General features: G+C 42.6%; 3 protein-coding genes across 13 annotated transcripts; 2 read left to right on the top strand and 1 right to left on the bottom strand.

The window, feature by feature from the left end:
- The first annotated feature begins 214 nt into the window (after window positions 1–214).
- rgs12b (regulator of G protein signaling 12b) lies at window positions 215–53891 on the top strand. Of its 9 annotated transcripts, none has more exons than XM_047333873.1 (21): window positions 255–349; window positions 503–641; window positions 1521–2834; window positions 3524–3763; window positions 4337–5323; window positions 12712–12831; window positions 25140–25178; window positions 39262–39283; window positions 45613–45782; window positions 46204–46296; window positions 46432–46575; window positions 47682–47864; window positions 47979–48129; window positions 48447–48541; window positions 48718–48930; window positions 49648–49721; window positions 49837–49963; window positions 50053–50149; window positions 50304–50371; window positions 51352–51508; window positions 51872–53891. In XM_047333873.1, exons 3-21 carry the CDS (start codon window positions 1749–1751, stop codon window positions 52447–52449), a joined length of 4644 nt encoding a protein of 1547 aa, XP_047189829.1. In that variant the 5' UTR covers window positions 255–349; window positions 503–641; window positions 1521–1748; the 3' UTR covers window positions 52450–53891. The 9 variants fall into 9 exon arrangements, with proteins under 9 accessions (XP_047189828.1, XP_047189835.1, XP_047189833.1 ...); XM_047333871.1 differs by having other exon boundaries at window positions 50301–50371; XM_047333872.1 differs by lacking the exon at window positions 503–641 and having other exon boundaries at window positions 215–349; window positions 50301–50371.
- A 7082-nt stretch (window positions 53892–60973) lies between these two features.
- dok7b (docking protein 7b) lies at window positions 60974–80059 on the top strand. 2 transcript variants are annotated; one of them, XM_035637165.1, is made up of 13 exons: window positions 60974–61071; window positions 61189–61234; window positions 61878–61966; window positions 62159–62309; window positions 65722–65922; window positions 70190–70309; window positions 73391–73489; window positions 73900–74765; window positions 76872–76943; window positions 77094–77139; window positions 77765–77896; window positions 77999–78196; window positions 78780–80059. In XM_035637165.1, exons 1-13 carry the CDS (start codon window positions 61018–61020, stop codon window positions 78938–78940), a joined length of 2235 nt encoding a protein of 744 aa, XP_035493058.1. In that variant the 5' UTR covers window positions 60974–61017; the 3' UTR covers window positions 78941–80059. The 2 variants fall into 2 exon arrangements, with proteins under 2 accessions (XP_035493058.1, XP_035493057.1); XM_035637164.1 differs by having other exon boundaries at window positions 73388–73489.
- On the bottom strand, window positions 79885–87736 carry lrpap1 (low density lipoprotein receptor-related protein associated protein 1). Of its 2 annotated transcripts, none has more exons than XM_035637168.2 (8): window positions 87456–87736; window positions 86556–86694; window positions 85159–85289; window positions 83726–83846; window positions 83031–83186; window positions 82279–82361; window positions 81570–81746; window positions 79885–80819 (listed from the first exon to the last, which is right to left on the bottom strand). In XM_035637168.2, exons 1-8 carry the CDS (start codon window positions 87615–87617, stop codon window positions 80751–80753), a joined length of 1038 nt encoding a protein of 345 aa, XP_035493061.1. In that variant the 5' UTR covers window positions 87618–87736; the 3' UTR covers window positions 79885–80750. The 2 variants fall into 2 exon arrangements, with proteins under 2 accessions (XP_035493061.1, XP_035493060.1); XM_035637167.2 differs by having other exon boundaries at window positions 86556–86700; window positions 87456–87733.
- Window positions 87737–121896: the final 34160 nt, after the last annotated feature.

Genomic DNA, 121896 nt, shown 5'->3' with positions numbered 1-121896 from the left:
CCTTGTGTTGACCTTACTATTCACAGTAGGATTTGATACCACTATTCAGCAAAATGGATACACTTCTCTATCCAAGACACACAATTATGAAAGATAATTTGACCCATATGAAGTTAATGGCAACCCTACAATGATGTTGAATCATTTGAACTGTTTGAAGTCTCCCCCTCCGTTGCCCACTCTAAACACACGTCCCTCCCTCCCTCCCTCTCCTCCTCCTCTTAAGGCTACTTCGCCAGATGGTGCAGCCTTTTCTTTTGTTTACCCATCGTCCCTGAGTTTACCTAACTAACCTTAGCGACTAAACTATGGAAACTGCCCGAGCAGCATCACCGCCGGACGGCGATAAGTAAGTCTTTTGTTGTTGTTGTTTAAATCTCCTACTGACTGACCCGCTAGACCAAACTTAACTGTCGACATAAAATAAACCTGCATCCACCTTTTACTTAGCTGTCCCTACTTCACAACGCAGACCTTTATAGCCAGATGTTTTGCTTTTTAGCGGTTTCCCCGGTTCACGCTGCCAAAAGACGGGTATGTGCAGTCTGCTCCCAATAACACCTCCTGAAGTTTTATCCGTAAACTTGGACGGCCACTCTTGTGACGCTACGTTTTGACACCTGTGGAACGGGCAACTGCTGGTACTTTTATTTGTGATTTCTCAGTCTAACTTTCGTCAATGTATCCGCACAACTGTTCGCGGCTGACTGACAGCTCTGCACACCAATGACAGGATATGGAAAGTCTGTGTACACCGCCGTCTCCGTGGTTACAGACCGACATTCCAAAGATGTGGGGGAAACGGGGGGGCGGGACTATAACATAAGCATGGATGGGTGCATTCTGTACGGGGAGACACGGCAAGAAAAAAATAAAGTTTTCAAAACTCACGAACTAACAAGAAATAAGCATGAAGTTGTCTGTATGGAGTGACACGCGCATGGCCACTAATTTATTTCACCTGCGAACAATGTTCAACCAGCGCATACTTTGCTAGCATGCACCAGCTAACTGAGCTAACGCGATGGCTAATCTCAGCTAACGTCAACAGTTTCCTTCCATGTTCTCAATGAACGTCGGAGGCTCTTAACGAACGAGTCTTCGTTTGACACAAGCGCGAAGCGCAGGGCGTGATACTAAGCGATACGCTTGTTCAAATGTTATGAGCTCAAGTTAGCCCTGCTCGAAGTCACAGGTGCTGTGGGCTGTGTGTCTACGTTAACCTGCCAGGTGCAAAGACGCTCGGGTTAGGGAACACGTTTCTCATTGGACAGAGCTGCTCTGGCTCCACCTTGCACAGTCCCTTCCCATTCATGTGCTCTCTTAACTTATTAATACTGCACTTAATAATAGAATAATAACAGTTTCACCAACTTTGTGCATATAAACAGGCCAGACAGGAAATATATTTCATCCACTAATGCAATACAAGCATGATAGAAGTTCAGGTAGAGACAACAAGAGTGTGTGACAACAAGAAGCTGCCATGACTAACTTGGTGCTGTTCTATTGTGCTGCAGGTAACCTGCCTGTGCACTGGAGGAGCGAGTGACACCAGGATGGGAGGGCTAGCAAGACTGTGCCAGAACTGAGGCCAAACTCTCACTCACCTGCTGCATTTAGGACTGCTACTCATTTTTTCGTAGCAACTTGTCGGCAGAGCTGTTTGACAAAGGAGACAAGCTCTGGATATTCCCTGTGTCCCTGCGTGAGCACAGCCCGGACACACATCATGACTCACTGAATCAATGGACACGAAAAAGTTCCCTGGCACTATGTTCAGGCAAGCGGACGCATCATCCAAGAGACGCCCCTGTGCTGGAAGTGGACTGAACTTGCCCGAACCATCCCCAGCCCCCTCCTCCCTCCAGCAGGGCCGTATCCGCGCTGTGGAGGTGGCACGAGGGAGAACAGGGTATGGGTTTACACTGTCAGGCCAAAGCCCATGTGTCCTCAGCTGCATCCTGAAAGGGAGCCCTGCAGACTATGTGGGCCTACGTTCTGGAGACCACATCCTCTCTGTCAACGACATCAATGTGTCCAAGGCGTCACATGAAGATGTGGTCAAACTGATTGGACGCTGCTCTGGTGTTTTAAAATTAGTCATCGCTGAGGGAGAGCGGCACCGGCGACACCATCACCACCAACGCACTGCTGGAAGTCGCCATCACAGCAGCAATACAATGGCAGCATCTCACCTGGACTCGTGTTCGAGCGAGGATGAGTTGGATGGTTTCTATGACAATAGTGTTAACAACAACAATAACAGCAGGTCAGGCTGTGGAGCTCGAGGGGGTTGGTGCAAACCCAAGTTGGATTCTAAGCAGTTGGGCATAAACAGGGCTGAGAAGGTGGTGGCGGAGCTGCAGTCTGGAGGGATTTTTAATATGATCTTTGAGAACTCCAGCCAGTCGTCCAGTAGCTCGGACAAGGAGAGGCCTGGGGTTAGCTCATCATCAAAACCTCGTCCTCTGTCTCACCCAGAGTTCCCACCATACCGGAACTCCTCCCGTAGCCAGAGCAATCCCAACCTACTGTCTGAGGAGGAGATGGCCCAAGTCCTGAACGATGATTCAGTCTTCGTGGACTCAGACTTTCATCATCTCAACCTTCATCCACATGAAGACCAAGATGTGGATGTAGGGGATGGGGGCGACTTGGGCCTAGAGCCTGGCGAAGGCATCCTCAATGTGGGCATGATTGTTGGCTACCTGGGCTCCATTGAGCTGGCCTCCTCTGGGACGAGCTTAGAGAATGACAGCCTGCAAGCCATCAGGGGCAGCATGAGACGCCTCAGAGCGGAGCAAAAGATTCATTCACTGGTTCTTATGAAGGTGTGACTGAATGTTATAATAGCTTGTTAATAGCTTGTTAGCTCTGTTTTTCTTAAACTAAACTGCAATTTCCTTGTAAGGCTTTAAACTTAATCTCATTAGACCACAAATAGATCAAGATTTGATCATACAAGTTTAGCACATATGTAAGCCTTAAAAGGCTAGTAAGCGATTTTAAAGCAATACACGTTTTGTAAAAATCAGCAACTATTTCCTCACGGTCCGCTAGCTGTCAGTTCTGTGTGTCTGCCTCTGGTCTTTCGGCTCAGCCCTGGCTCTGTAAATCATAAACCAAAAAAATGGTGCGGACCACGCAACACTGTGTGTGCAGTTTGTAAACATCACTCCCCTTAAGAGACATGCTAGCGCATGATGCTACAACTCAGGGGTTTTGGCCTTCTGTTTACCGCATCGGTCTCACATACCTGTGGCTGCGGGTTCGTTGGACAGCCAGAGCAGTAAACAACAGAGAGAGAAGCCAGCTTTCTCCAAAGTCGTTTACTACCCCTTTAATACTTCCTAGGAAAGCAAATATTAGTTAACATCACACTAGTTCAGTATTGTAAACATTGTATCAACAAGGAAGCCTGTCCGTCATCATGTTATTCTTACTGATGTCAGGTAAGTGTGATTGCCTCATTATTTTCCCTGGTATCAGGCGGTAACATGCATTCATTATTCCCCTCTAGGTCATGCATGACAGTGTGCGTCTGTGCAGTGACAGAGGTCAGGTCCTGGCCACCTATCCTGCAGAAAAACTAGCCTTCAGTGCTTGCTGTCCTGACGACCGGCGATTCTTCGGACTGGTCACAATGCAGGCCACTGACGACCATGACTATCATCGCTTCAGCATCGGACGAGAAGAAGAGGGCGGTTTGAGGACTTCCTGTCACGTGTTCATTGTGGACCCAGACCTCTGTCACCACCAGGTAAGAAGAGAGACACAAGGAGGATTACAAATCACTCTTAAAAAGGAAATTACTCTGTACTTATTATTTTGTTAATACACACACATACATACTTTGACTATGTCATCGCAATATTATTAAGTGTTGGATGTTATTTTTCTACTGTTAATATTGTAATGAATTATTTAATTAATGTTTAATTAAGTGTCAAAAAGTTCTAATAAAAATAAAATATTTGACTGGTTTAAATTACCATCTATTTTTGATGTTGCAGGGTCCATCAGGGTGGCAGTAATGAAAAATAACAGTCTGACATTTAAAAAATGTTATAGTTTCAGTACAGATACCAGAGCCCAACTGTTGTTTTTAAAACCTCTTAACAGAGGCAGAGGTTTTAGACATATGTGTGTTTGTGTGTGTGTATATATATATATATATATATATATATATATATATATATATATATATATATATATAAAGAAGCTAATTTAATTTAATTTAATCTAGTGTCAGTTATGATAATAATCCAGAAATACTGTATGTCTTTGGTTATAATTTATGTAATTAGAAACATGGTGACTTCTGTTTCCTCAGGTCCATTTAACCGTAGCCAAGAGGTTTGGTTTTGAGTGTACCCCTGACCCAGACATAGGAGGCTGCCTTGAATTCCCACCCAGTTCTCAGCCTGTCCTCCAGTTTGTCTCCGTCCTCTACCGGGATATGGGGGACAACATTGAGGGAGTTCGTGCTCGGGCCTTCCATGATCCAGACAACGACGCCCAACAGAACCACAGCACCAGCAGCAACAGCGATAGTGGGATTGGCAACTTTTTACCAGAGGAGAAGAGCAACAGAGTGCTCTTAGTAGACCTTGGAGGTCCTCCCAATCACAACCACGTCTCTGGGCTACGCTACTGGGACAGTCCCCCTTCCTCCCAGCAGGCCTGGAGCCCCACCCTAGGAGCTGCAGCCTCTCACCCACCTCCTCCTCCTCCGCCAGCTCTGAGAAACGGCCACTACCGTCACGATCCACACCTGGCTGACCTTCCTCACCCGCTCCCCTTAGCTCATCCTGATGTCCCCAGCAGACACTCGCGAGGGGTCCACCCTCACCACTACCCACCAGCGAAGCGGGGAGGAGCTGTTGGGGGAGGAGAAAAGAGAGGGGCTGGAGGAGCAGTAGGGGTGGAGCCCCAGAGGTGGCTGCCAGTCCATGTGCTGAGAGACTGGCGTCAGCAGCACCACCACAGCCACTTCCAGGGCCTGAGCAGTGATCAGGAGTCCTATGCTGAATCCACTGACGGGTGGTCATCAGCCAACTGCAGCACCTTGCCCCCACCCATGAATAAGATCCCAGCCGACCGCTACCGGGCCCCGCTAGCCCCTGGAGACCACCTGCCACCACCTGGAGTGAGCCACCCTCCTCCTCCTTCACGTCCCCACTCCCACACCCACCGGCGGGCTGTTCAGAAAGATGAGTGGGCCAAGAAGCTGTTTGGTACTGGAGACAGGGAGCGGTCTGGAGCACACAGAACTGAAAGAGAGAAGAAACGAGGGAATGCAAAGGAAGGAGAGAAAAAGGTACGTTTCATAAAGTGTTAGACTAGGACCCTTGGTTTGATGTTCAGTTTCTATGCCTATCACTTATTTCACATATTTTTGTTCATATGCTTTACCCACTTAATTGCCATGCTTTCCATAATAGTGCCTTCAGTATTGTGTTACACTGTGACAGTGTGTGGGTTGTGGGGCTTTTGGAAGAGTTGTGTCAAAACTGACCATGAGATGAGAAGCCCGGGCAGCTGGTAGGAACCCCCCATCACACCCCTCCGCTGTGGAAATTTACTCTGACTAGTGTATGTCCACGACTACAGTTTATTTAGGCTATAAATCCATCTGTGATCGTCCCACCGCTCTCTTTTTCAAGGCCTGGAAACTTGACTCAACGTAACTCATTCAGCCCGCAAATTCAATTTCTCACTTCCGTGAGAATCTTTTCAGTGGTGTTGAAAAGTTGTAATGAACAAAGTTCAACCCACCAAATGTCCCTGTGCTATATTGAATAATGTGAGCGCTGCAGTTGGCTCCCTACCCAGATTGATAAGTTATTTATCCCCACTGCTCCAGTATCATAAGATCATGTATTATGCACTAACCAGGCATCTGCCTTCACCTGAAAACCACCTGTTTCCCACTATAATGAGAGTCAGTGGTGACAGCAGAGCAGCTTTTAGACTAGTTTTAGTAGTGAATGTACACTGTTTGTATAATATTTTAATCAATTTAATCATGTTTTATAAATTACTGTAGAGATTAAAAGGTTTACATCAGTCATGTGTGAATTAAAATTATCCAACTGTTCCGAATAAGATTAAGCTACAGTAAGATTAATAGGCGGCATTATTTGGTGAGAAAATATTTGCAGTGAGATATATGCAGTGATACATATGAAGTCCATTATTATTATTATTTGTCTCCAGACAAAAGGACAGAAGAGGTCTGAGGTCGGACATGAAGAGCTTTGGAGGCTGTCCTGGTTAGCCATGATTACTTGTAGTGAGGATAAAAATGCAGATTTTGCCATGACAAATGTAGCTGTAGCTTTTCTTTGTCAATTTTTCTATTCCATGTACCTAATACATAAGAATTACACTGATAATATGGCTCTCTTGTTACCCATAGTATGCAGTGTATCAGACTTGTTAGCATCTGTCACATGGTGGCACTGTTTCAACATCTAAACCATAAGCCTCTCTGTAAGCCACTTATGCACTTCCATTATCCATTGGGGGAAAAAAGATATACTATTTATGCACATTGTTTGGTACTCGACATTCATCTGTACACATGAAGTAGACATGACTGTGCTCTACTAATAGAGGAAACGTCATATATAGGAAGAAAACTATTATAATACAGAAACAAGAAGTTGAATTTGCCTCTTAAACATTCTGCCATAAAGCTCCTTTGCTATCTAATAGCAATTTAATAAATGTGCCAGAGTAAAGCATATAGACTTAAGTGCAGGTAATGTGTGGTATGTTATCTGTAAAGAAAACAAGCTGTTCATTATAAAATACTCACTGTTCGCTCAAAAAGATATTGTGGCATGTTTAAAGTCTTCATTCAGCACTTGGTATGTGGGTGCAGTTTAGTTTTTACATGAAATAAGTGGGGTTTTGTGTGTGTTTGTTTGGCTTTTTGTTGTAAACAGGAAAGATGCCTTGTTTTTGTGACAATGATTATGTGTGTGCGCGTGCATGTGTGTGTGGGAGAGGTGGACGAGATCAACAGCACAGATTGAAGTTGTGAGTTTTCCACGAAAATGTTCGTCTTTCAGATGTTTCTCTGAAAATGCTGTGGTGCAGCCACACCCAAAACCAGCCAGGGACCACAGTGTCACACTGTTGTCAATTCCCTCTTCAGTTGAAATCTCAGCTTCCTCATAAAACCTTTGTTTGCTTTAAGCTTCAGTGCCATCATAAATACGACTTTAAAAACCTGAATAGGTTAAACAGGGGACATGCAAAAGTGTTTGTGCCTACACATGTCATCGAGTGTTCAAATCTGTGTTATCTGACACACACACACACACACACACACACACACACACACACACACACACACACACACACACACACACACACACACACACACACACACACACACACACACACAGATGAAGGGGTGACTTAGTATCCTGGCAACACCACTGGTCATATCCTGATGAAATGCCGACCTGCTCCTAATGAGCCAGTCACATTCAACATGCGCCGCAGCTCAGCCTGTGGATCCTGGCTGTCAACATTAATTAATTACTCATTGGTTAACTGGGCTCCGTGGATATATGCTGCCACAGAATAAGGACATTTCCATATTGTGAGCAGAGAGAAAGAAGTAGAGTGTTACTCTAAAAGCAAAAGAGCAACTGTTGTTTTAGGGCTAATTGATGACTTGTGAGGGGAAATGCAAGACTGTCTTCTTTGGTTCACTTTACTACTCAGTGTGGTCACATCACCTTCAGGTGGCTTTAGACAATGTATCCTGATGACCCAGTGTCTAATTTTCTTGTGCGTATTTTAGTCAACAGTTTATGGCGTCATGTAGCAGCTGGTAAGTTTTCACTTCATTCATAAGTTATCTGGAATCTTCTGTTTATAAATTTATTTGAATATCAATGGGAGCACGCTGAGGAAGCACAATAATGAGACCACCTGAATGATAAAAGATTCCAATGTGCGAGCACAACATGCTACTTTCTCCGATACGCCTCTGCAAGTGTCATTGTTATCATGTCCATCTCCTGATGTGTGTCTCTGTGCCATGGTTTGTGTTGACTAAAGTAATATCTGGGGCTGCAGGTGAAAGTGGCAGGACTGTACATGCCTGTGTCCACCGTGTGGAATTTAACATTTAAGTGGAAAAAAAGGCACAGGCATGCATTTGTAACAGCAAAGCTTCAGTCAAAGCTTTTTGCACACATCTCTTCCTGTAGGACTGTCGGCATAGGTTTTTTCTTGCGCCTAATCGACATTTAGACGTTTAATCATCCAAAACACCTGAACCAGGCCACACACACGCACACACACACACAAACACACACACACTAGTCTTAGGTGTAATAGATAGTGGCATGCTGTACCTGAACGCGCTATTGAGCAAAACGTGTTTGAACTGGATCGTGGTTAAGATAATATGGTTTGCAAGCAAATAGCTTTTGATGCAAAACCTGTTTAGTTAAAATGATGTTACAACCCATCAATGCACTTCAGTCTTTATTAACCCATGATCTACGACTGTGGATGCTGCTTGCTTTGAGATTTATTTCACACAGTTCATAGTCCAGCAGCAGCGTAGACACTGTAAATATTCAATGTACTTATAACAAGGATTGCATTGAATATTGCTGTGTTAGGTAAAATAAGTGCTCGTTTATTACATTATTTATTTTATTGGTTGCATTTTTGTTGTGCAGACTTTTTTAGGTTAACTAATTGCTTGTTTGTTTGCCAGCATCTCATCTCATCATCTCATCTCATCTTCAACCGCTTATCCGTGGTCGGGTCGCGGGGGCAGCAGCTTCAGTAGGGGGCCCCAAACTTCCCTTTCCCGGGCCACATTAACCAGGTCTGACTGGGGGATCCCGAGGCGTTCCCAGGCCAGTGTGGAGATATAATCTCTCCACCTAGTCCTGGGTCTACCCCGAGGTCTCTTCCCAGCTGGACGTGCCTGGAACACCTCCCAGGGGAGGCGCCCAGGGGGCATCCTTACCAGATGCCCGAACCACCTTAACTGGCTCCTTTCTACGCAAAGGAGCAGCGGCTCTACTCCGAGCTCCTCACGGATGACTGAGCTTCTCACCCTATCTCTAAGGGAGACCCCAGCCACCTTTCTAAGGAAACCCATTTCGGCCGCTTGTACTCGCGATCTCGTTTTTTCGGTCACGACCCATCCTTCATGACCATAGGTGAGGGTAGGAACAAAGATTGACCGATAGATCGAGAGCTTTGCCTTCCGGCTCAGCTCCCTTTTTGTCACAACGGTGCGGCAAAGCGAGTGCAATACCGCCCCCGCTGCTCCAATTCTACGGCCAATCTCACGCTCCATTGTCCCCTCACTCGCAAACAAGACCCCGAGGTACTTAAACTCCTTTACTTGAGGTAAGGGCTCATTCCCTACCCAGAGTAGACAATCCACCGGTTTCCTGCTGAGAACCATGGCCTCAGATTTTGAGGTGCTGATTCTCATCCCAACCGCTCCACACTCGGCTGCGAACTGATCCAGTGAGTGCTGAAGATCACAGACCGATGGTGCCATCAGGACCACATCATCTGCAAAAAGCAGTGATGAGATCCCCAGGCCACCGAGCTGCAACCCCACCCCACCACGACTACGCCTCGATATCCTGTCCATGAATATCACAAACAGGATTGGTGACAAAGCGCACCCCTGGCGGAGACCAACCCCCACCGGGAACGAATCCGACTTACTGCCGAGAACCCGGACACAGCTATTGCTTTGAGTATACAGGGATTGGATGGCCCCAAGAAGTGACCCCCTCACCCCATACTCCCTCAGCACCTCCCACAGTATCTCCCGGGGGACCCGGTCATATTCCTTCTCCAAATCCACAAAGCACATGTAGACTGGATGGGCATACTCCCAGGCCCCCTCCAGGATCCTTGCAAGGGTAAAGAGCTGGTCCGTTGTTCCACGTCCAGGACGGAATCCACATTGTTCCTCTTCAATCTGAGGTTCGACTATTGGCCGAACCCTCCTTTCCAGCACCTTGGAGTAGACTTTACCCGGGAGGCTGAGAAGTGTGATACCCCTGTAATTGGCACACACTCTCTGGTCCCCCTTTTTGAACAGGGGAACCACCACCCCGGTCTGCCACTCGTTTGGCACTGTACCCGACGTCCACGCAATGTTGCAGAGACGTGTCAACCAAGACAGCCCCTCCACACCCAAAGCTTTCAACATTTCTGGGCGGATCTCATCAACCCCTGGGGCTTTGCCACTGTGAAGTTGTTTGACTACCACAGTGACCTCCGCCAGGGAAATTGACGATGATCCTCCATCAGCCTCCAGCTCTGCCTCTACCATAGAGGGCGTGTTAGTCGGATTCAGGAGTTCCTCAAAATGCTCCTTCCACCGCCCGATTACCTCCTCAGTTGAGGTCAACAGTGTCCCATCCTTACTGTACACAGCTTGGATGGTTCCCCGTTTCCCCCTCCTGAGATGTCGAATGGTTTTCCAGAAGCATCTTGGTGCCGACCTAAAGTCCTTCTCCATGACTTCTCCGAACTTCTCCCACATCCGCTGTTTTGCCTCTGACACGGCAGAGGCTGCAGCCCTTCGGGCCCGTCGGTACCTTGCAACTGCTTCCGGAGTCCTCTGGGATAACATATCCCTAAAGGACTCCTTCTTCAGTTGGACAGCTTCCCTGACCACCGGTGTCCACCACGGAGTTCGAGGGTTACCGCCCCTTGAGGCACCTAAGACCTTGAGACCACAGCTCACCGCCGCAGCTTCAGCAATGGAAGCTTTGAACATTTCCCACTCGGGTTCAATGCCCCCAACCTCCACAGGAATGCCAGAAAAGCTCCGCCGGAGGTGTGAGTTGAAAATCTCCTGGATGGGGGCCTCCTCCAGACGTTCCCAGTTCACCCGCACTACACGTTTGGGCTTACCAGGTCTATCCAGAGTCTTCCCCCACCCCCGGATCCAACTCACCACCAGATGATGATCAGTTGACAGCTCCGCCCCTCTCTTCACCCGAGTGTCCAAAACATGCGGCCTCAGATCAGATGAAACGATCACAAAATCGATCATCGACCTTTGGCCTAGGGTGCTCTGGTACCATGTACACTTATGAGCATCCTTATGTTCGAACATGGTGTTCATTATAGACAAGCCATGGCTAGCACAGAAGTCTAATAACAAACAACCACTTGGGTTCCGATCAGGGAGGCCGTTCTTCCCAATCACGCCTCTCCAGGTGTCTCCATCATTGCCCACGTGGGCGTTGAAGTCTCCCAGCAGAACAACGGAGTCCCCTACTGGGGTCCTTTGCAGGACTCCATTCAGGGTCTCCAAAAAGGCCGAATACTCTGAACTCCTGTTTGGTGCATATGCACAAACAACAGTCAGAGTTTTCCCCCCTACCACCCGAAGGCGTAGGGAGGCGACCCTTTTGTCCACCGGGGTAAACTCCAACACAGCGGCGCTCAGCCGGGGGTTTGTGAGTATCCCCACACCCGCCCGTCGCCTCTCCCCCTGGGCAACTCCAGAGAAAAAAAGAGTCCAACCCCTATCCAGGAGTACAGTTCCAGAACCGAAACTGTACGTAGAGGTAAGCCCCACGAGATCCAACTGGTAGCGCTCCACCTCCCGCACAAGCTCCGGCTCCTTCCCCCACAGAGATGTGACGTTCCACGTCCCCAGAGCCAGCTTCTGCAGCCCAGGTCCGGTTCGTCGAGGTCCCCGACCTCCACTGCCACCCGTGTGGCAGCACACCCGACACCAGCGGTTCTTCCTATGAGTGGTGGGCCCACAGGATGGAGAGGAGGTAGGTGCCACGTAGCTTTTTCGGGCTGTGCCCGGCCGGGCTCCGTGGCAAACCCGGCCACTAGGCGCTCGCCGACGAGCCCGCCGCCTGGGCCTAGCTCCAGACGGGGGCCCCGGGCTTCCTCCGGGCTGGGTCCCTTTTCCTCTTCCTCTGCTGTCCATGGTGTCTTTGTTGAACCATACTTAGTCTGGCCCCTCGCCTGAGACCACTCTGCCATGGGAAACCCTACCAGGAGCACTAGGCTCCAGACAACACAGCCCTCAGGTTCATAGGGACACACAAACCCCTCCACCACGGTAAGGTGATGGTTCCCCGAGAGGTTTGTCAGCAGGATTACGCAATAACTACTGAACAGTTTTCCACCAAACGTGGTGGAACGATGAGACTGGGCCAATAAAGAACCCATTAATTCTTGGCATGGATTTGGACAAATTCATTTTTTCAACATTAAAAGAGAAGGCATAGTGTGGACTTTTCCACTGACTTCCCAGGGAATAATTCATGGATCTTGAAATCAGGCATATTTACCCTATTTAACCCCGACATACTTTATTGTTGGGGTTTGGCCTTGGCTGAGGTGTGTGCTCCACTGTGTGCCCTTCTAGCTGTTTATTCAAACTCATTCACAGATACAAATACATAGATGGGAGTTTCAGTCAAAATGTCTTTTGCTCTCGGCCTCTGACTTTGCAATGCAGTGCCCAGAATGGGAGCTCAGCAGTAGCCGCTGAGGAAGGAGAGGCACACAGTATCCCCAGAAACGTTCTCATGTGCTCTAGGTTATTAGACCTGGCAACCAAATCAGCAGCCTGCTTGTCTGATTTGTGCCTACTGCCATTGTTGTACGTATATGTACATACAGCATGTGAACTGAACATGTGTGTCTTTCTCCCCTCAGGGTGGTCGGTTCCGCGGTCTGACAATGGGCTTCCCTCCTCTCCCACAGCGCTCCTCAGGCAGGCGCTCCTTTGGACGCTCCAAACGCCTCAGCCTGGCCCGCTCCCTAGACGACCTGGAGGTAGGAGTGTATGATACACACACACACACACACACACACACACACACACACTACTGTTACAGTAGTAACAGTAAATACATGTGCCGACAAGTGTTGCGGTGTTGAAGCTAAGTCTGACCTCTGTTATTGTCACATTTGATTTCTCCCTATAGCTGTAAGAAATGACCTGGTACCAAGTCATTTGAGAGGCATGAGGTTTCCCCTGACAATATGTCTATTTAGTTTGTCTTTACAACATAGTAGAATGAGAAAGTCTGCAGTGGTACTTGAGAGTACTTGCCACAGGAAAGATACAATGGTTTACTATCAAGGTCACCACTGTAAATCCTCTAGATCCCTTAGGCTTGCATAATGTTATATTAATCATAATTGTATTTAAATGTATGGTATTTCATTTCCAGAATCTATTTGTGTGTGTGTGTGTGTGTGTGTGTGTGTGTGTGTGTGTGTGTGTGTGTGTGTGTGTGGACCCGAACAGAGCCCTGCTGTTCATAGCAGTAGTTTTGGTTCAAAGATAGAGATCAGAAGAGAGCTAAATGTTTCCGCTGTTTAGTGGCTACTGAGGCAGCCTGGGAGCAGATAAAGAGATCCTACTGTCGCTTCAGTCGTGAGCTTCTTTTTAAATGTGCTGTTCTTTTTAAAACTTTTTCCCTTTGTTGGACAGCACAGTAGACAGTGACAGGAGAGAGACTGGGTATGACGTACTGCTAAAGTCCCTGGTTGGATTTGGTCCCCACACTGGTTTTAAGTAATGTAAAAGCTGTTTTTGTGTGGCTTTTATGAAAAAAAAGTGTAAACTATACAAAGGGGAATTCATTTGTAGATCTATCGGTGCCTTGTTGTTTGTTGTTGTTAAGCTTCACCTCAAACTGTAATTTTGTCATATTCATAATGTGATTATGAATGTGAATGTTACATTTTGCTGGGTGTACTGTGCTAACAATACAACACAATGCAACCCGTGCATTGTGTTGTAACTTTCAACCCATTATATTCATTTCTTTTATTCATGACATAGTTAACAGGTCATCAAGTGGTAACTTCAGCAGCCCCAGTGCATTTCTGCAGACATTTGAATTTTACACCATTATGCATGGTTCGTACAGGGGAAGATTCTGTCCCACTGCCAGACCATCCATTGGTTTCTCTCTTCTTTTCTCCGCATCAACCCTCCACCCTCCTCTCCCTCTATTCTACCTTTTTCTTCCGGCCGTTCGGCATTTTCTCTTGCTGAACATGCGGCGATGTCGACAAACAGAGAGGGCTTTGTGTTGTGAGAGGAGGTAGGACAGAGAGATGTGTGTGTGTGTGTGTGTGTGTGTGTGTGTGTGTGGTGATGGTGGTGGGGCAACAGGGTGTGTTAGCCTGCACTTCTAATGAGATCTGATGAGCAATAAACTGACATTGTCCTCATTAGTGAGGCCTCAACACAAAAGCAGCACAGACACACACACACATAGACACACATATACATGATGAGCTGTGCATATGCAAACACACGCACACACACACACAGATTGCAACCCCAAGTCAATAACACACTGATACACATAAGCTTGATTGCATGTACACACACGCACGCACACTCACACACGCAAGCACACACGCACGCGCACACACACACACACACACACACACACAGTTCTCCTTAAGGTGATGCTGTGGTATCTAAGCTTTTCCAGTAGCTTTCAGAGTTCATGATGCAGTTGAAGTGTCTGTGCATGCGCACAAGTATGCCAGTATGCATGAGTTGTGCACATGACTATATGTACATGTGTATGTGTGCCAGAGCTTGAGGCTTGCTGCTTGTCTTGTGATGGGTCCGATTGTAGAGCATAACCATTAAACAAAACACACTCACACACAAACAAACGCACAAACAGACAATGTCTTATGACAGCAGTAAGGGGAAGGAAGTCCGACCATACACATCTGCTCTCCTCCAGCTGTATGTGTCTGTATTACAGAGTTCTGATGAACTATCATTTCCCCAGTGTCGTGCACATGCAGGCTAAGGGAAAGCTATTTAGAAACTACCGTCAACAAGATAAAAAAAAAACAGGCTCACATTCTGCTAACTGAATTAACCATTTCAAAGAAAGCTGAAGAGTGGTCCTCAAAGGTTGACATCAACAGCAAGATGACTGTGGGAGCATTTGGTCCCACCTGTGTAAAGGTATTTATTAAAGTAAGAAAATGAAATGAAAACACACACACACACACACACACACACACACACACACACACACACACACACACACATAAATGATAATTCAAAGGTCAACAACACAAATATAAGAACCACACAATTGAAACAACAGGCTGACTGCAAGGTTGCTGGTTTGAGTTTTCTTTTTGAAACGTCAAAAAGTGACATGCCGTAATTGAGCCGCAGTGACTGGCGCCGCGCTGCTGGACAAACAGCTGTTCACCTGTTTCATCAAAGTTCGGTTCAGAACCATCAGATGAACATTTCTCCAGATATGACTGACAGACTGAGTAAGAAGGTGTCTCCAGCAGTGGACTGTAGCCTCAGTAGCCTATCTGCTTTGAGAAATTTACTTCGATGAAGACAAAACATATGTATGATAGTGGGAATGAAATGAAAATCCCAATACAAAGAATTATGGTCTTTAAAAATATGAAGAAAAATGACCTGATATATTGCAATATCCTCAGGAAATAATCCTAATCTTATACAAATTGCTACTTTTCCTCAAAATTCCTGCCGGTATGAAGTTCAATATTTATGTTTATTTGAATTAATTTTTTAATTTTTATTGTTTTTATGCAATGAAAAATTATATTTTCAAAAGAAGCTACTTTTCCACCTTTTTGTATGTGGGTGGGGGTCAGTGTCCATTCAACACATGTATAGGTTGTAAAGCTAAAGCCCACAATTATTTGTGAGAGCATAAAGTCCTTCATAGATCTAGCCTCATAAATTGCTGTCAAAGTTCACCAGATCTATGGATTTAACTTTGAAATGTAGAAAATATTAATCAATTTTTTTTTGGGCTACAGTGATTTTTCTTCCCTGATCAAAGGTCTACAGAAGCCTGTCATTTCAGAAGCCAAAGATCATTACATTTTGCTGTATTTTTTTGTTCCAACCATCCATTTCATGAAGGGGATATATCAAAATGATGGTCGCTTTTTGTTCTACCTTGGGTAGGGGTATCTGAAAAACTAAAGCCCTAGTACTGTAACTGCCCCCCCCCCCCTTTGAAATCAAAATTCCACCCCTGATTTATGGTATACGTCACACACCAACAACCAGACACAGAGTTAGTTAGTTTACCGGCATTTGGTTGTTGGCGAGAGTTAATAGAGGCAAAAGGATGCAGGACTGAGGATAAACCTCTTGTTGTTGCTATTGGACTAGTGGGGGCTAGGGATATTCTGTTACGACGAGCAGGAAAGCAGGACCCAAATGCAGAGGTGCACTTAACGTAGTCTTTATTAAAATAAAAAAGAAAACAGACTTACGATGTTTTCAAACGAAAAAACAAAATCCAACTAAAGGTGTCCTCGAAATGTAGCAAACCGATACACTGAAAAAACTAGAGCCAGGGGCAAAAGGACAAACTGTGGCAAAACAACAGACGCCGACCAGGGAACATAACAGGAGCAGACATCACAGGACAGACTGGGGAAAAACAACAGACGATCTGACACAGACAAAGGGAAGCACAGTGACTAAATACACACACGGTGGGCAGGGCAAATTGAACATAGGTGAGACACATTAGGAACAGGTGCAGACAATCACAGGGGCAGGAGACACAGGAAAATCAAAGTGAAACGAGCCAGGAAAACAGGAAAATAGGAAGTAAAAAAACTAATTAAAATTAAACAGGAAATACAAAACACATGACAGTGGCAGGAGACATGAAGAAAAACAAAGTGAACAGACCCGAGCCAGGGAAACAGGAAGTACAAAAACTAATTCAAAATAAAACAGGAAATACAAAACACAAGATCATGACAGAACCCCCCTATCAAGGAATTCCAGGGAACTGGACAGGGGTCTTGCTGGAGGGGTTCAGCAGGCATAGGAGCTCCGGGGGACGGCCCGGACCTGGCAGGCAGGCATAACAGTTCTGGGGGACGGCCCGGAGGCCTGGTAGGCAGGCATGACAGCTCTGGGGGATGGCCAGCAGGCCGGGCAGACAGGCATAGCAGTTCTGGGGGACCACCCATGAGGGACGCGTCGATCGGCCCACCAACTGGCGAAAAGGAGCAGAGTTCGGCTGGACCACCGACGAGCGGCGCGTCGATCGGCCCACCGACTGGCGAGAAGGAGCAGAGTTCGGCTGGACCACCGAGGAGCGGCGCGTCGATTCGGCCCACCGACTGGCGAGAAGGAGCAGAGTTCGGCTGGACCACCGACGAGCGGCGCGTCGATCGGCCCACCGACTGGCGAGAAAGAGCAGAGTTCGGCTGGACCAACGACGAGCGGCGCGTCGATCGGCCCACCGACTGGCGACGTTGAGCAGGCGTTGGTCGGACCACCGACGAGGGACGCGTTGATTGGCCCACCAACTGGCGAGGTGAAGCAGAGTTCGGTTGGCCCACCGACACGTCGTGGAGCTGGCGTTGGTCTGACCACCGAGAGTTCGACTGGACCATCGACGAGTGACTAGTCAATCGGCCCACCGGCTGGGGACGTGGAGCAGGCGACAGTCGGACCTCCGACGAGGGACGTGTTGATCGGCCCACCGACTGGAGACGTGGAGCAGGCGACGGTCAGACCACCGATGAGGGACTAGTCGATCGGCCCACCGGCTGGGGACATGGAGCAGGCGTTGGTCGGACCACCGACTGGAGACGTGGAGCAGGCGACGGTCACACCACCGACGGGGAACGTGTTGATAGCAGGCCCGATGCTAGCTGATGTGGAATACAGCTGAAGGCAAGCAAGCCTGCCGACGTGGAGACCAGCTGCACACTAGGAACCCGGTTGCTAGCTGACGGTGTGGTTGACTGGAGGCTACCAGCAGCAGAGGTCTCAAAACTCCCCAATTGAGGGAACCAGTCCACCAGCCACTGTGTTGACCGGATCAAATGCTGCATCAGAGTCCTTATCGTATCTTTTTCTTCAGTGCTTTTAGCACGCTCCAGATAATCCCAAAGTCCCTGGACTTGTCGCACCACAGACGGGGAACGTGGCGATCGGTCCTCCGACTGGCGACGTGGAGACCGGCCGTACACCCGGAACCATGATGCTAGCAAGCCTGATGCTAGCCACCTGGGGCGCCGGCCGGATGGCACTACGGGGGGGCCGGCTGGGAGTCCGGGGCATTCAAAAAGTCTTTCAGCCAGCCGGGTAAAAAGCCCTTTAACCAGGGCTTCAGGGAAACTTCCTTGCGTGCCCTGTACAGAGCCACCTCCTTCCTCTCCTTGTCATTGTCCCTCTTGTAGATCCCATGGATACACGTCAGTGTATAAATCAGCTCAGGGAGATCCAAATCAATTAAAGCACCTGCTGGGTCCATTGGGGTCAGATCGTTCTGTCACGACGAGCAGGAAAGCAGGACCCAAATGCAGAGGTGCACTTAACGTAGTCTTTATTAAAATAGAAAAAAAACAGACTTACAATGTTTTCAAACGAAAAAACTAAATCCAACTAAAGGTGTCCACGACATGTAGCAAACCGATAAACTGAAAAAACTAGAGCCAGAGGCAAAAGGACAAACTGTGGCAAAACAACAGACGCCGACCAGGGAACATTACAGGAGCAGACATCACAGGACAGACTGGGGAAAAACAACGGACGATCTGACACAGACAAAGGGAAGCACAGTGACTAAATACACACACGGTGGGCAGGGCAAATTGAACATAGGTGAGACACATTAGGAACAGGTGCAGACAATCACAGGGGCAGGAGACACAGGAAAATCAAAGTGAAACGAGCCAGGAAAACAGGAAGTACAAAAACTAATTCAAAATAAAACAGGAAATACAAAACACGGAATCATGACAGTGGCAGGAGACACGTGGAAAAACTAAGTGAACAGACACGAGCCAGGGAAACAGGAAGTACAAAAACTAATTCAAAATAAAACAGGAAATGTGCTGAGTACGGAGCCTTGAGGAACGCCTTGTGTGACTGTGGCTGTTACAAAGGTTCGATTAAATGGGATCTGTTGGTGAGGTAAGACTGGAGCCAGCTGAGTGAGAGTCTGGTAAGCAGGATGTCATGGCTCACTGTATCGAAGGCTGCACTCACGTCGAAGAGGATGAGGATGTTGAGGGAACCGGAATCAGCAGAGGTGAGGAGGTCATTGAGATCCTGAAAACTAGATTGGAGGAGTTTGAATAGTTTATTGACGTGGAGATGGGATTGGAGTTGAGTGGCGACAATGTGTATCAGAGTTTGAGAAAGGAAGGAGAGGTTAGAGATTGGGCAGTAGTTACTGAGGGAGGAGGGATCGAGACCTGATTTCTTTAAAATGGGGGTGACAGAGGCAGTTTTAAAAGCAGAGGGGACACTTCCATGGGACAGTAAGGAGTTGAAGAGGTTAGTGAGTTAGAGGCAGAGGACGGGGAGGCAGGACTTCAGCAGGTAGTTGATTTGAAAGAGCTGATGAGGTTCAGGAATGGTAACCAGGTCAAACTGGGAGAGGCGTCAGTGTGAAGGAGGGGTCGGGAGGTCAAGAGAGATGGGGAGAAGAGGGGCCGTTGTGGGTGCTGAAGTAGATGCAGGGGGGGGCGGATACAGGGGATAATGATTGGTTAATTATGTTGATTTTGTCACCAAAAAATGGAGGAATGAGTTGCAGAGATCCGGGGTAGAGGTAGGAAGGGTGTTGGTGCTGGGCTTTAGGAGGTTGGCCACTGTGGTGAAGATGGTTCTGGGGTTTTGGCAGGGGTCAGTGAAGATGTTGGAGTTTTAGTGAGTTGTTCGAGTATGCAGGTGGGGCAGTCCATATTTAAGTCACTGAGTAGCAGCAGACGTGGGGAGAGGGATGAAGCTAGTGTGTCAGTGAAATCAGAGCGGAAGGAGGGATTTGGTTTAAGTGGCCGGTAAAAGAGGACAACTGTCGTGGAGGTTAAGGCTTTGAAGGCGAGGAATTCAAAGGATGATACTGAGGGAAGGGTGAGTTCTGTGATCCGGAGATTCTGGTTGAATATGACAGCGAGGCCACCTCCACGGCGGGAGGGGCGGGGTTTGGAGATGAAGTTAAAACCAGGAGGGATGCTTGGTTGAGGGAGAAGAAGTAATGGGTTGTTGCCAGGTTTCAGTGAGCAGAAGGAAATCCAGAGTGTTGTTGAGGATTAGTTCATGTAGTGCGGGGGCTTTATTGTTGAGTGATTGGGTGTTTAGGAGCGTGAGCTTGGCAGAGTAAGAGGGTGGTGGGATCGGGGCAGGCTGGAGAGGTCTGTGGTTGTCCAGGTTAGTAGTGCAAGGGGGTGCTGGGGAGGGGTGGTGGTACAGTTGTGGGCGGGGGGGCAGTCAATGGATTAGTAGATGATTGGACATTAAGTAGCTCAGTTTTGGTGTGTGGTGAAGTGGAAGAAGTTTGTGGAGGGCGGAGAGCACTGGAGTCCAGTCTAGGTTTTGTATCCTGCCAGGCAGGTTGGAATGTATGAGGTCTACAGGCGGAAGCGCTCTCATGACACGACAGAGGTGTGACGGAGCATGCAGCTGAGCAGCTGGTTGGAATGAATTGTCCGTGCTGGGAATAAACAAATCTGCGGCGAGAGCCTCTGTGGATGTAGCGTGGTCGGCGTAGGAGTCCAAGGTGTTTGATGACTGAGATGCAAGATGGGATGGTGAAGTTGAAGAGGTCCAGCAGCTGCGGAGTTGAATATTTAAGCATGGTGCCGGGCGGAGGGACTGAGAGCTCAAAGTTAGCGGTTGGCCGTGGGCCTGGTGAACACAGGAGGATGGCTGTTGTAAATGCTAAGATTGTCCACAGGATGACAGGAGGAGATGAGCAACCACTGGAGATGAGGGGAAAACCATGCAGAGTAATCAGGTTAGCTGCTGTTGCAGCTAGCATGAGCCACCACTCGATGGCAGAACGAGGGCGACCTGCTAGCAGCTAGCCGAAGAGCAGCGGAGAGGCTGTCCATGGGTGAAGCCCTAGGTATCAGCCAGCCGATGCCCAGAGGTTGACACAGACGATTTGAGGGCAGCGGCAGCAGGCTACAGGGCAATAGCAGGCGGAGAAGCGGCGAACAGACAGCACCAGCGTCCTCTCCGACATGCACCACCACACACTGCGAGCACCATATTTTGGTTTAAAATGCATATTATATACTTATATCATGCATATAAGTGCATTGATCATTACGCCAACAAATTTGCATTCCATTGCACGCATATTACACATTCAAACGCTCAGCAAACAAACAGTATATGGGCTGAAAATGCAAGTGGTAGTTCAGTTTGATTAAGACACTGTTATTTTTTGTGTTATGTTAGTTTTCATCTGCGATGTCACAGCAAATCAGACTATGCCTCATATCTGTGTAAAACCATGTAACATTACTTCGTCAGTCGACATGGTTCATGGTTCTTTGGCTTCTGAGGAAGCTGGTTCTTTCTCTGTCAGCATGTCAACAAATGCATGTGCACGATCCAGGACTTTAAGTTACCACTGTGGTGAAATACACCTTCCACCTGTGCCAATGAGCACTTCTTACATTGTCCTTGATCTTGAAGTACATTGTCATTGATCTAAGATTTTTTTTTTTATTCTCTTTTTCATAGGATGTCAGAATGGGTCTATGCCTATTTTTGGTATGTTCATGCATGATTGTTCCAAAGCTAAATGATTTAGAGCCCTAATGTTTGTGTCTTACCCACAGACAAATACAGTCTGTTTCTCCATGGGGAATGGTGTGACGTCAAAACTGATCTCACACGCAAACACACATCATAGGCCACGACCCTAAGACATGCGCCTGACACTTTCCGCAATGCGTAAAAGTCAATTCACCCTGAAATAATTTTTTAAAGGTGAAACATTTTCTTTTTTCTTTTAAGATGCAGCGACCTCCTAACAAACATCCTGAAAATGTTTTTGCTGGTCCTCGCTTCATACACCGTCACTAACAGATCTTTTCCCAACATGATCCCAATCTAAGAGACAGGGAATGAAATCCACATTCCTTGTTGTGTGCAAAAATGCAGTCTAAAGTTCAGCGAAAGCTAATTTGTGGCCTCAGAAGTCTGCGTTGGTGAAATCAAGTGTTTTCCGGCCAAGCTCGAGCCCCGGCAGCCGCCGAGCCGAGTGAGCCCTGGCTGTCAATCAAATAGACCACGCCCCTAATTATGCAGAATTTCAAACAGTAATATAATAAAAATGGGCGAGTTATAAAAAAATTCACCCCCCCAGAGTTGTCACGAAGGGGGGGATTATCCATTGGGACCAAAACCGTTTTTTGAACCAGGCTGTAAACATTCTGCTGTAAAGCTGGGCATTTTAACATGGGGCTCTATGGGAATTTGCTCCTTTTTGCAGCCAGCATCTAGTGAACTGCAGTTTATAGCACTTCCGCATAGGCTTCATTTCTCAGCCTCAGAGTTGGCCCCTTGGCTTTAACCAGACTTCAGAATATCTCAGCCGTTGCTGATTCAATGTTGGCCATTCTTTTTTTTTCCCTTTCTCTTTTTGAAAATCTGTCTATCACAAAACTTTATGGAAATGCAATACGGAACTGTTAGCATGTCCATTGAATATATATATATCAGGGTTTGTGTTTGATCGTTAACATAACTTTAAGCCTAGTCTTTGATATATTAATTGTCAGTAAAACCTTAAAGACAAAAAAAATACTTAAGACCAATGGTTTACGTACACACATTTAGGAGTAAAATTCGCTGTATTTGTCACTGTGCCTCACTACAGGCGTGGCACAGTGACAAATACAGCGAATTTTACTCCTAAAAAGAGTCGGAAAACAAACAAAACTATAAATCCACTAATACTAACCACATATAACTGCTCGTAAATTAAATTTGCATTAATTATTAGAATTAAAATATAGTGGTGAAAACTACAACCATTATACATTATAAAAAATTGGAGGCATTTTTAAGATAGTGTAGTATAATTTTAGTAACATAAATCGTATTTTCATTTCTTTTCTACCACTTGTAACGTTGGCTGGGACGACCGACTGTTACCACTCCCAAACCGTGTGCAGCATCAGGGCCACGGCGCCGGCGACCATCCGAGTGCTGGCTAGCAACGGAAGGTAGCATTTAGCCTAGCTTCTGAGCCTAGCTCCTTAGCCTCAGCTAATAGGGCAGCTTCGTGGTAGGTGGGTGTGTTTCAGCGACTGGTCTGCATTCGGCTCACCCACTCTCCACCTCTTTGTCCATATTTGGATTAGCCGGGTAAGGAAGGAGTCGTGCCCTGCTAACATGGCGACGGATGAGCCGCTGCAGAACCGCTCACTTTGGGCTTCAAAACCGGCCTGCAGAAACCAATGGGTGACGTCACGGACGCTACGTCCATGTTTATATACAGTCTATGGTTACAGCCGGGGCGGCTGTGGCTCAGGACGTAGAGTCGTTCGTCCACCAAACCGAAGGTTGGCAATTTGATCCCAACTTCCGCCAGTCCACATGCCGTTGGGCAAGACACTTAACCCTAACTTGCCTCTGACGGCTCTTCCGACAGTGTATTAATGTGACATAAAAATTTGCTGTGAATAGCAGCGCTGTAAGAATGTTTCTGAATGGGTGAATGTGACTTTCCTGTAAAGCACTTTGATCGGTCTATATGACTACAAAAGCGCTATATAAATATAGTCCATTTACAAGACAAGGTACAAAACCACTGGATCCTCCCACAATACAACTCTGTAGAATCTTTCAAGTCTTTCCCTGTTTTTTCAATGCCCACATCTTTTTACTTCTTATGCACACTCCATGTGATGTAGGTTTTCTGTCATAAATTTGAGGTTTCAAGCTCAGATAACCAACAACACATTCCTGCTTTTCACAGGCTGAGGAGCTTTAATCTTGATGAGTAAACTGATCATATGTAAAATCGCCACAGTGCCCCCTTCAAAAAACATTAAAAGATATTCTCCTTCATATCCCTGTTAGACATGCTTTTCAGACACAGATCACACTAATGTTGAAAAGCACTGTAAACTATGGCACTAAGTAGAGCACATACCTCCACCAAGGCCCAACAGTGCACTTAAATTAAAGTTGAACCAAATTGACACACTCATGCCACAATCATGCCTTTTTTTCATGCCCCATGATGGACGCCATAATGTGAACAACACTGTGTGGGCCGATTTTGAATGCAGTTGCCTCCTGTCTCTGTATAATGCTCTTACTTTATAGATATTTTAACAGTGTAACGTGTTGGTGAGGTGGTGCTTCACCCACTGTTCTCACCCCTGAGCCAAGGGACAGGCAGACAGGAGGTGTTTGTGGTGTGGGGTTAGGGGAGGGGGGTAGTTGGGGTGAGTCAAGGCATGTTGAGGAATGCAGCTAATACCAAGCTCTGTTCTAATCATCATTAGAGGCATCAATCCTTGCTGTCACCTCGAGGTTGACAGGTTACTTTAATACTTGTGCACACTCTCATTCTGTCCTCTCGTCTGCTCCGTCGCCTCCCAGTCCTCCAGAATAGATCATAGGTTACCATTCAATGCATCCATTTCTTGCTGTTTTTCCTTTTTTTTGTTGCCCCCACCCCCCTGTGCTCATCATGAATGTCAGTTTACTCTCCGTTCCGGAGACATGCGTAGGGCATACTAAGCAGATGACCGAAGAGCACTGAGGGTAACACATTCAACTCTGCTCTGATTCTACGCGTGGGTGTGTGTTCTGTAATGGCAAGGGGTCTTCCTCTGCAGCCGTGCGTCTGCATTTGTCGTGAGTATGTGTGTGTGTGTGTGTGTGTGTTTGTGTGTGTGTGTGTGTGTGTGTGTCTGTGTGTGTACACATTCATCTCTCAGCCCACACTATTGTGGGTGGAATAGAAATTATACAAGGGTGGGTATATTAGCAGAGAAAGAGGATGGGTGGAGGGGAGCAGAGAGGCATGGGGAGGGAGACGATAGAGAGGGAGGAGTAGGAGTAGGGTAAGGGGGGGTGAGAGAGAGAGGGAGGGAGAGAGAGAGAGAGAGAATCTAGCGACAGCGTCATTCTGTAGTGGTTTGGACATTTGAAAGCCATCAAGCGCCGCTTCATCTCTTTGAGCGTGCACACACACACGCACACACACACACACACACACACACACACACATATGACAATGTGTACTGAGGAGAGCTATCATATGCATTGCTGAGGATTACTTGTCTCTTTCTTCATGGAGCAGCAAACTTTGAGCCAGGATTCTGAAACGACTGCTGATCCTGTGAGTAAACAAGCTGTGTGTGCACATAATGTGTGTGTCTGTTTGTGTGTGTGTTTCTTTTCATGGGATGCAGCCTGTATTTGATCCTGCAAATGAGTGTCATATGTACCATGCAGGCAATGTTGCAAAGTCGGTAATGTTGTAGAAGATGATATATTCTTGAATTCGTGCCAGGTTGAATTAATGAAACTCTAACTGGCATTAACAGCCAAACTAAAGCTTCAGCTTGTCACTGTTCTTTCTTTGGACCTTGGAATTCATAATAATAATCCAGTACCTATTCATTTAGGTGAAAATGAATTGAATAGGGGAAAACTTTAGTTGCCAGGCCTATCTCTGGAATGACAGATCATGTGACCTGTGCAGACCAATCATCAGGCTGTTCTTGGCTCCACTGAGGAGACGGATACCTGTTGATGCTCTGTTTTAGACTTGTTTGATCCATTAAACTGAAGAAACTTTCTTTAGTTTTTCATTCCATGGGTCCTGTATAGAATGTCTGTATGTGGAGTATATATATGTAGTAGTATGCGCAACGAGATTATGGTTTCCACAACATCGTATTTCTGTGTGTGTGTGTGTGTGTGTGTGTGTGTGTGTGTGTGTGTGTGTGTGGACGAGCAAGGTTTTTGTTACGGTGTGGTGGAAAGCGGCACAGGACACTATTTCACTAAACACAGCAGTGAGAAAAGAGCAGCCTGCAAGCCCTCTGACCTCAAACACACACACACACACACACACACACACACGGATAAGAAACTCTGTCATATTGCAAAAAAGTGAATAAGCGGACAATCAGATGCCCAAAGATAAGAACCTGCACACACATTTCTTTTTCTGTGCGTGTGTGTGTCTCTGTGTCTCTGTGTGTGTGTTCCTCGTGATATACCCTGGGAGCAACGTCTTGGGGAAGGGAAATCAGATGATGAGACAGGATCAACCCTGCTCGTGTACATGAAACACATCAGGAGACCAGGAGTCACATCAGACATCGTCCCAATTTCAAATGAACACAAGTGCTTCCTTTTACTTCATTAAGTGCCAGATGGGCACAGGTTACTACAACAGCACTATCAAACTGTGCCATGTGATGTAAGTCAGTCAGCCTGGCTATTAAATTGACTCACAGATGCAGAGTGTAGACAAATGCTCACCAGTTTGAGGCCGTAGTTCATAGGCGCTGTTCACTAAATATCTTGGTGGTCTCCTTGTGACTGCTGTTCCTCTTCGCCAGTGCAGTTTTCCTGTGTTTTTCGTGAGTCATCAGGATTTTCAAGATTTCTCAAAACAGGAAAAAAAACAATATAAAAAGGCAGCAACACATCTGCGTCATATTAATCTAAATTGCCCTACTGTGTCATCTTGAGGAAAAAGTCAAAGGTTATATATAGTTTCTTTTTAAGGAGACGTGACAAGAGACCAAATACTGTATTATTATTATCATTATAAACGTTTCTGACGCCTTACACATAATTAGCTGTTGGTGCTCTCAGTCGTTGTGGATAATTTTTATGCCTCACTGCAATAACAACAGCAGAGGGCAGTGTTGGTTTTTGTTGATTTCATTTTTTTTCTTTTTCAAGACAGGGAAAAAAGAAGGTATGATAAGCTCTTCTCTACAGGAAAAGAATATAGCTCTTTTGACAGAGATTGGAAGTGAGCGTCAATGTCATAAATAAGTCCAAAAGAATAATCATACACAGGGTTTGGGTGATGTGAAGTAAACATAAAACAAAAGTCGCCTTACAGCAAGATGGTCCTCATTTCAAATCCCAGTTCAACAAAGACCTCTCTGTGTGGAGTTTGCATGTTCTCCCTGTGTATGCGTGGGTTCTCTCCGGGTTCTTCGGCTTCCTCCCACAGACCAAATACATGCAGATTACGTTAATTGGAGACTCTAAATTGACCATAGGTGTAAGTGTGTTTTGGTCTCTGCATGTTGGCCCTTCTATACTTTGACGACCTGTCTAGGGTATAGCCGCCTCTCGCCCGATGTCAGCTTGGATTGGCTCCAGCCCTGTTGTGACCCTCAGAGGATAAGTGTTATAGATAATGGATGGATGGATGGATGTTTAGTCACGGATTCTAACCCTGTTCTCTCTGGTTGTATATGACTATGAATTTGTGAGCAGGAGTGTTTGATGACAGCATGCTGGATTTACATTTGTCAGGTATTTAATTTTACTGAATTTGCCAAAAACAGACAATCCTGCCATTGTATGACAGTGGCAGTGAATGCCAAATGTACTATATCCAGGGCCATAGCCATCATTTCAGAAATGAGGGGGACAGATTGGTCAGCAATAAGATGATTTGTATTTAATGATTTATTTAGAGATCCTCTATTTTTCGATTGCGCCTCTCTTTAGCAGCTATGGAACCAAACCAAACAACCAAAGTCACCTGACGATGGAGAAGGTCATCTTCTGCAGTGGGCAGCCAGAGTACAGCACCCAGGGTACAACCCCAGTTCTTTAAAATGATCAAAATCATAAATTAAATGATCAAAATCAAAAGATTCCGTGGCTGAGCTCTGGTTTGAGTTGACTTGGAATGATGCGCATGCATCAACCAATAATGAGCCAGATAATGAAACAAGACTAACAAAGTACAGTAAAACAAAATTCCCAGTAGCAGTTATGGCAAATCAATAGCACAAAAATGAAGTCTGCAAAGTCCCTGCTCTTTCTATTGCAATAATACAGTAGCAAAGCAGTAGTGAAATTCAGAGTACAAATAAGAGAGTGAGTCCTAGCATGAGGGGAGTATAGCAATATAACATAATAGCTAGTATTCATCTTTTTAACTGAGCAAAATTGACATTCATTTAATCATCATTTAGTTAAATGATGGTGACAGTTTGGAAGGTTTGAGCTTCGGCGTGGAAGGTTATGCTATTTTTTAATCATTAAACATTTTATCAATCATATATGCAGAAGTTGCCGGTCACTATTCGTCAAAACTATCATTTAAGTTTGCACTGCACATCTTTGCCGTCTCAATGAAGAGAGAGAAAAGAGCAGTGATCAGAGACTGAATGATTTGAGCACTGATAGTGATACTGTATCAAAGCAGTGAATCACAGGCACAAACGTTATTTTCTGTTTGTTTCACAGCGGTTATGTTCTATAAGCTGTGTTTCTTCTGCTGGAAGGTTTTATGACCACCAACAGTTCAGCTCATATCGCCGCTTGCCTCACAGCTTTCAGATGCAGCAGCAGCAGGATATCGTGCGTACCAGGCCCGCCCATTCATGGTGCGTTCAAGGCAACTTGGAAACTTGATCTTGTCCCCTGGTGGCTGTCCGGAGTATACTGTAGGTAAAAAACCATACCCCCTTCAAGTTAGTGGGTTTGACATGGACCAGAGTCTTTGTTCTGCGCTGAAACTTGACATAATGAAGCTCTAATGACTGACTGATTCACTCTGCTCACGTGAAGGGGAATGTGTGGATTAGGACAGATGTGAATTGGGCAGACCATGATAATTAAATGCTGAGTTATCTATATTTTCCATATATAACTTCTTACACCCTTAAAATCAAAAGGGCTTTGCTACCCCCGCTTGAGCTTTGGCGACCCCTAGTGGGGGTCGGGCCCCCCCGGTTGGTAACCACTGTCTTAGATCGTCGTGGTTGATAGGTCATGTGGTTAGTCACATATACGTGGAAAACTAACCATGCGTTAATCATGTAAATGTATAATTTTAGCTTAAAACAGTGCTACAGTACTATACTACTTTATTTGGAAGCACAAAAAATGATCAATACTAACCTTTAACTTTAACAAAACAAGTGTGTCTTTCTCCATGTGGCCCTGTTGTCTTACTGTTATCTGAAATCTACAGTCTGACACACAGACAAACACATGCACCCACCCACACACACACACACACACACACACACACACACACACAAAGCAATCAGAGTTTCCTGGCCAGACCACAGGAATTAGGCTAAAGAGAGGAGTGTGACATGAGAAATGTTTTGTTTTTGTTTTTTTGTTCTCTTCTTGTCTCCGGTGCTCTCCTCCTTTCTCCTCTCCTCTCCAATTTTACTCTGCACAGGTTACTCGTACACCACTACAGTTCTTTTCTTCTCATGGAAATTCTCTCACTCACAAACACATACAACAATTCTATGAAAATGTTTAAACTGACCTATAAAATATAATATTTATTAATAAACTCCCATAAACATGACATACCGCTAGCTGAGAGTGCATCTCCGATATCATTGACTAGGTTAAATATACCTGTGCACACACATTTGCACGCACGCACGCACACACATACACACACACACACACACACACACACACACAAACACTTAGTGTATAGGTTTACCTATGAGTGTATGATTGAGTCATCACAGTCAAAGACAGTGAGATAAAACAATCAGACTGTCGTGGTGTAAGAGAAGGTGTAACAGAATGTTAACCCTTTTTTTATTATTTATGCCGAAACAGGAAATTAAGGGGGTAGGTGTAGGCTCAAGCCAATATGCACAAATTAAATTGCAGACTCTTACATTTCTTAAATCACTAGAAAACATCGGTCACGGTTGAATCTGATCATACCCAAACCTGCCAAACTGTGATTTGAACAGGGAGGAGTAGGAGGAGGGAGGAGAGGCAGCTGTGCTGCAGCGTGATTGGCAGACCGATCTTTGTTCCCTCCCCGTCTCTGGAACTGCTGCCTGATGGGGGCGTGTCACTATGGAAACGGAGCTCGGTGTGTTGGCGTGTGTATGTGTCTGCGAGAGAATGGAACTTCCCTGTCAGTCTGTCAGCTCAGTGCGTGGAGTGTGGTGTGAGAGCAAGAAGCAGAGGTACATAATGTAGTCAGAGAGACACGGTATGTTACGAGTCAGGTTTACTTGTTGCACCTTGAGCAGATAGTTGAAGTCAACTCTTCAGAGTGTATGTATGTGTGGGTGAAATGGACGTGTTGAGGCTTGGCTCCATCCAGGTTAGCTCTCTTGATGAATTTCCTCATCCATCCCATAGATAGCTTCCAATGAAGCTCTGTCACCTTGTGACTTTTTGTGTGGTTCACATATGTAGATAGAGCACAGTCAGTGGGGTTCCCCCTCTGAGAGCGGAGAAGGATGAGCCTGAGGAAGAGGCTCTCCTTCAAGCGGGTCTGGAACTTCAATGCAGTGAGTAGCACACGAACACATGCAAGCACAACGCGAACACACACACACACACACACACACACACACACACACACACACACACACACACACACACATATACACACCTATAATGCTTTTAAAGGGGTCTTTCTGAAGAAAGTGCAGAGCTTAATGTAACAGAGACTTACTTGCATTTATATTTAGTCATCAAGTCACTTATGTATTCATTTATGTTGACATAAGCAAACTTATATACTGTAGGAGTCAAATATTCCTGCATTTATTGCTTTATAAGCCAAAGTAGTTTTTAATAATAAAACACAAGTCTGGCTGTCCGGCAGCCAATGTGTCACAAGTGGAAAATCTTCTCAGCCACAACAAAAATTTGGCTTTTCCTTGTTGGCAGGCATTCATTTTAAACCCTGGCTCTGTGTTCTCCTTCATACAGATAAAAACATAAGTCTGACAATTATGGAATCAGGAAAAAAGAGAAATGGAGAGTGAGACTTTCATTCAGTGCAAACTGAAGTGCATTCCAGTGTTGTTATCGTCACCATGTGTGAGAGGACAGATTGTGGGAAGAGATGACTATCATCCAGAGAAGTAGGCGGGGAGATTAAGGTCAATCCATTGCCTACTGACAGTATGAGAGGAAAAACAAAGGGATGAGAGGGGGTCAATAAGACAAGTGGAGATGAATGAAGACAAGAAGCAGTGGATGGGGGATCTTGGAAAACAAACCGCACAGAAGTAAAAATGAAAAAGTGATCCTGTCTGGTGTTCCTCAGAAAGAAGGGGCATAGTGGCGGCAGGCTGTGGAAGTGTGTATAAAGGTAAAGTGAGACAGGGGGAAAGAAAGGCTAACAAATGTTTGAGACGGCTCCAGGCTGTTTCTCTTCCCCTCAAAGCCAGATGTGTTTGGGGCCAAGGCTAAAAGAACGAGGAACAGAACCAGGGATTGAGAAAAATGGAGGCAAAGACAGAAAGAGTTTTATATCCCTGTGAGTCATATGGTGTGAAAATAATGTGTAGAGCAATGGAGAGGTGTGTTGAGTCAGTGTTCTCATTTCTTGCTATCCACTTAATTCTGCATGTCGGGTGGCAGCCATGGAGAGAGTGCTTGTGTTTAGGCAGAGGTATTCGATCCGATTGTGTTTACATCTCCTTCTCTCTGCTTGACGGCAGTGTGTTTAAGGCAATGAGCCAAGTACAAGACACATTTATCAGCCGCTCAGCCTCTGAGTCATATCTCCTGTGTGGCTCCATTGTAGGGAGACCGACACTATCTACATTCCTTACTTTCAAAGAGAGTAGATATTGATTCCCAAGTGCTTTATCCCAGAATTCCAGAGATGTTCAGAGGATTGCACTATGGAATAAGAAATACATTTTTAAAATGTCTGTGGGGATGTTAAGATAGGTCCATTCATAGTGAGTTAGCTGATCGCTGTATGTCAGTTACTATATATCTTTTAATCCTCCCTTAAAATCCATTCTTTCGTTTTTTTCAGGAAGTAATTACATTGTCGGTTTATACCTCATCTCAGGGTTGCATGAAAAACATCCTCACGCACGCTCACACCTGCAGAACCTCATTTGACTTGTGAACCCTGATCAGCTTACTCACTTCATCCTTTCCTCTCAGAGTTAAGCTACACTAAAGCAAAACATTTTCACAGTTGCCATCTTGGCAGGGTGACTGGTCTTCTCAATGGCAGCCACTATTCACCTCATATTCAAAAGTAAACACACAGGCACGCACGCGCTGAATCAGCTTCCTCCTCAGTCGAGAGTGTGTGTGTTTGTGTCTGAGAGTGTTTGTACGTGTGCAGTTGGGAAATTTCTGTGTTTTGGATTCTAAGTCACCTTTTAAGGACAGCATGTGTGTGTCAGTTGGTAAGTTATAGTTGTTGTCTCCTGTAGAAATGCCAGCATTTACAGGCGCACAAGCAGAAGATATGTTCAGTGTTCTTCCGTTCCCCAGTCATCTTTCACTTGCACACATATAAGAGTAGATATGTATTCTTGACCAAAGGTGACAGTTACAGCTCCAGTGATGGAGCCAGGAATAGGTTCCTGCGGTACAAATGTGTGTTGGGCGCGCGCGTGTGTTATCCTAGACAGTTTCTCCCATAGATAGACATTTTTTATTCACTATGTCAAGTGTTAGTGGCTCGTCTGTCTCATCCTCGCTATTTTCCAGGAATCATTGTACATCGAGATGAACGCACACACAAAACACCCACACGGTATCATCACAGCAGTGAGAATGAACGGCTGTAAATTAATCTGTGTAGCAGTTTGAGTTTGTACCTGATGTTCACCAGGCGTCATAACAAATGATGTAAGCCACCCCTCTCCCACTAGTCACAGCTAATAAAGCACTTGGGACCTGTGCACATAGTTACTAACCACTCCCTACATGCACACGCACACACACACACACACACACACACACACACACACACGACCAGCATAAACAAGCCAGGCCTGTGGCTTTAAGGTGGCATTTTATGTTCAGGGAGCTGAAAGGAGGGGGGTGTAGGTACTGATCAAGTTCTGAGCTTTAGACAAAAAAATCTGTTTTTTAAATTGGACATAATCCAACTGGTCGTTTCATCGCTACTCGTCAACATAGTCATAAAGCAATATGATGCTCCATCCACTCTGAAACCCCTATCAGTGAGCGGGTTTGAGAAATGGTCCTTTTAATTCAGATTGTTTATTGCCCTACTGTTGTGCAGCCATGTGATTCAGCCATCTTATCTTTTTGTTAAAGTGGGTGTCGGAATGATGTGTGCTGTATAAATGTCCACAACACTTCCACTGTTTCCCTGTTCTGAGCACAGCACTTCTCAGAACACCAAAATAATCTTCCTGACTGACTCTTAGATCTTCTTCAAGATACACCAGCATCACCAGACTGACTAACATTTAGACTGGACTACGGTATCAGTTGCAAAAAGGGAATCAAAATAAGATGTGCTATCTACCAATTAGTTTTGAAATTATGTATTTGTATATTGATTTGTGTGTTACCAGTAAGCAGTTATTTAAGTCATTGTCAATGCCAACAATAACAATAACAACAACAACAAAAAATTATCAACAATGCACTTGGTGTGAATGAACCTTTAGGATTACAAAGGTCAAGGTCAACAAAAATATACCATCTGAAAAAAAAAGCACCGCAGAGGCACTGGACACCTAGCACCTGCTGATACCTGTCACCCCTGTGACAACAGAGTCAAATTCAAAATCCAGCTCTTCCAGGACATAGGAACAACTGAACTGTACCAAACAACCCTACAGAACAGGTTCCAAGCCCTGCAAGAAGAGGACAAAACACCAATTTGAGGAGCGTTGGAACTGCCTGAAAAACATATGGAAGGAGACCTGTTCAAGTGATAGGGAGGAAGAAAACAAACCACAAGCCATGGTTGTCAACAGAAATGCTGAAAAGAATAGGAGAGGAGGGTAAAAAAACACACAAAAAACAACTGCAAAACACGAGCACAAACGGTGGCAGCCCATAGAGATTATGAAGCTGCAAACAAGGAGGTGAAAAAAAGTGCTAAACGCGACAAAAGGAAATTACATCGAAGATTTGGCAGAGCAAGCAGAGGTAGAGGAAGTAGAGGATCTCTACCTGACCACAAAGAAACTAGCAGGCATGTTTAGGCGGACAAACACACAGATCTGCAACAAGTAGGGGCAACTCTTAACCACCAAAGAAGAACAGCAGAGAAGATGGACGGAGCACTTCAGGGAACTGCTCAACAGACAGCTCCCTGACCAGACGGTAGAGATCCTAACAGCTGCTGACATGCTGGAGGTAAGCTGCGAACCACCAACAAGGACTTAAGTAAAGAAGGCAATAAAGGGATTGTGCCGTGGTAAGGCAGAAGGGCCAGACGAGATCCCTGCAGAGGCCTTACAAGCTGCTCTTGAAACCTCAACTACCATGCTACACCAGCTGATCAAACAGATATGGGAGGAAGAGATCATACCATCAGACTGGAAGGACGGTCTCATTGCAATAGTACCCAAGAAAGGAGACCTCAGGGAATGTAACAACTACAGAGGGATCATGCTGCTATCAACACCTGGCAAAGTGTTCAATCACATTATCTTGGAGAGGGTGCGGAAGGGGGCTGATGAAAGACTGGCTGGTTTCCGGAACGGAAGATCATACAGTGACCAAATTGCCACCCTGAGGATCATAGTCGAGCAGGGAAACCCCTGTCTATGTCAATTTCATTGACTTTGAAAAGGCATTTGACAGCATAGACCACGTGTTGCTGTGGAAGCTCATGGCTCACTATGGTATCCCTCCGAAATATATAAACATCATGAAGAACACATACCAGGGTATGCAATGCCAAGTGCTCCACCAGGGATCTGCACATGAAAAGATCGAAGTGCTCACTGGTGTGAGACAGGGCTGCCTTCTATCTCCATTCCTCTTCCTCCTATGTATCGTCTGGATCATGAAACAAACAATCAGCAATAAAAAGAATGGCATCCAGTGGAGTCTGACAGAACACCTAGACGATCTTGACTTCGCAGATGACATCGCACTGCTCTCACATACACACCAACAGATGCAAGACAGGACAACATGGCTGGAAACAACTGCAGCTGAGCTTGGCCAAAAACCAAAACCATGCAGATTAACAACAAAAGCATGACTTCAATAACACTCGAGGGCCACGCTCTCGAAGAGGTCAACAAATTGACCTACCTGGGAAGTGTAATAGCTGTGAACGGAGGGTCAGACGAGGACGTAAAGGCAAGATTTGGGAAAGCTAGACCAACATTCAACATCCTAACCAAGATCTGGAAAACAAAAAACATCTCTCTCAAGACCAAGCTCAAAATCTACAACTCCAACGTCAAATCCGTACTCCTGTACGGATCCGAAACATGGAAAAACACCACTACCATCATAAGCAAACTTCAGACATTCATGAACCACTGCCTAAGACGCATCCTGGGGATCTTCTGGCCAAACACAATCAACAACATCACCCTGTGGGAACGCACCAACCAGGAACCAATAGAAATACAGTTTAAAAGGAGAAAGTGGATCTGGATAGGTAACACACTGAGAAGAAACAACACAGCAATAACCAAACAGGCCCTGACATGGAACCCACAGGGCAAACAGGGGAGAGGTCGTCCCAAGAACACCTGGAGAAGAAGCACAGAGCAAGAGTTCAGGAAGGAAGGGCTGACGTGGCAACAGCTGGAGAAGATGGCCCAAGACAGGCGAGGGTGGAAGCGATTCATCAATGGCCTATGTTCCGAAAGGAATACAAAGGCCTAACTAACTAACTAACTTAGGGTTAGGGTGTGTTTCCAAATTTTATTTGCCTACAGCATTTGTTCGACAAGAAGTCAAGTAAAGTGTGACCCGCAAATTTAAGTAAGTTTTTGTGGAGGACAAAATGATCAATAAATAAGTTATGGTCATGTGGTAGGAATTATGTCATCATGACGTCACTATAAAATCAGAACATGAAATCATATAATCATATTAAAATGAATGTATTCATTGGATCTGGAAAATGAAGCCAATGTGGAAGTGCCTAAAACCTGTATTCTCTTGAATTACCAGCAGAGGGCGACTCCACTGGTTGTAAAGAGAAGTCAGTTTCTAAAGGAGTCTATGAGATAGTGATTAAACATCTCACTGGATTTATATCGTCAGTAAACATTTTTTTGAGGATTTTTTTGGTCTCTATCTCTATTTTCAACTCGTCTTCAATACAGCATGATGTTCATTTCATAAATTATTGTCTCATTTAGTATAAAATAGATGATAAAGCATGGTGTGGATACTTTGTGATTGAAAGCTTGTCCCATCCAATGGGTGCAGGTGGCAGGTGTAGGTGGACGCGCAATGTTAAAGCACTCAGTCCTCCAAATATGGTTACTTCTGTTCAAAGCGCTAAACTCGAGGCTTCAAAACAACAACAATTCACGTGACATCACTGTGTGTGGACACTTGGTAGTACTGCATTAACTTTAAATGTCTGAATTTTGCTGCAATAGCAATAGACCAATAAGTTGGCTTGGCTGGTGTAGTTCAACCAAGAAAAGTCCTATAAAATGCTCCGTTTGGTCACAAAATTCAAAAGAAGCCTTATCAAAAAGAAAGTATCTTTTAGTCTTTGCAGTTGTTACTTGTAGGACCAATCTTATTCTGCTCTCAAATCCGCTCCAAATCAGCAGGCCTTTGGACTGAAATGTAGAGAAGCTCTTCCTACTAATGGCAGCATCATATGTAACCTCTTTCTGAGACTGATTCAATTCCAAGCTAATTATGTGTTGACATGTTAATTGATGAAGAGAAACCATTAGCTACAGCTCTGTGTGACTTCACAAAATTCATACACACACACATTCTGAGGTTTTGCTCGGAAATGGGGATTTTTCTCTCTCCGACAAAAGCAAAGTTTTCCACACATGTGGAAACTATAATCACGAACATTAGTCATATACTGCTCTGTCACATTTTTGTTGTTGATCGTATCCACACATTCTCTGTGTGATGGGAACATAAAAGATCCATTTAAGTATGTGAATAATCAGCATGAGATGACAGTAACCGCTAACAATATTGGGCCTGTGACATTTGTAATACTGAGGTAGTGTTGAACTTACCAAAGTTTAAAAGCATGCAAGCTAAAAGTAGCACATATAGGGCCGATGAAGAATAGGGATCTTGTTACATACTGTGTGAGACATATTTTATGTTATGATTCTATATTATTAAGACTTATACATTTTCCATCTGCATGTTTCTCTGCGGATTCAGGTTTGGGGAGAGGAAAGGAGGTAAAGTTTGGAAAACCCCAACCATTCCCTGTGGTCTTTAAGGAATGACTAGGATCTGCCAGGAGAGGAGGGGGAATCACAACTGAGGGAAGGTTAAAGGAAAGTGGGATTGAATGACTCGAGGGAAGCATGGAAGTCGAGAAATCGGGGAAAGAGTGCGATGTCTTGGGAGGAGGAAAAGAACAAAACAAAAGGAGGGAGTTTGAAGATAAGTTAGAGGGAAGTTGAAAGGGAGCCCAGCCAAGTGTTTCTAGAAGTGATCTCTCACACACACACACACACACACACACACACACGTATGCCAAAGAATCGGCCTCTCTAACAGATGTTGACCATATGTGTACATACAGTACTGTAACTACACCCATATAAAATAGGGACAAACTATGCGCTGTTGAAAAGTGCGAGATGTGAGATGTGTGGGATTGTGATCAGTGTAAGGATCGGTTAACTCGTTTCCACTGGTGAGGTTTCTGCCTCCACCATTTTTCTCATGTCCTCTGTGGAGGTTCAACCACAATCAGCTGTTACAAAGTCACATCAAATCTATCTTCGCGAGTTGGTGCCAAACTCTCCAGCGACAGTCTGAAATAGCTAATCCCAGCGATTATGCCCGCTGTGCCATATGGCCCACAACAGACTGGCTCAACTGTTAAAATGGCCAAGACATGAATCGTGAATCAGACCAGCACATATGCTGTACTAAGGGGTCGACTAAATTAGATTTACACACTGTGAATCAAATCAGAATCAAAATATGACAGTGTCTGCGTATGCTCCATAGACTTTATGTAAAGATGGACGATATGACAGCTCCCCGAGAGTAAAGCCAAATCATCTTCCTCGCCATCTGGTGGCTGGCTGCGGTATAAGTCATAAGCCCCACCTCCTCAATGTTAGTGGATGGGACATGGACAAAAAAATTAAGTGAGTTTTTTTCAGACGTTTTCTGTAATTTTAGCTAGTTCCTATCACACTGATGCATGTTCAACTGTTCCTTTTTTCTAATAAATTTAGTTTAAATCAGTTATTTGATGCTGTAAAACGAGGTAAAACGTCATGATTGACTCCTGAGACTGACTGTTTGAGCTCGTATATTGTAAATTCCTGGATCTGCCCCTTTGTCCACGCCAAAATTTACTGGGTTCTTTTTTGGCCGATGTCGAGGTACAGTATGTCTGAGGCCGACAACATGTTACTGACACCACAATAAGAATGTGGTCGTTCATTGGTTCTCCACTTCAACAATGTGGCACAGTGTTTATTTGTATACAGATAGTTCTCTGCTATTTACTCTTTGCATACAACCTCTTAGGCAAAGTGTTTTGTCTTTAACCGTCACCTTCTTTCTCATCTCACTCCTGTCTCTCTCCCCTCACCCTTTCTCTCTCCTTTTGTCTTCTCTCCTTTGCTCTGTCTGAGTCATATTGTTTCAAGTATGTTCCAGAGTGAACTACATTACTGATGTCTGTGTTGAATGAATCTCATCCCAGGCCCACATGTCTGGGATAAAGATCACTCTGTGTGTGTGTGTGTGTGTGTGTGCGTGTCCGTGTGTGCGTGTGTGCGGGGAATAATAGGATTGGATCATGTTTTTATTTGTGTCTGCGTTTGTGTGCAATGAGTGAGGCAGTAAAATGGTTGAAGAGTTGGAACTGATAAACTATCTATTATTGGTAATTGTAAGATAAGCAAGCAAACATCACACTGAACTGTGATATTGGGGGTTGGGAGGCCCAAATGTTCCCCCTTTCACCTATTCACACACACACACACACACACACACACACACACACACACACGGAATCCCCACGCCTCTGAGAGGGTTTTCTTGTCGAGCAAGCGCAGCCGGTTCCAAGATGATTCCACCCACACACAAGACAATGAGCATATTAACCTCTCTGTGTCATGATGTGAAAGTGTGTGACAATGGGCCCGGCCCTGTGAGAAACACAGTCAGTTTGTGTCCATGTGGCCAAACGTGCATGCCTGGACAGCCGCCTTCCTGCCCTCGTGTGCTCTTCCAGCTTGTACCGTATTAATGTGTGTCATCTGGGTGATGAGTGAAGATCCTAATCCATGTCTCTCTGTGCTTTTTTACAGTCTGCTGCTGTCTCCGATGGAGGTGAGTAGATATGCCCTGTCAACATCTGACATCCTTATTATTCATAATTTGTGATCCTGCTCATGATCTTGAATATTTTCCGTTCTTTTTTACTGTACACATAGAAACTGACCACTATAAATTCACTCACAGTTCTTTAGTTGTTATGGTCAACTTTTAAGTATATATATACAAGGCAGCAATGTGGACCTGTTCCAGAATGTAGGGTCCGGGCCAAGCTCATAATGGACTTTTCATTCATATGCGCCGGCTTTCATTCAAGTCACATAAACAGCAGACGATCTGGTTTGACCTGTTCAACTTCTGCCTCACCTCTGCTCTGCTGCTGCTGACAGACTGCAGGCTCAAGACAGTCCAACGTCTGTAAACGTATTCCCTGCACATGAGCACTTGCAGTAGCAAGCCACGCAAAGGACATGCTGAAATTTTGCTTTTGCTCTACTTGATTGATTGATTGATTGTGTGTTTTTGACACAGACACTTGATTTCAAATTGTATTTGAAGTATTGTCTGAACTTGTGCAAAAGCAAAGGTGTATTTGTGTCCAAGAGTTGAAATCCTAGTTGCTCTCTCCCCTCCACACTCCGGGCACAGTGCTCGTCATCTCAGGTTTGAATTGTTGGAAGGAGTCCTCTCAATCACAAAGATTTTCACACTTTGATGATCTGTAAATATCTATATCAGGGTTTTGTGGTCTTAATCAGGGTGTCAAACCGTTCAGATACCATGTTTTTAAATGGATGGTTTCCATCACTGTGTTGTGTTGTGTCAGACCTCATCTGAAGTACACTGTGGTGTCTTTATTGCAATTAGCTTTTGTGAAGGACAACAAAAGCTCTCCGCTTTAGGAGGCTCCTAATCGTGCTGTCACGCCTCACAAATGCACGTGAAAGAGACAATTTGCTGTGGACGAGAGATAAAAGGGGGCTAGAAACAATATAGAAGGGTAGGTGGTGTCGGATCCATGGCTACAATCAGCTCTCATGTAGAAGTGTTTACAGCCACTGTTTATACCACATGTGTGAAGCAGAGAGCTGGCTCTCCTTCCACATTTGCTGTGTGCGCATGATAGCATAGAGGTGAATGAAAATGATTTACGTTTCCTCCCAGTTCTTCAAACTGTAAAGTAGGAGTATAGATGATTGTTGCCAGGATAAAGCAAGCAAAGTGTTAGCATCTCTTTTAATGTGTCGGTTTTTATTGACTCAATGTCTGACGAGCTGGGCAACATCCAAGTTTCTTATTTTTTCTTGGCACAAATGTTTTTCTCTTTACATCATTACATCACCTTTTTTATTGTTACATTATTGTGAGATAACGTAGGATAAGAGGATGGAAGTTGATCTGTAGAGCACATTGTGAGTAGAGACACTCATTAACTCAGTCAAAGAGAAATGATGACCAAACAGTTCTGTGAGAAAGTGGCAAAAAAAACTACCTGAAAAAGTGATAATGAGACACCCAAGTCAAACACAATGTGATGAGACATGTTCAAGATTTGAGCTCTCACAAAGGATAGACTCTAATTTGAGAAATTGAGGGGAAAGTGTAAGGTTCTCTGTAAATTTCCAAAGAATTTGTCACCAAACTCAACTACAGATTCAACAATTTAGTCCTGTTCAAATAGTTGTAGAGATTATTGATTATCTTGTGAGAAACTGAGTTTTGTGTTGACATTGTATACATTTCCTGTATAATATCAACTCCTTTCTTCCCTTGCCATGTTTGATTCAGATCAATTGACAAAAAAGCTAAGAAAATTTAAATTGAGTTTAGGCATATGTGGCTTTCAACAAACCACCGTCTGTGTTGTATGAGCCCTTTACCTGAATCACAATGCTGATATTATCTACTTGCTTTTGATTTGAACTCACTGAAAGGTTTTGTGTTTCGAGAAACAGCTAAACCTGAGTTTCGGTGTTCAGCTGTTTCATGTTTCCTATGTATAAGCAGTGACCTTTTATGACACCACACGCCACAATTTCATGTTTAATATATATAGCATTCCATAGACTTTTCAAAGACGCTTAATCAATGAAAATTAACTAAATTTATTCTCATCTATCATAAAAGTTAAGACAAGTCGTCAGACAGATATTCTTTCTTGTTCTTTGAATCTGTCAGTCTAGATGTGTTTGTGCTTGTAGCTGTACGAGGGCTGCGGGCCTCATTAGTCACACGTGTGCTGTGGCGTTTTTAGTTCCCTCCTCCATCGACAAATTATTTATGATCTCTAGACCTGTGTGTGCTTGTATCACTTACCTCCCAAGGTGTGTGTGTGTGTGTGTGTGTGTTGTGACCTGACTCTCTGTGGTCTCTCAGGTTGTCAATTGGGTTGGTCCCCACCAACAGCCTCTCTCTCTCACTCCCTTCTTCTTTTCTTACTCTCTGCCTACCTTCCTGTGATGCTGTCAGCTGTGAGTGTGTGCATATATGCCCTGTCTAGGACTGTGTGTTCAGTCTGGTGTGTGTGGTGTTGTGAGGGGCCCTGATAGGGTGATTATGGATGGAGGGGCTTGGATCCCCCTTAGAATTCGCTACCTGCCTCGCTGGCATCACACAGGCTCCTACCAGCTCCACCAAGGTGAGGTGAAAGCTAGTGCGTTAAATATTTTTTCTTAATTGAGAATTTTTTTTTGATTTTAGGCACAGAGGAGCAATAATCCTAGAATTTTGACTGCAAAAGGCTTTGATGCTGACTACCTGCTTAGTTTAAGTTCAGCCACTTAAATTTGTTGATTAGATGAGCTGAACCTGTCTGAATGTGTGAATGTAGTAGGCCAGATGACCTATTTAACAATGATGTTGCTAGTCTGAATGGTGTGATGATTAAGTACTTTGGTTATATTTTCCAATGCACTCTACCATCCCCATAACAAGATAAAATTGAAATGAGTTCCGTTTTTAAAAAGAAAGAATAGAGGATCAAGGCAGTGGCATTTCTAAAAAATTTTTTTTTAAAAAGGTAAGTACTTACTGTATTTGTATTTTTATGCTGTGTTATTATGGAAGTCTCACTTTTCTCACACTGTCACTAAAAATATCTCTCAAAATGTCAAAGTTGGCAAGATGTACCTTTTGAAAAAAACCCATGAAAATTGGTTTTGAATCTTAGAGGTTCAGTTTGTAGGATTCATTGGCATCTAATGGTGAGGCTGCAGATTTCAATCAACTTAATACCCCCTGTGGGAGCCTAGTTACACTGCAACATGTTCATGTTCATGCTTAGTCTAGAATGAGTGCAGTTTATATCGTATATAGTATCTTACGTCTAATAGTTAAGCATGTTACTTCACCTTAAGAGAAGTAGCTTATGGCTTTGATGTCCTGAAAACCAAAGTATCAATGTGCCTTTGATGTTCGTCAGCAATGTGTTGATGCTGACCAGTTAGTTCAGTTGAGATTCACAAGCCGACCGAGCGACACGGGTTACTGACCATAGTATACCAATCTGTACTTTGCTTTGGATACATCTGTAAGGTTTCACAAACTGTAGATTCAGTGTTTCATTCTACCCGTTACACCGGAGTACTGGGAAACTTTTTCCCACCAGATTGGTGTACACGAGTCCATTCGAGGAAACCAACGAGTCTCAGCTCACACACCCCCTCACACTCCTCTTCCAAGCGTGTGGGGGCATCTATAGTAACCTTCTGGTAATGTGAAAATATAACAGGCTCTCTCCGTAGCCAGTGTTTGGTTTGTCCATTCTGGGCTACTGTAGAAAAATGGCGGTGCAAAATGGCAGGCTTCGAAGAGGACCCGCTTCCAATGTACATAGAAAAGGTGCAGTGTACGGAAACAAAAATGAGAGGATTGTCAGTACAAACATGATTATATTATGTTTAATTTGTTCCAATAGATCCCCCTAAATCCTGCACACTTAACCATTTACCACATATCTACGACATTATATACTCAGTGACTAAATGGGTGACTTTAAACATATATGTAAGACATACACCCCAGTAAATGACAGTCTGACATTCACAAGACTAAAGCTACATCCAAATAACTGTTTTCATTTAAAAACACATCACCGTTGCTACGTTAACGTCTGCCATCCACACTGGTAGTTTGGATGAACGTAGACGTTTGGAAACAATGACGCAGTCAACAGCTTTCACCTCCCGATTCTTATGAGTCATGACTCAACTACTAGCGGTGAAGGTAAAACTGATACAGAGCTAAAGTGCTCGTCTGGATGGAGGACGTTTCTATTTTGGAAGGCCGTTTTAAAATGAAAACGTAGTAGTATGGATGTAGCCTAAGATGATCTATAGTGTGCATAATAATCATGACAGCCCAGGAAGTGACATTTAAAAGCTGGAACCTCGTCCAAGACCTCATTCAGGTGTCACCACATTTTGCTTCAAATGTTGCGCGTTGTGTGAAATCACCCTTTTCTCTCATGAATCAACCCCTTTTTTAGTCAGGAATGTTTTGCTAATGTGGGATCCAATTGCTAATAGTAAGATCTTGATGGAGAAAACAAGGTTTTCTACTGTTAATTCCAGTAATGGCATTAGCATAGATTGCGATTTGTATGTGAAATCCTGCTTCATTTAAAGAGAATACTATTTCATTTGATCCAAACTAGAATGGCTGTAAGCATTTTGGTTGTTTGGTTCTGTGGGCTTGTTCACGGTTGATTGAGACTGGAGAAGCAGTAACAAGGATGCTACATAACACAAAAACAAGGAATGATGTCTGAGGCTCTGTTCTTATCATTCGTAGCCGGATATGACTGTTATGATGTTGCTTTGTATTGTTCGTCTGTCTCTGATAGACAGGTGCTCTATTCAGGGTATGCATTGTGATAGAGTCTAACCCCCTGACGCGCTGAACAGGATAGGTGTAGGCAGAGAAGGCATGAATAAATGTTTCCTCCTCATTAACATTGGCAGATTACTATCAAAGGGGCAGTAAGTGATTCCAAAGCGATACATGTTTTGTAAAAATCAGCGAATATTTCCTAACCGTCTGTTAGCTGTCGCTTTTGTGTGTGCGCCGAAAAAAAATCTTGTACGCACCACACAACAGTTTGTAAAAATCACTCGTCGACACCTTAAGAAACAGGCAAGTGGATGGCACTGCAACTCTTTTGCCTACTGGTTAGTGCGTCGGACTCCCATACCCGGGGACCCGGGTTCGCGGCCCAGCCTGAGCAGTAAATTCACAACAGCAAAAAGAGAGAAATAAGCCTTCTCCAGAATCGCTTACTGCCCCTTTAATGCCTGAAGTAGGAGGAGCCGTTAACTGTTATAAACTGAAGTAGGGTGAGTGAGCCAAGCAGTTTGAAAAAGGTGATGAAAAATATTAAATGTGAAAACTGTCATTGATAACATTAAGCTGAAAAGTTTTTTTATGCTGGAGTTGTTCGTCAAAAGCGAAGTTTCCAAATTTGAAATCACACAGGCCTTTAGCTGTGTGATTGTGCTCTTTTAGCTCAGTTACAGGATGTTGCGTCGTTTCAGGCACCTGACCGGTGATGCCTTCCCTCTGGCTGTTCTTGTGTTTGTTTTATCTCAATTTAGAGGCCCAGATGTAGTTCATCTGGCCTGAAACCCTTTTACGCGGTTGCTGTCAGCTTTTTTGTGTGCTTCTGTCTTTTTGCCTGTCTGCTCACACTTCAGGAACTTTGTCATAGCTTAGCTTTTGTCTGTTAAAACAGGTGATTATTTTGTCTGTTTTTAAGTTTGTTTTTGTTTTTGTAATACTGATTTTGGCTTCAAGGCACCCCAGTCCAGAGAGGACTAAAAGCATTCATCGTACTTATATTGTTGTACTAATTGTAACACCGCTGACTATGGTAAAGAAGGTTTGGGTTCGATTCCAGGCCATCCCAGTGTGGGCCCTTAGCCAAGGTCCTTGATGCTACCTGCCTCGATAATTGTAAGTCGCTTTGGACAAAAGCATCAGCAAAATGAATGTAAATACATTAAAATGAAACAGGTCCTTGTACTGAACATCAGTTTGATTAGATTGTATGCAATTTTGCATATATTTAGTATATGGTGATATACAGAATATTTTATTATAGCCCAGGACTTAAATTGTGGCAATTTTGTAAATAAACGAGTTGAAGTATTTTCCAAGTCTTTTGCAGCCAGCTGCATAGATATACAAAATTATAAAGAAAATTTATTTACAAAAAAAAAGATTAAAAAAATATTTCAAAAGGATGATAAAACAGCAGAAACTCATAGCAGAGGTCAACCTTCTACTGTACTGCTGTTTGATGTCATGTGTTTATCTGCGTGTGTGTGTGTGTGTGTGTGTGTGTGTGGGTGTGTGGGTGTGTGGATGTGGGTGTGCTGTGTGAGCAGAGCTGAACAGCGTGGAGCTGCAGGGCTGCAGCAGCGACAACAGTCTGAATAGTAATGCCAGCCTGCCCAGTGTCCAGAGCCACCGGCGCCACACTGAGAGGAGAGTGGCGAGCTGGGCCGTCTGCTTCGAGAGACTGCTGCAGGATCCCGTGGGAGTCCGCTACTTTTCGGTACGATGACAGCACATGACTGGTCGCTGGCCAGCACGTGCTCACATAATCTGATTACACTTTTTATCTTGTAGCAGCTAAAAGTCGAATCAAGTCTCCCTCTGCGAGGTGTTTGTGATGAGATAAAACATGTGAGGAGTCTATCAAATATAAAGTGTGTGCCACACATCATACATAAGTTAGTGCACTGAACAGTATGCTGTAGTCATATCATTTGGTTGGTCATGTCAGGCTGAGCATTTGTTATTTGACTCATTTGTTTCTTTTACTCTGCTTCATGCAAATATTGTTTTCAAAATGTAAAACAAAATAAAATCTCAAAAATGTGTGGTAAGGTGTCACAACAGTTATAAGATTACCTCACTGTACTATTGTCATATTTTTCCTCATGTTTGCTGAACACTTAATTCTTGAAATGCAGGAGTTCCTAAAGAAAGAGTTCAGTGAGGAGAACATCCTGTTTTGGCAGGCATGTGAGTTCTTCAGCCACATCCCTGAGAACGACAAGAAGCAGGTAACAGACATGCAAGACATTGTTTGACCACAACATGCATATCTATTAACGCCCCTCTAGCAATAATGAGGTTTAGCCTGTGAGCTTTTTGGAAATCTCTTCTGCATTCTCCATGAACCTCGCACCTCTCTCCAGCTCTCTCAGCGTGCCAGGGAGATCTACAACAGCTTCCTGTCCAGTAAAGCGACAACACCGGTCAACATAGATAGTCAAGCTCAGCTCGCTGATGACATCCTCAATGCCCCCCGACCCGACATGTTCAAGGAGCAGCAACTGCAGGTAGTATTTACACAGAGACACTATGGCCTTATGTTTGTGTCTCTTTCCTGACCGAGCAACTTAAGATACGGAGTACAGAAAAATACATTTTTCAAGCACAAAATTACATTTTGAAGAGAAATAATAGGCAAGCAACTTAAACTCCAAACTCAAGGAAACCACTAATTACTTCTGCTCTGGAGTCGTTACTAAGATGACACTGACCTCTAACCTCCTTTGTGAGGTGGAAGTGATAAGACGCTCTCCCTGAAGGGCCAATTTGTTATAACCTATAAATCTGGAAAACAGACGCCTATTGAAACATGTACTAGTATGTCTTGGCCTGCTGTCTGGCATCGTGGATGTGAATGACTTCTTAGATGTGCATGTCGTGGAGGGGGGGTCTCGTTGAAAAGCTCAATTGATTCCAACAGCTGACCTCAGCTCAGATGTTCAAACTCTGATAAGAGTCACAAGGCTAGACAGATATCTGCACTGTCACCCTCTATATTTTTACACATCACACACACACAGGCACGCACACACACACACACACACACACACACACACACACGCACACACACATCAAAGCCTCATTTGAGCTTTTCCAAAATACCCCTGGACTTGAAGATCATGGGTCAGTGCTAAAACAGTTTGAATAAATTTTTCACCCACACACTCATTACCTAGTACAGTTTGGCTACAGGGCTTTTAAAATGATTAAACTCTATTAAATGATATCTAACATTGGCAATTTTCTCAGAAAGGGATGACTTGCAGTTTTCACTTACCTGAAACAAAAATACCACTAAAGCTATTAACTTCAAAATTTCTGCATAAGCAGTCAAATAGTTGGACTACACAGTCATGCAACAAAAGTTTTAAAACTCATCTACTTCTAGCTTAGCCTTAATATCCCCCATCATATACAGTATACATACACCCCATGTCACTTCTATACAATACATTTCAAAAGCTAGCCGTCAGAGTGTAATTCAGATGTTTATAACCCCGTGGCCTTGACCTTTAGCACGATCCTGTCCGTTTTGCAACGATGTGTCTACCCATTATATTTTTGTGTGCTTGTATACAATAAACGTATTCATTCTTTCTTTCCTTTTCCTTAGATCTTCAACCTGATGAAGTTTGACAGCTACACACGCTTCCTCAAGTCTTTGCTGTACCAGGAGTGCATGCTGGCTGAGGTGGAGGGTCGACCTCTGCCTGACCCTTACCACATCCCCAGCAGCCCCACCTCCAAACATAGCACCACCGGCTCTGACCGCTCCAACCTCTCCACACCCAAGAAGGTAACACAGCACACATGGCCGACTCTTTTTCATAACAATTTTTGTAAATTCATTTTGGGGTTGCGTGTGTGTCTACCTTCGCCTCTACCTTTCTTTATTTTTTGTGTGTTATAGGAGGACAAAAAGAGCAAATCTGGTCGATCTTTGAATGAGGACAGCAGAGATGACTCAGGAGACCGGAGGAAAGGCATGTTCTTCTCCTGGTCCCGCAACAGGAGCTTCGGCAAAGGCCCCAAGAAGCGAGAGCTGGCAGACTTCAACTACAGTCAGTATTCACAGTCTATGAGTTCTGTCTGTTGAAGTGTTTAAACAAAAAAGACTCCTTCTCGAAAAACAGTCGCAGAATTGTTGGCTGGTTCAATAGCACATATCACATGATTAATTATATACTGTATCTGTGGATTCCCCCACGAACCTAATCAATTGCAGTTTGTAGATTTTTCCTGGAATTCATTGTTGACAAAAAAAACAAGCTGACACTGTCAAGTTGAACGGCCACTTTCATGTCCGACACAGAGGTCTGGAATCATTCCTCTGTTTGTCTCTCCTCTTGATTCCACTAAGGAGTGCATTGTCTTTCAGATTTCTCCGGCAGTAATGGTCGCCGTGAGTCACAGGGTTCACTGTCATCAGGAGCCAGTCTGGAATTGGGGACGTCCGGGTCCGGGAGGAATGAGGTCAGCCTGGAAAGTGATTTAACCAGATAATCAGTTTAGACATAACAGTAAACATTCATGTCTTTATCTTCACCCTCTTCCACTCTGTAAATGAGTTCCTTTCAAAGTAACTCAGAATTTAAGAACTGAGAACTGACTCATCTCCATCTCCCTGTGTGTCTATTTTCTTCATCCAGGGTGAAGTTTCCCGTGGTGCAATATCGGTGTCAACAGAGCGTGGAGGGGGCAGCGCCCCCTTGAGGCAGTGTAACATAAGCTTGCCGGACGGCTCATGTTGCTCTGTGCCACTGAGGGCTGGAGTGTCCATCAGGGACTTGCTGCTGGGCCTCTGTGAGAAGCTCTGCATCAACTTGGCAGCTATAGACCTCTTCCTGGTCGGAGGGGAGAAGGTATCGTAAACTATAACGACGTTCGCCAAAAACTCACCTCCACCAAGACAAAGGCGCAATCTCGGCATGTTAAAGAAAGTTTAAAAGAATTGCCTGTGGATCAGGATCTGCTCCAAAATAAATGGGTCATGGGTTTACTTGGGTCATGCCCCACCTCTCCACAAAATGTAATGGAAATTGTTTTTGTAATCCTGCAAATGGCAATGAAGACATAATTTCCTTGGTGGAGGTTATAAACTATAGTTAGCTATCCAAAAACCAAATGATTTTACTTGCTTCAAAAAAATGTATTCATTTAAAGCTTCATTAATGTTTATTTTTTATGAGCAATAGGCCGAATGACATTGAGATGTGAATTATCACATTTCGTTCTATGTTGTGATTTATAGTCTTTCAGGTCATTGTTTTGGTTTGATGGTCCGCATCTTAACTGTTTTCATTCTCCCTCACCATTTAAACAAACTGTATTTTACTAACACGTCAGCCATGTCAGATTTATACTTCAAACAAGATTAATGCAGCTTTAATAAATGATGATTGCAGCTACAGCATTTCATATAAGTTGGGGACCGAGAGTAGTAGTTGTTGCTGTTTTCTATTTGCCAGTTCCATTGAACTCGACGGGAGTGTGCGACCATGATACTGGATGGTGGTGATTTCAAAATTTAAGTTGTGTGACAAGTGGACATCTTTTTTTACTTTTTCTGTTTCTTTCAGCCACTTGTTTTGGACCAAGACTGTATGACATTGTGCTCTCGGGACCTCCGACTAGAAAAACGCACTCTCTTCAGGTATAGTCACATACAGTTCTGTATTGTTGTAAAATATCAAAAGAAGCTTTCAGTGGCCACCACACAACCACATAAATCTACAGAAAATCTGTCATTCTGTTTATTACGTTCCCAGACTTGACTTAGTCCCTATTAATCGGTCTGTGGGCCTAAAAGCTAAACCCACCAAGCCAGTGACTGAAGTCCTCAGGCCTGTGGTCGCAAAATACGGCCTGCACCTCGCTGACTTGGTGGCACGCATTGTAAGTCACTCCTTATTCTGCCTGTAGATAGACAGAAAGAAACAAACAGTTACTGTAATGACTTCAAACTATCATCTTATTTTATACAGAGTGGGGAGTCTGAACCTTTAGATCTAGGTCTTCCTATTTCCAACCTGGACGGGCTGCGAGTGGTGTTAGACATAGCAGAAAACACTTCTGGAAAAGGTAAGGAACATACAACGCTTGTTGATTTGGAAATGTTGGCTGGTGTCCCTAATTGACAACATAATGACAATAGTCACTCTGTTTTTGTTGCTGTGTTGTTTAGTTTCCTCTTTGCATCAGAATCTCTAAATCTGCTCTGTCTTCCATTCAGCAGACAAACAGAAGGCAGTTCCGCCTAAGAGTCACATCCCGGCCTCCACAAGCAGAAACCAATCAACAACAGTACGATCTCCTCCAACCTTTTTATTTCTTTTTTTTCTTGCTCTGGAATGTTCCATAATCCACCCAATGTCTTCACTTCTATGTTGACGATGTCACGCTACTAAGTGTCTCTCTTGCTGTCTTTAGTCACCCGTGTCTGTTTGCACCGTGTTACAAGTGTGTGCAGGTGTACAATGTGTGTCTCCGTCAGTGATCGGCTATATGTGAATGTATGTGCTCTGTCGCTGTGGGGCTGAGAGCCTTGTCACACTCACAAAGTTCCTAATGTTCCATTACTGTGGTCTGCCTGTGGCCGAATGCATAATCAACCTTGCTCTCTGGTTTGCTGGTTCTCTTTCTTCCGTTACAAACCCACTGGCCGGGCGACACGAACATGGCGTCGCAGAGCATTTGCCGGGTCTCACAAGCTCTGAAAACTCCCTGTGGGGATGAAGTTGGTGGTGGCAGCTTCTTGTTGTTATTTGGGTTTTATCTGTTTAATGACCATCTGAAATTGTCATTTATTGATTTCATGGTTGATTCTAGGAAGAATCTTTTTTTTAAACAGGCTTTATTTCCCACTTCAGGGGCTGTAGTGTGGCTTTTAGTGGTAGATAGTTGGTCCCTCTGTTGCTGTGGTGTGACGTGGTGATACATGTTGGTGATACTTAGTACACAGTGTCTGACATCTGAAACATCCCACTATATATATTACCAATATATCATATATATATAGAACAGTTTTCAATGAATGAATGTCATTGATTATTAATCATGCTAGTTAATAATTTCACCATCCCATTTAATTGCCCCGATTAAAACACCCTCTATTAATGCAAATTGTGCTCATTTGCCAATCAAATTGGCAAATGACAATTTGTCACTGTACTTGCCATCAGTAGTATAAGTCCCCATGTATTGACATTACTTGTGCCCATACTTGCACCACCATGACTCATCAAGGCTTTAATGCCCCGCTCCGCTCTCCTTGTGGCCCCCAGGGGGAGGATAGGCCATCAGCCCACCCCCGTGGGGAAAACGGCAAGGCTGGGCACAGCCCTGACCCAAGAGGCCTGGCTTTACCCAACCACTCTGTCTCTCTGCATAAGGCTCCGGAGAAAAGAAAGCAGAAAAAGATAAATATAGACGAAGCTGAAGGTAAAGACTGAGCGACCTCTCTCTCTCTCTCTCTCTCTCTCTCTCTCTCTTTCTCTCTCTCTCTCTCTCTGTTGCTGTGTTGCTATGATCACACTAACCCTTCTGCCTGTCTGCAGTATTGCAGAAGCAGCACAGAATGCTTTCAAAGCTAGCTAGCTACATGTAGCACAGTCACCTCTGCTCACACTGAATGTAGCCTTGACTCGTCTAACTGATTAACAAACACCCCCTGGTGTATGTTTTCTGAATGACAATGAATGTGTTTTACTGGTTTTCAACATGCTATTTTGGGTGATTATTTATTTGTGTGCGTGTGAATGTGCGCGTGCGTGTGTGTGCGTGTGTGTTTGTGCGGGCCTGCAGAGTTCTTCGACCTCATATCCAAAGCTCAGAGCAACCGAGCAGACGACCAGCGAGGCCTGCTAAACAAAAGTGACCTGCAGCTTCCAGACTTTCTGCGCCTGTCGCCAGTGGCAACCAACCCGGCTGCGCCTCCTCCCGATGACATTGAGCCCAGTTGCTCCACCCCTAATTCCTGTAACCCCAACAACGGCAGCTTCCCCAGCAGCAGTCGCCGGGGCAATAAGACAAACAGCAATGACAGGGGAGGAGGAGGTGGCATCCATTTGCTCAGCGCGAGCCATCAGTCCCAGAGCTTGGACTCTGCACTGGGCACTGAGAGTGGAGGGGCGAGGAAATCCAGACCACTTCCTCCATTTCCTGGCACCATCTCCCCCATCCACTCCTCATCTAGCAGGGGAGAGTCGGTCCAGATGCTGGAGGAGGACACATTGTCTGATCTGACTCTCGTGGGAGAGGGGGACATTAACAGCCCAAGCCTCAACTACATCACTCCCTCAGCCTTCCCCTGCAAACCCCAACCCCGACCCCAACAACAAGCACAGGCCGGTCGGCCTAGCTCAGGTACTTTTCCTGTGTGAAACTTTTGAACTTTCACCTCTTCCTTCCCTTGAGTGCAAGGGGGACTGGAGAACCACTCAAGTCAGTCTACGTTCATTGTTGGTCTATGGCTGATTGGCCCAGAATGCCTCAGATCTCCTCCCTTACCTCATTCACTTAGTGCTAAAATATCTCTCAATTTAATACTGACTTTCTACAGTTGAAAGTTAATTTCAGAAATGTTTAATCTCAGAGTTAAGTGTAAATATACAGTAACCATGTAAAAATACAATACATACAATAGAAATGAGTGTCCATATAGTTAACAGATGGACAGTCAGTTAATATAGTGATTTCAGGCATCTACTTTAAGTCAACAACAGCCTGAAGATAAAATAGAGCAGGCACATTGAGAGAAGAAAGATGGATGCATTAGCGCTGGACACAAGTTGGCCCTGTGATTTCCCTGCGTGGTGTGTTTGTGTGAACTCGTGAGACTTGCTGTGGATTTTTCTTCAGAGACGTGAGCTCAAGGATGAGCTCGGGACGAATTGATGAATTGATGAGGACCAGTGCCAAACTCCCTCCTACACACACACACACACACACACACACACACACACACATCCCCTCCAGTGTACACAGTCTAACAATGCACTTTAGCAATTACAATAATGAAACTTTAAAAATCTTCACGTTTTCCTAAAATCAAATAAAAAATATATTTTTAATCCTCCAAAAGGTCTGTTTCATGCGACAGGTGGTTGAGCTGCCATATGTTCAGAAGCTCATTGACAATGTGTGCTTACAGTCATTCGCTGTCACAACATCCAAAGTGTTAAGGAAGCTTCAGTTCTGCACTTACAAGTGGACCACGTGTTATTTTCAACTTATTCCATGCTCTTCAGCACACTGACCCCATAAATACAAGCATATGCCACCACCATGAACACAGTCATTTGAATCAGCTGTTGTTTGTCGTCTCAAGCACAGTACCTTCTGTGTTTCCACTCACATCAAGCATCTCTCGTGTCACCCATGAAAACAAAGAACTGTGACCAAATGATCTAGAAACGTCTATGCTGACTATATGAGCAGTCTTCTCATTTTCATCTCCACTTTGTGTCAACGCAGGATGTTTTCTCTCTCTCTCTCTCTCTCTCTCTCTCTCTCTCTCTCCACATTCCAGCAATTCAACCGTGTTTTAGCTGTTCTTCCCAGCAGGGTTCAACCATGTCAAACCGTTTCACTTTTTGAAGGTTTTACTGATACCTTATCTCGAGAAAACATTAATTTATCCCTTGTCCCAAAAGTATTAACTTGTATATAGTCTTTTTAGTGAAACCAACGTATTGTTGTAGCCATGGTTAAAATGTAATGCAGCCAATGCCGTTGCTTCAGTTGTGTCACAGTAGAAATCAATTCTCTGCTCAGTTGACTGTACTGTCTGTAAATAGATCAAATAAATGTTTTAGAGGTTGAACTTGCTCTATAGAGCCTCATGAGAGCAGACTCTTTTCATAGACCTTCACTATTATCTGATGTATTCCTTCTCTACACTTTCTTTATTTGTAATGCATGTGTTCCTCTGGAGTCTCAGTTTGTCAACAACAAGACTGCAGTATTTATTTGCATCATCATATCCTGATGGTTGATGTAAAACATAATGCCATCACGGAAATAACCAGTGGTGGATGAATCAAGCACATTTACTCAAGCACTGTGTGAGACTGTCATGTGTTACTGTTACATGTGAGCCGCAGAGTAAAGCCTTCGATTCTTCAAAGTATGATCTGGTAGTGATCTCTGAAAAAAAACTAAAGGTCATTTAACAACGCTCATCACTGTTCTGAAGTCATTTTCAGAATCCTGAAACGTCTGCATGATAAAAAAATTTCACCCCTTTCATAAATTACAGACCAAACTAGAGTGGCAGCCAGAAAGGATATTTTTTCTTGTCCTTTTATTCTATATGAACCAAAATAACTTTGACTGTTATACATTTTTCTCCAATTTTTGAAATGTTTTGCAATTTTTATATATATATATATAAAACCCTATGCAACCGAGGGAATGGTCTTAGAGTTGAGGATTTTGCATCAACAATGAGTACTTTTACATGGTTGTTTTGCTACTTTCACTTAAGTAATTGATCTGACTACTTCTTCCACCACTGGGAAATATTTTATTTGTATAGCGCCATATCACAACATACATTGTCTCAAGGCACTTTACATAGTGAGGTCAATATTACAATATTACAGGGAAAACCCAACAAATCCCACAATGAGCAAAGCACTTGGCGACGGTGGAGAGAAAAAACTCCCTTTTAACAGGAAGAAATCTCTGACAGAACCAGACTCAGTTGTGGGCGGTCATCTGTCTCGACCGGTTGGGGTGAGGAGAGAAATGGGTAAGAAAGGAGAAGTGGGCAGAAAGAGGGAGAGAGAAGAGACAGCAGGAGAGAAGAGAGAGAGAGGACAATTGTACATGTTTAATCTCTACCAGACAGATACTTATAATTAAGTATAAATAAAAAAATAATAATGACGGGTTTGGGTCCTGCAGCTCTGGGGTCAGAGATACATTAGGAGAGATAGAAAACACAAACAGGGTTAGTGACATGTAATGTAAACATCGGGGATTTATATTTTTCCCAGTTTTGACCCAGTTTTCTAATAATTCTGACCAGCAGCCAGCCCAAGTTGAAATGCTTTCCAGTACCAGCAAGAAGACTGTGATGGATTCTTCTGGTTTTCACCTTTGCCCACTTCACTCCATCTGTGCAACCTCTTTCCTATTTATCTTACTTGATATTCCTCTCCTCCCTCTGTTGCCTCTTCTCTCTGTGTGTGAGAGTTTGTGTTTGTGTTTCAGTCTGCAAGACAAGGCTTTTGTTTCAGGGTAGAAAGGCATTTTGGGGGAAAGGGCTATTAGTTATGCATGGGTACCCCTCTGCTCAATGCTCAAGCTTTGTCATTGTGGCTCTCTCTCTCTCTCTCTCACACACACACACACGCTCACACCCAGGGATATACTAATTTCCACTTCATACTGACATCCAAACTGACCAACAACAATGTGCGTATGTGCGTGTGTGTATATGTGCGTGTGTGTATATGTGCGTGTCACATGATGATCTTATTCTGTCACAGTTTTCTTAGGAAAAATTCTCTACTGTTTGGTGTGTTTGTTTCCTCTTGGACTGACATGTGATAACAGCAGCAACTGACCATCTTTAACCAGTCCATATGATGAACTACAACATATCTGTACAAACAAAGAGAGAGAGAGAGTTCAATAGAGCTCTATTTATTTGGTTCAACATAAGCTTATAAAATCTTCCTGAAGTCATGACTTCAATATAAAATAAGTAAACCGATTTCTGGGTGTGACTCTTGTTTTCACGATCCAGTGAGTTTGACTGATGTTTGCTGTGCTTGCATGGAAAAACCATGCTCACAGAAGTTGTTCCACACATACAGTTTCGGCTCTGTGCTTCAGATCACTGGCTCTTGGTCGCACCATTGCCCGTTTCCACCGGCCAACAAAATAATTGCCTCCGAGTGCAATGGCACAAAGCTTGTCATCTCACATGGCTCCATCTACTGGCGATAAGAGAAAGTAAAAAAAATGGCAGAGAGGGAGGGAAACAAATCATCTTGCAGCTGAGCTTGGACAAACTGCACTTCAGTGGTTTTTATCCTGAGATCAAAAGCAACATGTGGGTGGCTGTGGCTCAGGACATAGAGGCGTTCATCCACTAACCCGAAGGTTGGCGGTTCAATCCCAGATTCTGCCAGTCCTTGGGCAAGACACTTAACCCCAACTTGCCTCTGATGGCTGGATGTATGAATGTGTAGGAATGTGACAGAAAAATGCATGATAAATAGCAGCACTGAATGGGTGAATGTGACTTTCCTGTGAAGCACTCTGAGTGGTCTATATGACTAGAAAAGCGTTATATAAAATACAGTTCATTTACATAAGTTCTATAGTAACTGATGTGGGTGCTGATCTTTTTCATGCACTCATATTTGCTTTAGTTCAGAACACAAAAATAATGAAATAAGTGGAAATGCCTTTGAATGTGTGTAGAGTCCACATGAAAAACAACCAGGGGTGTTAGAGAGCAGTGAGTTTACCAGATCTCTGTAGCCTGAAGGTAATGGTGTGAAGCTACTGTAGCTGTCATGAGAGCAAGACATTTCTCTCTCCCACCTTCAGGTAACTGTCAGTGGTCGAGTTGCATTGTGGGTAATATATAATTGCAGGATTATGCAGGTTATGTAAAAGAAGAAGGAGTTGAGTAAAACAAATACATGTTTGTTTTTTTTTGTATCAGTTATGGTCCTTTTTTAGACATAATTTACAGTTTGCCTCCAACTTTTTAAAGATGTTTTTAATGACAATCCTGAACAACACTTTTCTACTGTTAAATAAGTCTCCAGCACTAACATTTTCATAGTTTACGCCATTTTATTTCATTTTACTTAAATGGGACATCCCAGTGCAATACTGAATCTAACTGTATCCACTGTACAACCACAGTAACAGTACATTGCTGTTCATTTAAACAAGTTCCATGCCAGTAAGCTAGGTTGTACTTGAGCCCAGTCAGTGACTTGACCAGAGCTCTGACTGAGTCGTCCTGCTAACTGAAGTGAAACGCAGCCGAACAGTGATCCCCTGCTTCCTGAACCAGAAGTGTTCACGCTGTGTAAAACGCACCAAACTCTCAAAATTCTTCAGTTTGACATTACTCTTCAACTTGCTGGGTCTGATATTGGTATCCTAAGATTAAGCTTATTGAAAGATGCACTATTCTCCTATTATCATTTTGGAGGTAAAATAGTTGCATAATGTTGATTAATGTACAGCTGATGGGAATGTCATTGGTTTTACAGGGTTTTAGTCATACCTTGACTTGATGGGGAAGATTTATGAAGCTATAAAAAAGAAAATTAAATGAGGCAGTAGCACATCCAACAACAGGATTGAAGTCAAAGTCACATATTTATTCAAAAAATAGAGCTTTAGTAGAACTGTGAGAGCAATCACAGATGAAGAGACGTCCCCTTTTATATAAGCTAGTAGATGGCAGCAGTCTGTATCAAGATGGGAATACAGTCTCTCTTCTCTTCCTTGCTCTCTCTCACTCTCTCTCTCTCTCACATGCACACAGGCACACACACACACACACACACACACACACACACACACACACACACATTGAATGCCATCTAACCCTCTTTCCCATGATGTCATAGCCAAGTGCCATGGGGTACAGACTGCTGCCATCTACTGTTTTGATGCTAAGGTTAAGGTTAAAGTTAGGTTAAGACTCCTGTAAATGAACTTACTATGTCAATGTAAGGTCCTCTGAAGTCATGGAGGTTGTGGGTTGGAACAGTTGGCCAAACGATGCGCTTGGATTTCCTTCTCAGTTTTTCACACACAAAAACAATCCAATGAATGAAGATATCTTCTAGTTTTTGTTCACGGCCTGTGCGTTTCTCACTGCACCACAGATTTTTAAAAAGAAATGCAGAACTTTTTGCTTTGTTGTGTTTTTGTGAGTGCTCTTGCATGAGAATTGTTTGCAGTGCTGGTTTTGTCTCCTCCACTTGTCTCTTTGGTCGTCTGTTTTTTTTTAATCAGCCTCTTCTTCCTCAGGTAAAGACAAAGACAGATGGAGAGGGACGGAAAGAGAAGGAGGAGGTATTAAAATGCCCAGCAGAAGAACAACATCTTCTAAGCCCATCAGTACTTCTCTTTTTCCTCCTCTTCCTCCTCCTCCTGCCCCTCTTCGCTCACGTCGTAAATCCAAATCACCTTCGTCCCGCTCCAACCATGCAACCCCAAAACGAGCTTTGGATTTGGATAAAATTGGGTCTGATTGGTTCCTTTCTAATCCGGAAGACACCAGGCAACACCGCAGAGGGTCCCGAGACCTCCGGGGCTCCCAGGGCTCAGAGCTGGACAGGAAGTGGGAGGGTGTGGCCTTGGAGCTTCGTCACCATGGCAGCAGGATGAGGTCGGCAGTGTACCAGACATCAGAACTGCCCTCCATGGTCAAAGCCAAGGGACAGTTGGAGCATAGTGAGGGCAAAGGCAAGACAGACCGGAGTAAATTGAAAGCAACGTTTGTTTGAGGAGGAGGAGAAGTCATGTCTGGAATTCTGGTGTGGTCTCCGTGACGATGACCACGCTCATGGTCCCTGCAGCAGCTGAAACACTGTCTAGATTCAAAGTTGGGGCGAAGGGCCCCGTCAACAGTCAACAACTGTGCAGCTGCTCTCAGGCCTCCTGCTGACGGCTGACGTTGGCAGGCTGAGAGATTAATAACGGCCATGTCCCAATTCCATAGTACAGGCTCACTAGTATGTTCTCTGCAGTGGTGGAAGTGCGCTATCACCAATACCGTCCAACTTCACTGCACTGCACTCACTTAATACTTCTACTCCACTACATTTCACAGGGAAATACTTTTTATTCCATACACTATATGGATCTGACAGCTAACAGTTATACATTGTCCTCTTTAATAGTAATGCTCTGCTTACAGTATAAAAAGAAAAAAAATTGCATGGTGGCCAGATGGGATTTTCACTTGTATAGAGAGTCATTTTTAAATTGTGGTTGTGCTGCCCATACGTGGTGTAGGATCTGAGTAGTGCTTCCACCACCCGCAGTGTGTTCATATTGGAAAAGGGATACACAGCATAGAATGCAAACTATTTGAACATCATTTCAATTATGTACAAAATACAATAAATACAAGTAAGGAGAAGCTGTTCAACTGCAAAACAAACAAGCAAAATCTTTGCTTTCTATTTGTGAAGTTAAATTGACAGTGGGTTTCCAAAGTTACAGTTGGATTTGTTTCTCAATGATTTTCATCATTAAGTAAAGTATAGTGATTTATTTTATGCTAACAGTATCTGCAACAGTTAGTAGATACTGTAGTACTTATCGTGAACAGCAAATATCTGGTGTATAACTGGGACACAGCGTCACACTCAATCCATGTGTAACACACCTTCAGTCATTTTAAGGGATAATCCCGCAATTTAGTATTGCACTTCCATAAAGATCAAGCTCCAAAAACCCTTCAAAGACCCTTCTTATGCTTCCAATTTACGTCATCCGGCTGTGTCCACAAACTGAACAGTATTAACTATGACAAGAAAAACTTGTTTAAAATAAAACATTACAAAGAAAAACTGTAGCAGTAAAGATAACTTTTTTTTCCATAAGCTATTACACATGTCTACCATCTGGATTACAATGAAACGTCAGGATAAGTGATGCAAAAAAGCTTGGTGAGATCAATAATTGTATTAGTGTTTTTGTAATAAGCGTTAATGAAATTCACCGGACTGATTTAGTGTATATTACACTGGACCTTGTTTCTGTGAGACCCCAATGACTTAGTGCTCAGTAAACTGCAGCACTGCTGCATCCCTAGCTCCCCCCCACCCCCAGGATCATCTCATTCAGTGGACATATGGACATGAAAAGTCATGCTCATACAATAAAAATCTTTTCTTGAAAAAGCAATTGTGCATAATCATTATGGCTGTTGTATTTTTTTAAAAAATTTTTTTGATTGACAGTGTTCTTGCACTGAATTTTCGCAGACAGAGCCGAGGCTCCGCGTTAAGGCAGCACGAATCCCTGTCTAACACCCAGCTCCACCGGCTAAGTGAAAGGTGCGCGAGTTATGCGCTTTTAATCGGATTAGCTCGGTTGTAAACTTTAAACACTTGATGCGGGATGACAACTGCACTAACCTGGCGCGCAGGAGCAGAGGTGATTCTAAAGTATGTTGGGGCCCTAGGCAAAAAAATCAAAGGGGGCCCCTCGAACCAGCGTTCATCACCATTATGTTATAAATAATCTATCTATTTAAAAACTATTCATTGTTTAATATTTACATTTCAGGGACAATGTAATTTAACATAGTTCCAATACAGATGATTAGACTTGTGTGCTGGAGTTTGCACTATGGCTTTACATTTACAGCATAATGAAGATTTCAGTTTCCTAAAACCACAGGCTAGTCCACAGACATGAAAAATACATTTTAATACACTCACCAAACATCAAAGTAAACAAAAGAAATAATGTGATGCTAGTGGAAGTTATGTCATTCAAGTGTCTATCCTCCACAGTTAAGGCTAGACTAGCAGCATTTAGTTGTGTGGTATCATATTTAATCATTATTATCTGTTCAATTTACCACCGTCTTGCTTTTTGCTCTCCTCTTCCTCTTTTTTCTTCTTTCTTTTTTTTCGCTTCCATAAGGGTAACCCCCCTTCATTTTTTTTTTAGTGGCATTCGTTGTCGTTGTCGTTAAGTTTGATTACACTGAATCATGCACATCACTTGCAACAGGAGTAAAGAAAAAAACTTGCAACGGGAGTCGGTAGAGTCAGGTGGGGCCCCGAGCAGTTGTCTGCTTTGCCTGCTGGCAAGCGGCCCTGTGCGCAGGAGGGAGGGGGGGGAGAGAGAGAGAGAGCATGGGCTGTAAAGGGCTATTTTGAAAAGTAACCCCCCTGCCCCCCCCCACACACACACACACCTGCTCGGAACCATGACAGAAGATGACGGATACAGTTGTCGCGGACGGACAAGTCAAGTTTAGAGATGGAAAGAAGGTTAATTCCCCAATTTTCCTTCTCGTTTGAAGATTCACATGACATCATCATACTTCCAGACTGACCAGAGGAACATCGTTTTGTGATTTGTTGTTTCTCTACTTCACTTCTCCACAGTGGAAGACTCGGTGGGTCGTGCTTCGGAAGCCCTCTCCGGTCGCAGGTAGATTATACGTGGCTAACCTTTCCTTGGACTCAGCTCTTATTGTTTCTAGTCACTTTGTAAACATTTTTCACAGCGGATTCATTCACCTGCATCATTCAGCGCTACGGTCATGCAATTTTCTGGCAGTGAAACTTATCCCAAATAGAAGGTTAATTATTTGAAAGCCTTCCAACCAAGAACATAAACCGTGACACTGACATTGTCAAAAAAGAGTTTCCTCCTTGCAAACTTGGCAGAGTGAGACAACAGCTGGTTTTATAATCTGAGTAGAGTTTCACTTGAGCTGCTGTGAGGACTTACTCTCAGTGTACATTAACATGTGACCTATGCTGTTGGCTGCTGCTCCGTCCTGACAATAGTGATGGGAATAATGCAAGATACTCTACTCTGTGTTTGTGTGTGTGCGCACGTGTGCATATTTGTGTCTGGACTTAAATCATTAGCTGTGCCAGTGGATCATTGTTTTAGGGTTTATTATGACAGCTGTGCCATGAACACAGGCAGGATTAGACATAGGAAGGATTATTAAAGAAAGTGACCCTTGTTATTTCACATTATCCTACTAATCACAAAATGGATTAGTATCCTGCCAAATCCTGTCTATTTTTACAGCTCGCTGCTCTGTGTCTGTGTATCTCAGACTGTCTGTCTCTGCAAGTGTACAAGGAGAAGAAGAAGGGGAAGGAGAAAGGCAGTGGCCACAAGGAGAGGCTCAATGTAACGCTGGAGGTACGTTCAGCTGCAGCGGACCAGATGCTCACTGCCTCTGATCTCAGGTTCAGGCACTGGTGGCAGGTGGCAGAAATTTAATGTGGGTCAAAACCCTAACCCACCTGACCTTAATCATGAGAGACATATCTATTCCTAATTCACGCTGACAAGATTTCGGCGTTTTTTGTAAAATAGAATCTGCTCCTTCAGGGGATCTGTGGTGTAGAGCCAGGGCCCGGCTATGACGGCGTGTCCTACACTCTCTCCATCCTCTGCCTGGCCCGCACGCTGGTCCTGGGCTTCAACAGCCGAGACGCCCTGCTGGCCTGGGATGCCCACGTCTGCTACAGTCTGGGAGAAGGTCAGTGCTTTGACCTTGCGAGGATGCTGCAGCGCTGAGGGGTTGTTCATGAATGTGATGTGCTGGTTCACGAAGCTGCAGTTGTACATCACACATCAAAAAAATTATAAATTTCATTTCATCAGGTTGTTCTGTGTCTTTTCACTATGTGTCATTAGAAGCTGTAACCAGAGAATTGCATAAAGCTGCTGATCGGAGTGCTTTTTTGGGATCAGCAGTACTAGCAACCTGTTCAGTGACAGCCATTTCATTCAAGGAATGATTGAATTAGATTGAATATTTAAAATATCAATCTAATCAATTTGTAAAAGTACATAAATTTTCTTTTTTCACCCTTGATTCCTTTGGCTTTGTCTATGGTTTGTAATAAGAGGCCTGTGATTAATTCAATTCAATTCAATTTTATTTGTATAGCGCCATATCACAACATACGTTGTCTCAAGGCACTTTACATAGTGAGGTCAATATTACAATATTACAGGGAAAACCCAACAAATCCCGCAATGAGCAAAGCACTTGGCGATGGTGGAGAGAAAAAACTTCCTTTTAACAGGAAGAAATCTCTGACAGAACCAGACTCAGTTGTGGGCGGTCATCTGTCTCGACTGGTTGGGGTGAGGAGAGAAATGGGGAAGAGAGGAGAAGTGGGCAGAAAGAGGGTGGGAGGAGAGACAGTAGGAGAGAAGAGAGAGAGAGGACAGTTGTCCAACCGCCGCTATAGTCTCTACCAGACTGATACTTATAATTAAAAAATACAATGAAGGTGTTGTTATTATTAGTGATGATGATAATAATAGTAATAAAAATAATAATAAAAAAACAATAATAATAATGACGGGTTTGGGTCCTGCAGCTCTGGGGTCAGAGATACACTAGGAGAGATAGAAAACACAAACAGGGTTAGTGACATGTACTGTAAACATATCGGGGGGGGGGGGGATTTGTATAACAGTTGCTTTAACCTCCACCAGACTGATACTTATAATTAGGGAAAACTGACACTTATAAATGCAATGATGTTATTATTATTATTATTATTATTATTAATAATAATAATAATAATAATAATAATAATAATAATAATAATAATGATGCGTTTGGATCCTGCAGCTCTGGGGTCAGAGATCTACTAGGAGAGAGAGAAAACAGAGTTAGTGACATGAAATGTAAATATATTGGGAGAGAGAGAGAGAGAAACAGAGGGAGAAGGAGAGAGAGATTAGAGTTTTTTAATTTCAAACCAGGCTGATCTGGTTTGTTTGTAACACTGAGCAGTAGTAAATGTGAATAGGCTATAGTGTTATACACTTCATCGGTTTCAAAACAAAGTGCAGTATAAAGGATAAGTCTTGAGAGAAGTCTTGGGTCATTCAGTCTGGGAAATATAGCCCCAGCCAGGGCACTTTTTAAGCGTTAGTCCTCCATACCTCAATACCAAACACATGTACATGGAGTAAAAAGTAATAAATTAGATGACATATCTTTCCAACAATGTTCAAGCTAACAGTCCATAAGTCTTTCCCATAGGATTTTGAGAGACTATGGTGGGTGGACTTAGGACCCAGTAGCGGGGTTCCGGTGGAATGTGAGAATTTTTTTGTACATTTCAAAGTTAAATCCGTCAATCGGTTGGACTTTCACCTGAATTTCACCTGAGGCTAGACATATAAGAACTTAACCCCGAACCAGTAAACTATTGTGTGCTGTAGTAGGAAATAAATCTAAAACACATAGATATGAATGATGATCACCAATATTAATATCCTTACAACTTATATATGTGTTGTATGGACACTGACCCCCACCCACATTTTATTACATAAAAGAGGAAAAAGTAGCTTCTTTTGAAAACATCATTATTTGTATTATTCTGTCTGTATTATTATTATGATTTTCCTTTTATTTCCCTTTTACTCCCCCCCTCTGCTCCACCCTTCCTCTTCTTGGTAGCTCCTCGGTCCATATTTCTCTTGCCGAGGCAGGCCGAGAAGGACCGATCCAATTGTAATCCCTCCGTGTACACTCAAAATCAGTTCACAGTTTACGCCCGCCGATGGCTTTTTTTTTTGCCTGCCGCCCGCCTCAGGACCCGCCTTGTCACCCTGTGTGGGGTGGACCTTCAGTCCGCAGCATTGCGTTCACAAGATTACCTTTAAAAAAAAATCAGGCCAGCGGGACAGGCCACCGGTGATCCCAATGGCCAGTCCGGGCCTGCCGCCCTTTATCAGGTAATCGGTTGTGATTGGGCCGGCAAGTTTTCTGCCGGAGGGAAATCAGTATTCTGGCCGAGCAAATGAAATGAGCTCCCAGAATTCATCTGGGTCCCAGGCTAGTTGAAGGATGGGACTTTCTTTAACATCGCCAGGCATTTATTGACATCTTCACCCACGGATCTTGATGAAAAAAAACTAACAAAGACGAAAAGGTTCACAAGTTGTAAATAACTAATTGGGATAAAAAAAAAACATGTTGGAGCTGCTCAAACATCCACAAGTTTGGAAGACCTGTTTAAAAAATTCACCTATTTTGCTGAACAGGAAATTTTCTCGCCTCCTCCCAAAAAGGATCACCTGCAGGATATTTCCGAGGCTCCATCTTATTCTGTCATATATCATGTTATCCACAAACAATCTATTCTTTGTTGCTGTAATTATCATCATTTTATCTCCTCTCAGAATTCACAAACTGCAGTCTGTTTCATATTAAGAGCTCAAGAGACCATTTCCAGGCTTAATAACAATAACTCTTTTAATTTACAGCACATTGGATATTTTATATGCGAGAGCAGCAATTATGGATCCAATATCCAAGTTTCAGCTTAACTATCGAAATGTGTTATAACTTTATGAGTCCCATTTTTATTGGATTATTATTATTACTATGTCAATTCTGTAATCCATTTCTCCATACCTCTTTATTACTAATTCATGTTTATCTTGCAACCATGTTGTCGCTTATTTCCCCCCCTGTAAATAACGATGATGATCTCCACTTGAAATGGGAACTTCTAAGGGCACATACTGGACATATATTTACATATACTACACATGGAACTTCACATATGTGTACATATGTGTACATAGATATGACTATGAAAGGGGGAGACAGCCCGGACAACACTGAATTACAACCATCTGCGCAAAGTGAGCAATCACAGATTGCAGCCAGCAGAGCTAAAAGAACAGTTTAATCATCTTTAGCACAGCTCGCACTAAGCACTGTGCATGTGTGTTCATGTGCTCCTGTGTGTGTGTGTGTGTGTGTGTGTGTGTGTGTGTGTGTGTGTGATATGCCCTGATGGTTTGTTTTCACGATGCACCTCATTTGTTGTGTGATTGATGTGCTTTATGATCAATGATACTTTAGTTTATTTTTTCTTTCCTCCCTCTCTCTCTTTCTGCCTCTCCATCAGTTCATAGGTTCAGTGTCAATGTCGAACCTGGTACCAAATTGGAAAGTGGCCCCGCCTCCCTCCACCTGTGCAACAACCTATTGGTCCTCACCAGAGGGCTCCCTCCTGTCGTCATTGGCCACTGGAAGCTGTCGGCGTTGCGTCGCTACGGTGCTGTGGCAAATGGCTTCGTGTTCGAGGGGGGGACTCGCTGTGGTTACTGTAAGTGACTGATGGACTTTATTTATCTTGCTGTGTGAAGTGACACAAACAGCCTGCGGCCATAGAGTGCAACAAATGAACACTAGCAGCTGAAAAATAACTGTTGGGCAACTCCATCAACTTAATGAACTGGTGGGATGCGTTTGTCAGCTGCAATTTCCAAGTTGAACCTCTGATTGAATTTGTTCTTATCTTACAGAAAGCTCAAATACTGTAAAGTTGTTTGTTTCATACGTCTTTCAAGATGGGATGTTGAATTGCTACAGACCAAAGAAAAGGATAATTTAGCTCTGTTGGTCTAACCAACTCAGAACTCATAAGTCGAGTACCTTTGTCCATAAGATTACAGGTTTGTTTTTTCGATTGCTAACATGCATTGGACAAAACTGAATGCAAAGCAGAATGTTTACAATAAAATTAAATAATAATAATTATTTCATCATACACTGACTATGTGAGGAGTTTTGACAGTGTGACTTCATTTTTGACCAATGCATGTTAGCAATCCAAAAAGTTTTTCTTATTGTAAGACACAAATAACACTGTTATGTGTGTTTTTTTAAGTCAGTGTGATGTGACTGATAACAGATGATTTTTGTCAGTGTTCTGGTTGAACAAGCTGATTTTGAGACATGTACGTAGGTCTGTTTGACAGATGACATATTAGGCCAGAATTATTGCGATAAACAATATTATTGTAATTTTTTTGCAACTGAATCATGTGAGCTTATATTAAAGGCCTATTGGTCGTTGTGTGTGTGAATGACTGCACTCTTCTACACAATTTGTGTTGCAGACAGTTTTCTCTTTTTATCAGCAGCGGGGGCAGTGCAATATGGGCAAAATATGAACTAAAGTACTGCATGTTAATTATCTTTACTTGAGGTGCTTGTGCTGATGAGCAGACTGACACAGTTGCACTCCCGCAGGACATCAGACTGTGCATTGCTCCACATCACTGTTGTCCTGTTTGTCCAGATTCGACGTGCGAACGGACTTGCAGCTAATAAACGACCCGTATTTACTGCACTTTGCTTGTCGTCGCCACAAGCAAACCACGGTGTATTTCACTCTGTTGGTCGGACGTTAGCATGCTAAGTGGCATCCTGGCAGATGAATAAGAACCTCCTGGCAGGTAGTCACGTCCTTACAGATAACCGATAAGCAGAACGGAAATTCAACTTTATCTCAGGGGCACCCGGTAACACTACTCCCTCCTCTCTGACTCTCTCACTGGCTCTCCTCGGGGGATGTAGCACAAAGATTCTTCAGCACTCGTTGTGTCTTGTCGTGTCGAAATAAAATCCCCCATAGTCGTGCGACATTTAATATTTTTTTGCAATATTTTTGCAAAATGAACTTAGAGGAAAGAAATGTTAGAAAGAAATGTTATCTAAAAGTGTTGACACAGTTTATGAGGAGAGGATTGAAGCAGTGTACCTAGCTGTCAACAAACACAATGGCGATTATCCAGGTCAATAGAAATTATCGAGTTCATTTTCTAGTATCGTACGATAAATCGATAACGTAATTATGGCGACGGGCCTACATGTACGAAGTGTTGTAGTGATGAGAGTGAGTTTTACTTTTAAACACTGGCGGAAGAAGTTTCCTTAATTGTAGTAAAAGTACCAGTAAAGCAATGTAAAAATATTACATTACAAGTAAAAGCCATGCTTGCAACTTTAAAGTACTAAAGTAAAAGTACTGGTTAGGTCCCTCTGACTGTTTTATCATTATATATTATGTGTAAACAGCCTGTTACTCTTGTGTAGCAGTTTTATACAGTATACAAGGGCACCACACACATCGGAGGGGTCGTGGGATGATTAAAGGCAGAGGAGAGAAGACATTTTTTTTCAGTTTTTTTGACATTTTCACTTTCATATTCAGTGAGAAATTAGATCTTTTTTAAAAGTATGAACCGTCTGTATGCCTGCCTACTGCTGTGTGTGTGTGTGTGTGTGTGTGTGTGTGTGTGTGCATGCTTGTGTGTGTGGTTGCCAGGGTTTAGGTATCCTGTGAATGTCCAGTTGATGTGGACATGAATGTGAAGTATGAGAGGCAGTTTATGTTTTGGGTTGGGGAGGTGTGTGTGAGTGTGTGTGTGTGTGCGTGCGTGTGTCTGTTTATGTCTGTGTCTATGTGTGTATGTGTCAGGCACGCGGATAAAAAGTGTTTAATAGTAGTACACTGTATGTAATAGGGGAATTGAATAACTAACCCACCCAAAGCAGCTTTAGCCATGATTTTAAGGTGCATGGGAAATATGCAAATATTTCAGTCTTCCTATATAGAACTACATTTTCGCTGAACATTTGTTTTAGAGATGTAGCAGAGTTAGGAGAAAGTTTATGAGTTCCTGTATGCACTTGTGTGTGTGCGCAAGCAGACTCATGGCTCCTACAGGAATAACCATGAGGTCTAGAGGCTCTGGTTTCAGTGTTCTAGTGAGCTACATCTATAAATACCAGCCTCCACTGTACTGTCCACTCAGCCAATCACAATGTGCCTGATGGCGAAACAGCCAGTCAGTCTTCTCCCTCACCTCATCTGCATTATCACCCAGCAGCCACAGGGGCGGTTCGAGCGAGGCCCTCTTGGCATTGCTGCAGAAACGGAGAGCGACAGAAAGAGAGATGTGAGGGTCAAATCGGCAAGTGACATTCCTTGCGTGAGTGCAAGGTAAAGTAAAGAGTGTTAGTTTACATTTTTACATGTTTATTTGAATTTGCTGAGCACATGTGCCACATGACACTTCTAAGCTGTATAAATAAATTTTATAATAAGCAGTAATTTGATGGAGAGTTTCACCCATAGCAGACTGTCTTTTGGTCATTAACAAACAAGAACCAACTTATTTTAATTGTTTGTCTAATCATACACATACACACTTAATTTTTCCCTGTGCTAGTAAGAAAAGCACCGGGTTGATAATAACTTTAGAAATGGCTGTTACCCATTGGCAGTGTCCTGTATTGCGCAAAAGGGCTGTATTGTCTCACTGGGACAACCAAACCCAACAGAGTCACTACTAATGTCAAGAAGAGATTCCGCTGATGAAATGCTATGATTCAAGGTTGTCCTGTCCTTTTCTGGTCAACAAAAAGCTATTGGACACTAACTCTGCCATATGATGCTTAAAATCCAAATTATTTTTCAGGCTGCAACCTGCAAGGAAACCTGTGTGCTTGACAGAGCGCAATGAGTTCTCTAATAACACAAATGTGCTTGAAAAGTACAAAATGGTGGAGCATGTGTATAGCCGACTGTCAGGCCATGACCGGTGCAGTATGTGCACATGCTTGGTACAGAATAACTATAATCATGGTACTTTAAACTTTAGAAAATACCCTCTCAGCTCCTTAACTTCCCTTGAGGCCATTTTGTTCGTGTTCCAGTGAGCCAGGCTGCTCGGTCCTCTAACGCTGCCATATGAAAACATCTCATCCTTGACTGGTGCAGCGCTCTCTGCTGTAGCTGCACTTTGAGAGTCAGTCATGCCTCAGAGTCGGACGATGCAGTTTCTGCCTGCAGAGTTATAGTGATAGTGATGCCGCTGGACTGTAATCGATGATGTTTGCTTGGACCCTGTAACACAAACACACACACACATACACACAGATGTGTTGCTTTATGATTACATACATTCAAAAAACTTTACTGACTGACACTAAGACTACTCGGATGTTATTATTAAGAAATATTTTCAACAATTTTTTGCTCCTCAGCGTTTTTTGCTGTTTTATTAGCAATTCAGTGCTATAAGAACAAAGATGATTTTACAAAAGCCCAGAGTAAGGCCTTACTTTGTGGCTTTCTTTTCAATATCGCCATTATGTGACATTTTGATGTGTCATGGTTTTCTTTTTTTCCTTGTCTTGTGTTTTCAAAGACTCTGTGTCAGCTTAATGGGAAAGAGTGTGTTGAATTGACAGACGTCTTATGTAACCTTAATGAGAAAAGACTGCTGCTGACTCAAAGAGCATCCTTGCCTTCACACAGCCTCCTGGGCCCAGCTGAATATTGTTTGTCCTTGATCAAAAATGTTCTTTTACTCTATTTTTTACAAGTTACTACAGATTTTTTTTCTTACCATCAGGCACACTACTCACTTCATTTCACTACTAATTACTGTATAACTGACTAATGCTGTTTATTTCTTGCCATTTCTTATTTACCTCAGCTTTAATCGTCATCCGATTGTCATTTTTTTAACCCTCCATCATATGCATGCTGTGTGTATCTCTCCCCATCCATTTCCCAGGGGCTGGTGTTTTCTTCTTGTCCTGTTCAGAAGGAGAGCAGATCAATTTCCTGTTTGATTGCATCGTCAGGGGCGTTACCCCCAGCAGGGCCCCACATGGCCTGCGACCTTCCCTTCCAGGTGGACCCACACACACACACACACACACACACACATACACACACAGATTGCGAACAGAATCAGTTACATCATGTTGGCGTGAGTTTGTGACTTCCATGATAAATGTTTACTACCTGTTTAGTGTGCATGTTAAGCATTTGTGTCAGCCTTAATGCTTACGGAAACAGCACATGCTTAAAGCCCCAAGAGTCATCATGTGGATTAAAGGGTCACGCCTTCCTGTGTGACTAGTGTGCTATTGTTACATCCTGCTAATTTCACAGACGTTTCTGAGACCACCAATATGGAGACAGATGGTTTGGTGACAGTTGGAAAGAGAAAACGTGTTCAGGGCACATACCAAGGATCTGACAACTCTATGTTACCTTCAAATAGATACTGGGAATGTGCATAAACTGTAAACACTCATCTGTTTTTTGGGCTCGCATATACATCAAATTGGTAAATGATAAAGATGGATGCCAGCATGGAGAAAAAAAAACAATCTACAACTTCCTCCAGCTTTTCATTTATTTATAGTCTGAATATACTGTAAGAAGAGACATTACCTTCACAATTTAACCATTAGCTGCTGCCATTCTTGAATTACCCATTTTTTCACAGTCAGGTAAGGTATAATTGTATCTGACTATTTTTGACCTGGACCTAATCAATCATATAGATTTGGGCTTTCCTGTCAAGTCTGTGTAGCATTATATTTTGTTGCTTGGGAGTTCTCTTCTGCACTCCTGTAATACAGTTGTATTCTTCAACCCACTGATGGTTCGCAGTGTGTGTGCAATTGTGGAACAGGACTAAATTTACCCAAGTCCTAAACTTAAATGTGCCCCGTGCCCAAAGAAACGTCATGTTTACATTCACTGTCACTCGGCAAAATACGTGTGCATCATGGAGATCTAAGAATAGTGTTGAATTTGGGAAAGCCTAGAGGGATTTTTTTTGTGTGAAATTCAGCACAAAGGTTCACTTGGACTCAAAGCTGGACTGTTTAGAGTTTGATGGTCTAAGGTCAAAGGTCATTGTGACCTCACAAACACATTTTTGGCCATAACCCAAGAATTTCTATGCCAATTATGATAAAATTTAATTATTACTTTTCTTCAAATTCCTTCAAAAGTATTTCCTATACGTTATATTAGTCAGGACAGACGTGAATGTTAACTTCACCTTGACTTTGGTGGGGGAAACCGCATAAAACCAGTTTATTTCAACTTTTGTGTTGTTCATGTCTGTTTACTAGCTTCTAGTCTTCTTCTTCACTCCCTGCCTTTGTTGGCACATTGCTCTGTTCCTTTGTTGGTGCATTACAGCCACCAGGAATATAGTGAAACAATTGGAATGTGATTGAACCTATGACACTATGATGATATTTTAAATTAACTCCTACTCGACAATCTTATTTTGAAAGTATGTTTATATGTTAACACAGTTCCAGAAAACGTGGTAAAAATATACACACTTTGTATGGTATTGATCTTATACATGTTGGTCTCAGTCTATAGTGCTGAACTGGACAGAGCAAAACATGGTTGAAATGTGGGTACTAGTGTATAGGTGACGAGAGTTGGGTCAGAATCAATGTGGTTGATGGAGAAAATAGACAGCAACAGGTTGAAAAATGAGCAGAGTTAAACTTCAGCCTCTCTGCCACATTTATTATACTGTTGGCCAACCTGCATCAATGTGCCCTGGGGTCCACTGTAACCCCACGACATTCAGTGTTGTGAAGCAGCTATAGTTACTGGAGACTAGAGACGTTAGCAAATGTTAGCTGACACCTCACACAGCATAGTGAAGAAACTTGGCATCTGTATGCTAGCGTTAGCTGCTGCAATCCAGCACAGAAATCCAAGGGTTAGGTTGTTGACACCTATACACACCAACACCCGGACCCACTGCGATGTGCGCACAGTGGCAAGTACACACCTTTGAAGCCATGCCTCCCCCTCACACTCACCCGCCTCTTTAGTATGTATATATAGCAAGGCATTAAATGTGCAATTGGCAGGATTTTAAACAAAATAGATTTTCCAACAGACAGTTAAGTGCTTATAACCTCTGTTGGGAGATGTAAAATTTACAAGCTGGTGTAACAGTCGTGGCAGACATTTTAAAGAAGAGGCTGGTGCATACAGTAGCTCGTATAACTTCTGCTTTGATATTTACATTTGTACTAAGATGTGAAACAGTTTCCAGGCCTGGATTTGTTAGTTGTGTATTTCTAAAATACATCCTTGCACACGGAAATATGTTTTCATTATTTTGAAACAATAATGATTAATATTATTCATTTTATTTAATTTTATTTAATTTAATTTTATTGTATTTATTCATTTTACAAAATTACAAAGGTAAATAATAATTCTTAATAATTCTCTCCAGCTCTTTATCTTTATACTATATCATCATAACTCAGTGGATTACTTTTTATTTACAAAGATAATTGTTATCGTGCTATATTTTGTTATGCTACATGTTTTATCATGGATATTTAGTTTATAGTTTGCTTGGTTGCTGTGTGGCTATTGGAGGCCCTGATTTTCTTTAATTCACTTTGTAACTTCTCCTCATTCTTTAACTACATACATCAGCATAGATTAGATTTATATTGTATTAGCACATTCCACGGGGCTCATCAGATGTGTTATATAAACTGTAAGATAAACAATATATTATCTCTAATGTGATTTTTAGTATTTGCTACTGTAATGGTAAAATATATTGAATTGTGTTCAATAAGGAAACATCCACCATTGTATTCATCCTCTGCGATTACAAATTACAAAACTGTATGAAATTCCTACCCAGGGGAGGGCGTCATGTGAAAATGCAATATGAAAGACCTTAAGTAGAGATCTTTAGTATCAAACTAACTTTATATAAAATGCAACAAGGTAGATAATTTGTTACTGTGATTCAGTAGAAAGTAGAAAATAGAGATCCATCACACAAGTGATTCAGGAAAACAATGGACAGGTGACATTGTGTTGTAATTTACCTTAAAAAACTCTGACGCTCTTATGATAACATTTTGCTCTTTTTGTGTTGGTGCGTGTACTGTGTTGTATGTTAACACAGCAGACCCAGCTTCAGCAGAGGAACGAATCAGCCAGGAGGCGTCAGAGCTGGAGAAAAGACTCAGCATGTTGTCTCACTGCAGCCTAGCGAGCAGTAGCACAGGTACTTCATTATTTAAACTTCACCTCAGGGTATACATGAGTAACTAACATGTAACGCATGAGCATTCACACAATCCATGCTGCCACATTTTTGGGCAGCATGGGATCAAAGTTTTTTTCATAATGATATGAGTATATTAGACAGAGAGAGTTTGGGGAAAAAGAAATTCTATCCTCACTGCATTGACGACCTGAACTGTAGCAGATGAAAGCAGTTGATTGAAAAATGATTTCACAGGGTCATAAAACTTTGCCCCAGAGCCAAATTAGTACATGTATTGCTAATTGAATGTATAATGCAGTTTAACTTTGCGGTTGGTGCAGGATTAATGTTTTTCAATGTATATGTGTGTGTCTTATAAATTCATAAATCACTTCCTCGGGATCTAATAACTTTCTCGACCCTTTCAGCTTACAGCTGCAGCACATCTGTTGCAGGGGACGACCACAGCAGCCTCTCAAGCTCCTCCTCCAGCCAATCAGACACAAGCTATGGAAGCAGACTTCCATTTTGGGTGGAGCCATTAGCCAGACTGCACCTCTCCAGCGAAACAGTGTCAAGCTCCTCCACCATGAAGGCTTTGGCCAGTTCAGATGATCGGCTTTATGCTGCTGTGATGGGAAGCTCTGGGACTCGTCCCTCCTCCGCTCAGCTCCATCCTCGTGGTCTCCATGACACTGGGCGGCAGAGCTCATTAGACAGTGGGATCGGGATAGCAACAGGGAGTCAGTCGTCTTACTCGGGGAGCTGCTCCTCGTGTACGGGGAGTCTGGACACGGCCAGCCAGGGAGGAGGGGAGGAGTTTGACTCTGTTCCTCCTGCTCCTCTTCCTTCTTCACCTTTGTCTGCAACTCCCCCCTCTCCCCCTCCTCCTCCTTCCCCTTTTCAGTCCACCCTTACCCCAGATCACAGTGCTGCTAACTCCTCCCGCTCCTCCTACTCTTGTGCCTCCAGATCCAGCTCTGGTGCATCTCATAGTCACAGTGAGGAGTACCAGATCCCCAACCTGCTCCGACTGCGGTACGATACCCCGAGGAGTCTCCTCCAGACCCTGTCCCCGAGGGAAACCTCAGCCCAGGGAGCCCCGCCTGAGTCAGGCAGGGACAGCAGGAGCAGTGGGGATAGTCATGGGTTGAGCAGCGGCACTGCAGAACCCAGGCCTCAGCGTCAGGCCTTGCTGCAGCACGCACACTCCTGGGGCAGTGAGAGGGCGCCCTCTGTAGACAGCGAGGAGAGGTCCACATCCAGATCCTTGCTGGTTTGTGAGGAAACACAGGTACTCACAGCCTCAAAATATTTCAGTATATATATATATATATAAACCAGTCAACCAACTGAGCAGTGAATATCTCATCAGACTGAGTACCACTAGATATTTAATGTCTTCTGATAACCGAATATGCCTGTTCAGAATCAGTTATAGATATTTTACACATCCACTATTAAAATGACCAGAGAAAATAAGCTTCTTAAATTTTTTTTTTAAATAACTCCACAGTCGATTCTCCCCTAGGAGATCTTGGCAAATTACATTGATATAGTACAATTAAAGACAGTGTAAACATCATCTCCTCTCTGATTATGATTTATGAATCAGATTTTATAACTGAAGCTACGTACGTCCTCTGACATCAAGTTTCCATGTTTGTTTCATTTATCACTTAATGGAAATCTCAAAGTGTTTGCAAATCATCACACTCATCACTTACTCCAGCTCTTGGGTTTGCTCCCACTGATGCTAATCTCTCTTTAATGTATCTGTTTGCATTTATTATAGCCACAGTGCTATATTTTTGTTGTTGTTGTATTATTGTGCTAGTAAGGGGAATCTTATGTAACTGTCCCTTCTGCTAAGAAGCCAGGATGAACTCCTCAGTAGGTTTGTATTTTGGATCTTGTGGGGTGAGGAAATGGCTGAAGTTATGATGTTGGCTCCTGTTGTCACAGACATTTTGCTGTATTTGAGTCGAGGGGCCTCAGTGATTCTCTGCTGCGAATTATATTAACCTGGGGCAAGACCCCTGTGTCTTTCTCTGGCCTGTTTTTTGCAATAATAGATGTAAGAGTTGCTCCTGGTGGTAAATGCCGATTAGAATTAGAATTCTGCAGGGTTTACTGATGTAAACACTGCTGTATTCAAGCAACACTAGCCTGGCCTCTTCACACTGGAACTTGCTATTCAGCCTTAAGACTCACTTCGGTGGCCACCTTTGTAATAGTGAGTTACCGGAGTTGATGCCTTGAAGGCTCGAGTAGAACTTAAAGACACTGCAAAATGCTGAGCAGGCGTTTCCACAAGAGTGGAAAAGCAAGCAAACATAACAATTTCCTATATATAACATACTGCTCTGTGATTTAAACTCAGGATCATCAGCATCACAAACCATACACCAGCTCACTCTGTACCAAAGTGTATTGTGGTGGCTGCCTCCTTAATCTGAGAGTGTGTAAATTCCTTCTCACAGTTAGGTGAACTCTGACAGAGCCACTCACTTCATCCCAGAACCACGGTACAGGGAAACAGAAGTTGTGGAGAAAAAATAAAAAGGTAAAGGTTGTTTTCTGTTTGATATTTTAGTCTGAATCCTCAAAAGTCCTAAGGGAAATTGTGCCACATTGTGACTAATTCATTTTCTGATGGGTTGTGAACGGCGCCTTTTCTGCGCTTGTAGCGAGCATCACCAGAGCAGGAGAGGAGGCAGCATGCCTTGTGATTTCTGACAGCTTGTGTAGGAGTGTGTGTGCGTGCGTGTTTTCACTATACCGCACGTGTAAGCTGGCGAAAGGAGGGAGAGAGAGCAAAAAGGGAGTGTGAAAGTTAATGACTAGTGATGAAACTGACGGAAACCATCAGAGAGGAGAATTCTGTAGTACAAAACACAAATGAGTTTCCTTTACTCATCACTCTGAGAGTGTCAGCAGTTCAGTGTGGAAAAAACTACACATCCTTCATGTTGGGTAATGAGAAGAAGCCTGGTTCCTCATTGTTGTATTATGTCCCTTGAAACAGACCCTATGACAGATGATACTCACCAGCCTGCTGTGTTGTTAGCCGTCGTGTTAAAGTGGTAAATTGGGAACGTTGTCAGAGATTCTTCATGTCTAAGCCAGCCACCTCTTAAGATGTCAGCTCCGTCCTCTTGGCTCTACATCACCCCTTTTCTCCACCTCACACCAGCCCTTCCTTCCTCTTCCTCACCAATCCCTCTCGTAAGAAAGCCGCTCTGCCCACAGCTGCTCAGACGTTCTCCCCCTCTCCCTGTCACATTTCTCACCAGTTTGAGAAGTTGTTGTTTCCTTGTTGCCGGAAACAATATTGACTGCTGCGGTGGAAAACAATTAGCCTTGCTTTGACGACACTCTCACTTGTCTCCCCACCTAGTGCGACCATGATATGGACAACTACATTACACCGGAGCAGTGGCGGTCCGTAAGGAGCAGATGCTCAACACAGGTGAGATTTTATCTGCCCGTTTTAGCACAGTTTTCCTTTAACAAATGAAAAGTTGAGCTCATGAGAAAGAAAGAAATAAGTTGACTGAATGAAAGGAATAAGCTGCATGAGAGGACTAGAGAAATCATTTTGTTGTCATTTATTTTCTAGATCGTCACCTCACCGCCATCAGTCCTCCGACCCGCAGATGCACAAGGTGTGTTTGTAAATGTAACATTGTGCTTGTGTCCTTGAATACTTCCATTTCATGCCACCTTCCACTCATCAACATTCCAGTGGGAAAGGCTGTGCTTTGACACTCCACTAGATTTATTTGACAGGTTTAGCTACTTTAACACTAACATTTTACAGTATGATATATGTGTATATATATATATATATATCTCCGATTTATCTGAATAAGATGTAGGATAAATATGCTGAAATTAATTTAGATCTTGTTATAAAATAAAGATTAGTGGTGATTAATATATTATAATTTATAATTATTATAAAAATGATAAATAATAAAACATTACTTATTATGGAGAAGGGGTGGGATTAAATAAGTTATACTTTTTCCTACTCCTTTTCAAATATGTAAATTGAATAAATTAATGTTCAGTGTTGGTTCTTTTTGTTTAAATTATTTTTATATGTGTTATTCTCTGACACCTTTGAAATAACTTTATTTTATTGTACTTTTACTCCAACTATATTATTCTTCTTCTTGTGATGGAGTATTTACACACTGTTGTGTCACGACTCTGTGTGACAATGTGATTTATTGAAACTGTTTCATTGTCAAATACTCATGTGCTTAAAAATCATCCTGTTGTCAGATCCTCCTCTCCATGTTAGAGAGGAACATGACGACACTGTGGTTGCTCTGAAGAAGTGTTTTCCCTCTCTGCCACCCTCTGTCCCTCCACCTCCGCCCAGTGCAATAAGCATGTACAGGCCAACATCAGCCGGTAAGAAGGCGATTTCTGTTTCATTAACTGTCATGACTAATGACTAAATCTTTCAGATCTGGCTCGTTAACAGCTCTCCTGTTGGATTTTTTTTCTCTTCAGGTGTGTTTCGGTCTCCCCACGAAGCTCCTCTGTCTGTGTGCCTGAATGCTGGGCCCCATATTGACAGTGCTATTAATTATGTCAACATCCCAATTAGTCCACGGCTGCCTAAAACTAACAGAGAGCTCCTGTACTCAGAAGTGGACCTGCAGGAGTCCGCCTCAGCTCCAGTCTTCAGTCCACTCCGAGCTGATACAGGTAACATTCACACTCTGTCCCGTCACATCACAAAATACTAAAACATATGCAAATGTTCAGTTGGTTTTCTTGATAGTATCCTGCGAGCGCTGCTTATTTCCCTGCTGACATCCATCTTTTATGTGCTCTGAAAAAAAAAAAGGTTTTCTGCAGCAACTAGATACAACCATTACAGACAGATCCATACATTTTAGCAACAGGGAGAATCAATTTATTCATTGAAAAACAGACATTACTGCTTCTTAAGAGCCTGATTGATCTGACATAATCAAGTGACACAAAATATACAGCTGTTTAAATGTATTAAAATTAAAACATTAAAAAGAAAGGCAGGTGTTAAATAGCACATAAAAAATAACATCCAAGCTAAAAACTATTTTATGGATTCTTTAAATGACTGATGAATGCTTTAGAGACATATCAACAAATATATTGCCCTTTACAATGGTTTAATTAGTAAAGGACCAAGGTAACTGAACATTATATTACATAAGATGTAATATATGTGTTTTCCTGTTAAGTTAAAGAACACTTGTAAAACTGCAGAAACATAAAAAGTTTTTTATTTTCTCCCGATCACAAGAGAGCTCCATCAGGTACGTCTACCACGACACCACTGCTATGGAAATGGCTCAGAGAGTGGGGGTGGAGGATGTCCAGGGCAGACTGACTCAGCTGGAGAACAGGTGGCAAGGCAACCAAACTGAACGCAATGACTGGCTTGATGATACTTTCCATCACTGATTCGCTCGATCTCTCCAAGACAGCCATCATGCTCAAATGCATTTCATCATCTCACACGCATGGACACACAGTTTTGCCAGTGTACAGAAATTCCAGCAAACAATCCATTCCAATATAAAGAAGAATATAGGAAGTGTCTGAGAAGTCTATTTTATTTATGTGTTATTTCTCATATATTTAGTAAACTTGTGTTGCCCTTTTACCCTACAAATTCGTATTTTTGTTGGCTGTTTGGCACTTATATACGCTGTGGCAACTGTGGACTATGAAGATTCTCTCAGGATGACTGCTGAACATTGGTTCACAATGTGTGAGGCAATGGCATCTCAAACTAATGTTTACCAGTGATATTACAGATGTGAGACAAGTGAACAGCCGTTGTAATCTATTGAAAGTTCTGGTTAGATTGAACTTCTTCAGATAGTTTGGCTGTGGCCTCTATTTGTTGTTTCATCTCTTTACTCTGGGTTAAAAACTGCCATTGTTTGAATTCACACTATTGATCACAGGTTTGCATCACATGGTGAGATCAACCCTTCTCTTCTCACCGCACTGACACCTTTCAATCAACCGCTAAGAGTCCCAGCTACCTTGGCAATCATTCCACATAAGACCGTAAAAACATTTGATTGATGAAAGGCAGCTTAGAGTTATATCTAGGGTGCAAATTACATTAATCCAGGCCCATGTGGCCCAAGAAGGACACGACTGAGTAATCAGCCAGCCAGTGACATTATTCATCACAGTAATCAATCTCTCTGCTTCTAGTCTGAGAGGGCAAGAACTGATGAATGGAAAAGCGCAATATGTGTTCCAATTTCTCACTTCCCTCTTGATATCATCAGGATAAATAGTCCAAAATTTGACAGTTATGTATATTTATGGTGGCAGTTCCCTACCAGCGTCTCTGAGCAGCGGCAGCGAGGAGGAAGAAACAACATGAGGATGATGAATATATTTATTATATGTATTTTTAAAATCAAGAACAGCCTGTTTGTCAGAGTGCTTTTGTAAATGGTAAACACTTTCATTTACGGCATTTACAATTTCAAAATATCATTCTTTGTATGTTGTTGGCACCTGTATCTTATTGAATATTAAAGATTTGCTGTTACAGTTCAAGGTTTCAGTGCTTCTTACCTGAATCTGCAAATAATTCTTCATTTTATATTGATCGGAGAATAACAGTAACATCACAATGTTTCAGCGGACCAAAGTATGAGTCAGTAACATAGTAAAAGCTTGTGTGATGTGATATCTATTACTTGCAGAGCTAACTACAGAGAGGTGAAAATAAATTGTCTGGGCACTGATGTGCCGATAAGTCTACTGATGCAAGTGTTTGCTGTCCCCCAGGACCTGCACCATCTTCACTACATCTGGTTACGTTGACTCAACTGCTGCCATCCATCTCATAAAAACCGCCTACACTCTGTCGAAGCAAAGCCACATTTTCTGTTTTTTGTACTACAATCACACATTTCTTACACACCTGCCAGTCATATGCTGCAGAGTACCAGACTAGTACGTAAACTGATCTTTATTTTATCTGACTGAAAATGTGACCATCCAGCTGATTTGTAAGAAATCTCTCATATGCATGGTATGTACAAACAAATTTGTTAATTCAGTGATTTGTAAAATCAACAATAACACTAGAAAAGAAGGAAACCTTCAATGCAAAAAACTGATTTTTGTACAGTAGATGAGAGGGGATGGGGGGGGGGGGGTAGCACACATCATGTGGTTACAGAGGGATTCTTTCTGTTCATTCGACCTTCGTCGACGTCACGACCATGATCTAACCCTCTCAGAGCTCATTGTGCTCGAGTCCCTGACTGGAGATCTTGTTGGACAAATCCTGTAAATGTTTCTTCATCTGAAAGCAAGACAAAGGATCAACAGTGATTCGCAACATCATCAAAATCAGATACATTTTTCAATTAATTTGCCTAATGCGGTAAATTGTTTTCTGATTTGATGCTAATACTAATCGGTGGTGCAGCTTGTTAGCTAATGTTTTGTATTATTGTTAAGTTTGACTGACTGTACTACTGTAACTATAGTTAGACAACATGAACACCTGTTGGAAGGTCTTAACAAAAAAATGACTGAGGGTACTAATATTTATTTAGCATTAACTGGTCACTAAATCTGGCACATTAATCAATCACAATTTACCAACAAAATGTTATTCTACTAGAATAATGTTAGCTGGTATAACCAAATGAAAAATTACCAGTTGCACCACTACCAACGTACTATAGACCATGTGTTAACATTAGTATACAGTATTTATAATGGGGTAAATAGTATTCTTTGTGTGACATTTGATCAAAGCTTTTCTGTTTGGTGCTCTTCAACATTATCCAACAGCCTTTGGTTTATTACCCAATATTGTTGTGTTGTAACTCCACAATATGAGTCCTACCCTTCTAAAAGAGGAACAATAAGAGGTGCTGTAAACCTTTGTCCCCCATTTCGTTTTAACTGCATTTTTCTCAGCACTAAAGCACTGTTTTGGTACACTCACGTTTTGCAACATATTTGTTTCGACAGCTGGTGAGCAGTCTGCCGTTCGACAGTGGCTGTGTGGTGTTTGGTGGCAGGATGTGGAGTACAACCTTACCTTGTAGCCCATCTCCCTGGTCTTCTCAGAGAGTGTGTTGTACTTTTCCTGGTTCCTCTTTATGTGCTCTTTGTTTCCTAAAGATTCGACGTGTCGCAGCTTCTGGTGGGACAGCTCCAGCTGCTCCTGGTAATGGCTGTGCTTCTCCACCTTGGTCTCGAAGTGATGCAGCTCCTCCTAAGTGACCAAAGAAAGGACAGCAAACACGGACGGGTGCAAGATCAGTTCACCTTCAATGACATGCTCTAGAGCACAGGAGATCCGATATGCATCTGAAGTAGTGTCTAAATAGAAAATGTCACAGAAAATACAATCTGAATGCTTCCCTGTGATACATCTGATGTTGGGAGCTGGATGTCTTTACACAAAAATTTAAATTTAAATTGACTTTTTCAGTCCATTCAAAGGGTGAAAGGAGCACACTGAGCGATAGGAGAGTGGAATATTTTCAGTCTATTTCAAATGTTCAATGCATAAAATGTGGTCATAATAAGATGCACTCTCAGCTTTATGGCTCACCACACACTAGTAGTACTTGCTTACCACGTACACTGCAAAAGTTAAAACTGCTATTATAAAAAACAGCACTTGATTTAAAAGTTCCTAAGAGTTGTATTCAATGAGTTAGACTTAGTTAAACAAAAGGTATTATCTGAAAACAGCAATGTCCAAAAAAACAAAAAAACACCATAAGAGATTAAAGTGCCACCTTGAGAGAGTCCAGCTCGTCTCCGCTGAGGTTGGCTCTCTTGGCAGCCTCCCACAGTTCAATCACACGAGGCTCCCGAAACTCTGCAGAGTAAGAGCAGACGGAATATGAAGAGATAAACAGTCAGAGGAGACAGCTTGGAGCCTCAGCGACATTTGCACGGTCAAGAGGGAGGCAGCTTTGAAGAGGAGCAGTCACAGCAGATGTGTTATAAGATGCAATCACAACAACGAGCAGCCCTGGTTGCTCAATAACTTGGTTTATACACTCAATATGTAACAGAAGGAGCCGTGCTTGCATTCCCATCCCAGCTTGAGTTATTCATTAAGTACAACAAATCAGCACTATTAACGAAACCAGACGAGGAAAACCAGGAGAAGGAGATCAAGAGTGCACAGCTGAGACCTGCCTCAAAAACCTGCAGTACACTCAACAGACAGCAGCTCAATAACAGAAAAATGTATCAACTATGAGACAATCCAATCAGGAGAGAGGGAAGTTAAACATCAAGGACACTGGATGGATGCAGCACTCTAGGCTGCTTAAAATAACCCTCGGCCTAATAGTATCTTTTCACATCCTTTCATTTTAGAGACATTCAGTTTGAAACTAAAAGCAGAAAACAAAGCCGTGGGGGGAAAACAACTGTAGAGAATGTTACAAATCCCAGTCATTAAGCTGATGAGATAAATGCAGAATGAGACGGAGATATGTGTGTGTGTGTGTGTGTGTGTGTGTTTTGTCTCCCTCACCACTGTCTTCAGTGAAACCCTCGTGGCTGAGCTTACGGAGGCGCTCAAAGCCCTGGGTGAGATCTCTCATTTTCTGCTTCAGCTCTGTGTGCTTCCGGTGCAGCACATGCTCTTTGGCATCACCCTCCAGGGGAGAAATCTCATTCTTGTGGATTTCTGTTGAGACAAACAGACAGCAAGGGAAAGGGGGGGAGGACCGGAAGTGAAAAGAGAGGTGAGGAGTCGGGTTGGGTAGGGGGGGTTTACATGGGAAGAGGGAGAGGAGAGAGGAATGGAGATAAAATTCAAGCAACAAAAGAAAAAAATGAAAGCTGAGTTTAATAAGGACTGCTTAGTTTTAGACTCAAAGCTACCGCAGTGAGTCACCTTCTCCATAAGGTAACATATTAACTATGCATAAGGAACTCATACAACCCCACTTCAAAATCACTGAACTATCCCTTAGAGAACAAAGAGAAAGCATTTCTTACTGGGGCCTAATATCACAATTATGCCTGTATATAAAATAATATATGCGTGAATAGCATTAAAAGAGCAGATAAGACAAAATTATGTTCTTCAAATTGTCAGAACAGATTTCAAACAACAAGGACAAGCAGCAGAGAGAAGAACAAACACCAATAAAATTAAGCAGAGGTGGTGCAACATTACTGCTCAGCATGATGAGAGCAAGGGGAGAGATCCACGCAGCTCACCCTCAGTCCTGCTGACCATGTCCATGAGGATGTTGTACTCGTGGATCTTGTCTTTGTGGTGCTGGAACTCCCGCTTAAGGCTTAGCAACTCCTCGCTGGAGAATTTCCCTGAGCTCTTGGCCTGGTGCGGATTGAGTCACGGAGACAGAGGGAGTAAAAAAAATAACAGCACAAAATGCATTATCTGAGCGAAAAGGGATGGTGGCATGAAATACAGTAATGTCTTTAATACAAGCATTTGAAAATCTATGAAATCAAGGGACTGTCATAACACAAGAAGTCCATAGCTCCATTTTACACGACATATAGATAGAAAACATGGCACAAATGTCTTTTTTTAATCATCTAAAAATATATCATCCATGTTTGAGGTTTTTATTGTTTATATAGATAGATAGCATTAAAACTATTAAAAAATGAATTTTGCTAAAAAGGAATTTAACCCAACTGAGATGGCAGATGTACTAGACCAGCGGAGTGCGTCTTCTCCGCAGCAGAATTGATCTTAAACAGAATGCGTTCTCGCCTTTCTCCAGAACACGTTGACATGTGCGTTTTTTTCTGAGCAGGAATTTAATTCATTTTAGGTTTTCAGAAAAACAGTGTTTCCAAATTTAATTTTTGTGTAAAGTTGAGCCTCAGTTTTTTTTTTACCTTTACAGGCCAACAGCATTTGTTCTACGTTAAGACAAGTAAAGTGTGACCTGCGAATTTAATTAAGTTTTTGTAAGGGAAAAAATGTTTTGAAGTTGGTTGTGAAAAATAAATCATAAAGGGTAACTGAGTGTTCTAAAAATAGATTTAGAAAATCAAGTACTCGATTGTCCGGGGAATTGATGCAATCCCTCGATCTTGGAATTTAGTACGTGCCCATCCTTAATAGTGACGTATGTCACTGTGACCTTTGACCACCAAAATTCTAAATCAGTGAATCCTTGAGTCAAAGTGAACATTCATGCCAAATGTGAAGAAATTCCCTCAAGGCACTACTGAGATGTCACATTCACAAGATGGATGGATGCTCAGCTGTCCCCAAACCATTCTTACTCTGGTCCTCAAACAACTCACAACTTAAATTGTGTGATTTGGACGATTATGATAGATCTTTAAAAACGTTTAACTTTTCTTGATTTTCTTTCCCTAACTAGCTGCTTCGCTGCCAACCCAAAAGCTTTGGAATATGATGTTACCTTGTTCCATAAAAGAGTTATATTCAATAGTCAGAACAGTCACCCCAAGAGCTATTCACCCTGCGAATCAGGGTATACTTGATAGGTTATATCTGAAATTAAGTGTCAGTTCTCATTTGGCTGATCCAAGGTTAATTGCAGTTAGCTCCACCAGAAGCAATAGCAAAGGAAAAAACACCTCACGATAAATTCATTCGATTATTTTTCTTCCTCCCTCCTTGGCACACAAATTCAAAAACGCACCTTGTTCCAGAGCTTGTTCAGCCTGGGATCATCAAATATGTCACCCTCTTTGGTGTCATGGTCCTTCAGGGAGTTGCTCTCCAGCGGCCGTGTGTCCCTTTTCCCATCCATCCCGTACTTGGCCAAGATCACTGCAAAACACACAGGCTTTTTACTAACAATGCCATCAATGCAGCTCCAATGACAGAAAACTGAGGATGTTGCTGCATATTTTGCATTTTTGGAACAAATTTGTTAGATATTCAGTTTCAAGTTATGTGCACAATACATTATCAGTCTAGTACTGTCATAACATTTTGGACAGATACAACACCACACAGAGTTGGACTTTGCTCTGAAGAAGCTCTGCCCTCATTATCCTGCTCCAGTAAACCCTCATTGTAGCAGCTGATTCAGCATCATCTCAACACTGTGGTAACCCGTCAGTGTCACTTATTAACTACTGATCCTTCATTGGGACAGTGTCCACAAGGTATTAAATCCTCATAAACAGGGTGCGAGATCTTGATCTCTGCAGTCCTGCTGAGCTTGTAGAGTTTATATTTTACTTTATGCCAGATGTGGCTCACGACCAATTGATCTACAACGAGTGATCAGAGTAAAATACGTTTAGGTTCCCAGAACAACCAATTAACAACAAGCAAGGTGTCTCTTGACATCTCAGTCTGAGAGTATCGAGGGAAGTGCTGCAAAAAGGAAAAAGGAAATAGGGAGAGCGACAGAGATGGTGTTTGAGGGCTATTAGAAAAAACTCAAGGAGAAGGGTTTTATTCAGAGGGGGGGAAGGTGAGTTCAGGTCCTCCTTAAAGATTTATATTTAGCCTAAAAGGGAGCAGAACGTGGCGACACTACTATGACTGGAGCTGAAAGGTCAGGTCCAAATTCATTTACCATCTCAGAGCTTAAAAAAATGTGCCCTGACTGCTTTCTGCCAGACCATAAGGTCCATAATGAAATGAATATCTATGTACCAACATTTCATGTACACTTATACCTTTCACATGCTAAATTGATACAATAAATAATACTGCACATGATGAAATGTGAAAGAATTTAGATACAGTTACCGTCTTCATTTTAAATGTAGATTCTGTGAACAGGTCTACAGCAACAGTCTAACCTTGACCGGGATGAGAAATTGCATTTCTTCTGGGACTTAGTTGGCTGACAAAAGATTTGCTAATCTACCAGCCAAATGGCAGAGTTTATTATGTAAGCAAACCTGTCAACAATAATGTATTCCTTAGTGTTAATTACTTGACAAATTCATAAAAATGTCAGCACCACCGCCAAGTGCGGTGATTGTATATCCAGTGCAAAATGTCTCTGCAGTTCCATTTATTATTATTATTATTATTATTATTCCCGACTGCACCAGTGAGCAGAGACCGTCTCACCATTGAAGTTACGTCTGAGCTGGGCTTCCCTCTCCCCGTTCTCATCCAGCTCCTCCACCTTCATCTTCTTCCACTGCATCTCATCTTTCTCCTGGATCTTCAGATCGCTGTGCAGCTCAGCCTGCCACACTGGGGACAACTGCATCTGTCAAACACAGAACAAGAGACAACAGAACACCCGTAAGACAGGACGAGGGAGGAAGTTTGAGGGCAAAGAGTGAGGGGGAAAATCGGCATGGAAGGGGAAGCTGAAACTGAAAAAAGCAGAGACATCAATCAATGAAAATATATCATTTCTACTCGAGAAGTTTTTATTCAAGCAGAGCTAGAGACATACTATTAAACACAATCCAAATCCCTTTCTGACCTTGATGACAGACTTCAAGATCACAGTCTGCACAGGTCTGAGGATAGGGTACACTATGGACAGTCTGCTCCGAGTAGAGAGTAGTCAACAACTTCAGGAACTCTGACTGAATAAAAACAGCCAAACAGAGGAGCTGCTTTACCATTCGATAAAACCTGGAAAGTGTTCTAATATTAGTGTCTTTCAGCATCACAGTGTGACCCAATTTCCACCCGAGAGACGCCCACAATCACTGTGATCTGCTGGGGACCAGGAAGGTCCACTGGGGCAAATGGGTAGCTCGCCGAGTTGCTCCAAGGAACTGGAAGATGTTCCAGTTGTGTCCATATTCATTCCCAAAAACCTTTTAGTTCCAAGTTGAACCAGCTACTTGGCTGTGAACAAACCTAAATTTAGTGAACAAAGACTACCCGTACATTTAATAAATTAACTGTTTGAAACTAATGCTCACCCAGATCAACGCCAGAGTTACTGCGTATGTCACGATGGTCTCTTTCTAGCTTCACTTTTACCGTACTGAGTGAGACACGTACCCTCTTAGCCTTCTCCCACACCTGGTTCAGCTTGGCTATCCTGAACTCCACCGTCTGTCCATCACCGCCGCTCGTCTTGTGCTCGTTCACTTCCCGGGAGTATTTCCCAGCCATAACTCCCACACCGAGGCACAGAGCCGCGACTAAACACCGCAGCTTCATTTTAAAAAAACACAACTCGACACAACGGACGTCAGGAAAGGCGCCGAGAGACACAAGCTAGGCTAAAAAAAAAAACCCAGTGTGTTGTTGTAGCTCACTCGAGCATCACAAGTCATGTGGTCTAAAGGGGAGGGCGCTTGCATTGTGGGATACGTAGTTCTCTGTCCCAGCACTTCTGGTGTTAGTCGACCGAAAACGATCTTCTGTGAACTACAGTTCTTGAAACGCAGCTCTGCGTCGTTACCTGGCAACAAAAGCGAGACCCTGAGCAAATAGAAATCCTCCACGCGTTTACGTGCCTGGATGCTGTTCACATCCTCATTATGAGATTGATTGCTGCTGAGCTTTTGTTGTTAAATATTTTACACAGTCCAGATATTCAATCAAGCAATAGCCCACGACAGACAGTGGTATACTCTCAATATACCATAGTTAAAGGGCGTTGTTCGGCCTCACGCGAAGCGGACTGTGGTATAATGAGCGTATATCACGGACTGGAGTGAGCTATTGCTTTTATAAAACGGTTACAAGTATGTCGAAATTAAAGTTATAGTGACACTACAGTTACATTTTTTTTATTTCGTCAAAAAATACTTTTTTTAAACGAATACAAAAAATGAGTCCCTCCCGGCTGCCCGCAGAGTGCACAGCGGTTGCTATGCAACACACTGTAGCGTTCCTCAGGAAGAAGGCTACGAGACGGTAGCTGGGTTGCCGGCAATTTAAGTTCGCATTCAAGCTGACCGTGTGCTTTGAGATCTCGTAAGTTTCGTCAACTTCACTACTCCATAGTGCTACTCACTTCTACTTATGTCGTTACTACCGCAATCGCGGAGTGATACGGACCTGTGCAAACTGATTCGACGTCATAGCCGTGGTATACGATCAATATGCCACGGCTATGAACCAATCAGATCGCTTCATTTGAGCTACCTCTTTTATATGGCTTAAAAATCTTTAACAGAGCGGTAACGATTACACAGCTTGCTGATAACACAGTATTATTTCTTAGGATAAATGTCTAATACTAAGTGCATTGCTTGTCATTGACGAATTTTCAAAAGCTTCAGGTCTTAAGCTTAATATCAACCAAGGTGATATTTTATGGTTGTATGAGACTGAAGAAAAACGTATGCTTAATATCCCCTTAAAATAAATTGTTAAATATCTTGCCATTCACATTTCAAAGGATATGACAGTCAGACATCAGCTATATTTTCTTCCAAAAATTAAGAAAACAGAGAGACCTCTCCATTTTTGGAAGAGTATTATTGACAAAGGCGGAATGTGTTTCTAGATTTGTTTTTTCCTGCTCTGTCACTTATTGTCAACAACTGTTTGTTGTAAGGGAATCATAATTTATTTATATCAGATTTGTGTGGAAAAACAGGCACCACCACCTTAAAAAATGGAATTCTTACTTTAGAGGGAGCAGAAGGAGGAATAGAAATTCTAGATTTGATCCATTTAAATTGCACCTTTAGGATCAAAGGGCTTAAAAAAAATGTCTGGAGCTCCCAGAATCTTTATGTAACTTTATTTTACACAATAATTTCAAATGTTTAGGTGACTTAAAGTTTTGATTAGATTGTAATTACACTGTTTCTAAATTACCGACAACATTTTCAAAGTTCTATCAGCAGGCCTTAATGTATTGGAAACTTTGTAATGTTGACAACTTTTTTAATTAAGAAATGTTTTTCAAAAGTTGAAAAAAAAGATTCACAATTGGATAACAAACTGGAATAAAGCATGGTTGTGCCCACAAATCTTGCATAATATTTACCTTTGTAACACAATAATTGCCAAATTCATTGACATTGATGTGAAATGCACCTTTTGTGTTTGAGTAAATTCACATTAAAGGTCCGTGCAGTATACTCAAGCGTATGTATTTACAACCATTGGTCCGTCCACAATATAGCTTTGATTTACATACACATATATTCTTTGATAACTTGTATACAGAACAAACAAAAGAATACTTCAGTGATCAGAGTGTATTCATAACAAGTTTAAGGAAGTGCAATTTCAATTTCCTCATATTATATATTAACGTAAATATTTAGTGTATTAAAAAGAGAAACTAGAAAAGATTTTTGGAATTTCTAAACCATTTTGAGTTGTTGGCAGTTTCTTCGCATCAATAGCAAGCAAAAATCACATAAATCTTTATTTACATAGCTCAAACATATAATACATTTTTAAAAATTATGTTTGTGTTTGAATCCTACAAAAAAATTAACTACTCCGCAATTAGTTTAGGTCACCAAGGACTGAAATCATTTTTTAAAGTTAAACTGGAAAATAAAAATCCCTTACTGCATCCATGAGACTTGCATGAGGATGATAAGGATGCACATAGAGGTTTTCAGAGGCAAGGAGTAGAAGGCGGAGAGGTAAGCTTTATATTGAGATGGGTCCCAGGGTGTTTCGGCCATTATCACACTACACCCTCACCCTCAGGTCTTTCACTACTTGCCTGTGGGCCTTGCCTTGCACTCCCATTTCCCAGAGGAGCCTTGATATTGACGTGACCGGCCGCACTTTTGCTTTCCAGCCACGTTGTTGTGCATCCACTGCCAGCTCAGCATATCTCAGCTTCTTGCGCTTGTAGGTCTCCTCCCCTTCAGCCTCCCAGGGCACTTTAAGCTTGATGATGTACACGAACTGGAGGGAGGCCGACCAAAGCACCAGATCTGGTCTGAGGCTGTTCAATGTGATTTTGGCTGGGAAGCAGAGCCTCTGAATTAAGTCTGCCAGCATCTTCCAGTCGCACGCCCGGCCCAGCTGGCCGGTCTCTGGTCTTGGTGGATAGGGTCTGGCTTGACCCTCCTCTTCACGGATAAATGCTGTAATTGGCCCACGGGAATAGGATAAGAATTCTAGACTCTCCAGAACTGCTGCGAGACACTGCAGCACCTGGTTGTGCCTCCAGGTGTATCTGCCTTGAGTAAGGTTAGTCTTGCACCAGAGCTTCAGCTTGCAAGGGAGTGTGGACTTGTCGATAGTCTCCAGACCACTAACGACATCTTTCCTGAGCTGATCTATTTGCTCGGTGTCCTTGAGGGATGCACTATACCATCAACCTAGGCTTTTCACCAGCTTCTCAGAGACTTTTGGAATTTCCTCATTGCTGATTTAAAAGCGTTGGTGTTATGTGTCAAGGAACTGGACCCAAATGCAGAGAGCAGTCCATAAATAATTTTAAATAAATTGAAAAGAAAACCGACTTACTATGTCCAAATAAAAAAAAATCCAACTAAAGGTGTCCACGGGTGTAGAAACGGAACAGGTTGCAGTCAGGTAACAAACAGGTTGGGAGAAAGATCACAGACAAACTAACAATGACAAAGGGAAACACAGAGACTAAATAGACACAAGGCGGGCAGGGCAAATTGAACACATGGACACATCAGGAACAAGTGCAGACAATCACAGGGGCAGGAGACACAGTAAAAGTAAAGTGAACAGACAAGAGACAGGGAAACAGGAAGTGCGGAGACACAAGGAACATTACTTCAAAATAAAACAGGAACCAACAACAAGAAACCAATACAACAGATACACAAGGAAAAGCACATCAAGAGAACAACAACATTTGACAGACCAGAGTCCATAATAACCAAAGAGTTCAGTTGGTCAGCCAGCTTCCCCTTAATGATAGAAATGCTTTTAGACTTCCTTGGCTTAATCTTCATCCGGTCCATCTTGATGTTTTCCTGGAGCTTTCCCAGCAGTCTGAGAGTACAAGCCTTGGTCATGTTGTGAGGTCATCCATATAGGCTCTGACTGGTGGCAGCCTCAAGCCAGGTCTTATGCACTGCCCTCCAACCACCCATCATGATACTCTAATAATCACCTCAGTGGTCATGGTGAAGGCTAGTGGGGAGATGGTTCAGCCAGCCATGATTCCCACCTCCAGCTGCTGCCATGACGTGGTGTATTCCGATGTTGTCAAGCATAGCTGAACGTCCTGGAAGTAGGCCTTGACAAGGTTTGTGAGGGCCCCTGGTACTTAGAAGAAGATGAAAGCAGCCCAGAGGAGAATGTAAGGGACTGAGAAAAATACTATGACAATTCCAATACCAAATGAAAATTGGTTATTTTTTTTAACATTTCCTGCAGCAACAGAAGAAAATGAAGCCCTACCAGTTCAAGCAAACAATCGCAATATGATGCCCCAGCGTTTTTTGATGACTTACTATCAGTGTTGGAACAAAACGTGTTACTAAATCCTCTGATGCATTATTAAGCCAATACTGTACTGCAGGAAGTAGTACTGTATTTTATCATCAGAATGGTATGACAAGAAACAGATGAAGACAGACTGGTTGGTTAAACGTTCATCCTACAGCAACATTATGAGCCAAAACATTAGAACACAAGAAACAGACGGCGGCTTCACATGATGACGAGCATCACAGTCTCCAGACTTAAACCTCATGCAGCTGGTTTCAGTGAACTAGAAACAATGTAAAAAACACAGCTAAGTGCAACAGATTAGTTGGTACTACAACAGTGTTAGCATGAACTTTCTTGACAACATTCGATTTGAGTGTGTTTAGCTACAGGATGCGTCAAACTTTTTTTTTTACATATTCCTCTTTCCAGCCATATCAATTTGGTATTTAATGTTTTCATGTTACTGGATATTTATAGGTTGGATCATGGGGTTAGGTTACACACACACACACACACACAGGCACACACACACACACGCACGCACGCATGCACAACGCAACGATTGATATTGTTCATTCCATATTCATGCCAGCCAAGCTTATTGGATTTAGAAGGAGATGGAATGAGAGAGAGCTTTTTATTATTGATCTTCTGAATTGGACGCATTGAAAAAAAGAATGTTCATACAGCTTCCATGCCAATAGTCCACAGTAACTGATCTAAATCAATTTAAACTACTGTATATTAGACTGGGAGAAAGAGAGGGGAAAGGTAGAGAGATGGACAGTCAGACAGAAGGACATTATATTATACTTCCTCGCCTTGATAATATTGTTTCAGAACATTAATGTCTATAAATTTTATTTGACTGAAAGTGGTTTGTATTGAATTGAAGTGAGAGACAGAAAGTTAATGAATGATGGACTAGTGGTTGGTGCCATGCAGCAGTTCAGAACCGCTCAACAAAATACAAACAAATTACAGTTACACAATAATACATAAATAATGATATAAATCTGCAATCTACCATTTGTTACAAAAATCCATTGTTACTCACCTGCCAATAGTAATGTGATAACATGTATTATTTAGAAATGGAACATACAGCATAATGAGTACGCTACTTTCACTTTTGTAACATAAAGTATATTTTGATGCTAATACTTTTACAGAGTATTTCTACACTGTTGTGTTACTGCTTTTGCTTAACTGAAAGAGTACTTCCTCCGTCACTGTTAAGTTATTATATCTACTCACGGTATGAAACTCCTGATCTTTCCCTGGCCTAAAAACTCCCCTATTCCTCTCAGTTATGTTACTTCTGTATTTGCAGCACCACATGTTAGGTTTTGCCTTCAACAGGCAAAAATGTCCACTAGAGATCTGCTGCTAATGCAGCCACACTATATGAATGAATGAATCCATGATTAATAAACAAATGCTTTACTGGGCTCTGTAAAAATTATTCTTACTTTTTTGTGCAGTTCCATTGTGTACAGGTTTCATCATATAAATAAAATACTTGTTTTAATAGCTGACAATGTCAGTGACATTTATGTCATTACTCCTGTTATCAGATGAAATATAAATTTTAAGTAAAATTGTATTAATTTGGCTAATACAAAAACATGTTGTAGTTTTTGAGATGTCACTGAGAAAAAGAACCTTTAGCAACAGATCTTAATGATTTGTGCCTTGGACTGGATTACTTGACTCATTTCTAGAAAAGAAAAGTCAGTGCACAAATCTGTCTGCCGGTGAGTCTCTGGTGTGGGAAGCCAGGAAAGAGAGAGAGAGAGATTTTTTTTGATTTTTACAGAAAAACTTTATTTACATGTTTTCATAATAAAACAAGTTCAAGTACAGTGCAAGTGACTACTTCCCTTTTTTAAAAACAAAAACAAATCACTCAGTCAAAAATTGTGCAAATTGCAAATCATCAGCAGAACAAAGAATTTTTTCGTAACACCAATTTTTTTTTAAAGTTCCTATAGCCCAGATGTTTTTTTATAAAATCTGAATTCTAACCAGAGTCTGGCCCTGAGGTTCACCAACCACACTGTTCTGGCCTCCTGCCCTTCCCTGTTCTCCACCTGGGTCTTCCTGGACACATAAATGGCCATCTTAGCTTCAACTTGAAGAAAATTAAGGAGCCGCCACTTCTCTTTGTTGCTCTTGTTGTAGCCAGCTCCCATGATAAAAACCCATTGTTAAAAGAGAACTCAGTGAGTCTTTTACATTCAGTAAAAACATGGAAAAAAGTCTCACACAGATTACAAAATGGACAGTGGTTTAAAACAGCAGGGTTAATAACAGAAATAAAAGAATTTGAGGCAATAGCACCATGCAAAATTCTCCACTGGAGGTCGCCAGTTCGCTTTTTTAGGGGAGGTTTGTAGAAAATCCTCCACTGTGGGCAAAGTCCATTTTCTCCGAATCTCTGTGATCACACAGTGGAGGGTCTGTTGCTCAGTCCGGACTTGTGGATGCTCTTCACACAGTTAAAGTAGAGTGCCTTTTTGTCAGCTCTGTGGAGAGTCAGTTTCTGTTCATTTGTAGTCTTGAGTAAGGGGCCGGTCAGTTCTCCCAGGTCTGGGCTCAGGAATATCTCCGGGAAGGGATCAGCAGGATCGGGTTCAGTTTTTTCCTGGTAGCACGTGTTAAGGAGGCTCCTCTCCTTCCCAGAGAGCCTCTGGGCCCAGAGTTCCAGGATCCTCTGGGCCACCCGCACTGACTGCAGCCCCAACCCAGAGCCTGGGCATCGCTCAGCGCTGGCCCCACTGCATCCACCAGCTGTTTTAGTGTGAGGGTCCCAGACCGGATCAGCGCCTCTGTCAGGCTGGGTGTTGCGTTGCTGCTGACATCCAAGCAGTGCCACAACTGGGATGCTACAAGGTTATTTAAAACCAATACTTAATACCAATACAATAGACATCTGAGGGAGCAACCATTTCCATTTAGACATTTTTGAATCTATTTTCTCTGTAATGGTCTCCCAGTTCTTCTAAACTATATTCTCTTTTCCCAAAAACACTCCAAAGTACTTAATGCCGTCTTTTTTCCAGATTTTGTGGGAGGACTGGGAGACTGCCAAGCCATTCACCGACAGCGAGGGCTTCACTTTTTTTCCAGTTCATCCTCGCTGCCGATGATATACTAAAATCACTAATGATACTGGTTGAAAGGTCTGCATCTCTCCGATCTTTAACTAAAACAATAATGTCATCCGCATATGCTGATAAAATCATGTTTCCACTAAAACCAGGTAAAACCAGACCTTGTAGGTTAGAGCCTATTTTTTTTGAGGAGGGGTTCCAGGAGAGCGTATAGAGCATCCCTGACAGAGCACAGCCCGGCCTGACACCTCTACACACTCTAAAAGGAGCACACAGACTGCCGTTAATCTTCCGCACACTCTCAACTTCATTGTACAACACCTTGATCTTAGCTATGAACCCAGCGCTGAACCCAAACTTCTCCATGACTTTCCAAAGGAAGTTATGCTCAACGCGGTCAATAGCTTTTTCCTGGTCTAGTGAAATCTAACCAGTATCTATACCCAACGAACTAGAGACATCCAAAACAACCCGAATGAGGTGGACATTGTCCACCATGGACCTGCCGGGTACACAATAGGTCTGGTCCCGGTGGATGACCTGCTCCATAACCTTCCCCAGCCTGGAGGCCAAGATCTTTGACAGAAGTTTATAACCCACACAGAGCAATCACACAGGGCGCCAGTTTTTGACGTCCTGCAGGTTCCTCTTCTTTGGCAGTAGTGTGAGGACTGCCCTCCTGCAGGGCACCAGCATGGAACCAGAGGCCAGACACTCATTAAAAATTTCCAGGACATCTTTAGCGAAGATGTCCGAGAAGGCTTTATAAAATTCTACCGTTAGGCCATCAATGCCAGGAGCCCGTCATCCCTGCATGCCCTGCAGGGCAGTCTACAGCTCCTGCATCTGGAGGGGGGACTCGAGCTGTGAGTTTGTCTCTTCTGAGACTTGAGGCAGTCTGTCACAGAACTCCTCTAGGAGTGTCAGCTCCTCTTCATACTCACTTTTGTAAAGGGATGCATAGAAACTCACAGCTCACCTTCGTATCTGGCTTGGTTCCACGAGCTCCTTCCCTGTGTCGGAGAGTAGTGTGTGGATTACTTTCCTGGCTGAAGAAAAAGCTAGAGGGAGCATCCATCTCCCTGATGTTCTGGAACCAGGACCTGACCAGTGCACCCTGTACTTTAGCATCCAACGGGTCGGCTAAAGCCATTTATTTTACTTTGAGACTTTCCAAACAGCCTTGATTTTCTGTGGACTCACTTAAATGTTCTAGTTCTACTATATCGGTCTCTTGATCCTTCATAGATCTGGTGATGTCTCATGTGACATTGAGGGTGTGCTGCTGACAGAACATCTTTATCTGAGTCTTACCATGGTCCCACCACTGCCTAAGACTGCTAAAATCACCCTTCCTCTGTCTAAAAACATTCCAGAAATAAAAAAGGACTTCCCTGAACTTGTTGTCAAATGTTAAAACAGAATTTAAATGCCAATATGCATTTTTTGGTAAAATATTTCTGATAATAACATTACATAATAGCAGGGAAAGATCACTAAAACCGGCAGGTAAAATATTACAACTTTTCAAAACATTAAAATGTTTAAAACAATAAATACGATCCAGCCTGGCTGAGGAGACCCTACTCTCTCTGAGGCGGGACCAGGTGTACTGTCTGCCTTTTGGTGCATCCTCCTCCACACATCCACCAGGCCATGGGAGTGGACCAGCTGCCTTAAGGCGTGCTGAGAGGCTGGATGACACTCTGCGTGATTGCGATCTAAAGATGCATCTTCAGTGCAGTTAAAATCCCCACCCAAGAATAAAAAATCCTCCAATGCACAACCATTTAAAACATCATTAACTTTTTGTAAAAAGGCTTCACTCTGCACCAGTTGTTGGAGCGCACACATTAATAAAAACAGGTTTAAAAGTCTCAAACTGAGCTTTGATTAAAAGCAACCTCCCCTGGATGAAATGTTGGACCTCCAGTGAGTTGGGTTTAAAAGCCCTGGAGAAGAGGAAGCCCACTCCTCCAGTCAGAGAAGTGTTGTGACTTAAAATGGCTTCCCCTTCCCACTCCCTCCTCCAGTCTGCTTCATTCATAAAATCACTGTGCGTTTCTTGTAAAAAAAAGACATCTATTTTCTTTAAAGTTTCATAAATCATTGCTCTTTTTCTTATGTCTCTAGCACCCTTAACATTAAGAACACCCACTTTAAAAACATCCATAATGAGTGTGGAGCCTGGCCGAAGAATAAAAAAGACCTAAGTCTGGGAAATGATCTCCTATTTTCACCCCGTGTTGGTTTTTTGTTTGCTGTAAAAAGCGCCTCATTTTTTTCTGATTTGTACAGTTTCTTCTCTTGGTTGCAGCTCAAACTACAAATGTCGCTGTTGTCTGACACACTCTCATCTGTGTTGAATTTTTTTTGCTTCTCTTCTTCCAATTTATTAGCTTTCGCATCATTTGTGTTTTTAGTTTTCATCCAAGCAGCCGATTTAACGCTGCTATGCCCGACCCTCTCCCCCACAGCCAGACTGATGTCTTCCACGCTGCAGGGGAATGTGGCAGTGATTTTAACACCATGTTTGCGGGTGAGGGTTTTGAAATCCCTGCTGTTCATGGCATCTGCCTCGCCACTGGCAAGACGCCAGTGAGAAAACACACAAACAGAGAAAAAAACCCTAAAGCACCAAATCTAAACCAAAGTGAACTATAACTAATAAAATATATGAAAATAATAATTAAAGAAATCGAAAAATAGAACATTAAATCATTGTTCCGTCACTCGCTCACACAACTCACTCCCAGCATGCACTCAGAGAGAGAGAGAGATAAGGGCCAGAGGGAGGCTACTGCACGGCAAAAAGCCCACAGTACCACTGTGTTACACAAACCATGTTTGATGACAGCATCTTTTTGCCTCCCTTTGGCTTCTATTAGGTAGACAGAGAGAAATTGGCTGTGTATGAGAGCAGCGAGAAAAGAGAAAGACTGAGTGAAACAAAGCAACAACATAAGAAAGAGCGAAAACAAGGAGGAGAGAATAAATGGTAATAACAAGCAAAAAAGAAACACAGATACAATGTGTTTTATCAGTGGGTATCATTATCCTGTGGGTGTTACAGAGAGTCACAATGAAATAAAGCATTTATTCAATCACTGACCAAGAACAAACACAGAGTCATTATGACCAAGTGATTGCAATGAACAGGCATTGATCATTGTATTACTTGTGCTAATTTAAGTGCATGGAACAACAGGAGCAGACCTCACATTAATTAGAGTCAGTTTGAATTAACTCTTCACTAATGGAACTTTCATTGCTTCAAAATCCTCCAACAGAGATTTCAGGCCACTTTCAACAGAGCTGGGAAGAGTTTCAGCAGCTTACAAAACAAACAGTTTGTTTCTATTTTCAGTGGCTCAGTGGTAGAGCAGAAAACATATTTAAAATCTTTATCAAAAACTTTAAAATCGCTTTTCCTTGTTATAGGAAAAAAAGATTTAATTGTCACCTTGTACATAGATGACTTCTGAATCTAACACAAGAATATTTTCACGTCCAGACTGCAGACTGAAAATGTGGTAGAGATGGACTTTAAATACAAAAGAAACAGAACTTCAGACAGTGATCTATGCAAATTTGAAACCTACTCTTTATGACTAAATTGTTTTTTTTTCTTCTTGCTTGTGATAAACATCTGGCAGTGTTCTGTGTACAGTGTTTTTGTACTTCATCTCAGTTGCTATTTTAAGACACAGAAAGTGATTTTGCAGGTCTATGAGGCTATATTACATGAAACTGTAGATGCGGATTGGATTTATAATTTTCAAAGTTGGCTTCTGCTGCCCAGCCTCTTTCATCTGATTCTTCCTGTAAAAACCTAACCCGTGCCTTTGAAAAAGATGAGGAGGATAACTCAGAAATCGAGAGAGAGAGAGATAGAGAGAGAGAGAGAGAGAGATAGAACTGCCCAGTCTCTTGACTGCCACATCCTGACCAATTATGCAAGATACCCACGAACTGGGCTCATCCACCAGGTTTTAGACTGGCTGCCCCTTCTCTATCAGCATGTCTCAGCAAGAGCCAAAGTCCTCATGGGAGGCAACTGCTGCTGATGGAGACCATAATATATTCCGTTGCTAAGTATCTTGTGCACCTTATCACACGTTCTACTCCTGGGCCACAATATTTGCACATAATTCCATACATCACCTTTTGCTTCTCTTACTGACATCTTTCAATCAATCTATCTATCAATCTGTCTGTCTGTCTGTCTACATTCATGCAGTGCTTCTAGTGAAGAGCATATGTTTTTGCATACCTGTAGATTTTCATGATGTCCACAGTTTGCAGCTTCATTCGTCCTCATTATGAACAGAAAATGATAATGATAATAATTATATAGAAAAAAATATGTTTCTCAGTCTGTCATAAGTGGGGACTTCAATCATTGACATCTCTGATGCACAGCCATGAATGTGAAATTTTTAAAGGGGTAAAAATTAACATAGTCTGTTATTACATTATAAGGTGCATGGCTGATAAAAAAACAGACAAACAAACAAACAAAAAAAACAGTATGCACAAGAGGTGCTTCATGCAATAAGCAATTTCTGACTCTACACATGACCACAGCAAATTATACGATACCATACTATTGTGTAGTTGCACATAACTTCTAGGATTAGGATTGAAATAGAATTCATTATGTCAGTTACATGACAGATAACTCCTGGGGTGTTTCTATTATTTCTATCAGAGACCTAAAAAAAACCCTTATAAGTAATTCTGCTCTTTAAAGTTGGTGACCCTGGCTTCCTTTCAACTGTAAGATTTCTATTTTAAATCTTAGTGGCACTAAAAAAGGCAATACATTTTTTTATATGAAACGGATATGGTTGATGTGCCCCTAATAGCTTGTGTAATGTCATGTGCAGGGCTGCCAGTAATGTGTCGCTGGGTTGGTCACTCTACCTTACAGTCAGCTTCAACGAAATTGAAGAGAATCCTTCAGTTCATTCACACCAACAGAGAAATTTACTGTAGCTACAATTGTAAAATTAAATTGTTAAAAAAACACCATGTTTAGCTGCACATTCCTATGGAGCTGTGTGTCTGGCTCATTGTTTACACATCCAGGACCATTTCAGTGATTGGTCAAGTAATAAGTGCTTACAAGTTACATAACTGGGAATCATAATTTGTAAAATGAGTAAGCAGGTGCTGAATAGTTTTGGTTAATTTTAATACACAATCTGTGACTCGTTTCACCTCGTCTCTTCACTTTCCTTTTTTTTCTGTTTAGTTTGTCTGAGACTATGGCTGTGTCCGATATCCCCCCCTAACTACTATATAGTGCACTATATAGTGCCTTCGCCATTTTGTAGTGGTGTCCGAATTCTTAGTGAAATTTCATTAACCCTATATAGTGCACTGATTGTATCCCAGAATGCATCGTGAAAAGTAGTGGACATCCGATGGTCTCTAACCGAGCAATATATACCATGATGCATTGCGCTCGCTGCGCCGATAAACGGCGGAGGGAAGAGACGAGACGTCGCCGGTGCAGCGCGAGCGCGTCTCGCAGCAGCAACACGTCTCAGCCTTCTCTCTCTTCTTGCTCTATTTCGCCTAATTTTTGTCAAAAACCATTGATTAATGGTGAAAATATACACGGATACAAATATCAAATATTTTAATTATAATAGGATCGTCCACCGGCCGGCGTCGTTGTACTTACGTCATAATCCTGTGACAAAAACGTAATTACCATCGCGACTCAAGTAGTGTCCGAAATCGTAGCTGGTGAGTGCACTATATAGCCCACTACAACGAATTCCCTTTATAGTAAGTAGGGGGTAGTGAATGAGTGGGTGATTTCGGACACAGCCTATGTGTGTTTGTGTGTGGCAGTGGGTGTGTTTTCCTCTCTGGGCACCTCGCTGGGGTTCACACCTGTTACTCGTTAGTCAATCAACTCCTGCCTAAAAGCTGAGTCTCTCCGTTCCTTTGTCGACAGATTGTTCTTCCTGCTCAGTGGTACAGTGCTAGCCTGGCGTAGCTAGACTAAAGTTGTGTATCCCCCATAGACTGTATATAAACATGGAAGTAGCATTCGTGACGTCAATCATTGGTTTCTGCAGGCCGGTTTTGAAGCCCAAAGTGGGCGGTTCAAAAGCGGCTCAGCCGTCGCCATCTTGGCAGTGCCCGACTCCTCCTTTACCCGGCTAATCCAAATATGGACAAAGAGGTGGACCGAATGCAGATGGTCGCTGAAACACTCCCACCTACGTCGAATCTTCCCAGTTAGCTGAAGCTAAGGAGCTAAGCTAATAAGCTAGGCTAAGTGCATGTCGGCTAGCGCCGTGGCCCTGAGGCTCCACCAGGTCGGTAATGACTGCGGTAATGTGAGCTCCGGTACTAGTCGTCGCAACCAACGTTACATGTGGTAGGTAACATTTGAAATAATTATTTATATTACTGAAATTATAAGTCATTAAAATTGAGTTTTTGTATTTGTTTTAGTGGTAATTTGCACCACTATATTTTGATGTTAATAAATTAAATCAAATAAACTTTACTTAACAGAAGTTACATGTGCTGGTTAGTGTTCTTGGCATGCAGTAAATGTTTTATTGACACTGTATTGTAGTCTTAGTTATTATTGTTGTTTATTTCTTTTTTTTGGCCTTAAGGGACATACACATACACCACACAAGAAAATAGAAAATCTATAATTCCCCACACCACAGTCATAAACAGTGCAAAGATCAAGTTTTCACACTGACAGAAGTCTGTGGCAGTCTACCTTACCTGTACTGCTATAGACATTACTGTGCAAGATTATCACTTTGAATATGACTGTAAGAAAGGCACTTTTATATTTATTACAAGATGTTTATTACTTCCAGTACATTGGTTGTTGTTTAATTCACCTGTGATGCTTCCACTAGCTGCACAAAACAAACCAGTACCAGTCCTGGCTGCTTGACTTTACAGTTATATAATCTGTCTAAAAATTAAGTTTTAAAGACTGTCATCTATATTCTGAGATGCAGCTCTTTAGTTCCATTTTATCCTACAGATGACATAACAGTGTTGTCAACATAAAAAAGTGACCTACACTCTAAAGTGGACTTAACATTTTTCATTATCTGAAGCATTTATCACACTCATTTATTAATTTTGATCCTACAGTCAAAATGTGGACTTGGTGATGAGTTTGTCCGTCGAGGTGTCCAGAGAGCTGAAGACTTTGGCATGCTGTGTTTGGCTGGTGGACTGGGGTGGAAAAGCCTTCTTCCCACTCCCTGTGAGGAAGAGCAGCAGCTGATGTCCTCATCATCCACTGTGGTGATGACAGCCTGAGGGAGATCAGTAGCATCAGGCTGGTCAACATGAAGTCGACCTGCAGCAGACTCACCTACAGCACCTTGTGTCTTCTCTCACCTGAAGGTGACCTGTAAATGCTAGAGTTAGCAGTGTCACTGCTATTGAATTTGGCCTACAGGACACACTTTGTTAAGCCTGACTTTCCCCCTGAAAGTCAGGCTTTTTTGTCCCTGACTTTCATGGATATTGTTGAGTTTATTTTTATGTTCGTCATGGTTGATAAAAAAACAAACAAACTATAGCTACAACACTTCCTCCCACCACATGGACTCAGCAGCTCTGGTCTCATTCTGAGATCAGCTGTTACCGCTTGCACAGGCCAAGTCTGTATATTAAATGTGTTCTATAATTTAAATATTGTCCACCTTTTTGTGTTTTGTACCTTCACTAAAAATAAATCTGAGAGTTAATCTATAACTTCTGGTTCTGGCTAATAAATTATGTGGAGTCCTTCAGGCATGTCCTTCCCTAATAACAAGGACAAGCCACTAATTAAAAATAGTAAGACAAGTTTGTAAATAAAGAAGTTTGTATGATTATGTTTGCAGACATTCAACTGTATTTGAATGTAGTTTTAGATTTAACAGTGTTCTACCAACACAGTGAATGTACTGTACAGTATGTATATAATATTTAATTGTTATCAAAGCTTACGGGCACCGTAGAATCATGTTTCATGTTTCACTTAGGAAAAATGTGACCATTAAGTTATTCACAAACCATATTCTGAGTACCTGGGGTCAGTGCTGAAGTGATGAGTCATAGTTCAGTTCTGCCTCATGCTGAGCTTCCACTGGTCCAGTCTGTCTGGATCATCTGGAGGAAAACTTTACACAGACAAATAGATTTACCTCCTTAACAGACCACAATTTATGTGCAAACAATGAAAATAAAATTACTTCAAAGTTTGACATGTCATGAGAACATTTTAGCAAAAGAAATACAGGTGGTGGACGTTAGCTCCTATTGTCTATCTGTGAAATGGTCTCTTTTTTAGTTACAGTTCTATTTCATACACGTATTTTTAATGTGACAGTCATGCTTAGTTACGACACTTTGCACAACTATAGACGTAACGATGTACGTCCATGTCACAGGCAATCACAACAAGTCTGTTTCTGGATCGTAATTATTTATCGTGTCGGTTTTAATAAAAAATATGAATCAAACTTGTGTTCTTCTGTTGCATTTTAGGTTCTGGACAGGCACAATAAAAAACTCCATCACAACCAAGAACACACCGCATCCTCTACGTTAAGGTTATCTTCTGAATCAATGCTGATATGTGACATTAACACCTGAGTTACAAACACCTTAATGTACCTTGACAGTTAGCATTAATGTTATGTTAACAGTGCATTGCTCGTATGCCAAATTTAACGTGGTGGACATATTTTCCACCCACACGCAGACGCGTTTTTACCGGCTCATGTCAGTGTTGTGTTATTCTCGCTAGCCTCATCAGCAGAGCTGGGAGTCTTGCTCGAAGGCTAATAAGCACTTTAGCGAGCTAAGCTAACAAGCCAGTTACCGAGGGCAGAAATTGACACCTGCTAATTACTGCAAACACAGAACAACACTATCATTTTACTTACCAAAAAAACCAGAGCGCAAGCTTCTTGGACTTCTCTGTTAGGACAACTGACCGCAGAACAGACCATATTATTCATTCGGTATTTGCTTAAGATGTTCTCCGCAAGGCTCCAACACCACGGTCGTTAGCTCAGGTGGAACCTAGCACAGCCAGCGGCTAACCACCACCATGGGACTAGCAAACAGTGGCGTCATCTGTCACTCAAGTATCCATGCCTCTAATAATGCAGAATTTCAAACCTTAATAACATTTAAATGGGTGAGTTATAAAACAATTCATGGGGATTAGCCATTGGGACCTAAACCGTTTTTTGTACCAGGCTTTAAACATGTTTAAGGAGGAAGAGTGGAAGAGTGGAAGAATTTGAGAAGCGACTCTCATCATTTAAGTCTTGTGTATAGGAGCATTGTGGCTTTTCTGTCAAATACAGATGATGGTGCTGATCCGCATGGTGGAAAAGCAATGACTGTAAATGGAGTGGTTTGTGTGTGCGAGAGAGGGAGAGGGCAGCATATTTTATTTCAAGATTTCATTTAAACACCGGACTTGAAAGTTGCTTTCATTTAAGACCACGGGGCAAAAGTGCTCTGCTTTATGTGTTCTGGAAAGCAACGTTATATTTCTGTCTTTTTTTGTTTGTTGTTGATCCAAAGAATGATCCCATCCGTCACTCAAAAGCCGTGGATTGATCCGAACCGTGAGTTTTGTGATCTGTTGCACCCCTAGCGAAAATGCTCAGCAGAGCCCTCACCTCGTCGTCGGTCCATCTATCGTAGCTTTTTTTCTGCATGTCCATTATGAAACACGGTGAAAAAACAAAACAGCAGTGAGCTTGCAGCTACACACCGGCTATCAAACACGGCGGGTGAAATAAAATGCGGCGAGTACTCAACCAACACAATTCTTCAGCACTGCAGCCCTGCCCTCATAGTTCCTGAACCTTAGGTTAGTACTACCTCCCGAGCAGGGTCTTTTTCGAGGATAAATAAATTACCCAGGAACTAAATTTAGACCCTAGTTCTCCCCTTTAGTTCCTAGTTCCTGGATATAGTTCCTGCAGTAGAAACGTGGCTTAATACTCAAATGCGTATTAGTCTGGGACGTCTCGGTTCATTTCCGATTTCCAAGAGGCGTTACCAACGGACGCAGACCAAAATGCCTCCAGACACAATTGGATTGAGGATCAGTGTTGCCAACTCTTCAGTGAGGAAAGTAGCTATTGGCTGCCCTAAAAGTTGCTAGAAGTTGCTAAATGACGGCTTCACCTAATTTGCATAATTGGACATGTGCATGTAATTGTAATGGACGCTGTAGGAGAGAGGAATAACGTCGTGGGAGAGACAATAAGGAGTAAAAAAACACCCCAAATATTTTTAAAACTACAAATGAACTTTCTGTCGATTCTTGTTTTTTTTATGTGACAATAAATGCAGTGATTTTTTTTTCATGCAATGATTTATTTTAGACAAAGAAAATGTTACATTTACATCCCGCCCTGTAAACCAGGGTTGGATCAGCAAGCTGCGGCTTCGCGCATGCGCAATTCATTTGCAGTCTGGATGCGGAGGGTAGAACATCATCTCCTGCTCTGACTGCAGCTGGGAGTGACTGCTGCACCACGCAAGGACTGGGCCACCTGTGAGTGCTTTGGGACGGGGGAGGGGCCCACGCCAGCACCCACTGCTCGTTGAGAAGAGTAAGAACAATACGTGCTTTCACGTCAGAGTCTCCAATATCACCAGGGGCATGGTTGATTTTGGCATTTGTGGTTCACCTGCGGTGAGAAAGGTTTGAATACCATATTGTGTGTTTTGGATGGAATTTTTTTTTATCCTCTGTTCTATGCAGCAACATCCACTCTGAACAATATTATTTTAATATTGAGTGTGTAGTGCATGCGTCTGTGCTGTTGGGCCTGCTGTCTCCCTCCTCTGTCTCCCACAGGCCTTCCTGGTGTTGTGCGGGTAGGCCCGACCTTCCTAATTTGAGGATTTGGTTTTCCACCATTTAAACATGTCACTGTTTTTGCAGGTTACCCTAATGCCTCTGGTATTTTGTTTTTTATTGACTATTTTTGATAAACTTAAACTCTTTTTCATATAACACCCACGTCTTTCCAATTGTTCCTGTTTGGGGAAGTAAGAGTTGGTCACGACACACTACTGAGGGTTTAAGGGCAGCCGTTAAACAGGAGGTGTCGTTGTCAAGTACGAGCAGGTATTCTCTGTGCCTGGTACCACATCTTTGGCGTTATCAGTGGGGATCTGTTTGTTAGGCATGTGTTTTTATATGTATGAAGTTTTGATTTTATGATGAAATAGAAACAGTGGCTGGTGCTGGACAACGGAAGAAGGCTCCTGGATTGTGAGAGGAACCTGCAATGGAAACCAAGGGCCAGTGACAACAGTTTTTTCTTTCTTTCTGTCTCTCAGAGTAAAAAAAATAGATTCAATTTTTTTATTATTTAAGTATATAGTTTAACAAAAATTAAGCTAAGTTGAAATCAGCTGCTGATCAACTCAACTGATGTCAATTGCATATATATGTGGTGTTCTTTGGTGCAAATCTCAATTTATTATATGTATACGGGATCGAACCACCGACCTTCTGGTTTGTAGACGCTCTCTCTCATTTCAATTTTATTTGTATAGCGCCAAATAACAACATACATTATCTGAAGGCATTTTCAGACAAGTTCAAGACTACATGCAGTATCATTAGAGTACCAATTACTTTTGCATTGTTAAAGTAAAAGCTCCTACCAATACTAAGTATTGTTCATATGTTCTTCTCCTGTTCTGAATCAGTCTGAGATTGGACATACCAAAATGCTTTCCAATTTGTATCAACTAAAACAGATCATGCTGTATAGAAAAGAAAAATACTTTCTTTTTATTATAGAAAAGGCAGAGATACAAAAGCTGAAATGTTTTTTTCACCCAAAAAAGATCTGAAGCATCTTTTTTTGGCTCAATTTAAACAAGGCATTTTTTAAACCACTCTTATACTTTAAGTCCAATTGGAAAAATCTTGCAACTATAACCTTTTAGAAATCATTGCTTTTATGTATAATACATATCTTTTTACAGAAATACGTAAGGAGTGTGAAAGAGAGGTGGTGGTGGATTCAATATTCATTAAATGTTCTCAGTCTGCTGACCTTTTCCTTCCTCCCTCCCTGAGCCCATGCCTCATTTGATTCAATAAGAGACTTTAATTTCCAAAGCAAACCTTCACTTACAGATTTATTCCCTGGAGGTTTTGCTTTGTGTAAACAGAGAGGGGAGGAACAAAGAGGGATGATATAGATCAGCTGGGTGGAGACGGATGACAGTGGAATACGGGAAAGAAAGACAAAAGAGGTGGTTAAATAATCTGTTCTTGGCAGCATTACTCTTAAACCCGTCATTTGGAGTGTGGGAGGATGAGAAATACCAAAATATGTAAAGGAAGATCAAATAACTACAATATGAAGGAGAGTTATGATTTAGTGGTATATATATAGTAGTATACAGTATATAGTTGAGGGATATCATATAAATTGAATACCAGGCAGGCGTCAAAAATCACCTGGTTTACCTGAGAATAGGGCGCCATAATGGAGGTGGGGGGTTAGAATGATTATAGAGGCCTGTGACTTACATGGACGTATGGTTTCTTTTTCTTTTGTCAAAAAATAAACATCCAAAGAGCCTCTGCACCCACACCAGGCACAAACAGTTCTTGGTCGCCGTGAAATGCCAGTGAGGAGTGGCAAACAATGAAAACAGCATTAAGAATTCCATCCTTATAATTTATTTAAAATGATCATTACATGAAACAATATATAGTCTGTATTGGATTCTGGACAGCTTGAAGCATTTAGTGAATCCGACTATTAAAGTGACAGACTGTTAAAATAATCACAATGTTCATTTAGTTTAATTGAAGAGGTTTATGTTTATTTAAGTTATATATATATTAAGTCATTCATTAATATGACATTGAATTTTACATTTATTATCCATTAAATTACCCACATCCATTAAAATGACATTCAAACTGCATAAAACGGCCTTTGTCACATTTCCTTTAGTCATTGTCAGCCTTGCATTAATTAGGGAATTCCACTGTGCAAAAACTGTTGCACATGCATATCTGCACAGTGTCGTATTTTTCAGGTTTGGTGACACGTGTTGTAGTGGGCAGATGAGACCAAATGTGACATCTTTCATGGGCTCCAAAGTTCCTGGCAACACCCTTTGCCCGAGATCGTAAAATAAAACAGTACCACGAGCTGTCAGCCCGGAGTTAACTGGCAGACTGATTCGTAACTTTGTTGACAGATTTAGAGCTAATTAGATTTTTCAAACACTCGTCCTTGTATTATTGAGATTTCCGTTCACTCTTGCATCAAGCAATTTGCAGCAAATGAGCTCTTGTGCCGTACTGTGCTCACATTGAAAGACTGAGATATGCACTGACCAGAGTGAAATATCTCAAATACAGTGGGTAAGGGCCAGTGTTCAGAGCTGACAAAACAAAGGAAGCAGAAACAGCTGTGAATTTGTCTGAGGTAGTCAGCAGTCACAGGCTGTGACCTTGATGCATTTGAAAAAACACACCTGAATGTCAGGATTCGTTGAAGCAGGACCCACATAAATATATATCATACTATATTATTTATTATACTCTATGTGAAAGCTCTGACTCGTTTTTATAATTTGTATGTTTTTCCTTTACCTTATCTATTTCTAACGCATGTATGATGACATGGATATACAAATAAATACCCGTGACTACAAGAATGTCTTGTGTTCTTGATTTAAACTGGAGGGGAGCTGTGCTAACCGACTTTTACTCTACACATAAGTCATTTCAAGTGTTGACTATAATTACCATCAAAAATTGTTTTTTTTATGTAAAAACAGTATAACTTTGAAGTGCTATGGTTTATTATTCAATGACAACTGGGTTAACTCCAACTGCTCATAGAGCTCACTTGTGCATAACAAAAAGGCATTAAATGTATTTAGTTATACTATAAGGGATGTGTTTAACCAAACCTTTTCATATTATGTATTATTTCTGTATTGTTGTTTTAGAAGTGATCTTGATAAGACAAGAGAGAAGTCTTACAGCCTCAGTTACGTAATCCCGCAGCCTCTCTTCCACTCCACCTAACAGCCTGACAAAATACCAAACACCTCTCAGTATGAACTTTGAAGGATTGCATTAGATTAGTAAGGTGTTACTGAATTGTGTCCTCCCTCTAGACTTTCAGTCTGAGTGTTTCATTATTTAGTTTTATCAAGTTTTCTGTGCTCTGCTGCCTGCATGACATTCCCTAAGTTCCTTTAATCAAAGATTTATCTGCTATAAATGTTAACTTCAGTAAAAAAAAAAAAAACTGAATTGATAATAAGAAATCCAGCACCAGGTAATATACATTTTTGCAACAGGATTTTCAATTACAATTTGGCTCTCTGTGATTGATTATTATTTGTTTGCCTTTAATATAATACATATTTAGACATGTTTTACCGATGTAACATACCTGTATTTAAAAACAGGTAAAAACATTCATATTCATAGCTAAACCTAACCTGGGACCCAGACAAATTCTGGGAGATCATTTAATTTGCTCTGTCAGAATACGGTCTGGATCCCCTCCATAGGAAAGTGATGCTGATCGAGTATTTACCCAATATTTTCAAATTTCTCCCACAAAAATGGCAACACTTGTTCACAGACATTGTGGAATCATCCTCACAGGCATCTCAATAGACATCACATGATTCATTTCTCTGACTGGTTGTAGGTCTATCCACTTGGGTGCGGAGGCATTTTGGTCTCTGTTCGTTGGTAATGCCTCTTTGACATTGAAAATAAACTGAGAGGTCCCAGACTAATATGCATTTGAGTATTAGTTTAGCTACGCCAGGCTAAGCTACACCACACATATGCCCACAAAATAAACAAAACTAGAGCATGTCGTCCCATGCAGTTTATCAAACAGTGTCAAGTGGGCCGCTGCTCACGTGCTGAGTGCACCATGTCAATCGGACGATGTTAGTCCCACCTCCAACACATTCGCATGTCAATATTGAGCCAGGGTCATAGCGCCACGTAGTGACAACAGAGTATATCTGTCATACTGATCCCTGCAGAAGGAAAGACTTGAGACCAGGCTTTCAGCCGAGTTGACCGCCGTCCAATCCGAACCAGGAGGACCGCACAGCCCTCAGTTGCTACCAGCGCACGGCCTCCGCCTTGGCGCATTGCCGCATCCGAGGACGGACAACACACGCCTGTTCCCCCGTACAGAAAGAGGCTTTAGCTCTGGGCAGAACTTAGGCTATTCATGTGTGCTTTAGTAAGTCTAACTTACTGTGTATTGTTGTGAAGTTGTACCGGACCGCCATGTCCCGCTTATTGCTACCATAATAACTGCCTTATTATTAGTTTGCTTGACTCTGATTTGTGTCCGACCACGTCGGACTATTGTGTGTTGCTCTGCTATCGTGTCTGAGCCCAGCACGCTGTTGTCGGATTAAAGACCAGAGACGTGCTGGCTCATCAGCTGAACCATGCATCCCTGTGTGACACAGGCCAGGTGCTGGATCTGCGCCATCATCGCATGAGCCTTACTGCTGTTTTGATTTCCTTCCCTTTGCTCTTTACTAATGTTTTCTAATGTTGCACATTTACACAGGCTTGTTGGGTGCTTGAGAGATTGTGGTTGGAAGTTAGCTTCTCTCTCTCGAATCTCTCCTTTGTCAGAGTCACATGTTTAAAGGTAGCCGCAGGAGCTGATCTGGAGGACGCTGGCACACTGGAAAAATACTTTAAAAAGTCAACTGGCTAGGTACAAACAGGCAAAGAGCCACAGCAGAGCAGAGCGCAGAACGACTGCAACGGGATAATCTGGCACCAGAGTGGCGTCTTGACCAGGCTTTTATATGTGGAGTGATAACGAGAAGAGTTCCAGGTGCGCCTTGTTAGAGATACCCAGGTCAGCGAGCCACACCCTCAGCTGCCATGGAGATAAACAGAAAGGCAAGGGGGGAAGAAGGAACAAAAAGAAAAGCCACCAAACACAAAAACAAACACCACCATTACATTACCCCCCCTCAATGAACGCCTCCTGGTGGCCTACCAGGCTTGTCTGGAGAGTCACGATAAAAGTCACTTAAGAGCTCTGGGTACAGAATCATGGGGCGAGAGACCCAGGACCGCTCCTCCAGACCGTACCCCTCCCAGTCCACGAGATATTGATACCCCCTGCCTCGTGAGCCAGGGGGTGGAGGGGGCTCGGCCGGAGGGCTCAGAGCACTGGTGGAGACAGGTTTCAACAGAGACACGTGAAAAGCAGGGTGAACATTTAATGCTGGAGGCAACTTGAGTTTCATCAGAGTGGGATTAATCACTCTCTCAATCTCATATGGACCAATGTGCCGGGGAGCCAGCTTTCTACTCTCCGTCTGGAGGGGAAGGTCACGAGAAGACAGCCAAACCTTCTGAACCGGGTGGTAATTGGGGGCCGGAGTGTGATGACAATCTGCCACTCACTGATTCCGGGCAGCAGTCGGCAATGTCCCTGGACTGAGGGGACAGCGACCTCATTTTCCTGGACTGGGAAGAGGGGAGGTTTATGTCTCCATAAACGGAAACATACCTGTAGAGGAGCTGAACAGGGAGTTGTGGGAATATTCTGCTCAGGGTAGATGGATGGACCAAGCGGCAGTATGTCTTGAAGTGATGCATCGGAGAGCCGACTCAAGGTCCTGATTGGCCCGCTCCATCAGGCCGTTAGTCTGTGGATGGTACCCAGATGATAGGCTGGCTGACGCCCCCAATGCCTGACAAAAAGCCTTCCAGACTTGGGAGGAGAACCGAGGGCCCCGGTCTGAGACTATGTCCTGGGGGATGGCATGGAGTCTGAACACGTGCTGGATGAGGAGGTTAGCAGTCTCTAGAGCAGACGTTCGGAAGGTGGGAGTCCAGTCACAAAGTCCACAGCAGGGACGATGGGGTATGGGCAAGGGGTGTAGGAGGCCAACAGGTCTTTGATGAGAGGGCTTGCTTTGAGCACAGTTGGAGCAGGCTGAGACAAACTCTCGGGTGTCTGATGAGATGGTCGGCCACCAAAAACACTGCTGGAGCAAGGAGAGGGTCCGGTGAACACCGGGATGGCAGGCAACCTTGGATGCATGTCCCCACTGGAGTACTGGAGACCTGGCAGAAGGTGGGACGAACATCCGGTCAGGAGGACAGTTGACAGGGGTTAGTAGGTCACCTTGAGCCTCTTGGACCACCTGCTCGATCTCCCACCTGGCAGCTCCAACTACACAGGAGGAAGGGAGGCTGGTATCTTCAGGCGAGTCTTCCACAAGAGAGGCAAAATGATGGGATAAGTCATCGGGCTTGATGTTCCTGGACCCAGGGCAATAGGTGAGGGTGAACTGGAATCGGCCCAGAAACAAGGCCCAATGATCCTGGCGTGAGTTCATCCGACGAGCTGACAGCAGACATGAGAGATTTTTGTGGTCTGCCCATACTACAAAAGGGTGTGTGGAGCCCTCCAGCCAGTGTCTCCACTCCTGGAGAGCCAGGACCACAGCCAGTAGTTCCCTGTTGCCGACATCATAATTCCTCTCTGCTAGTGTAAGCCGTCGAGAGAAAAAGGCAGAGGGGTGTAGTCTATTGTCTGGAGGTGAGCGTTGAACCGCACCTATGCCTGTGTTAGAGGCATCAACCTCCACCACAAACTGGAGAGCAGGATCTGGATGAGTAAGCACAGGTACAGAGGTAAACAAACATTTCAACCGATTGAATGCAGTGTCAGCTGCCTGGGACCACAAAAAAGGGACCTCAGAGGAGGTTAACTGAGTAAGTGGCACCGCCACTCTACTATAATTACGAATGAACCTTCTATAAAAGTTTGCAAAACCCCAAAAATCTCTGTAGTTGCTTACGAGTGGAAGGGATAGGGCACTCAGCCACAGCCTGGACCTTGGCAGGGTCCGCCTGCAACTTTACCTTCTCCACCATGAAGCCTAAAAAACTTAAAGGGCAAAGCTTTTACAAAGAGTCCGTTCTCTAGCAGTCTTTTCAACACAAGTCTCACGTGTTGCACATGTTCATCAATGTCTCTGGAAAAAATGTTCAGCATGTCTCATAGCACATCATTTATGAGAGCCTGGAAAACGGCTGGGCAATGGGTTAAGCCAAATGACATGAGTATTCGAAATGGCCGAGTGGGGTGTTGAATGGCCGTTTTCTGATTCTAATGAGGTGGTAGGCTTTGTGGAGATCAAATTTATAGAAAATGGTGGACTGATGCCGGGGACCAAAAGCTGAATCGATCAGTGGAAGGGGGTACTTATTCTTGACAGTGATATTGTTGAGGCCTCTGAAATCTATGCAAGGGCGCAAAGATTTGTCTCTTGTCAACAAAAAGGAACCCTGGTCCAACAGGGGAGGAAGAAGTCCGGATGAGACCTGCAGCTAACGAGTCTGTGATGAACTGGACCATGGCCTCCTTTTCTGGTTTGGATAGGTTGTAAAGCCTTCTGGAAGGAAGGGGTGAACCAGGGAGTAACTCAATAGAGCAGTCATAGGGTCATTGTGGAGGCAGTGAGAGGGCTCTGTCCTTGCTGAAAACCTCCTGGAGGTCATGATAAACAGAGGGAACTTTTGACAAATCTATGGGTTCGGGTGGTACTGGAGGTGAAGGGACACTAGAGGGAGTAGCTGAGTGTAAACAAATAGACAAATGACTTTGTGATGATTACCTGAAAGCTTGAGGGACAAGGGGGCGGAATGGTGAGTGACACGGGCAAGCAACTTTCAATCCAGGGCTACAACATCTTTAGGTTTAGGGAGTCTCTGTAGGCAAATTTGCTTGTGAACACAGTTCAGAGTCAATTAAGTTATCATCAGCTCAGTGTGACAGTGTCATCCCTGCCAACTGCATGGGCTCCTCAAAGCAGTGTGACGAGGGGGAAACCGGGATGGCTTCGTGGGAGGCAGATCTCTCCGGCGGTGAGGGACAGAAAGGAGTAGCAAATACGGGTGAGTTGGTCAAACAAAGGGGAGAGGGAAATCCTGTCTTCCTGCCTTTTCCGTACGTCTCTCTCATAGCCAGTTATCTAACCGGATGGCTAAGGAAATCAGCTCGTCTAGGGACTTTGTCTCATCCCGGGCAGGCTTAATATTATCTGCTAACCCCTTAAGAAAAAAAAAAAAAAAAGATCAATGGCATAATTGGAGCCCGGAGCGGAACCCTGGCGTAGGGAAAGGAGCCGATTACTTGCTTCTTTGCCCTTCAATGGGTGATGGAATAGCTTCCGCATTTCAGAAAAAAAAAGAGTCATAGAGTCACAGCTTCAGTATTGCTGGAGGAGACAGCTCCCTCATGTTGGCCAACACGAGAGCTTTGAGTGGCCAAAGCCTGCCGTAACCTTTCTGTCTCCGTGTTGGCCAGATTATTCTGTTATGGTCTAAAGTTTTTGTGTTTGGGCCCTGGAATGCAGAGGCAGAGACAGAGATGATTACCAGGGTGTTTATTACGAAAAATCACAAAAAAAAAAGAAAAAAGTCTCTGGAGAACTGACTTGAGGCAGGTGAAGAGGGGAAGGAGACTGAGGAAATCATAGGAGCTGAGCTGGAGGACGCTGGCACACTGGAAAAATAGACAACAGTTTTGATAAATAAAAAAAATTGGTGTTGAGTTGTAACCTCAGCATGGATTACTAGACGTCATTGGATAACATGTGGAGGGAGGGAGCAAAGACAGAAGCCAGGAATTTAAAGAGAGAAAGGGTGAGAAAGATTGATAGCTATTTGGAATAATTCCAAGTCATTGTAATGGCAGCAGACTCACTTCATTCTGAAAAAATATTGTTTTGAAAAACATATAACAATACTGAATTTTACCTTTAGAGATCAAAGTAATCATGTATCTGATTCAACTCTGCTGGTATTCATATCAACAAGTTATTCAATTATTTCTCGTAAATGTCATTCAATGAACATCAACAGCATCTCAGTTACCCATCAACTGGTGGTGGTGAAAGAAATTATAATTTAGTTACTAAGGTGTAGAGAGAACTACATTTTTATTGAATATGTGTGAGTGTGTAACAGTTTATGGGGGATGTTTAAAAGCGAGAGAATCGTAGCTGGAGTGAGTAGAAACTGTTTATCGTTAATTCATAAGGAGCATCAACATAATGTTTCAAAGAGATGGAGACGGAAATGCATGAAAGAAAGAAAGAAACAACAAGAGTAAAGGGAAATAAAGGACAGGAGAAAATAGAAAACAGCTCAGTAGGGGTGACCTCTCTCAAGGAGAAGACAAGTAGACCTGCCATGTGGTGATTAAGTGTTTTCCTCTAGGGTATCATCCAAAGGTGTGCAAAAGGGGGAGTTGTAGGGTTGTAATGAATTTTGAACCAACAAGCAGCAGATACGAGTTGTCTTATAATTCATTATGATAACTTTTAATGTTCAAAGTGGTTTCAATGTAATGCGTGTTTTTAAATGTATGCTAATTTTGTGTCCTTGCATTAGGCAGCGTCCTTAAAAGGAGCCAATTTAATTTAATGTAAGTTAGGCCTATTTTTGCAGGAATAGGAGGCTAATAACTAAATAGAAATATTTCAATCAATGATAGTCATTCATATATGAGTGCATAATATTGTGAATAAGTTTCCTCTTTTATGTACTTTTATGTATGGGGCTATCCCCAAAATCTCCAGATCAGCGAGTGTGGGAGAACCTGGTGATAATGTAAAAATGTGTGATGATCAGTCAGCCAGACAGTACTTCCATGAAATTCATGAAAATGTTGTTGTTCTCAACATCTCAGAGAAACATTATCTGATCATATAGTTACCTTGGATGGTATAACCTTGGCCTCCAGCTCTACTGTGAGGAACCTTGGAGTTATCTTTGACCAGGACATCCTATCTCAAAGGATGCTGAAAAACTAGTCCATGCATTTGTCACTTCTAGACTGGACTACTGTAATTCATTACTGTTGGGATGCCCCAGTAAGTCTGTGAAAAGCCTCCAGTTAATCCAAATTGCTGCAGCATGAGTTCTGACAGGAACTAGAAAAAGAGATCATATTTCTCCAAACCCGTTATTATTATTATTATTATTATTATTAACAACATCATTGCAAGTGTCAGTTTTTCCGTAATTAGAAGTAGCAGTCTGGTAGAGATTAAATCAACTGTTATACAACTCCTCTCTCCCCCGATATGTTCATTTTACATGTCACTAACCCAGTCTTTGTTTTCTCTCTCTCCTAGTGTATCTCTTTTTGTTATTATAAGTATTATAAGTAACCACCTCTTCTCTCCTCACCCAAAAACCGGTCGAGACAGATGACCGCCCACAACTGAGTCAAGTTCTGCCAGAGATTTCTATCTGTTAAAAAGGGAGTTTTTTCTCCTCCACAGTCACCGAGAGCTTGCTCATTGTCGGATTTGTGGGGTATTCCCTGTAATATTGTAATATTGACCTCACTATGTTAAGTGCCTTGAGACAATGTTTGTTGCGATTTGGCGCTATACAAATAAAATTGAATTGAATTGAATTCTAGTACATATTTTTTACATACCAAAGAAGATATAACCTACTTCAGTCTAATTGGTTCACTTTGCTTTTAGCAATGAAAAGTGCTCTATAAATGAAATTTATTATTATTATTATTATGGTGTGAAATAAATAATAATTCCCTCCAACTTGACTTAAATGACTTCAGAGGTGCATGCCTGAACGTAATTTGGGAGATGAAAAATCTGGTATATATCCAGTATTATTGATATGGACAAAGTTTTACTTTTCTCACAATTGTTGGTTAACATAAATTTCCAAGGATTTGATTTCTAAAAGAAAGACTGCACATATTAATTTAACCATCTAAATAAGAAGCAATTTCCTGGAATGCTTTATTTTTTTATATTCAATATAAATTCAAATAATAATTTAAATGTAACAATGTGATGTAATAATTATATTCATGTGATGGGGAAATTTCTACAGAATCAGCAATAAACACAGCAACAAACAGTCTGGCATACCGCACCCATGTTTTTATTGAACACAACATGTAAACATTCACAGTGCAGGGTGGAAAAAGAATGTGAACCTCTAGGCTAATAACTTCTCCAAGAGCTAACTGAAGCCAGGAGTCAGCCAACCTGGAGTCCAATCAATGTGACGAGATTGGATGTGTTGGTTAAAGCTGCCCTTCCCTATAAAAAACACCAGTTTTAAGTTTGCTGTTCTCAAGAAGCATTGCTTGATGTGAACAATGCCTCGCACAAAAGAGCTCTCAGAAGACCTACGATCAACAATTGTTGACTTGCGTGAAGCTGGAAAGGGTAAAAATAAGTATCTCTAAAAGCCTTGATGTTCATGTGTCCACGGTAAGACAGACTGTCTACAAATGGAGAAAGTTCAGCACTGTTGCTACTCTCCCTAGGCGTGGTCGTCCTGTAAAGATGACTGCAAGAGCACAGCGCAGAATGCTCAATGATGTGAAGAAGAATCCTAGAATGTCAGCTAAAGACTTACAGAAATCTCTTGCACATGCTAACATTTTTGTTGACAAATCTACAATAAGTAAAACTTTAAACAAGAATGGAGTCCATGGGAGGACACCACGGAGGAAGCCACTGCTGTCCAAAAAAACATTGCTGCACGTTTGAAGTTTGCAAAAGAGCATCTGGATGTTCCACAACACTACTGGCAAAATATTCTGTGGACAGATGAAACCAAAATGTAGTTGTTTTGGAAGGAACACACAACGCTATGTGTGGAGAATAAAGGGGCAGCACAACAACATCAAAACTTCATTCCAACTGTCAAATATGGTGGAAGGGGCATCATGGTTTGGGGCTGCTTTGCTGCCTCAGGGCCTGGAAGGATTGCTGTCATCAACGGAAAAATTAATTAATAAGTTTATCAAGACATTTTGCAGGAAAACTTAAGACCATCTATCCGCCAACTGAAGCTCAACAGAGGATGGGTGATGCAACAGGACAAAGACCCAAAGCATAGAAGTAAATCAACAACAGAATGGCTTCAACAGAAGAAAATACGCCTTCTGGAGTGGCCCAGTCAGAGTCCAAAATTCCTCCTGACCGTTGTGCAGGTCTGATCTGCAACTACTGGAAACATTTAGTTGAGGTTATTGCTGACAAAAGGAGGGTCAACCAGTTATTAAATCCATAGGTTCACATACTTTTCCCACACTGCACTGTGAATGTTTACATGTTGTGTTAAATAAAAACATGAAAACATATCATTTGTGTGCGGTATTAGTTTAAGCAGACTGTTTGTCTATTGTTGTGACTTAGATGAAGATCAGAATGTCACGCCCTGCCGTAACTTCTGCACGGTGACGGTCACGTGTGTCTGGTGTTTTTTTTGTCCGTCTAATAGTATCAAATGCAGCATTAAGATCTAATAGAAATGAAAATAGATGTCCACTGTCTGAGGCCATGAGAAGGTTGTTGGTGACCTTCAGCAGTGCTGTTTCTGTACTATGATGTTTTCTAAACCCTGACTAAAAGTCTTCAAGCCGACTATTCCTGTGTATCAAAAGTCACAACTGGTGAGCAACAGATTTTTTCAAGGATTTTAGAGATAAAGGGGAGGTTTGATATGGGTCTATATTTAGCTAAGATATCTGGGTCTCGGGTTGGCTTTTTAAGCAGAAGTTTAACTATTGCCACCTTAGAGGCCTTTGGTACGTAGCCTCTTAATAGAGATAAATTAAATTTCTATGCCGTATTTTCTATGCAGCATGCTCTCCTGCACACCCGGAGTGACAGGTACACAGACAGCATAAACACTTTTGTTGGTCCAGCGGCCAGCGGAATTGTAGCCCCCCCAGCACTCAAGTTAACATTTCCACCACAACTCAGCCAGGCACCATTGCACCATTTGGCAGAGGGTACATATAATTTGCACCTTTATGTTTCAGTCAGTAATTCTTCTGGGATAATTTTTAGCCACCTTGAATAATATGAAAATCATTTAATTTTCAGATCAAAGCAACAGGTGTTATGAGTTACATTTTGTGTTTGAATGGACCCCAGAATGCAGAGCACTTCATTACTAGTGACTGATGGCTTTAGCCTTGTAAATTTTGCACATTTGGGTTTGTATTAATATCACCTTTAACAAATGGCTTAACTTTGCACATTAAGGACAACACTTCACTTTTTGCACATTGCATTTGCACATTTTATATCAATTATGTATGGATAATTGACATTACATTCCATATTTATTGAATGTGTACATCCTGAGTATTATCTTCTGGCAGGTGCTGTGGTTTGTACTCAGCCTCACCTGGAAAGAGAGAAGCTAGGTTAAACTTAAAAACAGTGTTTTTGCAAACATGTTAATGATCATAATTGAGTGTTTGTAGTTTAAATGTATATCTGTGTAAAATATCATTAAATAATCAGAATCCTAATCAGCTTTATTGGCCAAGCATGTGTAAACATACAAGGAATTAGACTCCGGTTTCCTGAGCTCTCAGTATACTTACACAGAAAAAGACTTACACAAACAAAACAAAGACGACGAGCTAGACTTATTGTCTAGCTCGTCGTCTTTGTTTTGTTTTTGTTTGTTTTGAACATAAACAATAACATTTAGTTATTATATACAAGTATAAACATAATACAGAAAATATATAAATAATATGTATATTCATATATATTTATGTATGAAAGATAATTGTGCTATTGCATCAGTTAGCTGACTTTTAAAAAATACTGTATACAGACTCACCTACTCTGTCCGTTGTCTGCTCCAGGTTGTCGGCCAAAAGAGTCCCCCAGGGTACCAACAACCATATTAAGGTTCCAGTAAGGACTAAGTGGGAGGATTGGAAAGGGGAATTGGGTAGTTGGGTGTATTTTTCTATTCATTGTAATTATGGTTGGGAATATAATTGTGAAGGAAACATTAGTGGAAGGGAATTAATGTTTTGTAAATATCATTAAGTTGCTTTCTTGAATTATGAATGATAGTTTAGCCAAGTGAGAAGAGATTAAGAACACCCAGTGTCGGCGCCAGAGAACTTTGATTGCCAGTGTTATGAGGGTGCTTGATCATTGACTGGGGGGGCAATGAGATGTAGGCTTTGACATAGCAACAGCTAAGCAACACCAAGAATTTTGTGAAAATTAAAAAAAAAGATATTTCAATCATTCATTATGATAATTTAATGATGGTTTCGAAAAATGTAATTATAGCAAAAACAACATAAAACCCTTACGAGTGTGACTATGACATATTTAGGCCTACTACAGTTGAAAATGTAAACATTTCTCCTAATAAATCAGTGGAGGTGAAGGAACAAAACTGTGAGGATCAGAAATGCGCGAGGCGGCAGCAACACCATGCTGTCATACAGCAATTACTAAGCAACAGCAAGCATCAATGCCATATAATAGCAAAACAACAAAATGTCTATCCATATGATAATAGTAAACTCACAATAATTCAAAATATACAATATTCAACGCATCGCCATGGGGAAAAAAACACCAGTCAATTACCTGTTGACGTTCATAGAAGGACAATGCGTAGGTTGTTGCTGAGGGTAAGTGTGTCGATGATCAGGTGGACATCCAAGGCTTTTGTTCTCCTAATAATGACGGCCAAAAGTCCAAGGTTACTGGTACGAGCATCCCCGCTGGTGCTCCTCAGGTATGTCTTCAAGCGTCGGAGACAGGAGAAGGTTCGCTCAAAGGACGCAGATGCAACGGGAAGTTACATGTGAGTTTGTACAGGTCCATAAATGCCTCCTTGTATGGTGCCATCAGTGACAAAACTCCAAAGTGGTATTAAAGGTGTGTCCTTGCTGTGATTTCCTGTCTAGTAGACGTCGGACTTGGCGCAACTCAGCATTTAAATTGTCTTCGTGATGCCATAATTCTGTGCCATTTGCAATATGCACTGCTTATCTAAAAACGATTTGTGTTTGGGGTTGAGGGCTGAGAACCCTGTCAGCACATGACCCGCATCGGTGGAGAAGCATCTCCTCAATTCATTGACGAGCCTGTCAATCACTGAATAAAAAAGCTGTGTGTGCAGGTCATCTGATGAAAGTGAAAGTGTGCGGTGTATTGGATTCCGGGCCTTGACCACATAGTTCGTAAACGGCTGGCTTTCTGCCGTTCCTCTCTCCTTGGTGGTGGTGGTCTCTGCTGTGCTATGACAGCCTTAGCACACAGCTCTTTAGCACTCTCTTGCATGTTGTTCCATAACTCTTCTGACCGTTTTTCCACAGACGTAACGATGACTGACTGAACCAGATCATTTTGAAATAAGAGATATCCAGGTTGGGGGACTGTCACTGATCTGAGGAAAACTTGCTCACCCTGAATACATCCTCAAGTAAAGTAAGGTTTAAAACAAAGTGTTCATCGATAAGGCCTTGCACAGCTCTAGCCTCTATCTTTCTTTTCGCGTTTGTCTGGCCTATGATATCCTGCAGAGTAGCGTTGATGGCTGGGAGCGATTTTTTTAATGTGCACAATGCAGTGTATTGACAAGTCCAGCATGTAACTTAACATGCTGTTCTGATGGTTGCATCTCATGGTAGGTGTATTTTGCATTAGATGGGCTGTCTGAGATCTTTTTAGCAACTGTTTTGTTAAACATGGCTATAACATCTAGGAGCTCGAGAAAGTTTCTTCTGTTACCCACCTGACCGTCCTCTCTGTGGCCTCGCTGAGCTACTGACTGGCACTCCGTATATCGCAGGCTCTCCACTACCGCAATATACTCCAGGTTTTCTTGTATCAGCTTTAAATGTCCCTTGTCGAGCATTTTCTCAATTTTCGAACCCTCCTGCTTTCTCTGCTTAAACTCACACCGTGCCTCCATGGAAAACTAATGTGCAGCACGCTTTCTGGGCTTTGAAAGATGGTTGTTCTTTGCGCCAATTCTGGAACCCAGACACAGTAAAAGCCTCCTCTGAATGAAATCCCCAACTGCCCGCAGCAGACGCAAAATG

This window comes from Scophthalmus maximus, chromosome 8 (genome assembly GCF_022379125.1).
Source record: "Scophthalmus maximus strain ysfricsl-2021 chromosome 8, ASM2237912v1, whole genome shotgun sequence".
Classification (NCBI taxonomy): domain Eukaryota; kingdom Metazoa; phylum Chordata; class Actinopteri; order Pleuronectiformes; family Scophthalmidae; genus Scophthalmus; species Scophthalmus maximus.
Note: the sequence above shows the minus strand (reverse complement) of the source record. Positions and strands in the feature narration are given on the sequence as shown.

Coding starts and splice junctions, on each gene's coding strand:
- rgs12b (XM_047333872.1), top strand. CDS start 1,749: ATGGACACGAAAAAGTTCCCTGGCACTATGTTCAGGCAAGCGGACGCA. Junction 45,783..46,203: donor TGGGAGTCCGCTACTTTTCG/GTACGATGACAG, acceptor CTTGAAATGCAG/GAGTTCCTAAAGAAAGAGTT. Junction 47,865..47,978: donor ACCTCTCCACACCCAAGAAG/GTAACACAGCAC, acceptor TGTGTGTTATAG/GAGGACAAAAAGAGCAAATC.
- dok7b (XM_035637164.1), top strand. CDS start 61,018: ATGACGGATACAGTTGTCGCGGACGGACAAGTCAAGTTTAGAGATGGA. Junction 62,310..65,721: donor CTGCTACAGTCTGGGAGAAG/GTCAGTGCTTTG, acceptor CCTCTCCATCAG/TTCATAGGTTCAGTGTCAAT. Junction 65,923..70,189: donor GGGGACTCGCTGTGGTTACT/GTAAGTGACTGA, acceptor TCCATTTCCCAG/GGGCTGGTGTTTTCTTCTTG.
- lrpap1 (XM_035637167.2), bottom strand. CDS start 87,617: ATGAAGCTGCGGTGTTTAGTCGCGGCTCTGTGCCTCGGTGTGGGAGTT. Junction 86,701..87,455: donor TGTGGGAGAAGGCTAAGAGG/GTACGTGTCTCA, acceptor TGTGTTTGACAG/ATGCAGTTGTCCCCAGTGTG. Junction 80,820..81,569: donor CCAGGGAGATGGGCTACAAG/GTAAGGTTGTAC, acceptor TCTTGCTTTCAG/ATGAAGAAACATTTACAGGA.